The 121,896-nt window shown below is 57.9% G+C and overlaps 33 protein-coding genes across 33 annotated transcripts in view; all 33 read left to right on the top strand.

Moving 5' to 3' along the window:
• Nucleotides 1-394: 394 nt before the first annotated feature.
• LSCM1_01065 (uncharacterized protein) lies at nucleotides 395-2,866 on the top strand (the record flags this gene model as incomplete). The annotated part of the gene is made up of 1 exon (XM_067318691.1): nucleotides 395-2,866. The coding sequence occupies one exon, from the start codon at nucleotides 395-397 to the stop codon at nucleotides 2,864-2,866; it is 2,472 nt and encodes an 823-aa protein (XP_067174796.1).
• Nucleotides 2,867-4,859: 1,993 nt separating this feature from the next.
• On the top strand, nucleotides 4,860-8,324 carry LSCM1_01064 (uncharacterized protein; the record flags this gene model as incomplete). Its single annotated transcript, XM_067318690.1, has 1 exon — nucleotides 4,860-8,324. The coding sequence occupies one exon, from the start codon at nucleotides 4,860-4,862 to the stop codon at nucleotides 8,322-8,324; it is 3,465 nt and encodes a 1,154-aa protein (XP_067174795.1).
• A 4,283-nt stretch (nucleotides 8,325-12,607) lies between these two features.
• On the top strand, nucleotides 12,608-13,822 carry LSCM1_01063 (uncharacterized protein; the record flags this gene model as incomplete). Its single annotated transcript, XM_067318689.1, has 1 exon — nucleotides 12,608-13,822. The coding sequence occupies one exon, from the start codon at nucleotides 12,608-12,610 to the stop codon at nucleotides 13,820-13,822; it is 1,215 nt and encodes a 404-aa protein (XP_067174794.1).
• Nucleotides 13,823-15,430: 1,608 nt separating this feature from the next.
• LSCM1_01062 (uncharacterized protein) lies at nucleotides 15,431-16,246 on the top strand (the record flags this gene model as incomplete). Its single annotated transcript, XM_067318688.1, has 1 exon — nucleotides 15,431-16,246. One exon carries the CDS (start codon nucleotides 15,431-15,433, stop codon nucleotides 16,244-16,246), a length of 816 nt encoding a protein of 271 aa, XP_067174793.1.
• Nucleotides 16,247-17,278: 1,032 nt separating this feature from the next.
• LSCM1_01061 (uncharacterized protein) lies at nucleotides 17,279-18,079 on the top strand (the record flags this gene model as incomplete). The annotated part of the gene is made up of 1 exon (XM_067318687.1): nucleotides 17,279-18,079. The coding sequence occupies one exon, from the start codon at nucleotides 17,279-17,281 to the stop codon at nucleotides 18,077-18,079; it is 801 nt and encodes a 266-aa protein (XP_067174792.1).
• Nucleotides 18,080-18,873: 794 nt separating this feature from the next.
• LSCM1_01060 (uncharacterized protein) lies at nucleotides 18,874-20,295 on the top strand (the record flags this gene model as incomplete). Its single annotated transcript, XM_067318686.1, has 1 exon — nucleotides 18,874-20,295. One exon carries the CDS (start codon nucleotides 18,874-18,876, stop codon nucleotides 20,293-20,295), a length of 1,422 nt encoding a protein of 473 aa, XP_067174791.1.
• Nucleotides 20,296-21,586: 1,291 nt separating this feature from the next.
• On the top strand, nucleotides 21,587-22,012 carry LSCM1_01059 (uncharacterized protein; the record flags this gene model as incomplete). The annotated part of the gene is made up of 1 exon (XM_067318685.1): nucleotides 21,587-22,012. One exon carries the CDS (start codon nucleotides 21,587-21,589, stop codon nucleotides 22,010-22,012), a length of 426 nt encoding a protein of 141 aa, XP_067174790.1.
• Nucleotides 22,013-23,339: 1,327 nt separating this feature from the next.
• Nucleotides 23,340-24,722, top strand: LSCM1_01058 (uncharacterized protein; the record flags this gene model as incomplete). Its single annotated transcript, XM_067318684.1, has 1 exon — nucleotides 23,340-24,722. One exon carries the CDS (start codon nucleotides 23,340-23,342, stop codon nucleotides 24,720-24,722), a length of 1,383 nt encoding a protein of 460 aa, XP_067174789.1.
• A 2,348-nt stretch (nucleotides 24,723-27,070) lies between these two features.
• Nucleotides 27,071-28,312, top strand: LSCM1_01057 (uncharacterized protein; the record flags this gene model as incomplete). The annotated part of the gene is made up of 1 exon (XM_067318683.1): nucleotides 27,071-28,312. The coding sequence occupies one exon, from the start codon at nucleotides 27,071-27,073 to the stop codon at nucleotides 28,310-28,312; it is 1,242 nt and encodes a 413-aa protein (XP_067174788.1).
• A 2,440-nt stretch (nucleotides 28,313-30,752) lies between these two features.
• LSCM1_01056 (uncharacterized protein) lies at nucleotides 30,753-32,186 on the top strand (the record flags this gene model as incomplete). The annotated part of the gene is made up of 1 exon (XM_067318682.1): nucleotides 30,753-32,186. One exon carries the CDS (start codon nucleotides 30,753-30,755, stop codon nucleotides 32,184-32,186), a length of 1,434 nt encoding a protein of 477 aa, XP_067174787.1.
• Nucleotides 32,187-36,006: 3,820 nt separating this feature from the next.
• On the top strand, nucleotides 36,007-37,149 carry LSCM1_01055 (uncharacterized protein; the record flags this gene model as incomplete). The annotated part of the gene is made up of 1 exon (XM_067318681.1): nucleotides 36,007-37,149. The coding sequence occupies one exon, from the start codon at nucleotides 36,007-36,009 to the stop codon at nucleotides 37,147-37,149; it is 1,143 nt and encodes a 380-aa protein (XP_067174786.1).
• Nucleotides 37,150-38,414: 1,265 nt separating this feature from the next.
• Nucleotides 38,415-40,091, top strand: LSCM1_01054 (uncharacterized protein; the record flags this gene model as incomplete). The annotated part of the gene is made up of 1 exon (XM_067318680.1): nucleotides 38,415-40,091. One exon carries the CDS (start codon nucleotides 38,415-38,417, stop codon nucleotides 40,089-40,091), a length of 1,677 nt encoding a protein of 558 aa, XP_067174785.1.
• Nucleotides 40,092-41,628: 1,537 nt separating this feature from the next.
• Nucleotides 41,629-44,919, top strand: LSCM1_01053 (uncharacterized protein; the record flags this gene model as incomplete). The annotated part of the gene is made up of 1 exon (XM_067318679.1): nucleotides 41,629-44,919. One exon carries the CDS (start codon nucleotides 41,629-41,631, stop codon nucleotides 44,917-44,919), a length of 3,291 nt encoding a protein of 1,096 aa, XP_067174784.1.
• An 807-nt stretch (nucleotides 44,920-45,726) lies between these two features.
• Nucleotides 45,727-49,431, top strand: LSCM1_01052 (uncharacterized protein; the record flags this gene model as incomplete). Its single annotated transcript, XM_067318678.1, has 1 exon — nucleotides 45,727-49,431. The coding sequence occupies one exon, from the start codon at nucleotides 45,727-45,729 to the stop codon at nucleotides 49,429-49,431; it is 3,705 nt and encodes a 1,234-aa protein (XP_067174783.1).
• Nucleotides 49,432-51,628: 2,197 nt separating this feature from the next.
• LSCM1_01051 (uncharacterized protein) lies at nucleotides 51,629-53,488 on the top strand (the record flags this gene model as incomplete). Its single annotated transcript, XM_067318677.1, has 1 exon — nucleotides 51,629-53,488. One exon carries the CDS (start codon nucleotides 51,629-51,631, stop codon nucleotides 53,486-53,488), a length of 1,860 nt encoding a protein of 619 aa, XP_067174782.1.
• Nucleotides 53,489-54,029: 541 nt separating this feature from the next.
• LSCM1_01050 (uncharacterized protein) lies at nucleotides 54,030-57,461 on the top strand (the record flags this gene model as incomplete). The annotated part of the gene is made up of 1 exon (XM_067318676.1): nucleotides 54,030-57,461. The coding sequence occupies one exon, from the start codon at nucleotides 54,030-54,032 to the stop codon at nucleotides 57,459-57,461; it is 3,432 nt and encodes a 1,143-aa protein (XP_067174781.1).
• A 3,601-nt stretch (nucleotides 57,462-61,062) lies between these two features.
• On the top strand, nucleotides 61,063-61,434 carry LSCM1_01049 (uncharacterized protein; the record flags this gene model as incomplete). The annotated part of the gene is made up of 1 exon (XM_067318675.1): nucleotides 61,063-61,434. One exon carries the CDS (start codon nucleotides 61,063-61,065, stop codon nucleotides 61,432-61,434), a length of 372 nt encoding a protein of 123 aa, XP_067174780.1.
• A 1,000-nt stretch (nucleotides 61,435-62,434) lies between these two features.
• LSCM1_01048 (uncharacterized protein) lies at nucleotides 62,435-64,621 on the top strand (the record flags this gene model as incomplete). Its single annotated transcript, XM_067318674.1, has 1 exon — nucleotides 62,435-64,621. One exon carries the CDS (start codon nucleotides 62,435-62,437, stop codon nucleotides 64,619-64,621), a length of 2,187 nt encoding a protein of 728 aa, XP_067174779.1.
• A 1,302-nt stretch (nucleotides 64,622-65,923) lies between these two features.
• Nucleotides 65,924-67,744, top strand: LSCM1_01047 (uncharacterized protein; the record flags this gene model as incomplete). The annotated part of the gene is made up of 1 exon (XM_067318673.1): nucleotides 65,924-67,744. The coding sequence occupies one exon, from the start codon at nucleotides 65,924-65,926 to the stop codon at nucleotides 67,742-67,744; it is 1,821 nt and encodes a 606-aa protein (XP_067174778.1).
• Nucleotides 67,745-68,645: 901 nt separating this feature from the next.
• On the top strand, nucleotides 68,646-69,071 carry LSCM1_01046 (uncharacterized protein; the record flags this gene model as incomplete). The annotated part of the gene is made up of 1 exon (XM_067318672.1): nucleotides 68,646-69,071. The coding sequence occupies one exon, from the start codon at nucleotides 68,646-68,648 to the stop codon at nucleotides 69,069-69,071; it is 426 nt and encodes a 141-aa protein (XP_067174777.1).
• Nucleotides 69,072-69,921: 850 nt separating this feature from the next.
• On the top strand, nucleotides 69,922-72,129 carry LSCM1_01045 (uncharacterized protein; the record flags this gene model as incomplete). The annotated part of the gene is made up of 1 exon (XM_067318671.1): nucleotides 69,922-72,129. The coding sequence occupies one exon, from the start codon at nucleotides 69,922-69,924 to the stop codon at nucleotides 72,127-72,129; it is 2,208 nt and encodes a 735-aa protein (XP_067174776.1).
• Nucleotides 72,130-72,824: 695 nt separating this feature from the next.
• Nucleotides 72,825-73,283, top strand: LSCM1_01044 (uncharacterized protein; the record flags this gene model as incomplete). Its single annotated transcript, XM_067318670.1, has 1 exon — nucleotides 72,825-73,283. One exon carries the CDS (start codon nucleotides 72,825-72,827, stop codon nucleotides 73,281-73,283), a length of 459 nt encoding a protein of 152 aa, XP_067174775.1.
• A 1,485-nt stretch (nucleotides 73,284-74,768) lies between these two features.
• LSCM1_01043 (uncharacterized protein) lies at nucleotides 74,769-76,475 on the top strand (the record flags this gene model as incomplete). Its single annotated transcript, XM_067318669.1, has 1 exon — nucleotides 74,769-76,475. The coding sequence occupies one exon, from the start codon at nucleotides 74,769-74,771 to the stop codon at nucleotides 76,473-76,475; it is 1,707 nt and encodes a 568-aa protein (XP_067174774.1).
• A 1,715-nt stretch (nucleotides 76,476-78,190) lies between these two features.
• On the top strand, nucleotides 78,191-79,558 carry LSCM1_01042 (uncharacterized protein; the record flags this gene model as incomplete). The annotated part of the gene is made up of 1 exon (XM_067318668.1): nucleotides 78,191-79,558. The coding sequence occupies one exon, from the start codon at nucleotides 78,191-78,193 to the stop codon at nucleotides 79,556-79,558; it is 1,368 nt and encodes a 455-aa protein (XP_067174773.1).
• A 417-nt stretch (nucleotides 79,559-79,975) lies between these two features.
• On the top strand, nucleotides 79,976-81,655 carry LSCM1_01041 (uncharacterized protein; the record flags this gene model as incomplete). The annotated part of the gene is made up of 1 exon (XM_067318667.1): nucleotides 79,976-81,655. The coding sequence occupies one exon, from the start codon at nucleotides 79,976-79,978 to the stop codon at nucleotides 81,653-81,655; it is 1,680 nt and encodes a 559-aa protein (XP_067174772.1).
• Nucleotides 81,656-83,426: 1,771 nt separating this feature from the next.
• LSCM1_01040 (uncharacterized protein) lies at nucleotides 83,427-85,361 on the top strand (the record flags this gene model as incomplete). Its single annotated transcript, XM_067318666.1, has 1 exon — nucleotides 83,427-85,361. One exon carries the CDS (start codon nucleotides 83,427-83,429, stop codon nucleotides 85,359-85,361), a length of 1,935 nt encoding a protein of 644 aa, XP_067174771.1.
• A 7,102-nt stretch (nucleotides 85,362-92,463) lies between these two features.
• On the top strand, nucleotides 92,464-94,578 carry LSCM1_01039 (uncharacterized protein; the record flags this gene model as incomplete). The annotated part of the gene is made up of 1 exon (XM_067318665.1): nucleotides 92,464-94,578. The coding sequence occupies one exon, from the start codon at nucleotides 92,464-92,466 to the stop codon at nucleotides 94,576-94,578; it is 2,115 nt and encodes a 704-aa protein (XP_067174770.1).
• Nucleotides 94,579-98,696: 4,118 nt separating this feature from the next.
• LSCM1_01038 (uncharacterized protein) lies at nucleotides 98,697-99,905 on the top strand (the record flags this gene model as incomplete). The annotated part of the gene is made up of 1 exon (XM_067318664.1): nucleotides 98,697-99,905. The coding sequence occupies one exon, from the start codon at nucleotides 98,697-98,699 to the stop codon at nucleotides 99,903-99,905; it is 1,209 nt and encodes a 402-aa protein (XP_067174769.1).
• A 2,898-nt stretch (nucleotides 99,906-102,803) lies between these two features.
• Nucleotides 102,804-103,982, top strand: LSCM1_01037 (uncharacterized protein; the record flags this gene model as incomplete). Its single annotated transcript, XM_067318663.1, has 1 exon — nucleotides 102,804-103,982. One exon carries the CDS (start codon nucleotides 102,804-102,806, stop codon nucleotides 103,980-103,982), a length of 1,179 nt encoding a protein of 392 aa, XP_067174768.1.
• A 4,899-nt stretch (nucleotides 103,983-108,881) lies between these two features.
• LSCM1_01036 (uncharacterized protein) lies at nucleotides 108,882-109,382 on the top strand (the record flags this gene model as incomplete). Its single annotated transcript, XM_067318662.1, has 1 exon — nucleotides 108,882-109,382. The coding sequence occupies one exon, from the start codon at nucleotides 108,882-108,884 to the stop codon at nucleotides 109,380-109,382; it is 501 nt and encodes a 166-aa protein (XP_067174767.1).
• A 3,913-nt stretch (nucleotides 109,383-113,295) lies between these two features.
• On the top strand, nucleotides 113,296-115,395 carry LSCM1_01035 (uncharacterized protein; the record flags this gene model as incomplete). Its single annotated transcript, XM_067318661.1, has 1 exon — nucleotides 113,296-115,395. The coding sequence occupies one exon, from the start codon at nucleotides 113,296-113,298 to the stop codon at nucleotides 115,393-115,395; it is 2,100 nt and encodes a 699-aa protein (XP_067174766.1).
• Nucleotides 115,396-116,773: 1,378 nt separating this feature from the next.
• LSCM1_01034 (uncharacterized protein) lies at nucleotides 116,774-120,766 on the top strand (the record flags this gene model as incomplete). Its single annotated transcript, XM_067318660.1, has 1 exon — nucleotides 116,774-120,766. The coding sequence occupies one exon, from the start codon at nucleotides 116,774-116,776 to the stop codon at nucleotides 120,764-120,766; it is 3,993 nt and encodes a 1,330-aa protein (XP_067174765.1).
• Nucleotides 120,767-121,826: 1,060 nt separating this feature from the next.
• Nucleotides 121,827-121,896, top strand: part of LSCM1_01033 (uncharacterized protein) — a gene marked incomplete at both ends in the record, with an annotated part of 1,944 nt that continues 1,874 nt past the window's right edge. Inside the window, one exon of the mRNA XM_067318659.1 lies at nucleotides 121,827-121,896. This exon is cut by the window's right edge and continues 1,874 nt beyond it. Coding sequence (XP_067174764.1) covers nucleotides 121,827-121,896 — 70 coding nt within the window.

The raw sequence follows: 121,896 nt of genomic DNA, 5'->3' as shown, positions 1-121,896 counted from the left end.
TCTCTGCCATCCACGACAGGCCGCTTGCGGGCTCACGCGATTCCTTCCGTTCGGCGATCTCGCCAGATAGGTAAATATCATCGCTCTCTCTCTAACTGTTGTCTCAGAAGAGAAACAAGCTAACACACGCACACACAGCGAGACAAAATAAAAAAACGAGCCTAGCGTGCTGGGGTAACGAGAAAAGCGGCGCCCGTGGGCCTTTTGTGACCGCCACACACATTTTCACAGACTGACCCAGAGACGTCTTCATCTTTTTCATGGATATGGTATTCGGGGGTAGAGACGCCATCAGACGTTCATCCGCGTGAGTAGGAACGGCGTCACTCGAGCTAGGGCGAGTAGGTAGGCGCTACTGGCCTAGACGACGTATTGGCACAAAAGCAAAGGTCTGATGCACTCTTCAGCTGTAGACACTGTCGCTGAGCCACCCGCGCAGCGGCAGCGCTTAGAGGGGGAGTCCATAGAGGAGCAGTCGATGAGGAAGCGACTGCGCAATTCGTGGCCGCAACTGGGCATCAACGATGTCGATGCGAAGGGGCCGTCGGTACCGGCAAGCACTTTGTGGTCGATGCTGTTCGATCACGACCGTGCACACGAGCATTGCCAAAAGGAGCGCTGGACGGTCCGCAGTCGCTTCGGCGCACATAATCGTTTTTCTCTCTGCACCTCCTTCCACTCCGTGGCTGTTGTCAGCGATGTTGACCCTCCCAAAGAGGGCTCTCTTCTGACACACGCGTGCGTAGTGAACTGGTCCATCGTGGACCACGAAAAGAAAAAGTACTACCGTTTCTGTGCGGCGGACGATCGGGCGCCGGCGCTCTTTTCGATGCTAATTGCCAAAAAGACGATACGACACGAGCCCGCGGTGCTCCAGGCGATGTTAGAGCAGCTGAACAGCGAGCGCTTGGTGCTGCCAGACCAGCTCCTGGACGAGGCTGCTTCCACACGGCTGACAGAGCTCGACGTTCAGTTCGGCCGAAACACCCTCAAGTCGACCGCGACCGTCGTGAGTGGGGCGCAGAAATTGCGCGTCCCTAAGTACGTCCTCCATCTTGAAGGCGTCAGCAACGAGCAGGAGGAAAGGGACTTGTCGAAAGAGGTGCGCGCCGTTGTGGATCTGACGTTCATGCCGCGTAGGGCTCCGCCGGCGCTCGGTGGCATGCGCGGCGTCGTCTCCACGGGCAACTGGGAGGACGATGAGTTCGCGTACTGCCTTCACCACACTCGACTGCTTGGTGGCTCACTGCGGGTAACGCGCGCCTCAGACGATCTCGAGCTGGCGCGCGACTTAGATGTTAGCCGTGGCAGTGTATGGATGGAGCACAGCTTCGGTGGGGTGGTGCCGCGCACCGTGGAAGAGGCGCGCTTCGTGCGGGACCTCCGCCGTCGCCGCATTGCCGAGGAGACGGGGGACACTGTGCAGGACCGCTGCCTCATTCGCTTGCAGGACGAGGAGGCGCACTGCTTCAGCGTTACGCGCGTCATGACTGGGGAGACAAGTGTCGTGAGGAGTTGCTCCGCCACCGTATTCTCGGCGAGGGGCCAGGAGGCCTTCCAGCACAACGACGGCGTCAGCATGAGCGACGAGACGGACGAATCGTATATGAGCAGTGAAACGGGGATGGTCTACCCAACGAGGTGGCGCATCGCATGCCCTATCGACGACGGCGGCCGCGTCGAGCTACGGCTCGTGGCGACGCTGGCGAACCAAGAGATGCTTACATTTCTTGCGCAGCCCAGCGTGTGGGAGGGCACGGTGACGGTGACAGGCAGGCTGATCAAGGCTGACGGATATAGCAAGGAGGTGAAAGGGGACGGCTTTGTAACGAGTCACGGCCGCGGTCATCTGCACGTAGAAACGGGTCTCTTTGGCATGCTGCATGGTATCGGCTCTACCGCCATGAAGCGGGCGGAGGTGGCCGCCATGGGGTCATGGGAGGCGATTGCCGACGGTCCTGGTCTGGTCGCCGTAGCTGAGATCAAGATGGCCCTCAAAATCCAGCAGTTCGCGTTGACCCCCGCTCAACAGGTTGTGTTGGCGGCGCTCTTCGGGACCTACGGCTACATCTTTCATCACCCTCACGAGGTGGAGCACGTGAAGAAAGCGCTGCAGTGGTGCTACAACCGATGGATGACCTTCTACGGTGCTAGCGCGGTCAACTACCGGACTCTGACGCTTCGCGCGTTCATGATGCAGGAGCTGTGCGATGTGACTCATGCCAAGTGTGGTGCCTGGATTCAAAAGCGGGCACAGGCCTTGGACATCGCGGTGCCGGTGTCGTACCTGTTCACCTCCCACGTGCCGGACCAGTGCGCCTTCTCGCTCCCGGCGCTCAGTTTACTTTTGCACCCGTCTTCCGCGTTGGAGGTGGCACAGATTAAGGCGCTCATGACCGGCACCTGGGTCATGAGCCCGGAGGAGACGGAGGGCAGCATGAATGCGGTCTTGTTGGAGCAGGGCGTGAATGTCTTGTTTCGTAGCGTGAACAGCAAAACGGTACCGACCTGGGTCGTCCACGTGAACCACGAGAACACCAAGCTCGTGATCGACGAAGTGACCATGCTCGAACGACGCCATTTCATTCTCCCTCTCGACGGGACGGAGTGGACGTGGGAGAGCGTTTCGCGTGGCTGGGTGAAGTCACGCGCTTGCGTCTTGTCTGGCGGGAGCGAGTTGTACGTGGAGACCAAAGTGCAGGAGGGGATTGAGCGCGTCTGGTATCAGTTCAAAGACAGTGGAAAAGCAATGGCGCAGAATATCTTCTACTTTCCGAACCTAGACTCGACGAAGCCGGTGGCCTCGTGTAAGCGATACTTCCGAAAACAGCTCCCTCTCGGGTCACCAACGTCGGCCACCAAGTAGGGGTCTGCGTGGGTGAGAAATGTGAAGAGGCAGCCACAACCACCGATTCGCGCTGGTGACTGGCGGGTTGCACTCATACGTTGCCGGGATTTGGCCAGCATCAACTGTTTCTTCTCGAGACACAGTGTGTACTGCCGAGTCCTACGGACAGCGTCTTGTTGCAGAGGCAGACGGGGCGAGCGCCGATGACGCGCCGTTGCAGCGAGTCCTTTTTCAGCGCAGGGGTGCAACTTCAGGAGAGAGCTTGCGTGTGTGCGTGCGTGCGAGTGGGGTGGGTGGGTGGGTAGAAGCGCAAAGGAGTCCAAGTCCAACGGTGTTTTTTCTCGTTTCGAAAGTGCCGTACCACAGGCGAAGTTGCGGGCTCCGTTGCGGCTGGCGAGCGCGCTTTCGCGGTGTCAGTGATGATTCGTAGAAAGATGCTCCATAGCGCTCTAGCCGGCAGGCCTCCGCTACATCTTAGCAACATCTATTTTTCTGCATTTATATACATCTCTTTCTCTCACATCTGCGGGGAGGGTCTGTCTGTCCAGCGCCATGGAGCGAAAGAGGTCAACGAAACGCGGATCATTCGAGGAGCGCTCAGGTCTTCGAGCGCACAGAAGTGATGGGGCGTGCGCTATCGCGCACCGTCTACACCGCAAAAGGGTAGGTAGGCCAGCAGATGCATGCGCCGCACTTGCGTTCTCTTTTTCTCATCGAGAAGGCAACGCAGCTCCATTGGTCACAGGTGGTTTTACCTGCGCGGCCGCCCCCCCTTCCCTTCTCCATGGCGACCCACGTAGGGGTATACGCTTCCGGAAGAGAAAAGGATATGAAACAAGTCGTGTTATTGTCGCGTTAGCGTTGCTCGAGGTGCAACTTCACTTCGAACTCGTCTGGCTCGTGTCGATGCAGAATCGCAACTGGACTCAAGCACGCAACACGCACACACACACATACACACACGCACACATAGTTTGGTGACAGGCATCCCCATAGACGAACATCGGTCCGCGCCACTCTACTATTTGCTCCCAACACACCTCTCTCTCACCCTCTCCGTCCCTTCCTCACATCTTTTGATTTCGCCCTGTGCGCGCGGGACCTCCTCTTCTGTGTGCCGAGATGCGCTTTCCCTTCCTCTTTAGTTTCTCTCGCTGATTCTTACCGATCTCTACCCTTCCTTCTCAGGGGTCTCGCGAGAAGCGCCGACGAACGACAGTGACTCCCTCCCCCCTTGGCCCCCGCCACCCCATCACTTTCGCATCACATTACTCTCATTTGTGCGCCTCTCTCTCCTATTCCGACTTTGCTTATATATACACAGAGTTGGCGTGCCCTTTCTACCCTCGGTGTTTCGTATTGGCCAGCATACGTTGCATCGCTCAGAAGAATAAAACGGAGCTCCCGCTGCGAACCCTGTGATCTTTTTGGCGTATATGTGGTGTACTCGGCGTCTCAGCAACGGAACCTGCACACTGACGCGACAGAGTTCTCTTTCCTCTACGTGTCTCTTCATACGTTGACGATTTCTGCTTGACACACACACACGCACACAGGAACAGACAACGGAAAGGAGGCTGCCGCGGGTAAACCTCAGCTGTTTGTTCTCCGGCGCGCTGGACCGAACCAGGAGGTTACTCGCTGCTCTGCGTGTCTTGCGTTGCACCGGCCGCATTCTCTTTCTGTTTGCTCTCTCTCCCCCCTTTTCAGCTCATTTCCTACGCTTCTGCCGGGGCCTTCTCTTCGTGGTGGCTCTTCACGTGGTGCTGGCCGTCTACCCGTGGTGCGTCGACAGCAGCGTGAGCGAGAGCGAGAGAAAAAAAAAGCGTTTCTCCACAGCACACGTTTTGGTTTCGGCGTTTCTGCGCGGTGGCGCTGGTCGTTGTATTCACCCTCTCGCCTCCTCTTTTTCTGTGTCATTTGCGTTTCAGCAAGACGCATTCGCTGCACACTCCCTGTCTCTCACGCGCCCACACAGCACCAAGAGCATCCGCGAAGCGACGCATCGAAGATGGAGGTGGAGAAGGAAGTTTCAATGGACCAGAGGTATCTGGATAAGCAAAGCCGCACCATCGGAACCTATGGCCTCGAGACGATGACAAAGCTGATCTCCTTTAAGGTGGTCATTGTGGGCTGTGGCGGCGTCGGGATCGAGATCGCAAAGAACCTGGCACTTGCTGGTGTCCACACTATCCGTCTCCATGATCCCCGAAAACCGACAGCTCAGGACATGGGCGTGAACTTTGCCGTCACCCCGCAGTCCATGGCTTCAGGAAAGACCATGGCGGAGCTGTCCGCCACCTATATTGCTGACCTGAACCCGAACACGAGTGTGCAGGTGCTGGGTGAACTGACAGAGGAGGCCGTTGCTGGAAACGTTGCCCTCATTTTCACCGCAGCTGCGCCGGATCTCAGCCTCCATACGCTGAATCAGTGGAACGAATTCTGCCACACACACACGCCGACCATCTCGTTTCTGCTGGCGCTTCAAATGGGCACGATGGGCTCTGTGTTTGCTGACCATGGGCCTTCCTTCATCGTTAAAGACGCCGACGGCCGACCTATATTACAGAAGCTCGTCACAGAAGTGGTGACGCTGCGTGATAAGACGGGCGAGATGTTCACCCGAATCCGCTATGAGACACCAGAGGGGCAGACGCCGGGCGCCCTACGTGACTATACACAGATAAAGCTGAGCGAGGTACATGGGCTCGTGAAAGCGGACGGCACTTCGGTGAACGGTCAGGTGTTTGACGGCGTTGTCTGCCCTTCCGACCCACGTGACACGGTACGTGTGTATCCGGCGTTCGAGACGATGGGGTACAGTGCGTACCTGACGGGAGGGTTTCTGCACGAGCTGAAGGAGACAAAGATGATCCGCTTCAGACCCTTACGCGACGCTCTACCGGCCCCTGGCACCTTCGTTTCAGTGAGCCCCATGATGGACAACTCCGAGGAGTCACTCAGCCATCTCACCCTGCATGCGCTGCTGCTGTACGCTGAGGGGCACGCGGGGCAGCTGCCTGAGCTGCACAACGCCTTGCAGGCTACTGAGGTGGTGGAGCTGGCCAAGAAGGTCCTGGAAGAGAACAAGGCGATGCCGGTGCCACCGGAGCAGCGCACCGCCGACGATTCCGGGAATTCGGAGTTCCCAAACAGGCCGCCACCGCCGCCACCGCCGGCGCCGATGTTGCTCGAAGGCGTGGATGAGGAGGCTGTTTTCACAGAAGCGCTCCTCGCCCGCGCGGAGCTGCAGCCCCTCGCCTCCTTCTTCGGTGCTGTCGTAGCGCAGGAGATCGTGAAGATCACCGGCAAATACTCGCCCATCCACCAGTGGTTTCACTTATCCTGTGCAGCCGTGCAGCCCGAATCGGCCGACTACAGCAGCGACGACTTTCACCCGGTGAACTCGCGCTACGATCACATCATTTCCATTTTCGGCAAAGGTTTCCAAGAACAGCTTGGCAACCTTCGCCTCTTCATGATCGGGTGCGGCGCTCTCGGCTGCGAAAACATCAAGAACTTCGCGCTTTGTGGCATCACCTGCGGTACCACCGGCTCCCTCGTCGTGACTGACAACGACCGCATCGAGGTGTCAAACCTCAGCAGGCAGTTCCTCTTTCGTGAGGAGAATGTCGGACAGTCCAAGTCGGCGGCTGCGGCAGCCCGCATGCGACAGATGAACGCGGATGCCAAGGTGGACGCTCGGCAAGACTTCATCGGCTCGACCACCGAGCATCTTTACCCTGACACTTTCTGGCTGTCTCTGAACGTCGTCGTGAATGCGCTGGACAACATAGAGGCCCGACTCTACGTCGACCAGCAGTGTGTCCGCTTTGGCAAGGTGCTCGTGGAGGCTGGTACGATGGGCACCGGCGGCAATGTCGACATTATTGTGCCAGGCAGAACGTCGTCGTACGCCGACGGCGGTGCTGCAGATCAGACGGGTGGCGTTCCCATGTGTACGTTGCGCAACTTTCCGTACATCTACGACCACTGCATAGAGTGGGCCCGCGCGCAGTTCGACGACCTGTTCGTGTCGCCCATGCAAACGGCTCAGCAGATCATCGAGGACCCGGCTGCCTTCACGAAGCGCATCCACCACGAGGTGGCGAGTGGCTCGAGCGCTGGGGAGCGACGTAGCCTAGTGGTCAAGAACATGGCCCCGCTCAAGTCCCTGAAGCGGACACTGAGGATCCTTGCTGATGGCCCGACGATGGAGAAGTGCGTGACGCTTGGCTGGGAGCAGCTCTTCAGATTGTTTCGCGACCGCATTCTCGACCTTCAGGCGGCCTTTCCGCGCGGTTCGAAGAAGAAGAACGGCGAGGATTTCTGGTCTGGTCACCGCAGGTATCCGTCGGCGCTCGAGGTGACGGCCGCCAATCTTACGCAAGCGCCGAACGCGAGGAACTTCCTTGTGGCGGCCGCTAATCTGTACGCGTGCATGTTTGGCGTGCACCCGCCCAAGCACGAGGCGCGCTTCAACGATGACAAGAACCGGTGGATGCAACAGTACCGCACAGACGAGTGGATTGAAGCGGAGGTCAGCAAGCTGTCGACGCCCGAGTATGTGGCTGGCTCCGTTGACAACCTTGACGATGACTTGGCCGCCGATGCGAAGGAAGGCAAACATGGTTCGGATGAGGAGGCCGAGGCGGAGCTGCAAGAGCTACTGACGGACGTCACCGCACTGGCGACCAAGTGTAAAAATAGCAAAGCGCTCCCGCTCGAGTTCGAGAAGGACGACGACGACAACTTTCAAATCGACTTTGTCGCCGCGGCCAGCAATCTCCGCGCGGAGAACTACGGAATACCAACGCAGGATCGGATGAAGGTGAAGCTTGTTGCCGGTAAGATTATTCCTGCCATCGCGACGACAACCTCCGCCGTGACTGGCCTGGGTCTCATTGAGCTCTTCAAGGTCTTGCAGCGGAAGGACATCTCGGTACTGCGCAATGGTATGGTGGATGTGGGCACAAACAACTACGTGCTTTTTGAACGCGATCTGCCCATAAAGAACTGCACGAAGCTTGTGGCCACCTACATCCCGGAGCGGGACTGCACGTATAAGAAGAAGGTCATCCGTGTGCCCGAGGGGTTCACCAAGTACGACATGCTTCGGATCCCTGTCACACCAGCGACCACGGTGAAGGAGTTTGCAGCGGCGCTCGAGGCGACTCTGAACAGAACCCTCCCTGATGGCGCAAACTATGCGTACGAGGTGGATGGCCTCGGCGTCGGCAAAGGTATGCTGTGGAACGGCCGTCTGAGTCACCCAAATACAAACGCCTCTCTGATGAAGGTGATTGAGCTTCAGAAAGTCGTTGAGGCGGGCGGCACGCTACCGGCGCCCTTTTGGCAGAACCGAGTGCAGTTCTGCGACCTCTCCGTGACGGTTTCTGTCGACGACGGCGATGACTCTGTGGATGAGGTGGACGTGGAGACAGCCACTGTGTGCCTTGAAATTCAGCAGTAGCCCATGGCGGAGTGGCCGGCGGGGCGCCCCTAGCGGCACGAAGGAGATAGTCTCGGTGCACCGCAAGGCGACCTGTTGTGGGCCGCCACTTCCTCGATCTCGTCTGCATAGGAAGAACGCTGTGAAGCAGTTCTCGAGTAGTCCGCGCTCCATGCGCCGGAAGGGACGCCCGGTATGCTCGTTTACTGTCGGTATGGTCGGCGCGTTGCTCGCAACGTATCTCCAAAAAAGGAGGTGTTGGCGCGCATCTCGGAGAGGGCGCTCCTCCTGCTCTCCTCTCCCTACATTCGCTTTACATGCACCTCTTTCGCTACCCATGGAGAGGCTTTGTGCAGATATGGGTGCGCGCTTTTCTTTGTATGTTTGCGTGACTCTCTATCGACGCGTTCGTCTTGGTGTCCTCCGTGATGCCGGGCACGTGAGCGGCGAGTGCGGTTACCGCTACCCCAACCGGCGCGGGAAAAGCGGAGGTGCGCAACCGATGATCGTTTGCGGCGCACCTGGGGCATGGGCCGTCCAACATCTTTGGACAGGAGGTGTACGGCGGATGCTGTCAGTCCTGAACACGGTGTCAGCAGACTGCAGTATTATAGCATCAGCGACTCAACAGACACAGAGCATCCCGTCAGGTGTCGATGGGCTATGCTCCATCATCCCTACCTCGCGATCCCCCTTCAGGACGGCTGGCTCTGAGCCCTTGGTGCGCGGGGCCGCGTGGTATGCAGGGGTCCGTTTGGCCTGCCGCGACAGGCTGCTCGCCGCGCCGCGCATGCGCGCGACATGTGCGGCACCTGGCGCATGCGATGGCGCGGTCGGATGCGGCACGGCTGCCGGTAGCACGGCGGGCGCTCCCAACTCCCCTCCCGGGTCGCGTCATCGCGTTCGCCGGGCTTTCCAACGTGGAGGGCCAGCATGCGGCATGGCGCGCTGCACCGGCTCGTGGCGACTCAGGGGTGCGGGGCACGGTGTGTGGGCCGGGCGCAGCGGGCCTTCGAGGGGCGCGAGGCCTGCTGGCGGCCTGCTAGGGTGGCGGCGCGCGGTCTACCGAGGAGACGCCTGCGGCCGCCGGCGCCGCCCGTATCCAGTGGGGGGGAGGTGGTGTAGCGCCGAGAGATGTCTCAGTGCCGCTGGCTCGTTTTGGAGAAGGTGCACACGGTGCTTCCTGGAGGACCTCAAGCCAAGTTTAGTGGAGGAGGCTCGGCGGGCGTGTCGCTAGGTGCGTGTAGGATCGTTCATTTGTTCATGCTGGAGTGACACCTTGAGGTTACAAAGGATCGCATACGGTTGAAAAAACGCAGATGCAGCGGTCGGGCCGCGCATGCGTATGACAGAAATAGGGGCTCCACTAATGGATCGCTCTCTGCCAGAATGGGGGTTTCGTGGTGGCCTCGTTGGGGCCCTGCCGACACTTCAAGAGGAAAAAGATTCATTCATGCGCAAAAGCTCAGCTAAGGGATACTCTTGTGCGGTGCCTGCAAGGGCATTGAAAAGTCCGCTCCCCCTCCCACCCCCACTGCCACTCCCCTCACACACTGACATCATGGGGAGCGGGCGCGATGCTCGGTGAAATGGGGTGTGAGAGTGGCTTGTGGTAGTCCAGGGGACTCACTATTGGGGTTGGGCACCTGCTCGCCCCCCTTCCCCACTTTATTAGTAGAATCTCTTCAACGTCGCGGCGAAAGGCAGGGCCGTGTTCTGGGACGGTTGCTGCTCATTCCATACGCATCGTGCTGCTGAGGCGCCTGCTGCATCTGCCATCAAACCTAAAACTGTTCTCTTTGCCTTGCGCGTTGAATGGATCGCCTTCCTCAGATGATTCGCCAGGAAAAGCATCTCGAAGCCCGTGCTGAGAGGCACACAGACCCTCGTAATTCCCACAGACGCCACCGATGTTGGCTCTCAAAGCTGTCCATATACTTCCTCAGTTGATGTGTTCGTGTTCGTGTTGTTTGCGGCGCAGCAGTGGCTATGTTGCCTTATTGTGTGTGTGCCAGTCCGAAAAAACACGATTGCATGCCACATTGGCGTGTAAAACGATTGCTTTTATGTTCACCAGAAGATCAGCTCACTAGCAGCAAGCTCCGGCCACCTTGCAGAGGCAAAGGAGTGAAGGCATCCACTTATGACCCCTCAGAAAGGTCACTTGTTCACTTGAAAACATGCGGGAATCTGGGAAGCTTCTTTCTCGCGTGGAGGAAGTTACCCCCCCCCCGAATTTCGTCGCCGACTGCTCTCGCCACGGTAAGAGCCGCCCCGCTCATGAGCCTTGGAAAGCCTCGTGGTGCGCGTTTCATGGTCGGATCGGCGAGGAGGCTTCCCACTCTCAATGGCACAAGGCCGCTGACGCTACAGCAGCTCGGGCCACCCTGACGACGGCCGTCGAGATGCATGGGACCCGCCGGCAAGGTCCTGCTGCTGCAGTCCCTCGACCTTCCCTCTGAGGGAGTGTCGCCTTGTCGAATTCTTGGAACATAAGCCGGGCTGCAGGAGTCCTCGCGGTCAATGGGGTTGCCTACTGCAATGCTGAGTCGAGGGTGGCTCAAGGGGTCTAACCACGGCCCCTGAAAGATTCGTAGTCTGCCGGTCATTCGCCCTTCCGGGACTGAACAGACGCCCGCGCTGCGCAGCGTCTTAACTGGACGTGGCTCTACTTCTCGATAGAATGAAGCTGGCTGAAGGGCATTAGCTGAAGGGGAAAGTTTCGCACCCGATGCGCGTCGAAGCGTCGTAGCCGAGCACGAGATCACAACAATCGGAATAAAAATGGCGACTGCGGAGACGTACACGTACGCAGCTCGCAGGACATGATGCAAATCCAAAGTGGCCGTTTTCCACCTAGCTCCCCTATTCTCTCTCGCGGTCAGCGCATAGGTGCAGACTGGAGCGCACGAAGTAGCGCTCGCAGTGCTCCTCGGCTCCATCGCGCCCTTTCTGGTTTCATTTTTTGCTCCCTTTTTTTTGTTGATATTCGCTTTGACGTGATCGTTTTTTTTTTTGTCATCATTCCTCAGCGTCAAGGACTATGGGGACGCTTTTCTTAGATGCCCTGCGCCTCCTCAGCTGCGTGCTCGTGCGCGTGCATTCGACGACTCCGTCTCGCTTTTTTTGTTGTTGCTGGCAGCTGCCAGCTGCAGGAACACTGCTGCGGCGCCGCTCTCTGTGCGACGCCATCTTCCTTCGCTTGTGGGAAGGTGCGTCTCGGTCGCTCTGTGACTCTCTTCCAGCGCTCGTGTTTATTTCTGTTCTTTGCACGCCCGCAGAGACTCTTTCACCATATGTCCTGCTCGTATTCTTCAGTTGCAACGGCTATGGATTCGCCCTTCTCTGGGAGATGCACACTCTTTCGCCAAGTGCATGTGCGTGCGCGTGCTGTCTCGCACAGCCTCCTCTCCACGCGCGCCCTCTTTTTCTCCTTTCGTGAGGCGTTTTCTCACTTGTTCGACTCTGACTTTGGCACAACCACAGCGGAAACCACTCTTCGCTGCGCGCGCACCACCACAGTGCCGTGACACCGGGCAGCAATCAAAGAGGACTGCTACCGCGGCGCATACCCTCTCATGGAAATGTTTTCTTGGCACTTGCAAGGCTCCGATGCATACCCTTTACGTCGTGTGGAAGAGTGGGAGCGAGGACGGCTCTGAAAGCGCACACGCCTCAAAGATGCTGCGCAAACAGGCGAAAAGGGCGATATGTGCGTATCCGTGCGAGGCTCTTGGATGGGCCTGCTGCAGTCAGCTGCTTTCATCGGGGTTTCGCCAGTTTGCCTTACTCCTTCCTCGCGTGCTGCCCCTCTTTTCTCCTCCACTTCCTTCATCTGCTTCTCCACACGCGCTCCTGGGCCTTCCCTGGAGTGCGACCTGCCAGACGCACCTCAGGTCGCCAGAGGAAACGAAGAATAGTGAGGTTCATACACCGCGCCGCATCCACACAAGTGCGTACTCGCGCTGGAGGGTGTGCTCCGTTTACCTGCGCAAAGCGCACTGCAAACGCGTTGGCTGTGGGTGGCTGTTTTGGGTTCTGCTGTATTCCTGAGGGCGTTCTTGACGCCTTCTCCACGGTTGGCAAGACCCGACACAAACTCCCGGTCTACTCTCTCTCTCCCTTTCACTTATTCCACGGTTCGTCATCGCCTCCGCCATTTTCACTTCCCCCCTCGCTGTCCCAGAGCGACGTTGCTCCTTTTTTGTTGTTGTTCCCGCTGGCTCTTACTTCGCACCAGCTCGTTGCGCTCTTGCTCATTCCGCTGCTGCCTCAGCATCAGAAGGGGCTGTATAAACGTCATAATGGTCGCCTCCATCACATTTCGACTCAAGTCTAGCAACCATGTTGGCACCATCAATATGGAAGGCAGTGTCATGTCCTGCCGTGATGCGCAGCAAGCAATCGCCGCCAAGCTGCGCGCGCCGCCGGAGGAAATTAATGTGTTCCTAGCAGGCAGCACAGCACTACTTCATCCAGACGAGGATCTGCCAGCGTACGCTGTCGTCGATGTCGTGCGGCAGACACACAGCGGCAAGTCGCTCTTCCTCACACGCCCCAAATTTGCGCCGCCTCCGTCCTCGATGGACAGCGTCGCGAGCTGCTCAGGATTTGGCAGCTCAGACGGCTTTGGTCATGGGCACGCGCTGACTGAGGAAGAGCGACTGGCGCAGCTGCAGGCGGAGGCCGCCCTCGACACGGGCATCGACGAGGTGAGCACTCGTTTTCGTCGTGGCGGTCGCGGCGGTCGCGGGGGCTTCGGCGGTGGGCGTGGTGGCATGGGCGACCCTTTCCTTGGCGCTGGTCGTGGTCGCGGTGACGTGTTTCGCGCAAATATGGAGGAAAACTTCCGGCCTCCGCCAAAGGGATACATCTGCCACAACTGCGGCAAAGGCGGCCACCTCATCCAACATTGCCCGTCGTCGAAAGGTGGCAAGGCTATGAAGGTGCTCTCGTTTCCGGTGGGTATTCCTGAGAGTATGCTGGTCGAGTGCACCATGGACGACCCGGCCCCCAAGTTCATTACACGCGACCACCGCCTCGTAAAACGCCGCGTGGACCCCTCAGCGTTTACAGCGATTTCCATTGCCGGTATCGATGGCGACGGCTCCGGCAAAACCGCACACGACGACGACGATGTGCACCCAACGGCGCTGACCCTCAAGAAGGGTGCCGAGGTATCGCAGGCAAACCGCACCGCGAGCGCCACTGCTGAGGAGTCGCCGTCGATAGCAAAGACCACTGATGCCAGCTTCTGCTGCGTCGTGCACAGCGGCATTGCCCGGGAGGCTATGAAGTTGCCGTGCTGTGGTCGACTCATGTGCCACGCCTGCTTTACAAAAATGGCTGAGGAAGCCTTGGACGAGACGCGGAGCCTGGACGACGAGTATGACGGGGGCGTGATCTGTCCTGGATGCAAGGAGCCGCTTATCATGGACGAGGTGGTTCCGGCAACGAAGGAGCGAGAGCGAATCAAGCAGCTTCTTCTTGAACGTAAACGCGAGCGTGAGGCGCCGTGAGCCTTGGTCGACTGCGGGGTGCTCCTTCCTGTTTTTAAAACTGTTGACTATCTAAGGCGGCGTTGCGCTCCTCCATGGAGTGACCGTGTGGTGCGAGCTCGTGACGAGGCCTCTTCTCGCCACTTCGTTTGTCTTTCTTCTCCCCATGTGTGCTTTGGAATCGTCGGAGGGAGAGGGAGTGCGACGATTGCATACCGAGCCACGTGTAACACTACCCTCTCACCCACATAAACATCCCGCGCAGCAGCGAACCATCACCCAGAAAGAAAAAAAAAACGGCAGCAACCAAGTGCCAGCTGGTGCGCTGTCGATACTGCATCACCGGCACTATGACTACATATCCTCTTACTTCTGGCGCCCTGCTCGCTTCCGCTCTAAACAAAACGGAAAAATCCACGGAAAAAACAGGCAAGGCAAGAAGGTTCCTCTGCAGGGGCGAGTCACCTCTATGGGGCGAGAACACCCGCGCATCTACGATCAGCCGACGGTGGCTCATGGGCGGGCGCTCTCGGCTCCGTTCTTTCGTTAGTGTCGCTGCACAGGTCGTCCCTTCACAGCCCCACCCTCGGCTGGACTTCGTTAGGGGTTGTACGCCATCCTTCACTCTCCGCAACGATCCTATATTTGTCTCCTCGCCATGCATACGCACCGCGTTCTGATGCGCTGCACACCCCGTCTTCTCCTCATCTCTGCCCGATGGGCTCACAGCGATTAGACCACCCCGTGCTGTGCGCTCTCTTACGTTTTGCTCTGTCTTCTTTTCATCTTCTCTTTGTGGTGCTACGGCACGCACCGAAAGCTCAAAGAAGCTTGGTGAGGTGTCGATAGGCGCTCGTCTTACTCGGTCGCTACTTCTTCGTCGTAGGCGTATTCGCAGAGGAGTGAGATTCGGAATACAACGGCCCCTCTCACTCCCCGCGGCTCTTCTCCCTTTCCTCTCTCGCTCTCACCTGTATTAGCACTTGAAAGGTGCAAGCAAGTTCGTATGTGTGTATGGCTGCGCGGTTTGTACTCTCTCTCCTTTGGCATTGTGGTTCGCTGAATCGTCGCTAGGCGTAGGGGTGAGGGACATACGCACACATAGACACAGGTTCAAACAGCTCGACCGCTTTCGGTTTTTTTTTCGTTGTGGCGCATCTTCTTCGACATGGTTGCAGAACTACAAAAGTTGGTCTTCAACCCTGTGCCTTGAAGGACTGTTTCTGGTCTCGTGGTCTTCTCCTCCCCTTTCTCTTTCTGTCTGTCTCTCTCTCTTTGTGTGTGCGTGTGTGTGTGTGGCGCATCGTGTGACTGGTGATAGGCACTTATTTTCGAGTGTGCTAGTTAGTCCCCGTCCCCCCCCCCACCCTCTTCTCTTCGCTACGTGCCTTCATCCTGTTTCCTGTCGCTGCGAAATAAGTTCGCGTGCCTCAGTGCGAGCTATATCATCTCCACTTTCTTCCCTGTCATATACCGCAGCGGTCTCGCCGTGGCCTGGACGCCTATGCCTCCATACTGCCCCTTCGCGACTTCTGCCTGCCTATACGACGTCAGCATTGCGTGCGTGTCTTGTGCCCATACGAGCGGCCCTTCATCATTCCACCGACTCACTCCGCTAGCCCGCAAGCCATGACTAGCGTCTTCACCTACGGCGCCTATGGCAGCAATTCCATGGCGAAGAGGTACGGCGAGATGGCTGTCCAGTCTTCAAAGTGTGGCTCAAAGAACTTTGTCTACACCAAGTCGCACGATGACGCGCAAAGCTTTCCGAGGCATCACCATCGCCAGAGCGACAACCCGGTGCGACTCTGCTTTACGTGGACCCGCTGGCGGTGGATTATGCACGACTTCCGCATGTTCGGTCTCTGGGGCGCTCTGCGTAGACACTACTACATCGGCGAGCCGTGGCGCCGCAAGGATGAGAAGATCTTTGTCGGCAAGGACGAAAACGGCAATAAGTACTGGCAGAGCCGTCGCTCACAGGGCAGCTTCTTCGTGCGTTTTGTCGAGCCGGTGGATCCGCACTGGTTCCGCGGCCAGTCTCCCCACTGCGCTAGCCCAATGTGGCTGAAGTGGATGCAGGGCGGCGCCGCGCACACCCCGGCGCAGATGAAGGCGCGTGGCGAATGGGGCCACAACTCGCGCCTGGGCATCCCCATGCCGTTTAACATCAAGTACGATGAATGGTCACCCCTTAACGCCGGCAACATTTACACACGAGATCCCATGTGGGTAGCCGCTCCCGGTCTCCTCATCAATCCGGAGCGCCGCGCCTTGCAGGAGGCGGGCTTCTCGCGGTGGATGTGGCAGAAAGGTCTGCCGGTCTATATGCCTTTCTGCGGTGTGCACGACTACTCGGATGAGCTCGTCGAAGAGTTTTACCGTGGGCAGTGGGCCTTCTGTCGCGAGAGCAAAGGCAATGATCATGATGAGTGGCGCAACTAGCGAGGGTGCAGGTGGGATAGCGCGTGTAGGCCGCACTCGAGATGTGCTCCTGCGGGCACTGTCTCGCTCGTATTATATCGCGGCAACCACTGAGAAAAAAAATATAAAGGAGGGGGCTCTGCTGCACCGATATTATGAGCCCTCTCTCTCTTACTGTGCTGCTGCTTTTCTATGAAAGATTTGCCTTCTGCTGCCGCGCCTTTTTTACCCGCAGTGCGCGTGTCGTTTTTCCTTGACCGTGTCCGACCTCTGCTGAAGTATGTGTTCTCGCCGCCCTGCGGGCTCTCCACACGCGAAGGTCGAACGCGGGTATCTCTTCCTCTGTTCCTCTCTTCACGGATCTGTCTGTTGCTCATGCTCATGAGAGGAAACAGTCCTTCCCCTCCCCTCCCTTTAGCCTCCTCCTTGCATCAACGGCGAATCGTTGTCCACGCCTCCCATTTTCTCTGGCGCGCCATTAGTATTGCTGTGAGGCACATTCAAGGAAGAACGAGAGGGAACTCCTCCTAGAGACGCGTAGGCCGGTAGACAAGAAGCCATCACGGCTCACGGTCCGCATGCGTAGCGAGGTTTTGAAGTGCAGCGGGTTATCGGTGCATCAGCGCAGCAAAGGCGGCGCGAAACGCGAGGCTTCGCCACCGCCACAACGACGTTGACGTTGTCTGCGCGCTTTGGGGACCTGATAGTCTATCTCCTTCCTTGCCCTCTTCGCCCGCGGCCGCAGTTGTCGCCCCGCCGCACTCCCCCTTTCCCCGACGACTGGATGCTCCTCTCACTTGTGCGCTCGCCCTTTCCTCCCTCTGTTCCTGCTCTCTTCTCCGCGTGTGCATCTTGCTTACGTGGGCTGTGCTCCCCCACCACTATGCTTGAGCGAATACCCGATAGAGCACTTGATGATTCCACCGACGCATTGGTGACGGCCCTCGAACGTGAGTGCACGGGCTGCCTTTCCTCTGTCGTTTTGCATGCCGGATCCCTCTGTTTTCGGTTCTGCGCCCCGTCCCATCACCACTGCGGCCGGAGGCGGAAGACATGAGCCATTCGAGTTTACAGGAACAGGAGAGGAGCGGGCTGGAGGTAGTGAGGCGCGTGAATCGTGAGCTTCAGCGTAACCTGGTGTTGGAGACTGCCCTCATCGCCTTCACGCTTGGCGTGCTGACCGTCGCAAGTGTGCTTCTCACGGCGTTTGGATGGCGCACACACGACGACACTCTGTTCGCTCTTGGGCTCTACATTCTTGTGGCGCATATCGCTTTTCACGTCCTCGAGTTTTTGACGGCCGCGCTCACGCGCCCTCACGACACCCACCCGGATGCCTTTATGGTATGCCACTCGACAGAGTATCTCATCGCGAATGGCGCAGCGCTGCTGGAGTTCGTTGTGGAGGCGTACCTCATCCCTGAGCGTTGGAAGCTAGACCCTTCCCGTCACGCCCTGCTCGGCTTTTTCTTCCGAGTGAACGCCGCCTCGGCGCTTCTCTTCACACTTCTCGTTATCATTTTCTACGGCATCCGTGTCGTGTCTATGCTGCAGTGTGGCTCCAACTTCTCCCTCATGATCGAGCACGAGCGGCGTCCGAGTCATCGGCTCGTGACCCACGGCCTTTACAGGTATCTCCGCCACCCGGCCTACTTTGGATGGTTTTGGCGCACTGCCTGCGCGCAGTGGATTCTGGCCAACCCCCTCTCTGCCGTGGCACACACAGGCGTTGCCTGGTACTTCTTTCGATCTCGCATCGCCTATGAGGAGGCCACTCTGCAGAGGCCAGACTACTTTGGGGAGGCGTACAAAAGGTACAAGGCGCACACCGTGGTGGGGATTCCATTTTTGTAGTTGGCACCTGCCACGTGTTGCTGCGTACTGTTAATCGGGCACCCTGCTGCACTGAAAGAGGAGCGTGGACCTTGGGAGAGAGAGAAGCAGAGAGAACGATGCGTTGAGCGACAACGTGCGTGCGCGTCAGGTGTGTGCGTATGGGTCGCCTTCTCTGATGCGGCCATCACAACAACGGCGCGCTGCGTTGTGCAATTAATCCTCATGGTGGCGACATAAGAGGAGAAGCACAGAGGCGGCGAATCGGTAATGCAACGAGCAGTGCGCACTGATAGGACGCACCTTTCTCCAAAAACGCATACGAAGAAAGGTGCGGAGCGTCGGTGATGCGGTGCCTCACCCCACCTTCTCCCCGTTCGGCGCGATAGCACCAAGTCCTGCAGGCGAGCGCAGAGATTCAACGCACCAGCAGGGCGGCATGCGCGACCCTCGCCTTTGTCGCCCGCGCTTGGCGCCGCTGCGGACACGTACCCGCTGTATGGATGCAACAGCTATTGCACTCACTTCCTTCACATCCCCTTTCTATTCGTTTTATTCGTTACCGGAACGCACGCACATGTGTCTGCACGTGCCTTTGCTATCCCCTCCCCCTCCTCCTTGAAGCAAGTATTGCTGCACTGTACCTTTCTCTCTCTTCTGCTTCGCCCTTCCGGTGCGTCGCGCACACACCGACGGCTTCGCTTGCGCCCTTCCGTTGTTTTTATGTTCACGCATGTGAGTAGGTGTATTTTTTTTTGGTCTCTGTGCTGCTGCGATAAGCGATCACATTATCCTACCCACTCACTCCCTTTACCATGAGCATACCCAATTACAAATCCTCGATGTACATGAGGAGACTCGACCGACCGCCGAGCAAAGTGCAACTGATCTCTGACTACATCTTCTCTATTCACTACCTGCCGGCCTGCTCGTCAGTGCTGCTGTCATGCCTCGCGCTAGGTTTCGGGACGGGCTGGAAGATGCCCCTCTTCATCACCTGTCTAGGTGCACTCGCAACTTGCCTCGCCTTCTACGTTCAGCCTTTGCGATGCTTCGCCTCGCTTGGGGGTAGCTTCAATGCCGGCGTGCGGGAGGTGCAAGGTGAGCGGGGGGTCATGCAACCCCCCGTCACCATTGTTTACCCGACGACTGGAGGCTCACCTCGACGCGGTATCCACTACATTCCGTTCGGCGAGCGCAACTATGTGGTGGGCCTCGCCAATTACAGCAAGGTTCCCTACGTACTGCTGAAGGATCTGCTACTAATGCGCAGGAAGATGCGACCCGACGCGGAGCCGGTGTCTCTCTTCCTCCGGGATGGAACCCATCGCCCACTAATCGTGTTCAGCCACGGTCTTAGCGGATATCCGCATTTGTACAGCACCTTTCTAATGGACCTGGCTGCCCGCGGGGCTATCGTGTTTTCCGTGACGCACATGGACGGCAGCGCTGCCTACTGCCGCGACGCGGGGCGAGAGATTCGCATTCCGCTGAACACTCAAGTGGGCTGGGCCACCGAGGATCGCGAGCCGCAGCTAGACATCCGTGTCCGAGAGACGCTCAACACGGTCAAACGCGTCTGTAGTGGGGAGCTTCTGCTCGCCATGGGATACGACCAGTCAACGGTGAAGAAGTTTGTTGCGATGGAGCCGCAAGTCCACCTCGTCGGGCACTCGTTCGGCGGTGCAACGTGCCTTGCAGCTGCTCTGGAGAAGACGCAAGAGACGCGTGATAGAGGATTGAGCAGCATCGCGAGTGCAATCGTCCTCGATCCGTGGATGGTCCCGCTACGAAAGTCGATGTTCTACAGCAAAATCACCAACAAGGAACAACCGATCCACTTCATTACACCATCCCTGCAGCTCTTCTCGGAGGAATGGGTGCGAAACAAAGAGGAGTACTCTTTTTTCGAAGACGTCAAAGCCATCGTCGATGCACAGAAACGCACGGAGGAGGAAGCCGCGCTTGTGGCGGCCGCCAACGCGAAGCTGAAGATGACGAATGCGTCATGGTACATGATGAAGGAGTACCGCGGCACTGGACACGTGACGTGCACCGATGTCTCCCTGTTTAGTCCCGTTGTGAACCGCGCAGGGTACATGAAAGCGTCACCGCGAGGCTCGATTGTGACATTCGCGTCGGAAATACTGCAATTTATCGAAAAAGTGTCTGGCCCGCTGCCCCTCGATGCCAAGCTCCTTAGCGACTCTGCGCTCGCCTCTGCGCTGAGGTCGTAAAGACGTTGTGCCGCTCTAGGTGCCGAGACATCGCTGATCCCCCATCTTGGCTGCCGCCAGGCAAGCGACGAGAGACGCGGAGTTTGACTGAGGCGCCTGTTCGACAGGAAGGGCATGCGAAAAAAGAAAGCGTACACACAGAGACTGATAGAGAGGGGGAGAAACGCGCGCGTAGTGAGGATGAGAAGGCAACGCGTTGCTTTCTCGACAGCGGAGCGACACCATGGCCAGCTGGCGTAGGGATCTTATGGTACGTAGTGCGATACGTTATCGATGTGATCGTCTTCTCTCTGTGATTGTAAGTTTTTTGGGGGGGCTGTTGCCTGTATGTATGCTCATCCAAGGGCGAAGCGGGGAGAGAGAAAGGAAGAGAGTCAGTGTCTCTGTGCGCCGCACTGCCCTTAGGCTGCCGTGGATTTTTTCTCTTTGTCGCTCTTCGCCTATTCCCTCACGTTTTCCTCTTTTTTTCCCCCACCATGAAATGCATTACGGCGCGACTGACAGGGGCGCTGAGGGTGTCATGTAGGCGGATGCAGAAAAGGCATCGAAACCCACTAAGGAAGCTCACTGTCTCCACTGCACTCCTCCTCTCTGAATTGCTATAGGGAAGAAGCCGCCTGCTACATGTCGTCAGCCGCTCTTCCCAATGGAGCGCACATTCAGAAGAGCGTTCGCCTTCGCGCGACACTACTGCGCTGTGAGAGTTGCTCCAGCGAGCGTTGGCACGCAGCGCCCCACGCCCAGTCGTTGCTACGCGAGGAGACGAGCAATCCTCAGCCTTTGAGGCGCCTTAGACGACAGTGAGCGAGAGGGCAAAAGGGAAAGAGAGCGTTTCGCATCCGCTACCCTCGCCCTCTTCCACTTTTGCGTACTGCTTTCACTTTCTCTTCGCCCGCTGAAGTGTCGTGTGGGCGTGTCTGTCTCATGTCTTTGTTTCCTCTTCTTTCGGCTGTCTCTTTTTTTTCCCTCCGCGCGTCGTTTCTCTACCCACTTCGGTGCTCGTTTCGCCCCCGATTTCTCCACATGCTGCTCTCCTCTCTCCCTTCCCAACGGCGGCCATGGCCGGACAGATGCTCAATTGCAGCATGGCACATTACCCATCCGCTTTTGCGTGGATGTCGTGCAGCTCAGCCCTTCAACCCGCCGCCTCTCTGCCGCTCCTTCTGGTCTTCTGTGTACCCTTCGTCGCCATCGTCGACGTGAAACGCTTCTTCTCTCCCAAGCACGCCTTTTGTGCGTATCTCAGTTCGATTCCAGCGCTCCAGCAAATACGTCAAACATCCGGAAAAAAATGCCCTCTCGCCGTATGCTGCACACCATGATTCGCGTTAGCGACCTCGAACGCTCCGTCAAGTTTTACACGGAGCGTTTGGGGATGACCATGCTGCGTAAGTGGGACGTCCCGGAGGAAGAGTATACCCTCGTCTTTCTTGGCTACGGGACCGAGATGAACTCAACAGTCCTAGAGCTGACCTACAACTACGGTGTCGCGTCCTACAATCATGGAGACGCTTACGGGCACATAGCCATTGGCGTCGACGATGTGAAGACGTTGGTGGCAGAGATGCGGGATCATCAGGTTCTTGTCGACTACGAGGATGAGAGTGGCTTCATGGCGTTTGTGGTGGACCCGGACGGGTACAAGATTGAGCTGCTCAATGAGCAGATGATGATGCAGAAAGCCGAGGCGGATATGAGGGAGCAGGGTACTGCATAGAGCACCTTATCGCCGTTTCTCTCACTCCTCCTCCCCGTCGCGCTTTCCTTCCCATTCACCGCACACTTCTGATGCCGAGGGCGCGTTCACTCGCGCCGGCCCTGCACACACATTCTCTGGCACTACAGGAGATGCGTGCACCTGTCTTCCTTCTTCTCGCCCTCACTGCCACGCGCCCACGATGTCTTTCGGGGCTGCGCCGATCCCTTTTGTCTCGCCCTTGCCGGTGTTGGTGCTTTTGACTAAACAGCAGTGTGCTGTTCGAAACAATACGGCAAAGCGGTGCGAGGAGGGAGGGAGGGGGGGCGCTGCCCTCACGAATGCACGCGTCGTCGCGGATCTGCGGTGCTGAGGGGGCTGATAGCTAAGAGAGGGCCACTCTTTCTCCAAAAGGCTCGTTGCCTTGGCAAATCTCTTTTTTATTTTGACTTTCACAGACCTGCGCATACGCACCAGAAAATGGCGTCGTACGTTTTGTGAGGGAACTCCATGCATGCCACCAAGACGAAGCAAGCGCTTGGCTGTACAGACGTCTTGCCGTAAGTGTTCTACTCTCCCTCAACCTGTGTGCGCACGCGCTCTCCTCCAGAGAGGTGTGCCGGCTCTTACGCTGTAGCCAATCCAAATACAATTTTACCAAGCTTCTCCGCTGTTGGGGCGGAGGGACAGAAGAGGTCAGTGGTCGAATGGGGTCTGTCACGTCGCTTGCGGTCTTCTCATTCCTCCGCTTGCGCAGTTGCTAAGGCTTTAGCAAAAGGAGAGAGGAAGCGACGAAGGGAGCGGGGGAGCCGGGGCCGTTGGAGGCCCCTGTTCGACTGTTCTTATCCGGCGGGGTGGCGCTTCTTACAGCCATGTCTGTACAACACCAGTCTTCCGCTCCGTTTTACGGCAAACAGGTTGCTGAGAGGGGCAGCGACGCACCTTTTTGCTCGTGCACCTCTACGCTGATGCGCGCAGAATCGCCTGCTGTTTTTTCCCTCCCCCTTTCTTGGTCGCCGTTCTACGTCGCGCTCGTTGCGCTGTGCGAGCGACTGCCGCACCGGCCCTGAGGGTGGCGATGCCCATTTTGGTCGCTAGTGCCATTGTCGTATGACTCCGCAGTTTTTTTTCCTTCTCTCACTGCTTGATTCAGTCAGCTTTTCCACACCCCTCCCATTCCATTCTTTTTTTTGGCCATTGTGACACCTCTGATGCGCGTACTTGCTATTCATCTCCGGTGGGTGGGTGCTGGAACGTCCTTGTCCCACACGTTTTGATGTGAATGCGTATCTGGAGAAGCAGTGAATTCAGCAATACATGCACCTAAACGTCAGATGAACGCATCACCATGCTTGGGATTCAGTCGTGGTACACAGCGTTGGCGGTGCCGACCATCGTCGTCGGCGGCTTCGTAGCGACGCGCAAGCGCTTAGCATACCAATGGAGAGAGGAGCTGATGGACCCGGAATGCACCGCCTACCCCAGTGTGACGGATGCTGACATGGAGTTCCTCCGCCGCGTCGCCCCGGAGAGTGCTGTGTTGGCAGCGGAGGCGGTCGCGTCACCGCTGGATTGGAAGAAAGAGAGGGCGCAACGTACCCCCGCCGTCGATACTGCTACAGAGGGAGCGTATGGCGTCACCCTAACAGCGAAAGAGAACATCGGCTTGTGCGTGCGAAGCAATACGCTGCCGCCCGAAACGCGCAATGTTTTGCTGAACGAGGTTCAGCGCTGGTCGCAGACGTTTGGCAACACTTTAGACCCTCGCAAGATTACCGCTGTTAAGCGATCGGCGCAGCTGGCGACGGCTAAAGAAGCGGAGGAGCGGTGCGACACCGACGCACGCATGCCGTTTAGCTCCAGCGGCTCCTTGTCCAAGTGGCTCAGCTTTGATTTCCTCGCGCACACCCGGGTCATTGCCGACCATGCTGAGGACATTCAGATGATGAAGGCGCCCTGGAGAACGGGAGACTGCATTCGCCTGGCGGAAATGCCAGCGTCGCTGCGCTACCTTGTTGAGCGTGCTCGGCAAACCTTCGAGGGCATAGGGCGCCTGCGGCACGTGTACATCGAGTACTCGCCGACAGGCCAGTTTTACCGGGTACCCAAACCGCCGAAAATGTATGACGGACACGATTACGTTGTCATTCCACTTCGACGTGATCAAAGTGACGTGGTCGTGACGATGAGTCCCGTGCTGCGGTCACGAGTGAGTGATTTGCGCGAGGTTATGAGACACTCGTGGACTAATCGCGACGTGGACGTGTTGTTGCCCAGTGGATGCATGCTGCGTGTGTACGGGAGTGCACGATATGAGTGGGGATGGGGCGTGCGACCAGGACCCCCGTGGTTTGGAAGTCGGCTCAATCCACTCAGTCGTGCCAGCGCTGCTCGACTTGATGGGGGCTCTGGCGCCGGGCTGTGGAGCTGGTTAAAGCGAGCGCTGGGGCCGCACTTGGGTATGCAGCGCCCCTCTAGCACTCTCTCCGTCCCAAGCTTGGATGCTCCGACCGATGCTGCATTGATCGTGCTGCACTATGAAGGGCCCCGCTCTTCCACAAAGCAGCGCTCCCTGCTGCTGCAGCCGGAGGTATGGATCTTCGGCCGCGCGCCGTCTCCCGAGTCTTTCGAGACGTGGACAGAAGACCGTCCCACAGCCGACGCTGTTGACGAAGAGGGCCTGGGACGGTTTATGGTGCGCAATTATTTTAACATGCTCACGGTGAGCTAGCAGGGCTCACGAGGGGATTCTCATGACTCACTCACACCAGTGCTAGCGTTGTGGGCTGGTTTTGTGAGGGGAGACGTGGGCGCTCATGGCGGGTATGTGCTCGTGCCTCAGCGCGTCGTGGCGTGGGCACGCGCTTAGCGGTGGGCAAGTGACGCTCGAGAATTTATATCGCCCACATTTTTCTTGTTGGACCAAAGCCACTTTGAGGTCAGCTGAAGAAAAAAAAACGGTAAGGTGATGGTGATTGCCGTGGTGTTGGCAGGGAACTTGCGCCGCGGCACCGAGCTTAAAGCCTCGCTACGATAAGCGACATGGTGGGAGAGGAAGCGATGCTCGCTCTTGTGAAGGCCCCGGGATGGGTGTTGCGTGGAGTAGGTGGACACGTAGGGACACAGAAACGAAAAGACGCAGAAATAAAAAAAGTATGAACTACCCGCTGCTCAGCGCTCTCTGCAAACGCGTGCTTTCCCCTCCCTTTCCACCCCTGCTGTGTTGCTCTCTCTCTCTTGGCTATCATCGCTTCTCTTCTGTCGGTTGCTCCACCTTTCTGCATCTTCATTGCTCTTCGATCCTCCTCTCTGCCTCCACTACACTGATTTTCACGGTTGTCGTGCTCCTCTTGGCGACCACATACATGGCCGATACCCTTGCCCGTTGAACTCGTACGCAGATGCAGACAGTTGTGGACTTCTGTGCGTGCACCCGTATTTCGCTGTTCCACTTGATTGATGTGGCGGCCGAATCATCAGCTCGTCTGCTACTCGCCAACTTTTTTTTGTCGTAGCGCTGGTGCAGTTGCGCCTCCTCCTCTGCTATCAAAGCGGTCTCTCCACACCTTTTTCAGACTTGACAGGCCGACTTCCTCCGCTGAACTTACGCTGCCTTGTCGCGCACATTTCAACGCCCCCCTCCCCCGCACACACACACCAGCACCTCTCTTCTGTTCGTTGTTAAGTTGCGTTATTTAACCGTTGAGCGTTCCCCTCTGTGGTCGAGGCCTCGCGCCCCTGCCCACTCCCCTCCTGCTGTACTCGAAAGCGAGTGCGCAGCTGCAGAGGACATACGCTTCCTGCGCTCGGAGTTTTGCTTTCGTCTCCTCTCTTACCCTTTTTCTGTGTGACTAACGTGCTGGTATCGCCCTTCTCTCGGGAAAACGTTCCGCGTGCGACTCGGTGTGCGCGCACTCAGCAGAGGAAAATCAGGAGACGTCTCTGTGCAACCGTTGGGCAGCATCTCTGAAGCAGTCCTCCGCTTTCTCCGCATTGCTTCGGGCCTCCTGTCATTGGTGGCTCTATCCGTGGCGACGTTCTCCTGCTGTTGTGCGTGTGTCGGCGCTGTATTTGGTGCCCTCTCTCATACGTGGGAAGGGGAAGGAAGGAAATGTATGGGGGTGTGTGCGGAGGGGGAAGCATTCTGCTCGTGGTGTCGCCGTTGTTCTTCTTTCATCACTACTCTGTCGTGCTACGTTTTCTTCTACGGTAGCCGTCTTTCATTTGTGTCAGACCGAGGGCTACTCCTTCGGGTGCACTTCCCTCCCTTCCCGCCCCTCCTCGGCGCTTTGCGCGTGCCCCTATCGGGACGGTTAGGCGTCTCCCTTCGGCCTCTGTCGTCCTTCGCCGAGCAGCCCTGGAAGGCTCGAAAAGACATCTCGGCTTACGTCTTCTGCCATTTCTCCCTCTCATCCACCGACACATCCCTCTCTGTGTCGGTCTTGACTTCGGCAATTCGAAGGGGCCCTCTCTTCTCTGTCGACATTTTGAGCAGCATCGCGTATCGGTGTATCACCCCAACCGTCTTGTGCCACCGCCTCCGAATCCCCTCTCCTCCTCCCGCTCGGTGCCCTTTCTGTTTGTCTGCCGTGCACGGCCGGACACACGCGACTCAACAGCCTGCAGAATCGAGTTTCCGAGAGTGTGTGGAGACTCGAAAGCGACAGGAAAAGACGAAGAAGACTGCGCGAGGGAGTCTCGAGTAGTGTATTTATTAATCTTGCGATAGTCGCGCTGCTCCCTCTCGTCCTGTGCTTTGGTGTCTGCCTCATCCTCTCGTTCTCTTTCCGGCGGGGGTGTTTCCCAAGTAGCGCCACGCTCCTCCCTCTTTCGGTGTTCTAAGCAAGCGCGTCCTACGACGATTCGTGTCTGTCCTAGGTCGGCGGTGCCGTGCGTTTTTTTGCGCGTCGTGGAGTGCCATCGGGCTTCTTGAGAGAGGGAGAGGAGATACGCGGTACCCAAGGCGAAACGTGCAGATACTTTGCCTGCTGCCTTCCAAGAGACGGTAAGGAAGTCCCTGGCTGCCCTTGCAGGTGCATTGCTCTCTCTCTCTATCTTGTGCTTGAGTTCTCACCTGGGATGATGAGAGGTTGCCGATTCTCTGGGCGAGCCGTAGCTTGCGGGCTGGCGCGGGGCGCCGTGACAACGCCCTTGTGCACCATCTCACAGAGCACGCCTTTATCGTCGAGCATTCATGACGTTGGCGGCAGCAACAGCAGTTGTGCTGCGGCTACGCCTACCCCAGGAATAACTTCTTTGCCAAGCCTGTCGACATCGATATCCTCGCTTCCTGTGACAGGAGACTGCGCCGCCATTCTGAAATATCCGTACCGCGTAATCAGTACCGAGCAAGAGCTCAACGAAGCTGTTGGGGTGCTGCAGCGCAGCCGGCAGATCGCGATCGACGTGGAAGCGTTCTGCACCCCTGAGGCGATCAAGACGCCTCAGCTTGGACGTATCTCGCTTGTGCAGACGTGCAGTGACGCGGTACCTGTCGTGTTCTTGTTCGACGTGCTTTCTTTGTCTGTGCCGGTCTTCACCGAGGCGATCCAGCCTGTCTTCCGTGATGAGGCGATTCGCAAGCTCTTCTTTGACTGCCGACGCGACATCGAGGCGCTGAGCACGCAGATGAATCTGGTGCCAAAGCGCGTGCTGGACTTGCAGCTTCTCTTTACCGCCGTGCAATGGAAGCTGCGCAGCGTGAACCGACGATCTGGCATGACGTACGTGCTCAAGAGTGTGGCCGGCATCCACCGACAGGAGGGCGACTCCGCTGTGCAAACAGCCATGATGGTCGGTGACCGCCCTGTCTGGGATACGCGACCGCTGCCGGAGCATTTCCTCGAGTACGCAGCCGACGATGTTCGGCATATCCACCTCCTCTCCACGTACTTTCCGTCGCTAACGCAGCAAGTGTCAGAGGCGGCGGTCGAGCGGCTGACGGCGCAGTATGTGCAACACTACGGTGTCGGACATGCGGTGACAGTAGAGGCCGACGCCCAACCGGCTCAGGTGAACACAGCTTGGCTGGAGCGGTACATCGGCCCTGGCGGGGTCTGCAGCTTTTGCGGTAGTAAGGGGCACACGGAGACGGAGTGCTTCCGCAAGCTGAATGGCAACATGCGTTGCTCCTTTTGCGGAGCTACAGGCCACACGGCCCGTAATTGCTTCCAGAAGCACCCTGAACTCCTAAAGTGCGACGCCTGCGGCCAGCTAGGGCACAGCACCGCCAACTGCTTCCGCGCGAACCCGTGCAAGCACTGCGGTGGCAGCCATCGAAGTGAGAACTGCCACCACCGCGCGCATCTTGTGAACGCCTGAGGTACCTCCCAACGCAGGAAAAGAAAGGGAGGAGGAAATGGGTGTCGAGCGAGCTCCTTCTCTCGAGAAGTAGAGCGCGCACCCCCCTTCTGTACAGGTTGAAACTTTTGGTTTGCTTTTATATCACTGCTTGGGGCTTCTCTCTGTCTCTCTCTCCCTCTCTCTTGCGACAGCGTTGCAGATGGCCCTCACGCCCTTTAGGGCGTCCTCTGGTGATGTCTCGCTTGAGTGGCCACTGCCAGCCCGCTTGCTTTTCTTCTCTCTCGTGTATGCTCCCGATATACCTTTTTCCCGATGGCGTGACAAGGGTCACGCGCTGGCACCGCATAAGCATTGACTTTCCACAAAAGCAAATCTCAAAGAGGGAATGTGGCCCGGCCTATCTGAATCGTGAAGGATAAGTGACGCGCAGATGAGCTGGAGTCGTGCTTGAGCAACGGTGAAGACACTGGGAAGGGATTTCTCGCCGGGCCCTCTCATCTTTTCGTTCCTCTCTGACGCCCCCTTCTGTACGCTGGCTGCCCGCCTTACATACACACACGCACAGGGGGGGCTCACCAATCTCTGGCAATTTTGAGCACATGCCTTCAGTTTTCTTCTCCCTCTGCGCTCACGGAAGGGGCTGGCGGTATTGATATCGAGGCTAGCTCCGTGGGTGCCAGGGGCGGGCGTGCTCACCATAAATAAGGACGAGGGAACATTTATACGCCATCGAGACCACGGCGCTTCTTCTTGGCCTGGACTATTAAGATCTACACAGACGTTCACACAAAGGAGAAGGGTGGCGGAGGGAGGGAGGCGGCTGCTCTCTACGCCTATGAAACAGCAGCAAAGACGCACATGTTAGCTTCTATGTCGTCTTGCATATCCGTGTCCTGTGGGGTCTGCCGTTCGTGGAAGACGGCTCCCTCCCCCTCCGTCCTCCCCCTTCTCCCTCTCTCTCTTTCTTTCGCATTTGGGAATCTGCGGAGGCCTTCGCGCTCTGCTGGCGGTCAGCTCGATCTTTGCGTTTTCTCACTTTTGGCTACCACTCACATAATTACGTCGTGTTAGGGCGCGTATGCTGTGGCCGCTGATAGTGCGTTCGTCTGCATACCCAAGGCGGGCGATGTCACATGACTTCGAGTGACTCTAGGAAAGGCTCGTAAGTGGTTCAGCAGGCCAACGGATTTGCTGTATCACTGCTGCCACTCGCGTACTCCTTTAGCTGCAGTGTGCGCCCCGGCGCCGAGTGTGGGGTCTCTGGTTAGTCGTGATGTCTACAGTCCTTCTTTCCACTCGCTTTTCCCTTGGGCGAAGGGTCAGAGTGAGGCCACCGCTCAGTCTTGCACGGCATACGAAACCTCTCTGCTTCGAGGCCAGCCTTTTTCACCTTCGACGACTCTTTGTCTGCCCCTTTCTCGCCTGTATGCACCCCCATCTCGCTTCCCGTTTCAAATATGTGCGTGAGGAGAAACAACCGACAAAAAAAAAGAGGTCTCGTTTCCTCCTCCTCCTCGTTCATTTCCTCACAACGTCGACAGGTGAAGCGGTCTCCCATACAGAGACGCGGCGGCATACAGCCACATTCGCAACGAGCCACCACCCACATTTAAGCACGTTCGGGATTCGGGCCTTCAGATTCGGCCCATAGCAACAACAGCAGCGGCTGCTGCCATAACGCCGACTTCTTTGCCATTGTCGGTTCCTTTGGTGCCTTCCTGTGTTTCACGTAGGCACCTTTTTCACAATATCACCGCTTTCCTCGTGTCCTCTCCGCCCATACACCCCACTCTCACCTCTAAACCTCCCCACCCGTTTTACCACCACAGTCCCACGCCGCCTCTCTTCTTTCTTGCCTTCTTGTTCCCTTCTTCGCCTGCCGTTCTTACAGGCTCTTCTCCCTAATTACTCTGTTAAACATATATAGTCTGCGCGGACCCTCGTGACCTGCACCCCTTCTCATTTTGGTCTCTCTGCGGAAGCGTGTGGTACTGTTGCCGCCATCAGAGGCGCACACCGCCGGTTCACTGTGTGTGTGTGTGTTTGCGTGCGCGTTACGGTAGAGTTCCCTTTTTTTTTCGGGTGAGAGTGAGGGGAAAGGAGAGGAAGAGGCGGCAGAACTCTCACACGCGCGTATAGACTGTCAAGCTTGAAAAGCGAATCGACCGTGTTTCGCCTTAGTTTTCGACACCAAACCTGAAGGGGCGCCGACTATACGAAAAAAAAACAGAGTGGAGGGGGCGGCACAGCACGCGCAGCAGTTCAGAGTCGTACGCGCCTCTCTCTTTTTGGCCTTCGTGCCGTTCACGAGCCGGATATCACCGCCAATTTTCCATTGTCCCCCCTCCCCTACCGCAGTTGCTTTGCAGACCTTTAGTGGACTTGCTCCGAAAAACACTGGCGTGGGCATCATCAAGGAGTCTTCTCACCCGCTGTCTAAGGTGCCTGAAAGCTTGCCATGTTTCGCTACCTCTCCTCGTCGGCTGCGCGCAGAGCCTGCGCCGTGAGTGCTGTCGCGCCCCTCACCGCTGCATCCGCCGGCTCCAGCACCTGCTCCTCCACCACCCCTGTCCGTCTGTACTCCAGTGGTGGCAAGGACTACTACAAGATGCTCGGCGTTGATCGCAACTCCGACTTGAAAGAAATAAAGAAGGCGTACCGGAAGCGTGCGTTAGAGACCCACCCGGACCAGGGTGGGAACAAGGAGGAGTTTGCAGAGGTGGCCGAGGCGTATGAGGTGCTCAGCAATCCCGATAAGAGGAAGATTTATGATCAGTACGGATCGGAGGCGGCCACGAACCCGAACATGGGTGGTGCTGGCATGGGTGGCTTCGGCGCAAGTGGCCGCTCTGCCGAGGACATTTTTGCCGAGTTCTTCCGCGGCGGAATGGGTGGCATGGGTGGTTTTGGTGACATGTTCAGCGGCCGCCCAGGCGGTCGCCATGGAACCCCCACCCTCCAGCCACTCGATGTGCGGACGCGGCTGACGCTCGAGGATGTGTACAAGGGCGTGACCAAGACGATGCGCGTGAACCGCCCACAGGTTTGCGCGGACTGCGCCGGCTTCGGCACCAAAAGCAGAATCGAGAAGCCAAGCTGCACCCAGTGCAACGGCTCCGGGCACGTGGTCCAGCAGCACCGAATGGGGCCTGGCATGGTGCAGCAGACGATCACCGAGTGCCCGCGGTGCCGCGGTACCGGCTCCATGGCGAAGCCGGAAGATCAATGCCCCAAGTGCCACGGCAAAGGCTACCGCACCGTATCGCAGGATGTCACGGTGGAGATACCAGCTGGTGTGCCGTCGAATGTGACTCTCGTGGTGCGAGGCGAGGGCGGGACGATCCCCGGCGCGCCGCCTGCGGACATGCACCTGCATATCGAGCTGAGTCCTCACCGTGTGTTTCAACGCCGCGGCAACGACCTCATTGTGAACAAGGATGTGACGCTGCAGGAGGCGCTTCTGGGTCTTCACATGCCACTAAAGTTACTCGATGGCCGCACTGTCAATATTGAAACATCGGCCGATCAGATATTGAAGCCAGAAGGGGTGATTAAGGTGACTGGCGAGGGCCTGCCCGGCACCTCCGGGGAGCGCGGCGATGTGTACATCTTCACGCACCTCAAAATGCCCAGCAAACTGAATAGTGAGCAGAAGGAGCACATCAAGAAGGCGCTCGGTGCGCCTGGAAGGGACGCTGACGCGTCGCATGGCAATACGGTGAAGGCGCGGGTAATGCGCGAGTCTCGGGAACAGCTGGAGGAGCAGAAGCGCAGCCTATGGGCCTCTCAAGAGAGTGGTGGGTACAGCGGCGGTGGCGGCGGCAGCGCTCGCCGCTCCGCAGGAAATGCGGCCGGTGGTGGTGCGCAGCAAGTCGAGTGCGCGACGCAGTAAGGGTTATTTATTTATTTTGGTAAGTGTATATCAGAGGGTCCGCTATCTCGAGACCAGCTTCGAAGGGAGGTTGGCCATGAAAGAGTGAGACTGGGAAAAGCAGCGGCACACCCTTGGTGCTCTCCGCTCGGAGCGTCACACGCGACAGGTGGGATGCTTTCGCTTGGCCAGTGTCTGAGAGAATTGTTTGGCAGTTTCGCTTAAGAACACGTGGTGCCGTCTCGTGGATGTTCTCTCTCTCTCTTCATTGCCATCTGTGCTGCGCACCATTTCCTCGTTCCCCTTCGGCATCATCCATGTGCACGCTGCGTTGGTGCGCGCCTGTGTGCTTGGCTGTGCGGCTGCTCGGGATGCGGTCGTGCCCTCGGCGTCTCAGAGATGCCATGCCTTGCGCCTCCCTCCCCCGCGACTTTGTTGAGAGCCCCTCCGGCACCTCCTGCTCGCGTTTTGATTACCATCCCAGTGGGTGGCTCTCCTTCTTGGTCTTCTGTGTAGCTGTGTTGGGCGCTGTTCTTTTGGACGCTTTTGTTCTCTCCTCCACCCCCGCCCTCCCCACTCCTCCTCCTCGTGTGTTTCCCTTCCCTTCCCGAGCCTTCCTAAAGGCGTGCCTTGTGATGCGCATCTACCGTTGATTTGCCTCTGCCACGGGCCTTCACATTTATTACCTAAACGTTCCTTGAAGGTGCAAAAAAAAGGGGAAAAGAAAAGGGGGAAAAAGAGGGATGGGGTGGAGGGGGGACGGCGAGGGTGATGCCAGCGCGCTTCTGTGTGCTCGTGCATGGGCACCTTATTCACATGTCGCCGATTCTCAGGCGGGTGGTGAAAAGGGAGGAAAGGTGCAACACCCGATGGAGGTGATGGATGCTGTTGTCTCCTCTCTTTTTGGGGGTTCCACCTGCCCCCCCCCACTTCCCCCACAGATGGGCCATGTAGGCCTTCTTGGTGGTATGCAAGCCTGACTCTCTGTCCCCCTTTTACCAAACACCCTCTTGGCCGCTATGAGGCTGTGAGTGCGTAAATCCGTGAAGAGAAAAAGGGGACGGTGCCGCTCAGCAAGCCTTCCGCGCAGGGCTCAGAGCTCTTTCACTCTCTTTTTCTCTCTCTGTCGCTTCTCTTACGCTGCTGAGCTCTTTGTCCTCCTTTGACAGCGGCCTCCAGACGAACCGAATACCGCTTTCATGGACGTGGACTCCCTCCGTTTCTTTGCATGATGCTACGTTTTTTGATCAGCTCCTCTGCTTCGCAATTCACCAACTCGTCCCGGAAGGGGGTCATGGGGCACTGACATGCATGCGTAGACTGGCGCTGAGGCACTCGGCGCGCGTTGACGCCGCCGCTCACGGAGCGGCGGCGTCCTTGCGAAAGGTCGGCAGAGCGGTCGTTGATGCTTGGCACCTGGCCTCTCTTGTCGCGTCACGGTGCTCCTAACCGTGTATGCGGGGGGGAGAAAGCAATCAAAACAGTGGCAATGGCCCTCCGTCATCGCGGCCTGTGCGCGCTTATCGCCAGCCCTGCCTTCGTATTGAAAGTGTCTTCCCTTTTTTCGCGCGTGAGTGAACCACAGTGTAAGGCCGACGGTGATGCACCGCCGCGCCGGAGCCTCCGAGGCGGTACCGAGAGCGCCGTGCTACTCAGCCCTCTTCGTCCCCGCCGGCGACGTAGCGTAGCTCTTGCAGTTTTTTTTTCTCTTCGACAACTGGCGCCGTGGCTCCCTGCGACCCGCTTTGATGTCCCTCTCCTCACCAAAGGCGGGGGATGCCGGCTTGGCGGCCGCGAGGGAGCATGTCTGACAGTCACCCAGCGGCGTCGGGCGGCGACCGCCACTGCCAGGGCGTTGCTTCACCGCAGTCCCTCAATGAGGTCCGTACGTACCGCCGGCGACGGATCGAACAACATTGCCGGGGAAATACACGCTGGTGAAGCGTCTGTCGCGTTTGTTCGTCCATTCCTTCGGCGAGGAGAATCGCCAGATCGAAGATGCGATCTTTAGCACTATCGCCAAAGTTGTACAACTCATCTGGGTGATGAAAGGGAGCGCACACGACAGTCTCAAGATGAGCGGCACCCGTTGTGCTGGTGACGAACATTTGTGCAGCGACAGAATACCGCATTATACATAGTGAAAACGAGGCGACCATGGAACGAGCTTATAATGCGATGAAGAGGCACTGGGCGCGGGGCAGGAGACCCTCAGCACCGGTGGGCACTGCGCCTGCGGCGTCAAAAGCTTTGCTCGCTTCCCTTTGAAAGCTGCAAGGTTTTCACCCATACCTCTTCTGGAGTAAGCGTGTGTGTGCGGATGGGTGTGTGTTTGTCGGCCGGGCGAGGGGCGGCGCAAGCTACTCGCACCAGGTGCTCCGTAAGCCATCTGCACGCACGGGCGTGATGATGTGTGGCGGCTTCTTCACGTTGGAACTGTCCTTGTGGCGGGGATTACAAGACAGCGGCCAGCAGAGCTGTAGAAGCAGCAACGCAGGACGATGTTGGGGGACCTTCTTATTACCATTACCTGCAGAGAGTTGCACCTGCAGATTACAGTGGTGGTGGTAGAGCTGTCCGTGCCCGCAAGCATCCCAGAACACATCTTGCGGCTGAGCAATGCTGCGTCTCCCCCCGCAAAGCACCGCTCGCATCGTGAGGCGACTCCTTTTTGCGCTTCCCGCACGTATGCGCCTTTCACTTCCTTCGCGACAGAGATGGCGTCATGAAGGCTCTGCGCAATCATCTCCTCTCACTCGCACTCTCTCTCTCGGCTACCTGATGCCCCGCCCCGGTCTTACGGTGACTACAAGGCCCATGTGCGAGAGCGCAACGACGTGCTTCATCGCCACAGGATTGGGGCGAAGGCGGATAGCCTTGTCCGTGACCATGCCGGGCCTATCGAGGGAGAGCGTGATACAGGCAAGGAGCACTTGAGCTGAGTGGCGACAAGTGCCCTCGACTTTCTGGCGTGTGTCATGTTTCTTTCCCTTCATGCTCCACGAGGCACCAAATCTTGCAAGAGACGAGGAAAACTTCAGATGTGAAGGCGATGGTGTAGAGGACAAGCCATCTGCATCTGTTTTCGATGGAGAGCTGGTAGGAGCGTGCGGCTGGGGGCTTCCTCAGAGCAAGGCTGCCCGCGAATCCCGCTGATCGATTGCTGCACCGATTCGGCCGAAAGGCGTGCCTATGAGATGTATGCTCTCTGCTAGACTCTAGTGAGCACGAGACGTGTGCGCGGACCTCTGCGCGGGCCACCTCTAACACGTGTGGCAGAGAGACAAAGGGAGTCGCGTTCGTCTCAAGAAAGTGACGTGTGGCTCGTGTGATACACAGGTACAGCATAGAGGATTGAACAGAATACAAAACGCGTGTATCACCAGCGAACTTGAAGGAAAAAAGGCACCAGTCACTAACAATACAGCCGGCGATCGGCTAAAAAAAAAGTGCTCCTGGTGCGAGCGGGTGCCTTACGAACGTCTCGAAAAGGCATTCGCCCAAAGTGGGCTGAGCTGTTCTGAAAAAAAAAAAAGAGCGGCTTTGCGTCGCCGCGGTGGGGCGGGAGAGGGCGGGGCTCTCCCCACCCCACCCCACATCTTTTTCCCGTCGTCATCCTCCACTTCCCCGAAACCGGCGGAGAGCCTTCGGACATGACGTAGCCGAAGATGATGCATGCCAGCTTTGGGGCAGCAGAGGCCTACCCGGCTGAAGCGCTGCGTTTGCATATTCGTTGCTCTCCATGTCCCTCTGCTTTCCTCTCTCTCACATACACATACACACACACACATAAAGAAAGGTATAGCGGTGCGTCGCACTGGTTGGGTTACGAAGCAGCATCATGTTCAAAGCCAGCAGGACTGCGCGCGCCCTTCTTCCGTTGCTGAATTTGGGCGTGAATAAGACGGACTTCTTCACGAATCTCTGGAGCAAGCCTCAGACGCGCGATGAGCGCATCAAAGAGTACGTCCCAGAGGTCCTTGAAGAGAGTCTCCAAGAGCAGCGCGCGGTCCTCGAGGGGAGCACATCGCGGGACATTATTGTCGAGATCGGCAACAAGATACTGCAGCTGATCGACAATAAAAGCCCCACGCCGAGCATTGCACCACACCTCAACAGGCTGTTGCTTGAATATGGCGCAAAGGACGTCATTGCGCAGCGGCCCCTCAGCTACTTGCTGTACCCAAACTCGTCGGCCCTGTCGGCTGGGGAGCAGGCACATGAGCTCGTGTCGAATTTCCCGGACAACTTCCGGGCCATGATTGAAGAGGTGGAGCGCAGCGGCTGCTCCGCCAAACCGTCCGCCTCTTCGTCCCCCGCTCCAGTACCCGTTCCATCCGCAGAGGCGACTTCTGGGGTGACGGCAGGGCACCACCGCACCTCCAGCGCGCAAGTGTACGATGGTCTCGTGACCGTAGGAGAGCCGGAGCCTGCCGCACCGAGTGGGTTGACCGGTGGCAACGACGAGGCCGGCCTGCCCTCAGAGCGACGCGCAGACGGTGTGATAATGGCTTCCAGGGAGGAATACGAGCCGATGGATATCACGATGTTTGTCAAAGTGGCTGCGGGCTTAGCTATGGCGAACTTGCACTGCGGGGACACACACAACGCTGTGCGTTGCGTAAACGCCGGCCTCACCCACGTCAAGGAGGCGTCGCGTCGTGGCGGGCTGCTGGCGTTGAAAGCGGGCTTGCTCGTGCGTCAGAAGAAGTTTGCAGAGGCCGCCGATTGTGCAAAGCTGGCGGTGGAGGCTTCGGGCAACGTGCAGGGCTACCTGCACGGCGCCTTCGCTCTGCTCCATCTGAACCGTCTGGAGGAGGCTGTGGCGCTGCTCCAACAGGGTCGCGAGACCCACCCTATGAACACAGAGTTTGAGGTGCAGATCGAGGCGATCGAGAAGAAGCGCACGCTCGCCCTCTCAGCATCCTCATCGCCTTCGCCAGTCAGAAAGGGCGAGACACAAGAAGTCCTTCCAGAGGAGTGATCTTTGCCAAGGATGGCACGTGGGTCAGTGTGTGGGCGCCTCTGCATATGGTGGGGGGTCCCGGGAGGCGCGGAGGAAGTGTTGATGGAAGACAGCGGAGGCTAAAATGATTTCCGGTCGAGGCAGGACCGCACTATCCACACATTTCGCCTCCTCAGATGCTAGTTGGCGGTGGCCCGCGGCAAAAGGAAAAAGGTCTCTTGCCCTCACTCTCCGTCAGCACTCTGACTCGTTTCTTCTTTGACGCTCTCGTTTTCGTGGTCGCTCTCGATAGTGTCGCGGCGCTGTCGTGGTGACCCGCGTGCCACTCCCAACTCCAAAGCGAACTACATGCTGCAGCGGTGCCCACGCTCAGCACCTTTTGTGGCCAAGCCTCCCCCCTCCCCACACTCCTTCTTGGCCTCGCACCACGAGGCTTCAAGATGAGCGGAGGCGCGTGTACGTGACGAAGCGCGACTTTTCCCTCTCATGAATGCACTCACAGCCTTTCCTTGGCTGCTTGTGGCATCACTACAATACACGTTCCGCGCCCGCTGAGCACTAACGTCAGTAGCCATCCGTAAGTCTCGGCTGTGCGCGCGTTATAGCGCTCTCCTGCAAGCTTTGCTTGGGACCCCTCCCCCAATTTCACTCTCTTCTTTGCACACGGAAGCGTTGTCTCGACTCAAGCGCGATTTGCTGACGTACTACCCCTCTTGCAACATGGGCGTGTCTGTATCCTGTTTCTCTCGTGAGCTGCAAACGATGGCAAAGGTACCGCTACAGAAGCATCTGCCATCACGGCTAGAAGAAAAGCAAGGAGGCCGCCGATCACGACGGGCAAGAAACGTGGGTGAGATCTAGACAGCGGGCGCGTTGCTAACGAAGAAGGGGAAAAAATGGAAAATACGAGTACCCAGTCCGACCTGCCATCACGTCATCGCTGCCCAGTTCCCTCCGCTGTTTTCTGCACGTCTTAGCAATATCCTCTTTGGGTGCGTACCGCAGGTACCCGACTGAGTCGGCACAGCCTTGCTTTGCTACAGCTTATGAGGAGGGTCGCCTCATCACCTCGTCACTGGTCTCTGACAACGGCCATTGTTACGGTGTGTACATATATATATATGATTCATTCTTGCAGGGCTCGCCGCACAGGCGTGCTGAAAAAAATATGATCGAGGCACTCTTGGCGAAGGACGCTGCTGGCAGCGCTGCGATTCTTCAACTCTTCTCCTTCGACTACGGCCCACAAACGTTTTTTCCCGTTGAAAGATTACAATAAAAAAATGGATGCCGCGATCGACCTGCGCCCCCAATTACAGGAGCTGCACGAGTCGTTCGTGGGCTATCACAGGAAGGAGACGGCCTTCACTTCCAAGTCGCAAATATTCTACAACAAAGGCAATGAGCACAGCTGCATTAACTGCTTCCTCGTAATGCGGCTGGAGCGGCACGCAAGTGGGGAGGAGGTCGTCAAGATTTCCTGGTCCTACCCGTACACGCCGGCCACGTCATTGCTGCGGTACCCCAATCTAGGCAAATTTGCGATGGCGAACGCAGGCACCTCGTACACAGTAGACCAGCTTAGCTACACGTTCGTCTTGACAGATAGCAAAGGCGTTCGCGAATATGGGCACACAACGGCTTTTGTGAATGGTGAGGCAGTCGTGACCATCTCACCGTACCCGTGGTGCAACTTTTTCTATCGACTCGCCTACCTGTTCGTCACGAACGGGCACGAGGGAGGGCAGAAGTTAGTGAAAGCGCTGTGCAAGTGCCCCACGCCCCCGTCGGGGGGCATGTTCAACACTCCGCTAGATCTTGGCTTGACGTTCACTCGCCCCTACGATCGCCTCTGCTCTTTTATTGACACGGCGCCGCTCGATATGCTCGTCATCTTCCCCAACATGGACGATCTCTTCTCCATTTTGGCGGACCTCATGTTGGAGAAGCACATCATCATTGTGGGTCCAAACTTCTCGATCGTGTCGAATGTCGTCATGTCGCTCCAGGCACTCGTCGCCCCTTTCGACTGGATGCACATTCTCATTCCGATTCTGCCAACATCGCTGCTCGACGTGCTCGCAGCGCCGCCGCCGTACTTGGTGGGCATCCTCACATCCCAGCTGCCGCACGTCGCACGTGTGTCACTGGACTCAGTGGTGGCGGTCCACCTCGGACCCGGCGGCGTCTGCGAGCGTGTCGACTACCAGAACGAGACACGGGATCATCTGCCGCACTCTGGCAAGCTCAGCGCGCTGCGGACAGGGCTGTCAATACTGCGGATGCGGCATCCGAAGGACCAGACGGTACGCGACTTGTGCAGTCTGTTTCTCACGTACTATGCGTCTCTCTTTGGTGAGATCGTCCTGAAGGGTGAGCGCGGGTACTTGCGTAATGAGAAGCTGCTTAAGGGTACGCGCGCGTTCTTTGATAAATTGCTTTGCACGCAGAGCTTTACGATCTTGAGCGAGGAAGTAAAGAGGGCACTAGACTCCCCAAACTCGAATGACTGGATGGACAACGAATTCATCGTCGCCGCGGTACGCGGGCAACGGGAGCTGTTTCCAACGCACTACGAGGCCCTCGTGAAGGAGGAGCAGAACGGCGGTGGGTTTATCGAAAAGTACGAAGACTGCTTTGGGAGTAAGGAAAACTTCAACAGCTTCACTGCCGCCGTGCACGGCTTTGGTGGCCACCCGCTCGGAGTCGGGCGTCTCCTGATGAGGTGCTTGTGCTCTCGTTGCGGCAAATCTGATTTGTCGGACGACAAGGAGGACAGCTACTACCCGGGCTGCCGCATAGGGCAGGCTATTCTGCAGCGTCGTTACAACTCCTACTCGGCGGACGCCCCTGTTATCATGGACGAAATGACGGAGATGCCGTCGACGCACACGCCACAGCGGAATGGCGTTCGAGAGTTCGAAGTATCTGTGCCTGCCACAGCATCCTCTCTCAGGTAGTTCAGCGTTTCCGACTGGCTGCGTTGCCGAGGATGACGGCAACGACGCCAATACGAGCGAGGTATATTCGGTCGCACACAACGTCACACATTGTCCGGCACCCGAAAAGGATGCTGCACCGTTTGCACATGGTGTGGTTGCGTGTGAGTGCGTCTCACTATGCGGCGGTACCCCTGTTGCTGCTGCTTTGTTCTCAGCTCTTCCGTGATGTGTGTGTATGTGTGTGTGTGTGTTTCCCTTTGGCCCTTTCTGTCTCTGTTGCCAGGGCAGAGACGGAAGTTACGGGCCCGCTGTCTGCTCACGTTCTGACTTCGCTCCTTTCCCTCGTGGCCTCTTCGGGCATGGATGCGTCGGATGCGCTCATAAAGGCATAGCGGATGGTGCGCACCACTGAGCTGTGCGCAGGCATCATCATCATCTTTTCTCTTCCTCTTTCCGTCCATACGACCATGTCGGTTTTGCCAGACGACCTTTTTGTTTGTTGCTGTTGTTGTCAGACACACATGACCGCTGCCACGCCGTCGAGAGGAGAACTCGGGGGCTTTTCCTGTTCGTTGCTTTTTTCCTCTCCTGAGTGCCGTGTCCTGTTGGCCCCACTAGAACAGCGGCCCTCCCCCCCTTTACCCTCTTCCCCCCTCCTACCAGCAGAACGGGGGACTGTGATCTGCGGCGTCTAATCCTGTTGCATGTATGACTTTGGTCGTACGAACGATTCAGGAGTGTTGTGATGGGTGGTAAGTAACGTCTTCCGTCCGCCTTCCTTTGCTTCGCCCGCTCTAATGCTCCCCATCCCGTGCCTGCCTGTGTCGCAGCCGTATCCCCTTTGCGTTGGCCTCCTAACGAACCTCTTTTTCCTCGTTTCCGCTTCCAAGTCCACTCCTTGCCTCGCTCACCCTATGGCGTCTCTCTGCACCGCGGAGTAACTTAGGGCCAACGGGTCGTGCGAAAGTCAAACCCACCCGCCCCCTCCCCACACACACGAAAAAAGAAAGACGAACAGCCTCTCCTCCTCGTCCCCCGTCTCATCCTATGCTCGCCATACGTCGGGCACGCCCAACGCTCCTCCTCTGTCGGTCTTCGTACTCCCTCTCCCATGAGTTACCGCTGCCACGGGGAGGCGGGGGGCGGAATGGAGTGGGGTGGAGAGTTCACAGCTTGTTGAAGCGGCGTGTGATCCTGTCAGAGGCATTTCACATAGTGGAGGGAAGTTCCGGGGTAACGTGAGAAAGGCCGCTGGTGCTTCTTCTTCTAAAGGCGTGTAACGCGGGCACGTCACAAGGTTAAGTGATGACAGCGGGCTGACCACCGTGTCTCGCGTTCTCTCTCTTTCGGACGCATCTTCTCCTCGCTTGGACGGCTGATGCCGCGGGCATGGCAAGCGCACCGGCCTGTCTCCATAGCAACCATATGTGGATGTGATGACTACTCGCTGTGCCCAACACCCTTTACCCTTCTATTCCTTGCTTTTTCCAAACGACCCGCTGCAAGCATGAGTGCGCGCCCATCATTTAGGGCCTGAGTCAAGGGTATATTTACGATGCCGGCTATTACCTGCCATGTTGGGCAGGGGCTCCTGACTCGCCACCTGCACCGCGGGGGCCCTTCGTGCGCGTTCGCGCGCACTCTGCTCGGCTCCTGCAGCACCGCTGATGCTCGCGCGGGGCCTGGCACAGCACTGGCAGGAGTCAAGGGTGCTCGCCATTACACCATTCTAGGAGGCCCTAGCTCCCCGCTGCACGCACCGGCATCTCGGTCACTCTCCCACTATCGTCCGTTCTCCAGCGAAGACGAGGCGGCGCTGGCGTCGGTGCTGTCGACCAAGCCGCGCCACGTCGCGCGGCATATCCGGCAAACCATGCTGCACTCCCGGCGCCGCATCGCACAGTTTCGGAATGCTGTAACGTATCTGATGATTTCGCTGCAATCGAGGCTCCAACACCAAGAGATGCAGCCCGAGGACGCCGCAGCCATCATGGAGAGTCTTATGCGCGAGTGTGTGGAACTGCGTCAGGGCGACATGGCTCACCTTCTTTTTCGCGCCGCTGTTCGGTTTCGCAAGTATGGACTAATCATCACGTTCCCGTTCGTGCGGTATCTGTATGAGTCCTACAGGCGTGAAAACGCCCAGGAGCTGATGCGCAGTATGGCAGAGGAGCTGAAGACGCACGATGAAATGAAGGTACTGGCGGTGCTGGCATACCAGTTCAGTGGCCAGCGAGCGGCGAGCGTCGCTTTGTGGGAAGCGGTGCCGAAGGAGAAGATCACGACAAACGACTACTGTGCCGTGCTGGAGGGGATGGGGATGACAGGCTGCTTTGACGAGGTCGTAGGGTTTGCCGAGCGAGTGATCGGGGAAGTTGTCGCCAAGCGACGCCATGACGTCGACCTAAACGCCGTGGTCTCGCGAGCAGTAATCGCGAGTCGTGGCAGTAGTGCCGCAGTAAACGCTGTAGCCCGCCTTGCTAATGGCCATCAACTCACTCTTTCCGACGCCGCCGTCGGCGCCCTTGCACGGTCGCGGCTGCAGGAGAAAAGCGTGACATCCGTGGCGGATGTTTACAAGGTTGAGGCGGCATTATGCGCTGAACTCAACCGCATGTCTCTCGGAATGGCGGGCGACTCGGCTGTCATTGCGAAGTCGAGCGAGCTCATAGTGCGCACCCACGAAACCGCTGACGAGGTGATGCTTCAGAAAGTCCAGCACCTGCGCCGCATACTCGAGGAAGCCATCGCGAATGACACACTGGACGATCTCGGCGCCCTCTACGCCTCCTCGCTGATCCGCGGCTTTGGCGTTTTGGGGCGATTTGAGGAGATGCGCCAATGCTTCGATCTGCTCGATAAGGTGGGCCTCGTAAAAGATCACAAACTGTACGATGAGATGCTGCGCTGGTACGCCCACGCGTACAATCTCAAGGAAGTCGTCGCTCTAAAAGAGGAAATGACTCGCAAGGAAGTGTACCACACGACGCAAACGTACCAGAACGTTTTTCGTGTGCTGGATCGCTACTACCCTCGGCTCGTGGAGAAGTACCTGGCGGAGATGCGTGGGCGAGGCATGCAGGTGGACGGTCCCATGTACCCAACGCTGGTACGTGTGTTTCACGCCCTCAGCGACTACGCCAAAGTAGAGGAGCTCTTTCGGGAGGCAAAGCAGAGGGCGGCGCAGGGGGCCACGCACACCATGAGCCCGGCGCTTATTGTGCAAATGCTGCGCTGCTATCCGAGGGACGTTACCCGTGGCGAGGCGATCGTGCAGGACGCGGAGCAGTACGGCCTTCTCTCCAACGAGGCGGTACAGGCGGAGGTGCTGAATCACTACGCATTGAATGATCAGCCAGAGGCGATGCAAACCTTCCTGGAGAGGATACCGCACAAAACGGCGAATGTGTTCCGCGTGCTGCTGCGCAACGCGGCGCAGCACCGCAACCGTGCGCAGTTCAACGCTGTCTTGCAGGAGATGGAGGCGAAGGACATACCGTTGAATGAGCGTCTCTTCAGCGTCATTGTGACTTCGCTAGCCCACTTCCAGGATCCGGAAGGGGTTCGTGCGTACGTGCATAAGGCGCTAGCAAGTAACCGGATTCACACGCCGCTCTTCTTCGCCGACGTCGCAACGGCGTTTGAGAGGCTCGGCGACGTGGACGCGGTAGATCAGAGCTGGGCAGGACTGCTCAACACCAAGATGACGATAACAATGCCGGTGTACAATCGCTTCCTTGACGTGTATATGGCGCTCAATAACATGCCGAAGGTGCAAGAAATTCTGGACACCATGATGAAACTGGTGCCGCCGAATCCGGTGACAGCTACGACCGTCGTAGACATGCTGGGCAAGATGGGCCGACTCACCGAGATGGAAGCGATCCTCGACGAAATGTGCAAGTCTACAAACGCTGTACCCACGCTGGTCACCTACCATCAAGCCATGAACGCCTACGCAAAGTGTGGGGACGTGAGCAAGATGGAGGCGGTGCGCGAAAAGCTGAAGCTGAAGGGCTTTCACGAGAACGCTGTGACGTACAACATTTTGTTCGACGGTTATGGCCGGGCAAAGCGGTTTGAGCACCTGTTGGAGCTTGTGGAAGAACGCAAGGAGCGTGGGATACCCATGGAGGAGTTCGGCTACGTCGTGCTGCTTAACACGTACGCCCGGGCTCGCATGCCAACGGAGGCCGAGGCACTCGTGGATGAGATAGTGAGTGGCAGCAACGTCGTCTTGAGCAGCCGGCTGCTTGCCACCGTCGCCTCAACCTTCAGCCAAACTGGCAATGTGGATCAGATGCAGCGGTACATCTCGTTGCTGCTCTCGCACCCCGAGTGCCGGCTTCGAGACATCGAATCTGTGTACCTCATCTACGCGCGCCTCCGAGACACCGTCAAGCTGCAGGAGCTGCTAGACACGCCCAAGCTGCCGAAAACCTCCTTCATCTACAACATCTGCGTCAGCGCCTTTGCCCGCGCTGGCGAGCATGCAAAGGTTGCGTTTCTTTTGACCGAGATGGAGAGTCGAGGGTTTGCCCTGACCCGCAACACGAGTATTGTCCTGAGCAGTTTGTTGCTCAAGGCGGGTAGGCTCGAGCTGGCGCAGATGGTGCTGAAGTGGAAGGGGATGACAACCGCAGACATGGAGGGGAGCAGCCTCGCGGCTCCTTATGGCAATGCAGCGTCTTCACTGTGTGAGCATGGTGGAACTGCGGCGCCCCCGCCACTGGTGGGCGATCACGACGTGGAGAGCGACGAAGCAGAACTCTTGCTCCGAGGCATGGACGATCGCATGATCAACAGCACCCACGTAGACGAGAGCCGCGTGCCTGTCTCTAGATGACGAGGAGACGGGTCTTCTTAGCGAGAGCGGCGTGTGCCTCCTGCGAAGTGGAAGGGGTCGAAGCGTGATCGCAGCAGGCGCGAGGAGAGACGCTCACTCGTGTCAGCAGGGCAGCACGCGTCTTGCCTGTGGGGGTGTGAAGGGGAGGTGCCCAGCGGCACGCGAGCGTGCCTCTCGCGCTTTTGAGCACCGCGCTGTGCTCCTGACAGTAAGGACGTCCACCGGTGCTGCGCAGGTGTCCATCACGGTTGCACGTGAAAAGGATGTGAGGGGCGCAAGTTGTGTTCCGCTCTCTGCGCATATGCACAGTCGATGCCGTGGCCATGTGTCTTGAAAAACGGCACACGTTGTTCGGCGTGCGTTGCGCCTCACCTTCTGCGACACTGGATAGAGCACCCCTCACGGTTGTCGCACGCTGGCAAACTTGCAAAAGCGCGTACGATGGTTTCATCTTTTTCTTATTCCTGCTCTCTTGGGAGCCAGCTGACTCGACAACGCTAAAAGCCTCCGATGCCCCTTTCTTTCCTGCTCGCACCTAAACACCCCCTCACCCACCCACACACACACATATGTCGTCTCCCCTCGTCCTGCACTATCTTCGGCGGAACCGTCTGTCTTGAAGCTGCCTTTTTCCCTTTGCGAAGCAGAGGGAGCGGCGGATCTCGCCAACAAATCATTGCGCGTGGCCATCGCTCATTCCTGTGACTGGGCGCGCGGTAGCATTTTCGTGGCGCTTTTGGCGCTCCAACGACAAAATAGTCACCGAAAACAGACTCTCCGAGCGGCGCATCCGGCTTCGCGCAGTTAATGACCCTGACAGCAAAGCTAGGAGATGTGGTGCCTCCTCCGGGCATGGCAGAGGATCATCATCAAGCACCTTCCGCCTCGCCCGATTCGACCGCTGAGGAGGCGATTCTGTCACGCAAAAGGCAGAAGAAAGCCTTGAGGGTGACTCAGAAGATCAGGATGACCGAGGGCAGCGTGGATGCGCGAGTGCAGCACACCAACGACGATAGCGTTGTCAGCAAGCGCTCCGCCGTGGCCCATGAATACATCCGTGATAAGTTTCTGAGATATTTTGTAAAAAAGCCTGCACGACGCTCGCCGCTGATCAACCGTGGCTATTACCTGCGGATGGCAGTGATGACGGATCTTATCGTGCGGCTCGTGAAGAGGTACCTGAGCGCCCCCGAGCGGGAGGCCGCGGTTTCCGGGGGCGGGCAGTGCCCTCCGCCCGTTCAGGTGCTCTCCTTAGGAGCCGGCTACGACACATTGGCACTGCGGCTCCTGCTGGACTCTGTCGATACGCTCCCGGTCGACCACAAATGTGCTGCCGCGTCTGCGTCGTCATCGTGTTCGTCATCGTGCTCGTCATCCTCCACAACGGTTTCTTTCCCGGCAGGAGACGTCCTTTTCGTCGACGTCGATTTTCCCAGCGTGCTCATGTCAAAAGCGGCGCTCATGGCGGCTGCTCCCCCTCACACCTTCCCAGCAGACTGGGACCTGTCACCGCAACGTGAGGAATGCCCGATCCGCAGTCCCCACTACTCCGCCATCGGCGTCGATCTCCGTGTCGCGTCCACGAAGCTGCTGGATTCACTCCACCACCACAGCCCCGCTGGGTTCGCGGCCACGAACCCAACCATCATTTATGCGGAGTGCGTCATGCAGTACATGCCGCACGAGGATGCGGCGGAGCTCCTGACACTCGTGGCTGCAAGCTTCCGGAACGCCGTATTCGTGGCGTACGACCAGGTCTCGCCTCTGGATAGCTTCGGCCGCGTCATGCAACACTCGCTACGCCAAAAGGGCAGCCCTTTGTTGGGCATTCAGACCTCTCCGGATGGAGCGCACATGGTGCGTCGGGCACGCGCGGCGGGCATGCGTCATGCGTGGTGGGGGAACTTCTACCGCATCTCGGCTTGGTGTCTCGCCGACGACGAGCGGGAGCGCGTCGAGGCCCTCGAGGACTTTGACGAGCTCGAGGAGTGGAGCGAGATGTGCGAACATTATGGCATTACCATGGCAGCCACGCCAGGGGCGTGGAACTCGGTAATAACGAGTGGCTGTGCTGCTCACCCGGCCTTTGTGGAGTGCTCGGTGGAGGGCGAGGGGCGCATCGAGGGAGGTGATGAATCTGTGCCACAGAGCTCAGAGCCGATGAAGGGTACGTTGCACAGCTGGCCTTCGCGCTACGGATTCGAGGGCTGGGGCAACGGCGGCGTCGCAGTCGAGCCTCTTGCAAACGGCGACCACCTCCTTGTCTCCTTTGGAGGATTTGCCGCGGGCAAGCAGCACCAGCGCGTCAGCACTGTGTACGTGCACAGTCTGCGAGAAGGGGAGCTACGTGTCGTCGTCGCAGGAGGGGACAAAGGTGTCGCAGAGACCGCAGGACTAGCGCCCGCATCAGCGCTTCCCCCGCCTCTGGTGTTTCACTCCTTTTCGCGCGTGGCCCCTCGCACGTTCCTCGTTTGGGGCGGCCGCACAAATCCGTCTGCGCCGTCCAACAAGGCCTTTCTGCTGACTCTCGATCTGCCGCGCACGATTAGTTACGGCAGCACTGTGACCGCACACTGGAGGGGGCTGGACGTTCTCTGCGAAGCTGCAAACCAGCGCTGCCCTTCCCCTCGCTATCGCCACAGCATGGTGGTGCTCGATGGCACGAAGGACGAGGCGACACTTCTCTTGGTCGGTGGCAAAACTACGGTCACGAATCCGACTACGGGGCTGGAGTGCTTCCGCGTTACCGTTTGCCTGCAGCGCCACACCATTTCTTACGAAGTACTAGACTGCACTTCGCCAAGCGGACCTATGCCGCCCCCGCTGCACTCGGCCGCAGCCGTTGCACTGTCGCCGGACGCTGCACTGGTCTCCGGCGGGGTCCTGCTGGGGCGCGACGCGTGCAACCGGCACCTGTGGCAGCTCCGGCCTTCTACGAAGGAGTGGTCCTGCCTGCCGGTGCGGCTCGGTGAAGGTCGCTATGCCCACTCACTGGCTCAGGTAAGTGTGAACCGTCGCGACTACCTCCTCATGTTAGGGGGCAGCACCTGGACGGAGAAATCCCACGTCCCACCAGCTCTGCTAGTCCCGCTACCCCTTCTCGATTCCAGCACCAATGGTGAAGCGACAGTGGCAGTTGCTGTCACGGTGTCGCTCCCCATGGATGCGCCGTGGTGGTCTCGCCATTCCTGCGTTGCCCTCGGTGAGGGTGTGGTGGGTGTCGTTGGTGGCGGCTACACCTGTTTCTCCTTCGGCACGTTTGCACCCAAGCCACAGCTCCTCTTTCTGGGCGATGCTATCGATGCAAAGGCGCGGCTCCTGAGCATGACCTCTGCAACCTGCTTAAGTGTCGGGCGCGACACTGCCCCTAAAGTCGTCGCTGCGCCCAAGCTCGTCTACTCCTATGATCAACTCCTCTCCAAGCCGTGGTCCACTGTGCGGGAGGTGACGTACTACTGCGCAGCCGCATTTCTGGAGGCAGCCACTACAGCAGCGCAGCCGGTCGTGTTCCGAAACGTGCCTCTCGGCTCCTGCTTGTCCACCTGGGGCTCCTCCGCGTACTTGAAGGCGGCGGAAGGGCGCTCCACGCTCTCGGTGCACGTGGCCGAGGGGTCGCAGCGTCTCGACTTTGTGCGGAAGAACTTCGCTTTTCGTCACGTCACACTGGCGCAGCTGGTGGAGCACATCGAAGAAGCGACGACGCTTTTTCGAGAGACGCGTGGGTCGCCGAGCGAGACGTGGTACTACCGCTCTGTAGCGGGCCACATGAAGAACGAGCGCTCGAACGTTTGGGCGGACTTTCCGACACTAGGCAAAGACTTCGTGCTGCCGCCTGGCGCGAAGGAGCACATTCTGCCACGACTGCACCAGTGCTGTTTGCGCATGAGCGCTCCACCGCTGCAGCTGTGGACACATTATGACGCACTGGATAACGTGCTCTGTCAAATTGTCGGCACCAAGCGTGTAGTGCTGTTTCCGCCGAGCGAGTTCAACAACCTATACGTGACGGGTAGCTCCTCGGCGGTGATGAGCCTGGACGAGCCTGATCTCGTGCGGTACCCCCGGTTCATCGATGCCTGCAAAATGGCCCAGGAGGTCATCTTGCGGCCGGGCGACATGCTCTTCCTCCCTGCCATGTGGTTTCATCACATTACAACGCTGTTGCCAGACGAAGACTTGGCCGACAGCACTGCCGCCGCGGCTTCTGCACGGTACAATGTGAGCGTCAACGTGTTCTACCGCCACTTCGACAATGCAGCTGTCTACGATCCGAAAGACCTGTACGGGAACAAGGACATCTTGGCAGTGACGCGCGTTTGCGAAGAGCTTAGGTCGGCTACACGCAACGTGTTGGCTGACGCGCGGCTCACTGCAGATACCGACGCCGTGCAGCTTCCCTCTACCTACGTCGAATTCGCAGTGCGGCGCTTTCTGCAGGACCTAGAAGGTACCGCGGCGGCAATGGCAGATGCGCGGCGTGGTTGCGATGCGCTGGGCGCGGATGCGCCTTGATATGCAGACGCCTTCATCGCGGTTGCCGTGTAAGAAGAGGGAGTGGAGAGAGGGGTAAGAAGGGAAGGGGCAGCCACGAGCGGCTGCTCGCGGATTGGAACCCCTTCCGTCCGCTACACCGTGTTGCACCCCAACGTGCGGCCCCTCCTTTCTCCTGTTTTCATGCCCCTCGCCCTTATCTCTGGCACGCTTCTTCTACATCCCTCACCCCCGGTCGTCTCTCTCTCTCTGTGCGTGTTGTAATTAAATGAGCTGCGCTGATATGTAAGCGGTAGCTATCTCGTCTTCTTATCCTCAGGATGAAGAAGCTTGCGTGGAGCTCTTTTTTTTTTCTACCTCCTCCATCCCTCCTCTGTCTCGATCACAGCCCCCAATGCTTTCGCCATCGAAAGGGCGATGGGAAATACCGAAGGCCTCGCTCAGCACATGCCTACTCATTTGGAGACTGGTAGGCGAATGGGGGCTGCTGCGCCCGCGAAGCTCTCCCCGTCGTTCTTTCAGTAGCCAAGCTTCTTGGAATGGCGGCCGCCGCCGCTGCTGCGCGCATCGAGATCTCTTGATACCTCGTTCCCCTCCCCTTCCGATCGGCTCGTTCCTTTTTCGCGTGGCGCCACACAGCAAGTCCATGCGCGCTGCCAACCGTAAATGTTTGCTGACGGGGACATGGGTGTACGGTATCTCCCGTTTCTCACCGTCTCCCGCCCATGGTTCCATCTTAGCCCCTCCTCCTCTCTCCCCCTCGCATTCGTCTTTCTCTTTCGATGCGCATTCGACATGAACAGAGGTTATGACGCGATTTCATGTGCAGGAGCTCCCGCCTGATCTCTACCTGCTCCTCCCTTCCTCCTTACGGATGGGCGATCCGCGCATACGCCGTTGCGCAGAAAGCCTGTAGACACGCGCACTCGTGCACGCCAGCTGAGGCATGCAGGCGACCGCTGCACGTAGAGGTGCACTATTGGCGCTTTGAGAGCCAAGCTCTTCTCGCTGGGGGCGAGGCACCTTCCTATTCCATTGGGTTGATGAGGTTGGCCTCGCTCCACGAACGTGATGGAGACGTTGCGCGTGCAAAAGTAGGCCCTGCTGCTTCAGCACTAATCGTATGTTTAAGAGCCTCTTGAACGCCGGTTTCACGAGCGAAAAAAAAACAAAAGTATTTGAAAAGGAGATGGTGGTGAGTCCCTCTAGTGACTCTCCGTTCTACTTGTGTGGCACCTCACTGGCCGCGCATCTGCTCTTCATCACTTGACGTTGTTCCACTTACCGCAGATCTCGATGAAGTGAGTCATCGGGAGTTTTTCCTTTCGCTTCTCTCGCACCTCCTCGAACCCCACCACCACCACCACACACAGACAGACACACAGCTTGTACTACCCGTCACGATAGGGGGCCTCGGGAATTGAGAGCGAAACCAAGCGATGCATATTCAATCCTGTTACAAAGCAGTGCTCCTCCATGACGCCGTGCACGCTGTCAAGTGCCCCTTTATTGATTTAGCGGTCGTGGAGCTGTGTAAAGTGGAAGTGGTGGAGGGAGGTATACCAGATCGGTGCCATCTTCTCCTGCAATGAGAACCTCGCCAGTGGAAGGCGATGTTTGTATGAGTTTTTGATAACGGCTAGGAGAGGACCGGAGATGGGAGCCACGCACATCCGCATATATATATATATGTATAGGCTCGAGAGTAACGTGCGTACACAACTGCCATCACTTCGCCACACTCTTTCTCCCTCTTCTTCTCGTTGGCTGTGTAGTGTCCATTACAGTTCACGAGACGCTCTGAGCCACAACGGCCTTCTGATATATTGGTGCTGCCTTGAGCGGCTCCCTCTGTCATTGCTCATCATCGTTTTCTCCCTCTCTTCGTGGCTGCTCCGGCTTGATTGGTTTCTTCTGTGCTCTTTAACTGCAACGGTGTGGTGTACGGAGATCGAGTGGAAGCATTCGCACGCCTGCACACCCGCGACAGACACCTGCCACGCAGCGTCTTGTGTGTCTCTCTGATCGCGTGTGGCAATGGTAGGTGCCGCATCTCGTCCCTGTCGATCTTCTGCACGCCAGCTGGTTTCGTCTCAGTATTTCGGGCTTGAGTGTCAGCAGGTGGGCCTTATAGAGAATCGTCACGCACTACTCCTTCCATCGGCGCACGCTTGCCGACCCATATACCCGTGGCCACCGCCCCGCACACACACCTCGAATGAAGTATCCCATGTATTTCCGAAAGTCGCCCACAACGGACGCGAAGAACTCACCGCTGAATACGCGTCCCACTGCGGAGGCGGAGATGAGCCCAAAGCGTGCTCGGAGGCGAATCGAGATTTCGTACTCGTCAACGCTGCTGCTGCTGTGGGCGTTGCTACTGGCGTATGTCTCGTGGCAGGCACAGTTTCGGATGCAGGCGGGTAGCATTCTCGTCCTTAGCAGTGTTGCCCTCACCTCTGAGCACGGTGAGAGTCGGTTGCTGATGCCGCTCATTTTCTTGTCTGAGCGCTGCCTCGATCACGCGATGAATCTCGGTCACTCGCCGATTCTGTTTTACGCTTCGACGTTGCTTTCTTATCTGTCCCTCGTCGCATCAAGGGCCGAGAAGCGGGGTAAGTCGCCACGGGACCGCAACGTCGTTGTCGAGGTAGCCCTCTACGCTGTTGTGGGCTTAACAGTGGTCTACTTCATCGTGAAGGATAAGGTCATCTCGCTTGGCGCCATAGCCTACGTGGTGTCGGGATACGTGTTCTTCTTGAAGCTTCTGCCTGTCGTCGGCGACAATGAGGCGATCCTCATCAGCTCCCTTGTTGGATTTTACTTCTGCGACATCTGCGTGAACAACAACCTTAGCGTTGACGGCGGCCGCGAGTCGGTTCTATCACTGAATGCGCCGGGGTACCAGACGTCCTATACGCACGTGGCGAGTCGCGGCATGATCTTGTGCGCCGTCTACATCTTTGCTCTGGTCTCCATCTTGTCAAGGTGGTGCCTCATTCCGACGAACAAAAATTCAAAGTCTTCGCGCCGCCGTGTCAGCCGCGAACGCATCACGATCATTTTTTGGGTCTCTAATGCGGTGGTCGGCGTCGTTCTGGCCCTGGTCATCAGCTACCAATTCCGCGAGAACGTGCTGCGGTGGCTTTTCGCGTACATTGTTTCCAGCCGTTTCCGCATGTGGACACTTGTGTGCTGGTTCACGCTGCTACCGCTTGCCGTTTATTTAGTGGACGTGCTGTCCGCTCAAGTACGGCCGACGGTTCGCCGAAAGTTCTTCCACTTCATCGCCGTCCTTTTCTTCACACCGGCGACGATGATCGATCCACCCTTCATGGCGTTCGCCTTTTCGACCGCCATCAGCTTAAGCATTCTGATAGAGGTCGCGCGACACTACAACGTGTACGGTTCTCCGTACATCTCCCGCTTCATGGAGCGCCACATCGACGAACGAGATCACCTTGACGGCGTCGTGCGTACCCACATTTACTTGCTGGTCGGCTTTGGCATCTCTCTCATGATGCGCTACCGGCAACTGTCCATCGATAGCACAGCAGTCCCAGCTATCATCGAGCTGTCGATCAACGTGATTCCTGGAATCGTCTCGCTTGGCATCGTGGACTCCTGCGCGGCAATCACCGGGAGTTCACTTTTTCTGAGCTCTCGACGCGCACTCGGGCGGTACCTCAAAAACACGCTCTTCACGGAGCGCGCCAACACCTCTATCACGCACAAGACGACCACTGGTACCCTGGGTGGGCTCGTATGTGGCTTGGTTTTCTGGGGTGTGATTCTCGCCATCGCTGAAGTCCCAGTGACCGGCCCTGCGTGCTACTCCTTTACCATGATTGCTGTGTGCACCTTGACGGAGTGCTTCATGGACGGCATCGATAACCTGCAGCTGCCTTTGGTCGTGCTAGGGGCGGTGAACAACCTCTTTGCAGTGCTGGTGCCGATAAAGGAACTGTGGGTGAACCCTGCCATCACGCGGCCGAATCCCACCACAGCGAGTTCCATGGCAAGCGCCTTGACGTCTCCGTGGAAAAACTTCCCTTCCCCGGGCGTGGCCTCTCCGTGAGGATGGATGCAATTGCTGTTGTGGGGTTTTCGGTGGCTCTCTCTTTCTTCGTATAAGGCCAGCGCAATATGCGCGGCTGTTTCCCGTTTGCCCCTGACACGTAACACCGCATGGGAGCCATGAGTGAAGACAACGAAGAGCAAGATGCTGCCAGACTGCTGCGCGCCGCCGTGATGGAGCCAACTCGATCGCGTCGGCTCGGCGTGCGCATGTGGGTGTGTCGCTGCTCTGGCGCGGTGACCGCTCTGATCTGCCGCGAATTCCCCTGTCACTCTTCGTATGGTCGTCCCCTTTCTCTTCCTCTTCACCGGCGCCTTCAGACGTGTCAAATCACCAACGCCCGTGGATTCACTGCGCGGCTTGCCGGCGCCGCCTTTCCCCCTTCGGTGACTTTTCTACCTGTTAGGAGGCCCTTTACCTCCCTTTACTTTTGCTGCAGGGCCCTTGTTGTTGTTTCTCTTGAAGGAAAAAACAATATTGTCCTCACACATCCGTCCAAGCCTTCGGCCGCCCTTACAAACGTTGCTGGTTGTTTGGCAATATGTCGCAGCAGCGCAGCACGCGAGCGCTGCCCACCTCGCGGCCCACCTTCCCAGCAACCTCCTCACGTGAGAACAAGCCACTTGCTAATGTCTACAAGAAGAACGCCTTCTCGCTTGATGGGCGCCTTCGAACCTCTTCAGCGCGCGTGGCGGCTCCGCTCGCAAGCACCTTGGGTCCATTAGCCGAAGAGGGCACTGCCGCCACCCATAGGGGGGCACTGTCACCGGTGGAAGAGCTTATGGCAACAGCCGGCGCACTTCCCGGTGTGACGTTAGCGCCGTCGCTGCCCTCCTCGCACGCTGGCGGTGAGGGGTGGCGGAGTCAGCTGCTTCGCTGCGAGACAGAGCTGCGTGAACTGGTGACCCGCGGGGTGCACGAGCCGCCGTCACTCGACCGCACTCTGAAGGTGGTGGACCTGTTTGATCGGGTCAGTTGCGCTTTGCAAGCGCAGCCCAGTAATGTCCACGTTGGCGATTTGTTGCGGCTCTTCCGCGTCGAATTCTGCCGCTCTATTTTCGCCGCCAGTGACTGCGATGATGCCGCAAGGGACGATGACGATACTGCCAGCGCGGCAACGGGGGCGCAGCCCAACGAGCAGGTTGGCATCAGCGGCAGCACGCCACGCAAGTCGAAGGGCAGTTCCGATGGGTGTCTGGAGATACAGATGGCACGGGCGTACTTTGACGAGGCGGCGTCGCTGGGGCGCGCCAAGGCAGTCTTGGCCACTGCTCTCTCCAAGGGAACCTCTGGCGAGGCTGTGCTGCTGCTGGAGCGCTCCTTGGAGGAAAAAAGCGAACAAATCATGTGGTATGAGACGGAGCTCGAGCGCGTCCGTCGACAGTTCGACCAGGCCACCAATGAATGCCGACGACTCCGCCAAAAGGTAGAGATGGACGCGCAGGAGGCTGCCTCGATTCAGTGTCGGCTGCAGCGCGACATTCAGACCCTTCGCATCGAGAACAAAGATGCACAGCTGCAGCTCTTCCGACTGCGCAAGCAAATGGCAGGTGGCAAGTCCAACCAATTGAAGGAGGGATATCAGCAGCTTAAGCTGAGCAAAATTGCGCAGACGCAGAGCCTGTTCGACGAGGGTGATGAACGAGTGGCGTTGCTGGTGCTGCTCGAACAGGTGGAGAGCCGTGTGAACGAGGTCCTGGATGTGTACGACAATGAGTTTGTGCTTACAGCGGAAGGGTCGCGACGGGACCTGCGGAAAAAAATGGCGGAGAGTGTGGTGGTCCTTCTGGAGGACATGCACTTTTGCGAGGAGGCATACCGGCGCCTAGTGGCGACACATCGCACCGGCGGCAAGAAGATGTCAGCAACGACTGGCAACGATACCAATCAAGCAGACTCGCATAGGATTCCTCTGGAGCTTGTTCACAGCGGCAAGCAAGAGGAAGCCCCCGATGAGACAGATGGCTTTGTTGCCATTTTGTTTGACCGGCGCGTGTACGAGCACTTCAAAGCTCGGCACACTTTGCAGAGACGCCTGCAAAAGTACCAGGCATCCATCAACGCGAACGACTCCCAGACAAAGGTGGCGAGGCCGGGGAAGGTTAGCCTGTCGGGCTCCATGTACGCCGATGCACCGTTCTTGCCGGCGGAGAGGCAGACGACGATGTCGCCGGAGACTCAGAGCAGCCAAGCGGGCGGCTCTTTGCCTGGGCAGGCGCTCTCCAGGGAGGAGCACAGCTGCACGTTGGCGTCTCCGACGACGGAACGCCCAGATGACCCACTGAGTGTTATTAAGATCGGGCTGCTCGACTCGTGCCATGCTCGGCACGCCGCAAACCTGTCACCTCTGTCCAAGACTTCTGACAGCTGCCCGAAGCCTTCCTCGCCAACGGCTGCCGCGCTCACGCAAGGCAGCGGGCCCCTTGCGACGGCACTACCACAGCTGCCTGCTACTAGACGGATGCGGACGCTGCAGAGGGTTGACAAGGCCCGTCGCGCAGAATGGGTCGAAAACATTCTTGGGCCCTCCACTGCCTCCGTCGCATTCACGATTCCACGGCCCAACTCGGAGCAGGCAGACGTGGTGGTGGTGCAGCGGATGATGCCAGAGGTGCTGCCTGCGGAGGCGGTCATGCGGCGCGTTCTGCGCCGCCCGCTGCAAGACCTGAACAGCGACCGCTTCCTTTCCACCATCGAGGTGTACACCGGCGAGGACCCGGTGCAGCAGAAGCTGCTATGCCGTATGAACCACGTGGACCCGTCGCTGCCCATTCAGGTACCCGAAGCAACAAATTACTTGAAGATCAAGTATGCACACGCCGAGAACGCTCACGGGACACACGCCTCGGTGCCAGGTAAGAGGGGGTCGATGGCGTCCCAATGCGCCTCTGAGTCACATTGTGGTGGAGCGGGAGGCGATTCTACTGTTTACCGTGGCAACCCTAACCTGCAACTTTTCAAGGAACTCGGCAGTAAGAGTCTCGTCGAGAACAACCCAGGGTTGCAGTACCGCGCGGGTGCAGTGAGCTCGACGACGGCCTCGACTGTCGCTTTCCAGCGCCTCAACCCGCTTTCCCCAGACCGCGCGCCTGAGTGGCTCTTGTACAAAGAGCTCTTTGGTGCCTTTCGCTCCCTCACCCCTCGCATGATCGAGGTGACCACCATCGACCACCTCATGGCCTGCGCCTCGGAGCGGTTTTTTATTCGAATGGAGTACCGCTATGAGGAGTGCCTGACGCGTGCCGCACAGCAATGTACGAACCTGCAGCTCCGGCAAGACATGGCAGCGCGCCTTTTCAAGGAAATGTACGTGCTCAGCGACTTCCAGGAGGCGCTAGTGGACGAGCTTGAGGTGCGCTACGGGTATCCGGAGTTGGTGGCGAAGACGCTGTACGAGATTTTGTGCTACCTGGACGCTGTGGTCGAGAAGGACAAGGTGCTTGCTGCTTACCTCGATGTGATACGCGGCTTTGTGTCCCCGACGCAGGTGCACTTCGTCTCGTACATGTTGTACCATCTCAGTCACTGCTGGCCCTCAGCCGACCCCAACGCCCCTGTTTCCGATACGGAGGCACGCACTGTCTTTGACTACCTTTACCGGAACGCCTCCCCGCTATTCCTGATTGACCCAGAGAACATCTTCAAGGATTACAATACCGCCTCCCGCTCCACTCCGCTGACCTTTATGAGTCTTCGCCACTTTCTCGCCACTTCTATGGTTCACATGGAGGAACCACTGCTGCTGTTTCTTCACGGCCGCTTCCACGGATACACGCAGCGACGCACAACGGACGAGATCACCTGGGACACCTTTAGCACCGTCATGATGAATTGCGGTCGCATAAAAGAGGAGCGTCGAAGTCTTGTTCGCTTTCTGGCGAGCGGGCTTGGGGTCAATCGACCTGCATTCGCCTCCTTACAGCAGCTCACGTTTCTAGCAGCAAGCGCGTGGTGTTCCAACTTGTGGGAGTGACAGGAGGGCTTGATGCTGGGCAACAAGAGCACAGCTCTGAAGAGTTCTCGGGGGTGGTGCGTCAGTGCTGAATAGCAGCGCAGGTTTTTTTTACGTTTCCTCCGCCCTTACTCTTTCCACACCCAGCTTCGCTCCAGATATAAGGTTCGCGCAGCGGCGCGTGTGATTGCCAGCGGCAGCATAGACTGCGGACGGGGTGCTGACCCCCGCCCTGCGGGGACAACCGAACCCCCGCTTCTTGCCGGAGCCGCGGTCCCTCACCCCCACTTCGCGATCTCCCTTCAGGACGGCTGGCTCTGAGCCCTTGGTGCGCGGGGCCGCGTGGTATGCAGGGGTCCGTTTGGCCTGCCGCGACAGGCTGCTCGCCGCGCCGCGCATGCGCGCGACATGTGCGGCACCTGGCGCATGCGATGGCGCGGTCGGATGCGGCACGGCTGCCGGTAGCACGGCGGGCGCTCCCAACTCCCCTCCCGGGTCGCGTCATCGCGTTCGCCGGGCTTTCCAACGTGGAGGGCCAGCATGCGGCATGGCGCGCTGCACCGGCTCGTGGCGACTCGGGGGGGGTGCGGGGCACGGTGTGTGGGCCGGGCGCAGCGGGCCTTCGAGGGGCGCGAGGCCTGCTGGCGGCCTGCTAGGGTGGCGGCGCGCGGTCTACCGAGGAGACGCCTGCGGCCGCCGGCGCCGCCCGTATCCAGTGGGGGGGAGGTGGTGTAGCGCCGAGAGATGTCTCAGTGCCGCTGGCTCGTTTTGGAGAAGGTGCACACGGTGCTTCCTGGAGGACCTCAAGCCAAGTTTAGTGGAGGAGGCTCGGCGGGCGTCGCTAGGTGCGTGTAATATCGTTGACGTGGTCGTGCTCGGGTGAGCAACTCGCTCTCCGTCTGCTTCTGTGGTAAGCGAGAGTGTCTTTTTTTTATGTGGTGTCGCCAATGTACAATACGTGTCTGCCTGCTCATACTGCATTAGCCCTTTCTTTTTCGCTGCTGTTGTTACTGTGAGGATCAAAAGCTCATGAGCGACTAAAGAACTCTGAGGGTGATATTTGCGTGTGGTCTCATGACCGACTGCCCCACTCTGTCTTTCTCTTCAGGGAAGAATCTGTGAACATACGGGGGCCTCCCCCTTCCTCCCCCGGCTGCTCTTGAGCCGCACCGATTCATTGCTGTGGATTTCAGCGGCGCTGTCATGGATCGCGTGGCACCGAAGTGGCTAGCGACAGTGAAGCCGCTCGTGCCATTCGCGTAGGGAGGCGGCGCATCGGCCGGTGTCAAGCCCGTCGTACGCGGGCCTCGCGCTGCGCCCCCGGCGCGGGCAGCCTGAGCGGCCCTGAGGGGATGGGCTGCACCAGGTGGCGACGGGCAGAATGGCAGTGACTTTGAGGCGACCTGTGAGGCGTGTGTGTGTGTATGTGGGCGGTGTGACTGCCGGCAGTGACCGTGCTGAGCCGTCCGAGTCGGGTCACTGGCCCCTCTCACGCCGATGGCGCCCTCCTGCACCTTGCGAGGCGTCGCTGACAGCCCGTGGGATAAAGGGGTGATGAGCTGAGCTGCTCTGAAAAGGCATCAAATCGGCAAGCTGAGAAGCGTACCCATGATGGGTTACGTTTCCCTTCTCCGGTGGGCATGAATGGGTTCGCGGTGTGGAATTTGCCGGACTGCCTCGGACTTGTTTTCTTGTGTTGTGCACGTCGTGGCTCTACCTTCATGTATTCTGCATGCTTGACTGAGTTTTTTTTCCGCTGCTCCTCTCGGCTGCCATGACTCCACTCGTTCTCGGGTCGACAGGCATTGTTCGCATACGAATACTACGCGGTGGTTGCCCAGCATCTTGCGTGGCCCCTTCAGCGTCTTGCCTTCCCTTTCTGCCCACCCACCCCCCGATGAACAAGAAAAAGAAAACAGAAAAAAGAGCAGTCGCGCAAGTGTGGGGAGCCTCTCTATTGCTGTCCGCGGAGCGGACGGCGGCGGCGCCGACTATGGATGGTTGTGAAGACGACATGAGGGGATCGGGAAGCTGCCTGAACCACCTCACGAGAGGCATCGTTGTTTGTAATGGTGCGGGCGTATCCTCAAGGAGTGACTCTGCGAAACGCTTACACTCATGAATTTGCTGTTTTAACCTCCCTTACGTCTAAAATAACGGCGCTTTATCTTGGTGGCTACTTCGCATCGCTTCTCGCTAGATGAACGCATCGGCGTCGTCCACGAGAGTGCTGGGCGCCGCGGCAGCGATGGCGCGCGCCGTCTCCTTTCCCCCTCTGAGGTAAGATTACTTCTCCGGCACTCGCGCCCCAGATTTCGCAGTGAAGCAAGAAGAGCACCGACTTGCTCTAGCAGACAGTTAGCCGTTGCCTTCAGCCGCCCACCACGTTCAGAGGAGGAGGCCCACCTTGTGTACGCGAGCACACCTCATTGTTTCACCGGGGTGAGACAGAAGATGCGTGTGGGGTGCTGAATAATATTGCGAACTACCTGATTTGCACTATCGATCCTCGCCCATCACAGAGACAGCGCTTACACAACGGCACGTATTACTTAGACAGAGATCGCGGGGCTTCTTCTTCGTTGTCTCCGCGGCGCGAGCGCATTTGCGCAATGGATGGCACAACTTGGTGGGCAGGGGAGTCTTCCTCCTGCGGAAGCTGTGAACAGCTGCCCCTTCTAGGCGCCAGTGGTCTGTGCCGCGACCATCTCTTTTCACCTGAGAGAGTGAGAGACACAAGGAACATAAAGTGCATGCTACTCGCGTTCCCGCGCCTCGGACAAGTTGGAGGATGGAGAAGCGGAAGCAGTGCCCTTTCACGCGGTGCGGCGGCCACACGCGGCCTTTTCCCTGCTTTTTTTTAGCCCCCTTTTTCGGCTCCGGTGCATGCCTCGATGGAATGCTCCCATGAGTCATGGCGCGCCTGTCGCTGGCCGTTGTCAGGGGCGCGTGTGGAGCCTCTTTCCCTTCCGTATTCACTGCGTTCGTTTTTTGTTTCCTTCCGTTATGCATTTAGGGGGCATTGACTCCCCTCCCCGCCCCCTTTCCTCTCTCCCTCCCTCTTCTTTTATATACCCTTTCTGCGTCCGAAATGTACCCGACGAGCGTTTGCGCCAGAATGAAAGAAGAGCACGCACCGCAGACATGAAGCTTAGTCGTCGTGGTAGACCGTGAGGGATGCATCGGCCTCGAGCCGGCATCGAGTCGTGAAACACAGACCTAGCATGCACCGAGGAAAAACCCCCGTCCGTGTGGCCTCTGTGGCTTCTCGACGTGAGGCACACAGACCTGCAGCGCCTCGTGTCTGGAATCCTTCCGTAGGCATTTGAACGGTGCGGGTCCTTAGTGGCTCCAGCGCGCCCTCGATCTAGCGGGGAAATAAAAGAACCGCTCACCAATCAAGCCCCGCTTCATCGTTCCGCCGTCGCTCCCTTTTCCTCGTATGGAGATCGAGGTCTATGGCGTAGGTGTTTGCCATCATCGCTCGCTTCCGCGCCCCGGCTATACTGCGTTGTCTACACAGACACCTCTTCATCATAGCACATCTGCCTACATATCGGCCACGCCCATTTACAGGATTCAGCAAGGAGCCGAGGGGCAAGAAGCTTCGCAACGCTTCAAGATGCAGGGAGAGGTCGACGCTACCACCTTCTCCCTCCGGCCAGATCATCAGCACAGGTTCCGCCCAAGTGAGCTGAAGCCTATTGCAAAGTCTGTCCTTGAGAGCCGCCTAGAGGACCAGGAGTACAACGCTGATGAGATTCAGAGCATTAGCAAAGAGATAGCGGACACCGTGCGCGATAAGATCCGCGCGAAGGACCTCGATCGCTACAAGATTGTGGTGCACTGTATGATTGGCGAGCAGCGTGGCGAGGGTATGCGGACGGGATGCAAGATGTTCTGGGACTCCGACACAGACCACTACTTTGAGGAGGTTTATGTGAGCAAACACCTGTTTGCTACGGTGACGGTCTTTGGCTTGTACCAGTACTGATGTCCCAGTGCACACATGTACTTATGCGCGCCCCTGTTTTTTTTTTTGGCGGGTGTGTCTTGTGTGCGTCGGCAACCGCACCCGCTGGTGAGAGCACAAAGAAAGGCGTTCTCTACAAAGAGGCTGCGTGGAAGGAGAAACATGGAGAGAGAAAGATAGAAGCGGTGATCAATCGCGCTGCTATTAGGCAAGCTCCTCCTCCTCTTCAAGCGTCCCTCCAGCATGTACATAGTAGTACACTGCCCAGGTGGCTCGTGAAGGGTGTGAGGCATTCAAGCTAACACGACCTAAGAGTGAGGCGTGCCCTTCACCAACATGCAGCCGCCTTCGTGGCGCCATAATAGGCAAGACCGAAGAAAAAGGGATAAGGAATGAAAAAGCAGCGCTACCCTTGCGCCCGTTTTCTACATCACCACCACACACACGCACACACACACGCACACGCACGCACGCAGCCGAGTCAGCGCTCAAGATTGCTGAGGTTGCATTCCTTTTTCATGTGCGTGTATACGTTTTACCCGCAACACATGTCCGTGCGCTCTTGTGCTCGCCCTTTAGACAAGGGCAGGACCCGCTATCGATTTACTGGGACAGAGATGCATCGCGAGGAGAATTTCCTCGATCGATGCACACATTGCCGCCACTCCTATTGCGTCGCCTTCGCTGTGTGCCATGCTCAGTGCCTACACGATGCGAATGCTGATCGTCCTTGTCCTCCTCCTTTCCTGCAAACGTAGAGGACGTCTTCACACAGCTACATGGCTAAGTCCCTCTTCTTTTTACCCATCGTTTTTGCGTTTCTGACGCGTTCAGGGCCGACTGCTCGCCTTCTCCGAGCATTTCTCGACCCACTGTTGTAGTTGGCCCTCTTTATGTGTGTGCGTCTGTGTTTTCCCCTCCTCACAGTCTTTCGCGTAACGGTGAAATAGGCCATACGGCTTTTTTGTTCGTGTGCGCAGTCGTGTGTGTTCTCACCGTCTCCTCTGTTCACCAGCTGCTCATGCACGTCGCTGCAACTTCACAGATGGACAAGGCAGCGTTTCACCGTCAGTGGATCACGCTGCCCTTTGAACAAGTCGACAAGGGCTTTTGGGGTGCGCTTGAGGCCGTCTGTGAGCCGTTCTTAGACTCGCGTTCTCCCTTTCACAGCCAGACTTTCTTTTCAGTGCCCCGAACAGGCCGCATCTTGCAGGAGGACGTCATCCTTGTAGATCGGACTGCGGTCAAGGCGTGCAATGAGCTGCGCCCCTTCTATACTACCTTCACTCTATGGAACCCGCTCGCTCTGGCGGCGCTGCTGAAGGCCCCGATCGATGTGGTCACCGCGCAACTTTTGCTCGCTGTAGAACGGTCATGGATGTCCGTGTACTTTGTCGTCAACTGCCGCTCGTGCGGCTGTGACATTGCGCACTTCCGCTCCGTCAACGACATCCCTTTCGTGGGCACATTTCACTCGACGAACGCTTATCGCTGCCCAATGTGCACCGATCGTACGGAGGTCAACGAGCTTGGTGACGTCGCCGTGTTTTTCCAGCTAGAGCGGCTACCCTCGCTTTTTCAGCGCCAGCACCACCGACTTTACTATACCGAGGAGGCGGATCGGCGGCGCCTGGAGTCGTTCTTCTGCCCCTCACAAGCCGGCTTTGCCTTCACGGCGCACCTGCCTAGTGGTCACTACCTCTTGTCCGCACCGTTTTGCGGCTCCTTCGTGGAGCTCGCGGTTGAGGTGTCTGCTGATGCGATTGGTGCGAAGGATCCTTACCGGTCTCTCATTGTGGACTTGAAGGCGTACGTCCGCTCTCAGAATAGCTCTGCAGACCCCTTCGGCAAACCGATCAAGCGGCGCAGCACCACCGGGCACGCGCTGCAGCGGCGCGGCATCGCCAGATCGAGCCTGGTCGGCGGCGGTACGGCTGTCAGCGACGGAGGCCATCGTCTCTCCTTTGGCCACACTTCGCAGCATTCCCAGGGCGAGAGCACCTACCGCGAGGAGCTCGCAGAGTGTGTGGAGGGGTTCGGGGCCGAGGATGCCGAGGAAATCCCACCAATCCCCGTGATCAGCCTTAAACACGGCAAGGTGCAGTTCCGCATTTACAATGACACCCCCCATAGCGGTTTTCTTGACCTTTTCGTTTCCTTCGACACGCGCGCCGAGTTTTCGGCGATCCCGTACCCAAAGCTCTTCCGCGTTCCGCACTTTATGCACTGCCTGCCACGAGGCATGCGCTCCCCCTTCCTCACTCGCTGCATCCCGAGGCCGCCGTCGACAACTCGGACAACGGGCGCGTACGTGCGCCACCAGTTCGCCTTGAACCGTGAGCAGGCCGATGACCCGAGCATCATTTCAGTACTGCGAGAGGTGCACCGCTATTCCCTCGAGGATCACTATGGCCTGCTCATCGGCGTCGGCGAGGGCGGCGCCTCGTTTGAGAGTACGTTTCTCTCTACGACGGCTGCCCTCGCGAGCAGCATTTGCTTCTTTCAACGCGTGCTGACGCGCCTAGGCGAACCGGTCGCGCTCACCATGCGCTGCAGCGTCACCGAGGGCCCGTTGAAGATCGCTGCCTATCAAGGGCAGTACAACGATGCCAACAACACACGATCGAGCTACCCAGACGCGCAATTTGTCGGCGCCGTCGTCTATGCAAGCAACCACCCGCCCATTACCGGCCCTTACATCTACTGCACAGAAATCCAGGCGCCCACCACTAGCGGCGGCACAGGCACCGAAGCGACGGCTCGGCAAGCTGGGGTGCTAGACAAGTATCGAACTCCCGCGTGGCTGCACGATGAAAGCAGCTCCTACTACAACATTACGGGGCCCAACGGCAACCACGGTAGTGGCGCGAAGCCGATTGGGGGGGCATCTCAGCAGAACCGGCAGTGCCTCATTCGATTTGAGGTGCGCTGTGTTCCGCCGGCGATCGACGGAGATACGGACACGCCCTCACGCCGCGCCTCGGCCTGTCCTCGGCTGACGCTCAAGGAGGACGGCAGCGACTCGACGGATATGATTTTTCCGTACTTCCTGGAGTTTCTGCGGGAGCACTTTGAGGGGACGTCCGTGAAGGAGGAGGAGCACGCGCTCGTAGTGCACATGCCGCTACTCATGATCTATGCTGCGCTGCAAATGTCCACCATCCTTGACAAGAAGGCGTACACGAAGGAGTCGCGCGGCCCCTTTTGAGAGCAAAAATGCAGTGCTTCGAAAATTGCACGATCGGCGGCACAGTTGCCCTCGAGGTGTGTTGCCCCGCCGTAGCTCATTCTCCCTCTTAGCTGCTCTGCCTGAGGCGATCGAGGCGTCTCTGTCGTGTGGTGACGTTTACGTAAGGCGGTTTGCGTGGGAATTTCACGAAAGGGGCCGAGTCTCTCGACCCATCGAGAAGGCGAGCGTCGAGCAAATTACATCGAGCTTGCAAGACCAGCGGACCCCTGCGCGTCGCCTGCCCTCCCGCCCGAAAGCTTGTGTGTGTATGTGAGGCCTCTTTCGTCCTATGATATTCTTCTTGCTCGCTCCCTCTCTTCGCAAGATGTAACGTATTCTTTGGAGCATGCGTTTGATGTTCGGTTGCATCCGTCTGTTCCACCTTCATGTAAACGTTTTCTTCTTCTTCGCGTCATTGGATAATGTGTGTGTTGCTGTGCCATTGCGTGTCTCTGCATGTGTATGGAAGACCCTTATGACGCCACTGTTTGTTCTGCCTTTGCCTCTTTTTTCTTTTTGCGCGTCTTTTATGTGGCTCCCGGACGCGGTCCTCCCTATCGCATGCGCGTTTAGGGGATTGCAGCATCGATCGCACGGCGTTAGTGAACGCAGCAGTTTCCGTAGAGAAAACAGCGTTTTCCTTCCTCCCACACCCCCTCCTTCCCTTACTCCTCCTATAGGTGTGAATAAGCCTATGCATATCATCTCTGTGGCTCTTCCTCTACCCTCTCGGCAGGGAAAGCTGAGCGACGAGGCTTCGTTCAGGTTAGCGGTAACAGCCGCAGCATTATGAATTGTAGACGTGGGCAACTCAGCGCGAGAGAAGGCAGTAATCCCTTCCCCCTCCTTCTGCTACTCCCCACACAGAAGTCTGTGCAGCCCAGAAAACAGGAAGCAGCATGCTGCAGAGTGCACTGTATGACCCTCCTCTTGGCTCTCATTGCCGAGGCCTTAGATGAAGGGCGCGAGGAAAGGGAGGGGATGGGCGAGAAGGCGGTGGCGACCAGCGTCGCTTCCCCGCGAAACTCTTGCGGTCGCAGGAGAGGAACGCTTCGGCTGACCGGCACTTCACACAACAACCGGGGGCCCCTCATCATCACGTGTCACCCTCTCGTGTTGCTTCTCTTCAGTACTCGCTGTCCTGAAGCTTCTCCTCTTTCTTCCTTCCCTCCGATCTCTGCTCCCCTCCCCTCCCCCTCGCACACACGCACTTACCCCACTGCATCTTACGGGGCATTGAGTCACTGAAAAAGTGAGAATAGATAAAGGCGTCCTGTTTTCATGAAGCGGTACGCGCCATTCCTGCATGGAGTGCTCGCGCTGGATCATCACATCCGCCGCTGCACCTCCGTTGGGGTTTCGACGCTGCGCACCGCTCGCTGCTTCCAGTCCTCCGTTGGGGAGCAGCGCTCCGTCGCTCGGATGAGCAAGTCCGCCTACCGTCACCCGCTCGCACCTAAGGATCCGTCGCAGCGCAACGTCACAATACCGACGAACGCAAGCCGCATCGCTGCCTCTGCCGCTTCTCCGTCGTCCTCTGCTGCACTCTCGGCAGAGAAGCTCAAGAAGCAGGCTCAGAAGGCGCTGCTGCTACAAATGCAGCAGGAGGTGCTCTGGGAGGGAACCGTAATCGACGACATGAATCACACGTTGGTTCAGCACTTTGTAACGCTCAGCAGCAATGAAAAGTACCGGCAAGCACGGCAGATGCTGGTCGTCGGTGGTCGGGCTATGATTGAGGAGCTGTGCCGAGCTGGATACCGGCCACGCCACCTCATGGTAGAAGTCGGCAAGCCAGTTCCGGGGTCATTCCAGGACCGCCGCGACACCGACATAGTCCTTATGGACCGGGCTGTCTCATCTGCCGTCGCGTCCGGCGCAGACGGTTATGTGGGTGACTTTGCGATCCCGACGCCGCCCATGAAGGAGCAGCTCATCGCCAATCACCAGCGCCTCAACCGTGTGCTTGTGCTCGACAACGTCGATGACCCTGGTGTGCTCGGCACCCTCCTTCGCACGGCCTCGGGGTACCAATACGACGCAATCATCGCGACAAATCACTGCGCTGACTTGTATGACCATCGAGTCATTCGCGCAGCCCGCGGGGCGCACTTTCAAACCTCCGTCCCGATCTACACATTGAAGGAGGAGGACGGCGATGATGTCTATGGTATGTTAAATCACATCACGGAGCGCAACAACCTCCTGCCACTTTGCTGCGCCGCACAAGCAGACGCTGCTGACGTGGACGGTGTCGGTATGCGCGCGCAGCCAGGGTTTGTCGACGCTCCGGAGGCACCTGCCGGACGTGTCTTTCGGTCTAGCGTGGTGGGAGCCTCCCCTGTTTCTCTTCCGGCACCGCTGCAGCGCGATTCCTCGTATGAAGTGATGTCGCGTGGCCTCCGTGGTGCCTCACGGGTGAGAGAGGAATCGCTTTCGGACTTCTGCCTTGACCGTTTCACGCGCTCCTCCAGCGTCGAGGATGACGCGCAGAGCGGCTATATTCTCTTTGCCGGCCCGAATCACAAGCGGAACATGATCCGTCGCCTCGCAACAAGACTGTCGCGGCCGACCACGCGACTGCTGCTCGAAAGCCTGCCGAACCCAAGCGAGGTGCCGTCGGACCTGCTCATTTCGATGTCCGTCGTCCTCTACACCCTCCGCCCACGTGGGAATTGGGACTACCTGCCTGCGCAGACGAAGCAGGAACACTCCTCGTTGAACTTGCAGACAAAGTATGCCTCGGTGGACATTGGCGTCAACCGACTGAGCGTTTCCGCTGATGACATCAATCTCGACGAGGCACAGCAGCGAGAGCGCGCGCACCAGGCGAACGAGTTTATGCGCTGGCGGCGACTGACGCGCCGCCGTGGCAATGACTATGATCATTGGTTAGAAGCCGAGCAGCGGCGGATACAGGCAATGATGAGGCGCGATCGGCAACGCCGTGTCGCGCCGTGGATGCCATCACGCAAGGTCAATACAAAGCCGATGCCAGACTGGGTGCCGAACATCATCGACGAGTACCGCCAATCACTGGATCGAGATGCGTTGACGCACGAGCGCGACAGTAGCTTGAATTGCCAGCATCAACCGAAATGAGCTCTGTGGGAGACACCTGTTGCTCTGGCCGTGGCGTCCTATTGGGAACGTTCGCCTCTGCTCTTTTTTCTTTTTAGCGATGAGGCCATGCCCTCCGCCCATGCCACGGCTGCTCGCTCGGAGAAGACTCCCTTCACTCACGCACACGTATGCACAGATGGTTGGTCGTGTGACGCACGCAAAAGCGCCGCTTGCCTCTCCTGTCGCACGTCCTGCACTGCTGTCACCTCTAATATATATATATCTTTTTGCGAATGAGAGTGGGATGGAGCTCTAACGTAACACTGCAGCCGCGGAGAACCGGAGAGACCGAAAAAAAGAAAACGGAAACAAAAAGTGCGACGTCGGTAGGCGACCCAGGATGTTCGCCCGTATCCCTCTTCTCAGCATCTCTCGCTTCACAGCTCAAGACTTTATGCGGCACAGCTGATCCTGTAAGGCTCCTGTTGCGCTTCCTATGCTGTCGAACCCGCGGAGCGCAGGTGCTTGCAGAGGGGACTCCACGCGAACGCCTCGCTGTCTTCTGCGTCTTATTCCTCGCCCTGCCCTGTCCTGCACTCATTGCCTCACTTGCTCACCTCGCCTCTCCCGCGAGACGCGGTGCACGCCGGTATGCTCCTCCTCGCCCTTTGGGGGTCGCACTATCTGCGGTCTTTGCGCATCCAACTACCGAGTGCGGGGTTTTGGAGGAAAGCGCTGCTTACATTCCTCCCGTGACTCTCGAGAAACCTTCTGTTTCGCGCATGTAAGAGAGGGGACCCCCCACACACACACATAACCGCTTTCCTGCTCCACGAGACTGCATCCTTAGGTTGTTGGCAGCCCTCCGCGACGTGACGGGGAGCCACTGAGACGGTGGTTGGTCTTCGTGATCCGGCCTGCGCCACGCTAGGGTGCAGTCATGACGCTGTATTCAATCTACGTGTTCAACCGATATGGGGACACCATCTACACTAAGCAGTGGAAGCGCACAAGCGCTGTGCAGCACGGCGAGGACGGCCTCGTCGCCGGCTTTGTCTACACACTTCAGCACATCAGCTCGCAATTGTCTTCCACGCAGGGCGGCGGCTTGCGGGCCGTGCACACACCACTGTACAAAGTGCACTACACGGAGACCATGACAGGCTACCGGGTGGCGTTGTTCACGGACAAGACAGTGAGCACGGCGCTCGCGCAAAGCACTCTATCAGAGCTGATCAAGGACGTGTTCATCCGTACCGTGACGAAGAACCCTTCGTACCGACACGAAAAAGGTGTGCTGATTACTGGAACAGAGTTTGAGCAGGCGATGGAGGCGCTCTTGCGCCGCAAAAAACTGCTTCCCTAATTGGCTGATGATTCGTTCCTATCGAATATGTAAGCGATGTGGTCGAGGTGCGACCTCTGTGCACCTGTGTTGTCAGCGGTGCTCTTACAGGGTGCGAGCTGCCGCAGGCAAGCGTCTACGCGCCCCCCCCACACACAGACACACACGACTCTCCTCCCCTCCCTTCAGCCGTCCAGCCAGTCTCTCCCTCAGCGCCGCCCTCTCCTTGAGGACCGCCAGAAAGGGAATGAAAAGGGGGAGCACATAAAAAGGTATCACTTCTGCACACATAAAAGTCTGTCTTGTTTCCATTGATTCCTCGTTTCTCATGGAGCGGGCATCAGGAACAACATCGACAAGATCACGCCAGGAAGATGAGAAGTGCTGCGTGCGGGTATGGGAACTGCCATCGATCACCCCTTGCCAGTGGGCTGCTATTTGCGCTTCTACAGCTCCTGGGTTTCTCATGGGAGAGCCTCGAGAAGGCGGCCGATGGGCGAAGGGAGTCGGCTCGACCGACTGCATGTCATCGCGGCTCTTGTTGATTTCTGTCTGCTGTTGATACCGGAAGGACTATGGCGTTTGCCGCTCGCCTCACCTCTTTTTTTTTGTACTCACACAGCTCTCTTTCTGCGCGCCTGCGCTTCTTCGTCCCATCGGCCCAGCATCGCGGCCTTCACACCGGGTTTTCGCTCCCCACTCTGTGGGGCTGCTGTGCGTGCAGATGAGATAAAGCGTGCGCGCACTTCATCTCCCTTTTTTTCTCGAATGCGGTCAACACATTGTGCCTTCCGTGTATGGCCCTTCTGCGGACGCCCGTTTCAGCAAAGTCCCTTCCTCTCTTCACGTACACCTCGCTGCCCCGCGAGCCATGAATGCAACTCTCGTCGACACCCAAGGCCGCGCGTACCGGTTGAAAGCAGCTGAGGGCGCTGAGCGCGGCTCCTATGGTGCACTTTTTTCACGAGCGTCAACTTACCGTGCGCAACGCCTCCTCCCGCAGCGCACGGAGGGTATCTCGCGACCAGCAAAGGGCAAAACCAGCAAGTCGTGCGCGGAGTCATGGGAAAGGGATGTGCTGGTCACCTACATCCCCCTCACCACCTCTCTGCAGGAGTCCGCGAGCACATCCGAAGCAGTCTCACTGCAACTCGTGTTGCAGAACGTCCGCCTTCGCCGGCAAGTAGATCACCCATATCTGCGAACGCTGATGGATGCCTTCTACACGGACCAGACACTAAGCTCTCCAAGACCGGCCAGCGATGGAGCTGATCACGTGGGTGTGGAGAAGCGTGCGGACGCGTCGCCTGAAACCGAGAAATGCAGGAAACGGAAAGGAGCTACGCCAGGGAGCGGAGGAACCCAGTTGGTGACCGACACCGCTGCACTCACCGGGATCTCTTCCCCAACGATAACGGCGCTCGTTGTGGTGGAGGACTACACGGAGGGCTGCTCACTTTCGGATTACGCGACCGCGGTGGCCAAGAGGCTTCTCTTTCAGGGCCATTCGAAGATGCTGCAGAATATGGCGGTCATATCCTACCAGCTCGCCCAGGTTCTGTTGCACTTGCACGCTGTCGGGCATGTGGTGTGTCGCGATATCCCACTGGACAGCGTGCGCCTAGATATCAACAAAGGCTGTGTGCGATTTCGACTTCCTCTCAGTGCTGCGGCGATGCTCGATATGGCCGAGGGCTCCGCCGGCTCCTGTCAGGCGACCGTCCTGACGTTGCCGCACTTGATGCCCGAAGATGACTCCCCCAGCGGCGTCGCAGGGGAAGGAAGAAAAGTCGTTTGCGCTCCAGAGGTGAGCAATATGTCGTGTTGGGGCGAATCCCCGGCAGCTCCAGGCGGTGCGCTCCCTCTTAGCGCTGATGTTTGGGCACTGGGGCTTCTCATGCTGCAGCTTGGTTCTTTAAACCACGTGGACTTCTCTGCGGCCACGAGCGCTGCGGAACGCCTGGCCGTGATCCGAAGCCATCTGCACCACCTTGCGGCACTGCTCCCGCCTGAAGCGGGGGAGGACATGGTCCGTCTCATCAGCGACTGCCTGGCGCTCTCTCCCGCGAGGCGCCCGACGCTTCAGGCCCTGCTCCAGTCCCGCGCTTTTGCGAAGTATCACTTCTCTACAGCCGCCCAACGAAACGACGCAGCGATTCACCTCGCCGAAGCCGTGAGGGCCGTCTACCAGAAGGAACCTTCGCCTCCGTCGATGGAACCCACCGCGCAGCTATCGCGCAAGCGCGACGCCGCAGGCATCTGCCTTCCTAATATGACTGTGGAGGGCTTCTTGATGTCCCTATCGCTCGAGGATCTTAGCTGGGAGACTCCACAATGCTTCCGTGACACGTTTGTACCAGTGGTCGAGCCTCCCGCGCAGACAAGGAACCCATCTGCGCCGCCAAGTGACAGTGCGTCTCCCAAGTTGACCACCGGTGGCACCACGCCGGTTTTTGAAGGGCCGCCTCCGTCTCTGGCAATAGCGACCAAACAAGCACTACAGGATGTCGCGCTTCTGCATGACCAGTACCGTGCTCTTGACGCTGCCGCCACGCCCATATCCTCCCCAACGACTTCATCTGCACACCAAAGTGTATGGGCAGCGTGGAGGGAACGTGTGCGGCACACCCGGCAGCTGCCGCACGATGTCACCAGCACCAAGACTACCATGGAAGAGCTCGCGGAGCACTTCGCCAAGCTGGAGCACGCGGAACCCAGGTTGTGCTTTCGCTTTATAGAGCTGCTTATGGAAGGGTTAGAGAACTGCCCGTCAGATGTCACCGCTGTCACAGACAGCGTTGTGCTGGCCGAAGCACTCCAGCACACATCTGCCACGGATACAGCGGGCGCCAGCGACGCTCCACTGGTGCGTGACGACTCCTCTGTAGATGAAATGATACCACACGTGGCGCCGATGCAGAAGGTGACTGTCTTCAATGTCGCCGAAACGGTGCGTGTGATGCCGTCCATGCCGGCGCACATGATCTCATCCGACAGGGCTGCAAACACGTCTGCTGTCCTCTACAACTCTTGGCTACGGAAGCAGCAAAAAAAGCACCTGAAGATGGCCGAGTATTGATCAGGGTAGGGAAGGGGGTGGAGAAACACGACAAGAAGGGCTCGGCGTGCGCACCGGCCTGCCTGCCGCTCGGTGTGCACGCGTCTGCCTCGTCTGAGATGGAGAGGCTCTCCTCAAATGTTTTCCTGTGTTCCGATTGTCTGGGCGGCACCATTCCTGATATACGCTTTACTGTGCGCCCTCCCCTTCCCCTATATTCTCGGGGACCTGAGGGAAGAGAAAAAGGAAAAAGAAAAGAACCGTCGACAGAGTATGTTTCGAGCATCGCAGCGGCAACGCCCGTGGTGGTGCGTCTCTTCTCAGGGTACGCATGCGCACCTGTAGAGAGGTCAGGGATAAGCATCTTTTCGCGCGTGATCTGCACCTTGATGCGGTGGGAGCAGCCACAGACGCTGCCAGTCTCCAGCGCACACAAGCGATTTCCTCACCCCCGCATCGCGCAGCGCATTCTGTTTCGGCCCCTCTCTGCACGCATGCGCGCACATACACACAACGCATATGGCCCCCACGAGCCTCGCACTTGCGCCGTGACCAGGTGCTTCCCCCCTCCTCCCCCCTCCTCCTGCTTCCCACCACGGCCACCGGCACGACCTCCCTCGAACAACAACAACAGCAGGAAACAAGCGCCCCCCTCCTCCCCCCAAAAAACGAAACAAATTAACCTTTTGCTTCGCTGCTTCCTCCCCACTTCAACCATGACGAAGTTAGTTCGAAAGCTGAAGCAAATGGCGAAGAAGCGAGCGCACCGCAAGACCGTGCAGAAGCGCAAGATTGAGCGCGCGCAGCGGGAGCTTGAGCTTCGCAGTGCGCAAAAGTCGCAGAGGCTGGAGGACGAGGTTGATCGCGAGATGGCACGGCTGAATGGAGAGCTGAAGGACGACGCGAGAGCCTGTGCTAGCGCCAGTTGCCACGACTCAGATGGCGAGGCGACAAAGGCGGCAGTGAAGCGGGCGATGGGCATTGTCGGCGACCTCGTTGTGGACGCCCCTGTGAAAAGCAACAAGAAGCAGCTGACGCGAAAGCAAGCAAAGCGCAAGCAAAAGATGTTGGAGCGTGGGCTGGCGGTGAGCGACAGCCTCTCCAAAAAGTGGGACCATAAGAAGCGCTGTATCAAAGTGCGCGCACAAATCCGAAACGAAGAGTTGCAAAACTGAGGTGGGGATCGGAGGATGCCGGGCCGAGTGTGACAAAGTGGTTGGCCTGTCGTCCAGAGCTCCGTGGATTTAGCGGGTACGCTTCCAAACAGGGGGAGAGGCGATGCATGGCCCATACCCCCGTTTTCCACGGCGGCAAGAGGGTGCGGACGACCTCTCTGAGCTCGCACCTGTATGGAATCAAGTACCCATTCGAGGTGGCGCGAGAGACAAAGTCATTCGCCAGCTCGCTGACTGCGGTATCCTTTGTAAAGAATGAGGAGTCTTTCAAGTGCCGGTACGGTCTCCTCGGCAAAGGTGTGCGAGGAGCATCCTTCCACGTGTCGTGTATGAGGGCGTTGTTGGCGGTATGCCTTGGTGCTGGTTAAGAAGCGCTTCGGCCTCGTGCCATCCTTGCTGGTTACAGCAAACCCACGGCGCTATAATCTGTATGCGGCTTGAATGCAGGAGCTGCTTGCTTGTCTGCAACGCTACCGCAGCGGAGGACACTACCTTCCTTCACCACCATCTGCAAAGGTGAGGCAACTGTGCGCGACGGACCGGCCTGCGGGCACGTAGATACCTAAACCTGTGGACGCACGCTAATCAGGCGAGAGCTTTCTGCCGTCTCCCCTCTGTACTTTGTAGTGACTCAAAGCCTGCGTGTGTGTGTGTATGTGTTGGGTGGGTGGGGGAAAGGGATGGTGGGCGGTGGGCGCGGGCGGCTGACTCGCCAGGGCTGTCGCGTCACTTACTGAGCTCGGTCTTTCGTGGTGCTCCTCCAACCATGGCGCGCATCATAAGCCACACGGCTCTTCACAATGACGAAATTTCTCTGGCCGCCTCCTTCTCCCCCCTCCGCCGCCTTCATTTTCGTTGGGGCCTTTTTCTTTTTTAACTTCCAGTGCGTGGAAGTGCCTGTCGCCGCCTTGCACAGACCCCACTCCACCATCTCACACGGCGATTGCCCTTACGCGCTGATTTGCGCTCGCCGGGCACGCTGATCTCACGAATCACCGCCAATCTCTTCCATTTCTCGCCATTCCTCGAGAACTAAAAGGAAAAAGGGACGCGTTGCCCAGGGTTACGCACGCGGTGCCGCATTACCTTCGTGAGCGGACTAATTGACTGAGAGGCAGCGCACGCCCTCTAACACATCCAACTCTCCGCTCTAACACGCCTCTCTGCCCCTGTGGCCCTGCTGAGTCTCGCAGCTGCATCAAAGCTTTCGCGAAAGTGAGCAAGGGCACGCTCAATACGAGCCGCTCTCCTCCAAGCCGGTGGGTCGTAAGTGTTGTCGGAGCTTTGCGAGCTCGCTCGTTTTGGCTGCGTGAGGGTAGCGGTGGCCGTAATTTCTGTGCAGGCGGTGTGTGAGACTGCTTCGCTTCCTTCGTTGGCCATTGAGCTAGCCATTTCCTCCGGCCGTGCCGATTGGCTCTCCGGCGCAACCATTCCTCTTTCGAGGTTGCTTTTACCTGGGCACAGTCTGCATCACGCACTTCGCCAATGGAATGCCACGCAGCTTCAGAAGCGGCGGACCTAATAGCTCCTGCGCCGGGCCTGCCGGCAGCTACATCTCCCATAGCGGCAGCGACGGTGACAGGTTTCGACGAGGACGATGTTCTGACGCACGCTGGGGGCGCTCACGCACCTGCAGCCATGGCTCTCACGATGCAGGCGTTGTTTGGCCCCATCTTCCAGGCGGAGGAATTAGACAAAGCGGCGGCAAAGGATCCTGGGCTCATTGACACACGTTCCATCCTGCAGGACCTCTTCGGCGGAGGCATCCGCGAAGATGACGTGCGCCTCTTTCAAGAGGAGCGCTACGGCATCGAAGCGCTGGCTCGGGAGATGAAAGTAAACAAAGAGGTGCTGGTGTGCGAGGAGGGTGCGCGGTACTTTGGCAGCGGCGGCGCCAACGTACTACGTGCCGATCAGGCCGTCCCTTTCACGCTCCTGGAAAGCTCACTGCCAGAGAGTTGGCGTGAGAATTGGGAGAAAGCAACGACGCCGTCCTGGTTGTTGGACATGCCTGTCATCTTTCCCAACCGGCAGACACTGCACGCTGACCCCCGTCCTTGCGACCCGTCAACATGCGCATACCTGGAGAGCAATAAATTCATGCTCTACACACCCAGTAACGTGCTGCGATGGAGCGTCCATGAGGGGGGCGTCTCGAGCAATAGCCGCATCGTCCACTGGAGCGACGGCTCCATGACGATGCACATTGGCAATGACGTGCTGACGCTGCTACCCTCGCAGGAGTCCACGCTGAATCTGCTCGGTGAGGCGCTGGAGGTGGGCAAGGCAGGCATGAAGATTGAGGCTGTGATTGCCTCCACCGTGCCCGAGAAGCATCTTACCGCGAGGCTAGGGGAGGCGGTTTCGATCGAGGCTGCCCTCGCGCAGGAGCGTCGGCAGCGCGAAATCGAGAACCGTCACCGGAACTTGCCGTATGCGGACTCTCCGATGCCGCCCATTGACTGGGCTCATCCGCGCAAGGGGCGCACAATTCAGGAAGAGTTCGTGTGTGAAGAGTACGAAATGCGCGAGCGCGAGATGAAGCGGCGCATGAAGGATGGCCGTCCAATGACACTGGCAGAGCAGCTGCAGCTGGAGGCACGGTTGCAGGATCATGTCACAGGTACCTCGACGGAGCAGCTGCAGGCTGAGCGTGAGGATCAACTGCGCCAGGCAGCACTGAAGACGGCGCTGCGTGCAGGGAACCGCAGCCACAAGCGCAGCCGGTTCGACCGCGATCTCGATCTGCATGGTGGCACCGGTAATGGGCAGGACGTCGGTGTGGACCCGTTCCTGAGGGACAAGGAGGATAACGGTGCGCATGACGACGATGAGGAGGTCAGCGAGACCGACTCATTCGAACAGCAGCTGGCGGAGATGTACGCGCGCAACAATGCATCCGAAACGACGGCAGCAAGTACCAAAAAGGGGTTGACGGCAGAGGCGCGCGGCTCTCGGTACGACGGGCTAGCGGCTGCCCTGCGTGCGCTGCTCGCGCATATTCCGTTGAACGCTGAGGCGTTTGCCTCCGTCGACGGCACTCTCGCCTTCATTAGTCTGAAGGACACACCAGAGGACGTGGTGAGGACGGAGGTGCCAAAGATGCTTGCTGAGGTTGCGGCAGAGCTGCCGACAGTCAGCACGCAGCGTGTGCAGGAGGAGCTCGCTGCCCTCTTTCCTGGCGAGCTGTGAAATGAGCGTAGCGCAACGAGCGGATAGGGCTGCGAGGTGTGTGGTGCAAAGCACTGAATCCGTGTCCGGCTTTGCTCTTGAGCCTTTTCTTCAGAGCGAGGTCTCTGGCGTGCGCGACGGATTCGATGCCGACCCACTGCATGCCCCTCTTTTTTTCCAACTTCCAGTTCGTTCGGCTACTTCTCCGCACGCCCGTTTGTTTCTATGCTTCTGTGTGCGTGTGTGTCGAAGTGCGCGGGTCATGAGGGAGGTGGACAGACAGCTCCCCCTCCTCTCCCCTCCCTTGCAGGTGCGCACGTGCGCGTTCTGTGACGGCAACGTCCCACACAACTACTCGGCGACCTGTTTGACTTCTCTTTTTCATGACTGCATGTGATATGAAAAAGAATACGAGATGGTGCGTGGTACACGCTCCGTGAGATGAATACCGTCTCCTCTGGAGCGATACGGATGTGTCGAGGTGTGCGCACATCAGGGGCGATGGCCGCGATACGCGCCGCCTGTGCGAACTCCTTGTGTATTGCAGTGTGCACGTGTAAGCCCGAGCTCCTGAGGCTCTGCTCATATGGAGGGCGCGCACACGCACGCTTTCTCTCTTTCATGTGTGATCGCGGCGAAGTTCTCCCCGTTGTTGTTGCTCTTGTTGTTTTTCGGGATGGGAGAAGGTGAGGTAAAGGAGGGCTATCGGGAGGTGGAGAAGGGGCAGGCGGGACTCTGGCGGTACTCCTTGTGTGCTTCCCTCTGTGGGTTTTACTTGGCAGCACACCACCCCCTTCGAAAAATAAAAAAGAGGAATCGGAATGAGACACAGAGCTTCTGCCTGAACAGGTGAGGGAGGAGACAGGAGAGAAAGAATCGTAGGGTGTTTTTTTGTTGGTGTGTGTGTGTGTACGAGAGGGCCTTTCGCCTTGTGGTTTTTGATCCGGTGCCGCTGTGTGGTGCTCTTCCAGTCCCCTTTGGTCCATCTCCTTTTTCCTTCTTCCATGCACACACGCACGATACGTTTTTTTTTGGCTCACGTTACCTCACCTCGCGCGCGTGCCCTTTCCTTTCCCTCGACAGACTGGTGTACACTGTCGAATCGGTTTGCCAAAGAAATGCACCTCATAGAGGGACAGAAGGCATTGGGAGGAAAGTCGATGGGTAAGGACAGAGAGTTGTGGAGATGAGCTGCAATATGGCGCACTCGTCTACGTCGCGTCTTATTGTAAACGAATCAAGTAGAGGAAAAAAAAAGAGCAGCTTCAGCGGCAGTCAAGCCGGGCGTATGAATTACAGATGAAGCGAGCACGAAATCAGGGGGGTGCGGCAGGTGGACGTGAGAAGCGTTGCAAAGGCTGGTGGATGCGTAACAACACTTGTGGCGAACGCCGCATGATGTGGGATCTCGCTGCCCTCGTTCGTTCATGTGCTAGTGCCAGTGCTCTGTCTCGGGAAGTCGGCTTCTTGCGTAGTACGTGCACGCCATGGGAGCGGCAACAGCAACTGAGGCTGTGAGAAGAAAAAAAGAAGCCGCTGGCAGGACGCTTTCATCGCATCCAGTGCCACTTGCTCCCTCTGCCACTATCCTATACCTTGACCTCTTGATGTCTCTCTCCATCAACCAGTAGCAACACGGCGTGCGTGGTCGTTTGCAGGAAGTCCCCCGAGTCCAGAAGTGCATAGGGATCGGCCGAAGTCCTTCCGCGGACCGCCTTTGCCCAGCCCTCTTGATCATGTGCAATTCTCCAGGGCCTCCGCTGAAGAAACGAAAACCACAGCCTCTGCCGCAGACAGAGCCGCTGCCCATCTACCTCGACTACAACGCCACCACCCCGCTCTGCGAAGAGGCCTGGCAGGAAATTTGTCGTGTGCGCAAGACGTGGGGCAATCCCAGCTCCACACACCCCTACGGTCTTGCGGCGAGGTACGAGTTGGAAGGGGCCCGCAAGAAGGTGCAGGCAGCACTGAATGCGCCATCATCAGCGTCTGTCATCTTCACCTCAGGCGGAACAGAAAGTAACAACCTCGCCATTCTCGGTGGTACAGTCGCCCTGCGTCAAAGGCAGCCCCGGAGACGCTATGTCGTGTCCACAAATGTGGAGCATCCAGCAGTGGCGGAGGTGCTGAAGTTCATGGAGGGCCACCATCTAGGAAATCGCCTCCCCCCTAGTACCGTTGACGGCGCCGAAGTCGCGTCACGCACCACGGTGAAGGCGGTGTGTGTCCCGGTGAACCCGAAAACCGGCTGCCTGGATGCGTGGGATCTGCGCGCGTGCCTGAAGCGACTGCCTGGCGGTCCTGAGTCCGTCGCCCTCGTCTCGGTCATGTTCGCGAACAACGAGATCGGAGCCGTCAACGACATTAAGGGGCTGTGTCGCGTGGCGAAGGAACTCTGCGGGTCTGACTGCCTTTTCCATACCGACGCGGCCCAGTCGCTGGGGAAGGTACCGGTAGACGTGCAGGAAACAGATGTCGACCTTCTTTCAGTCTGCGGACACAAATTCTACGGCCCGAAAGGAGTCGGCGCGCTGTACATCAAACCAGGTGTGGAGGTGCACAACATCCTCTTCGGCGCCGGGCATGAGCGCGGCATTCGGCCTGGTACCGAAAATGTACTTCTCGCAGCGGGCCTGGCCGAGGCGCTGCTTTTCGCGAGTGAGAATCTTCACCATTTCTCGGCCGTCATGCGGGAGACCCGCGATGAATTGCTGCGTGTGCTAAAGGTTGAGCTGGCAGCACACGACATGGGCCTCGTTGTCAACGGCAGCGTCGCTGTGGCGCTACCCAACACACTCAACTGTGCCCTTTTCAAACGGGTACCGAACACGAAAACGGGCTCACCAGTCACCTACATCTCAGCCCAGCGGCTGATTCTGTCTACGGGAGATGAAGTGTGCATATCAGCGGGCTCCGCTTGCCACTCCACGGCCGATGAAAAAACAGAGGTCCTTGTCTCTGATCCGCTTCAGGCGATTCAGCTGCAGCTGGACCGTGCCATTGGTACCCTGCGCATCTCCACGGGGCGAACGACGACGGTGGATGAGGTGCGACGAGCGGCCCGAATTATTGCGCGGCGGGCGGCTCAGCAGTTTGCGGAGTGACGAGAGAACCGTCTTTCTCCCTCCCCTCCACCGAGAGCAATGCTTTGCGGGCAGCGGCCGTGGCGAGGCGCTTGTGTGTGTGTGTGTGGGTGCGTGTGTGTGTGTGTTGTGACTCCAGCGGACGAAACAAATGCCTTCTGGCGGTCGAACGGCGGAGGTGGGCATCGGTCCTGCGGACAGGCGATCGCGTCCGCATGATTAGCCCGAAGCGGCGCCCCCGAAAACGGGGGCGAAAGAGGGTCCCGGTGCAGAGCCCTGCCTTCTTGATGGTTATGTGCGACCTTTCGTACAACAGCCGCCCTCTTCCCCTTTCTCTAGGCACCACCTGCGATCTTTTACGAGTCTTCATCACTGAATTGCGCGCGCACCCGCTTCTCATTTGCCTTCTTGTGATAGTCGCACACGGACCCCGTGCACATGCATGCCTCTGGCATGAGTACCGTGTTCTTCTGCGGTATACCATGCAGCCAACCGAACGGTTGGGAGGTGCATCAGGCGCCTCCGGCGGCAGCGCTACAGGGGTATCCGGGCACTGCTCAGTTTTCTCTCGAGGTACACGAGCTGAATTTCTACGCAGATGTGTACAATGAACACCACGCGTGCTGTTGGCCGCGGCTAGTGCTCGACACTCACCTCGGCCAATCCGCCGAGGAGGTAGCGCACGCTCAGGCTGCGCGCAGTGCGTCTAGAGGCTCTGAAGGGCCCTTTATCGTGCCGCCCTCGGTCGCCGATGGTGCCGCCGACGCCTCGTCTGCACTGTACATGGACCACGTTTGTGCTGTCATGAAGCAGCTGTATATGGCGCAACTTGAGAAAGTGCCCCGTGCCGCGTTTGCGCGCCGCGCCCTGTTTCATCAAGGAGTGCCGCCGGTGTTACGCTGCCACGAACACAGCGACTCTTTCGTCTACGTAATGAGTGGACAGCTGCGGCTGTTTCACAGATGCCGCACCGGCAGCTGGCGGAAGGGTCGCCCGTGTGAGGGGCACCGGCGTCACTGCACGCATGGGCCAACCGCCGACCACCTCGCGCGTGACGTCTTTCCTCTCGTCCTTGTTATGGCGCCGGCGGACGACTGTGCCCCGTACGTCGACGCGGAGCCGCCTGTCGCCTCTGCAGCGACGCAGTGGCGCACGAAGCCTCTCGTGCTGGCACTTGAGTCAGTGGTCGCCGTCCAATCGCGTTCTCCAGAAGAAGCTGGCGAAGAGGATGAGGTCTGGTGCGCAGCCTATTCACCCTTCACCTGGGTCTGCAGTCCGCTCGGAAACCAAAAAGTGTCTGTGCTGATCAAGTCCACCGCTGCACTGCGCCGGATGCCGCGAACGCAGCCGCACGATGCGGTGAAATCGGCCGCCACTAAGCGAGCCGCTATGGCGAGACGCCCCCCACCAACCGGTTCTGAGCTGGGGGATCCGCTGCAGCCACTTGGTCTTTGCTTCACCGTGTACGCCTCCTTGTACACGTGTGAAGCGGCGAAAGAGCGGGTGTTTCGGTCACTAGCATCCAGCGATGTCTACAATCTTCATGTGACAAGAAGCATGCGCTTTGGCCTTGGTGGGCCGGACCTCTACAAGCGGGCCGTGCTGGGCGCGGATGACGAGGCGCTCTCACACGCGCGAAGCCGCCGGCCTGCCCAGCTGATGCGACTTCTTGACGAAAAGCTGCAGCTTGTGACGGACACAGCCTCAAGAGCGAGTGAGTCAGACATGACAGGGACCGCTGCCGCGGGCCATGGTGCGACGAGGGAAGTCGCGAGGCCACAGATGTCAAAGATACCGCGTCGCGAGAATGACGGTGAGCCTCCGTCAACGGGCGGTGATGCGGGGTCTCAGGAGACTCGCTTCGTGCCTCTGGTAACAGCATATCGCATCGCCGAACTCCGCACAGTGAGACCAATCGAGCGGGAATGGTGTCGGCTTCCGAAATCGATCACGCTCGCTTCTATCCTCCGACAGCCGACAAGCAGTGCCTCCCCGCACAGCGGCTGGCCGCTGCGTGTAGGTCGCCACACAAGCGACGGCTCGGCCCCCGCTGCGGAGCTGTCTTCGCTGGCAACGCTGCAGGAGCTAGCGGAGGCACTGCGCAGTGTGTCGCCATGACGCGAAGCGAGTGAAACGCCATTGTTAGTTTTTCATCGATGTGTGAGCGGCGGCTCTCTCTCTCGTGCTTCGCACTCTCAGCTCGCCCACCCCTTTCTAGTCATGCAAGTGTGAGTGTGGGTTCGTATAATCCGGTAGGCCTGACAGCTCCTCCACAGACGCTGAGAGGGAAAGCGCGGAGACAAGGAGGAATTCCTCACAAGTATGAGCGACATGCCCCACACGTGAAAGGCTGCTCGTGATTAGGCGTGGCCATGTGCTGGAGGGGGTGCTGAGACGGACGGAGCAGTGTGTTGAGCCCACTGAAACGATATTCCAAAGCTGCGCCGAGCTCCGGCGATGGCTCTCGTGAGGGGGGAGTGTGCCTCTCCAGCGTCTCGTGTGTCCGCGATGCTTTTCTTTTTCTCCGTCATCTCTTCATCGTCTCTCCTCCCGTCGACGCCGCTGTCCTTCGCCTGCAGTGCCTCGCCCTCTCGATCGCCTCTTTCCTTCTTCGCCTCATCATCTTGGCGACCGTTGCTTCGAGGAACGTAGTCGACATCCGTAAGAGAGGTAGGGGAGTGCTGGGAGGGGGCAGGTGACTCACCTGAACGTTCCTCTCTCTCTTCTTTCTTCCTCCCTCACGTGCCGCCCTCTACCATCAGAAGAAAGTTACGCCCACAACCGCTCTCTGCGGCGACTGTGGTATAGAGAGGGTTAAGTGCACACCGGCGCATATCTCACACTCCATCGCTGGGTACCTGCGGCCTCGCCTTGTATCAAAACGAAAGGGAGCCACGCACGACTGCAGATACACCGAAGCATTCCTAAAGCTGCGGCCGCCCGAAACGAGTAGTGCAGCCCTGTGCACCACGGTTATATAAATATACAGCTCTATCCAGTACGCCCACACTGCGGCGCAAAACCAAACGCCTCTCTCTCGTGCTCTTTCGCTTCACGCGACTGCACCTAAAATTACTCCTTTCATCTCTGACGTCACAGCAGCTCTCCGCCTCGAGCGGCCGCTGCGATTTGTCTTTTCCTTTTTTTGTGTGCTTGTTAGCGGTGCCTCCTCAGACGCCACTCTGAGTCCTTCTCCTCCGACGCGTTTTGTCTGCCTATGCGTGGGTGGCCAGTGCCACTCTTTGGGTGTGTACCTCTCTTTCAGTCGCTTGCACAAGTGCCTTCACCCTCGACGGTGTCTTTGCCTTCTTCTCACTGCAACACGGCTCTGCCTTACTTCACTCTTTGTTCATCTTTGCGCTGACAAAGGCATTTTTCTCCGTGTTTGTGTTCCTCAGCGCCGATTTTGCTCTTCGCGTGCGCTTGTGTGTCCTTCCCTTCCATCTCCACATCCTCCGGTTTGGAACCTGTCCACGTGGGAGCTGCGCGTCTTTTTCGGTCTCTCTCTCCATCTCTTCCTGTACGCCCTCCTCCTCCGCCCCTTTTCGTCTCTCCCTCTCCCTCTCTAAAGTCAGTTCCCATTAGTGTTGTGCAGTTGTGTCGAACGTGCTTTTTTTTACAGCTTTCTTCGCGTGCGTGCGTGTGTCAGTGGTGCTCACGCTGTCCGCTTTCCCTGGGGGTGCTGCTTCTCGCACACCGAAGGGGTGCCTTTTTCACAGTCCGTCGTTGCCTTCTTCTGACAAAAAAATACACACACACTAGAAAAAAATCACCAGAGAGAGAGAGGCACGTCGTACTACCTATAGTACGGGGTACTGCGCACAACACACATCCACCTTTCTCTCTTTCTCTGTGACTTTAGTTATCGGTCAGAGCTCTCCTCCGCATAATGAAAGGAAAGAAGAGAACATCGTCCTTCTACACCAACATGGCGACGCTGTCGACCGTGTTGGTGTCGGAGTCTCTGTCGGCGACACTCATGATGCCCTTTGTGGGGTTGTTTGTGGCGCACCTAGAAGGCTTTTCGCCGAGTGAGGCGGGGTACGTATCTGGCCTCTTGATTTCCGTTTTTCAGCTGGGCCAAATGCTCACAGGGAAGCTGTGGGGGACGGCGAGTGATCGTGTCGGGCGGAAGCCGATGATCCAGCTGGGCCTCCTCACCAACGCCATTGTATCGATCTTCTTCGGGTTGAGTCCGAATTTGAAGTTCTGCATAGTAACGCGCTTCATTCAGGGCTGCGCTAACGGAAACGTTCTGGTAGCCAAGACGGTGATAGCTGACATCACTGACAAAGAAACGGAAGGCATCGGCTTTGCCGCGATTAGCATTTTTTGGGGAGTAGGCTCTGTGGTCGGGCCAGCGCTGGGCGGACATCTCTACGATCCGGTCCATCACACCATCCTCGGGCCGTGGCTGTTTCCTGGCGTGGCGGAGGACAGCGGCAGCATCTTTGTCGTACATCCGGCGCTGCTGCCGTGCCTGTTGATCAGTGCCTTTTCTGTTTTCACCCTCATCGTGATTTCGAGGGTCTTGCCGGAAACTAGCCGTCGCCCAGTGGACCCGTTCGTCTCGCTGTTCATGTCCACTACGTACCGGGAGCGTCGGTCATGTGACTTGCCAAAGCGACGAAGCACCGGCTTTTTGGATCGTTTCTACAGTGGCGAGCACGTGGCTGCTGTCGAAGATGAAGATGAAGATGAGGAGGCTGCGGCCGAGGACACTTGGCACAACGTCACGGTGGCGAATGATTCGGGCGGACGCGTCGTCGCGGCTGCCTCGCGCCCTGCGCCTATTAAAAAGATGTCCGAATCCGCGAACGGATTGTCGGCGCCGGAGAGCCTGAACCAGTTTGCCGCGCTCCCTGTGCTGGCGAGGGAATCAACTGTGCAGAATCCAGGTGGCGGCTCCGGCCGGTTCGGCCTTTCGGAGCGGCACACGCCCCAAGCGGCGTCTCAATCCACTGCTGCGAGCGCCTTTCAAAACGCGCGCAGCTGTGAGGACGACGTTCCTGGACAGCCGCGACACCTTGACGAAGACGCGTCTTTGTCGCTGCTGAGTCCTGCTTTAGAGCCGCCGAGCAAGGAAAAGATCGGGACGGAAAGGGCGCTTTTATGTCAATTTCGAGACGGCGCGTCCGACAGTGGCTCACCGACGCGGACAACCGAGCCGATAGTCTTTGGGTACCGGGAGGCGTTTGCGCTTCCAACCTCGAGGACTGTGATGATCATGTACATGTGCATCGCCTCCACCGAGAGTGCGCTGCTGGAGGTGATTCCACTCTGGGCAATCGCCGAGCGCGAAAAAGGTGGCCTCGGCCTCACGTCCTCCGAAATTGGAGCTCTCTTGTGTGCCTCCTCGTTTGTTTACCTCGCCGTCAGCTTGGCCTTTAGCCGCATCTTGAAGTGTGTAGGCGGCGCAACCCGGCCGCTGTGGGACTTTTCAGCGCTTCTTTGGTGCGCTACTTGCATCCTGACACCCTGCTGCGCATATTTGACAGACAAGTCCACCATGCTCTACGCTGCGGTAGCCGCCACATCGGCGCGCGAGATCGGCCTTTCATGGTGCTACTCGATCATTTTCATGTACGTGGTGCGGAGCGCGCCGGATGAGTGTGCCGGCTCCATCAATGGAATCGCTCAGTCCATCGCCTCATTCTCACGCATGGTGACAATGACGGTGATTCCTCCGATCTTCGCATGGTCGCTAAATGGCGTCACGCACCCCTACCCGTTCAACTATCATTTTGTTTTTTGGATTACCTGTGTCCCGCTGCTGCTGAGTTTCGTCATGTCTTCCATTCTGCCACTGCGGGTGTCCGGCTGAATGGCACATGTGCGGTCCGTCGAGTAGCCAGGTTTGCCGTGTGTGCACCGTTTAGTGTTTGTCTACGCGATTGCTGGTCTATTACCTGGGCGCATTTCTTTCTTTTCGGAAACGCGCACTCCCGTCTTCAAGAGGATTCTGTGTGTGTGTGTGGGTGTGGGTTTGTGTGCCTTCTTCGTTTTTTCACTCTCTTGGCTGTGGTGACGTGTCTCCCTGGCATGGGCATAAGTCCTCTCGGAAGCGCCGGCAGCAGCTCGCATTCGCGGCGCGATGGCGCTCGACGGTATGCAGGTGGGGTCTTTGCTTTCGATCTTGATCTCTATGGCACATGTGAGCGCCGGTACTATACTCCCCCACCCCCGCACACACACACACACTTATCGCTCTGCTACGAGGCCACCAGAGTCCAAAGGGGAGATGGAGAGGAGCGTTGGATGCGCGAGGGAGCCTCTTTTTTTTTCCAGGTTCTCTTCTGGCTCTTTGCAGCTTTCCCCCCTCCGTTGCTGTGCGCACCGGTTGTGTGGCCATCGAAGGACATAGCGAAGAAGCAAATGCGGGCTCAGGTCAACTTGTGTGGCTTACATGCAGTTCCAGCTCGTATCGTACTTTTTGTTTCCGCTTTCCTTGAAACAGTGGAGTTGGTGTCATGACCTTTCTGTCTCTGTCTCTCTCGCCCACTCAGACTCGGTTTTACAAGTGTCGAGCGGGATGTTCCTAGAGGTCAGGTACGCAAGTGTGCTTGTAGGACTGAGAGAGTATCTGGAGAAGGAAGCCTGCGCCACACGCACTTCATGGCTCTTGGCGGAAAGCGCGGAAAGATCCCCTGGTCACTTCCGAGGACAGCTCTGCAGAAGCTGCTGCACTAGCGCAATGCTACTGCCGATATAACTTTCGACAGCACTGCGAGAAGGAGTCAGCGTGCACCGCAGAAAAAAAAAGAAAACACAGCAATAACACCAACAGATGACCACTTTGGCGCGTACGAAGTATCGGTGCAAAAGGGAGGCGTCGATCTGTTTTTCCCATTCTGGCCTCAGATTACCATTACGTCTTGCTCCGTCAAGAGCGAAAAAGTCAACTGCCCTTCTGCCGTTTAGGATCCGTCGCATGCCGTTGTGACGCGCTTCCAAGCAGTGTGTGTGTGTGTGTGCGTGCGTGCGAGTCCAGTGCTGATGGCAGGCGATGCGGCAGCGCCTCTCATGGAGAAGTGAGAGAGGCGTTCCTACCTGCGAGAGCCTTTGGCATCCCATTGTGACGGCTTTCTCCGTGTTTAGATGCTGTTCGTGTCTTCATGTGAAAGGCTGGGCCGGGGGTGGGGGAAGCATCCCGGCATTCCGCTTCGCCGCACTCAACACCCCTTCTCCCCACCGCTTCCATCCGTGAAAATGGCTTTCCACGTGGCCCCTCATGAGCTCACTCGCAGCAGCGTGTGCGGGCTTCGATGTGGTGGGAACCTTCTCTCTCTCTTGAGGTGCCCACTCAAAGATGGCGGCGTTGGTGCACAGGCGCAGAAGGGCCTACCCGTATCGAGACCCCTCCCTTCTATATTGGCTGCAGTTTCTTCAGCGTATGCCGCTTCGACAGGAGGGCGTACGCTTTGGCCCGATGCCATTTTCGCTTTGATGACCATTCGCACAGTTTCATACTTCAAGTGCCATCCGCCCCCTTCTCCCGTCACTCCACTCCCATGCACCGGCCCCATCCTTTTTTTTTTCACCTGGACGTACCAACCGATCCTTGGGGCTGCTTTGTCTTGCGCGCGTCGTTGAGTACTCACCTCACCCATGACATGCTCACTCGCTTTATCAGAGAATGAACCGTGGGCGATGCGCAGGGGGGCATTAGGAGAGAGGGAGGGCCATGCGACTTGTCCTCCTCCATCCTTTGCACTGCCGTAACGTGTTTCCCGGTTGTGCTATTTTTTTTTACTTCCCTTATGTGCCCTCCGCTTCTGTTTCGGACGCATTTCTGTTCCCACCATCAAAAGTCGATTCGGTCTCTGATAATCTGTTTCCACCTTTCGTAGCACGGCGTTTGGTTCTTCGGCCCAATCACGAGTCGTTTCTGCGGCGGTTTCATTGCTTCACTCTTTGCACCGTAAAGCTTCTCATACGACAAAGTTGGTGTCTGGATGCCCTGTGTGCCCCTTTCCCGCTGACACCAGCGCAGCCGGTGGAAGGACTCTCTGCACGCTCGCTTTGGGATGATGTGATGCAGACATTGCAGCCGCGGCTGTGCAAAGAAATGGGTACGCCCCTGCAAGGTCTCCAACACGTCCTCATGGTGATTACCGTTCTCAGCAACATGCGCTCACTCATAGTGGCGCCGTTTCGTCTCATTCTCGTCGCTGTCCTCTGGGGTGTACCCGTCAGGGAGGCAGGAGGTGCTTGGAGGCGACAAGACAGAAGCTCGTAGCCGACTAGTTTGCTCTTGAGGTGAAATAAATCAAAATGTAAGACGATCTGCACGGCAAGTACGGCCGCCGTTTCCCACTCATCAGCGGCCTCTTCACCAGCGGGCTCATGATGCTGGGGTTTGGTCTCAGCACGAGTGTGTGGATGTGCGCCGTGTTCCGCTTCATGCATGGCCTCTTCAACGGCAACGTGATGGTGGCCAAGACGATGATGGCGGACATCAAAATTTGCATAACTTCTGCCGATGACTTCTCTTCTATGTGTGCGTTTGTGTGTGTGTGTATGTGTAAAGCGTTTTGGCTTTTGAAGGCGTTTCACAGGGTGTTTTCTGTGGTGAGAACCTCCTCACCGGCCGCTTCACACTCTGCATGCCTTCCCTGAGTGATCCATGACGAGAACAGCCTCGTTGGCATCGATCTTGTCCGCGTGCTCGTTCCCACAGCACGTATCTACATGATCAGATGAGGGACATTGGTCGCATCCGCTGCGATTTAGCCCTTCTCCCCCCCCCCGGCACACACACATACACATACAAAAGCGCGGCGGCGGCCATCGATTGTGTGCCGCATTTCCTCACATCAGCGGAACAGATCGAAGCTGGTTTAGGCGCCTTCGGCACAGACGAACACGGGCGACGAAGATGCACCGGCGAGGGAGGGAGGAGGAGGGGCACTGACAACAGATTTTTTTTAGAGTTTCAGCCGTCATGTGCATCGATTTTACTTTTCTCGAGGCGCGAAAGTGCCTGGCGGCGGTCGGCAGATGCACAGCAGCTTGGCTGGCTGGCTCGTGCGTCGCCAAGCGTCTCAGGCTCGCTCATCTCCTCATACTCAAGGGTCATCTCTGCACACCATGAGGCTTCCGCATCGGCCCGTCACCTGCGTTTCTCAACCTGAGCGACGCCAGCGGCGGTGGCGCTCTATCGGCGTCGCTTTTGGCACTGCGGGCAGTGCGGCTTGTTCCGCGAGGAAGAAGGGCACGCAGGATGTGCGATCGGTGACCAACGGATGAGCCGGGGCAGGTGGGGAAAAACCCCGATGAGGCGCCTTGGCTACCCTGCTGCTTACTCCCACCTTTGCCCCGGCAGATGCGGGGGACAGCTGGCGATCTTCTTCACGGACGTGAGGGGCTGTGGGCTCATTTCCTTCTAGGACGCGGCGAAAGCCGCTCCTTAAGGGGGCCGAGGCCGACGATAGGCCAAGCTAGCTACCTTGTTGCGGTGTGCAGTGCCCTGCTCGTGGCAGGTAACATTTCCAGCTGCCTTCTGGAGGAGTACGACGCGAGTGCGGCGGCCCTGTTCCGAGTCGGCGTCTCCGCAGGAGGCACTACAGTGCCTCTTTTCCAGCGCTCATGTCAGCGCCTGCGGTGGCGTGCGAAGTGGGTGTACTGGTCCGCCCCCAGGCCACCCATGCTGCGTGTGTGAGTCCTGTGATGCGGCGCCCTCACCGCCGTACTGACCGCCTACTCCACTGCATCGGGTCACGCTTCGCCGCATATGCGCATCAGTCGATCCTCTGGTGCACTCAAGCGACGCTCTCTCGCTTGAGCGAACCGTAAGCGGTGAACATTTGTTGACCATCGTCTACGTGTTGTTCCTCCTCCTAACCATCGTAGCCCTTGCTGTCGGTGCTCTCCCGCGATTCGTACGCACGAAACAGGCCAGCATGCGCACAGTCGAACGAGCAGGCACCGTACGTGGAAAAAGCCCTGCAGGACGTCAACCGCAGAAAAGGCGGTCAATGCGCTCATGCGCGTTTGCCAATGTGACTGCTCGCTCTCCATAATCTATGGAATATGACGATCTCCGCAGCTCCTCTGCGAGGCGGATCCCAGGCGCAGCCTCTTGTTCATGCATGTGGGCCGATGTGGCCATAGTACTGCTTGCGCTTGGCGTACGCCTACGGCAAGTGTAAGGAGGCATGAGACGTGCGTGAGGAATCCATGGTACCGAGGATAGAAAAGCGCTGATGTCTTCAGAGGTAAGCGGGGGATGTGTGCCGCTGGTCTCTAAGCCGCACACATCCCCTGCTCTCTCTCTCTCCTGCTCGCTGTGCGCGCTTGGCGAGATGAACAGATTCGGCTTCAGAAGTGGCGGAGACCCTTCGGAGCGGGCGAACGCCTTTTTTCCCGTTTTTCTTCGAGTCGCCCTCTATCGCCTATAAGCGGTGACGGAGGCCGAGCCGGTCGGGCGGTTTCTCGTCAGAGAAACAATGACAATCAGAGTGTGTGTGTGTGTGTGTATGCCGACGGGCGCGCCTCTGCATATCTTCGATACGCACCTTGAATATTCTTTCTTTTGTTTGTTTCCTTCAACAACTGGTGCTCTGCCGGATCTCGCGCGCGCGAAAGAGGAGGAGGGCTGACGTATGTGTGTACCCGAGAGGCACGTTTATCTTTGTCATTTTCTTTTCGTCTCCGTTTCTTCACCAGCGCATCAGAGTGGCTTCCCCCACCCCTTCACCGAAAGGGGTCCCAAGTGATGCGGGCACTCTTCCTGTTTAATGACCTCATCCTCTCCCGTGCTTCAAAAACACCGACGATTACTTCTTGGTTTATCCGAATCCTCTGACCTCTTTGTGTTTTTGTGTGTGCGTGTGTGTATGTGTGTTGGGGGGGGGGGGGCGCTAAATCGCGGCTACGCTGTCCCTTTTTACGTCAGACTTCACCTTTATCATGAGGAGCCGCGTGTTGAGGGTGCCACAGAGAGAGAGACGCACAGTCGCGCAGGCGTGTGCACCCGCAGGTATCTTACCCAGTATGCGTCTATCTTTGCGTATGTGGCTGCCCAGCGTTTCATCGGGTGCAGCAAGCCGGCAGTGGTGCGATGAAGAGAAGTACGTGCGACACCTTTTCCGAACGGACAACGCCAACAATCGAAGAGCAAAAAAAAACTGCTTCGTCCTTCCTGCCTCGCTCACTCACGCCTCTCAGATGGCAACTATGGCACACTCGAAAGGTACCTGCGCCTCTCCAGCTCCCTTTCTCTTCAAAAGCCTTCCTGTTACCGAACTGCGCCGTGCTGCACGCTACGGCACGGGGAGTCGTTCTTCATGCGATGGATGGCACCGAGGCGCCGATTGACAGTGCTGTTGGAAACGTCGTGCGACCCTCTCTTCTTCCCGCTTTCTCTCTCTGTTGGTCGCCGAACTCTGTTTAACGTCGCTTGCTACCCTTTTATGCACGTTGATCGGACTGACCGCGTGGTCTTACATTGCTGCCATCTGACCTTAACGAACGTGGAGAGAGCGTCCCCCCTGCTGAAAAAGTCTAAAACAGGGAAACTACCACCTGTAGGAGGAGCCATCAAGCGCATCGACAACACGTACGACCCCCCCGGAGCCACGAAGTTCCAAGGCGGACCTTACCGTGCCGAAGACTTTCCGTCCTTACAGAGAAAGGGAACCGGAAGCGAAGGCAATCAAGGGAGTGAGCAACGAGCGTGCACGCGACAACGCAGCAGTGCGCGGTGCAGGACTGCGCCTTTGGCTTTACTATTTTTTTGTGTGTCTGAAGTACCCTCGAACGCCCTGTGTACCTTTTCAGGCGAGGCAGCGAACGTGTACCTCAAAGGACTGCACATCTTTACGAGGACTACCTCATCGGCGGCTAACCCAAGGTATACCCCATTTATTCTCTAATAATCTTTTCTCACCGCTGCGCACACTGTGAAGCGCCGACCCCCTTTAGCGGGTCATCTACTTTTGCCTGACGCACCTGCTGTTCTGTGTACTGTTCGTGGAGTTGCCTGCGCTCCACTCTTGACGCCACCGCTGTTGCACCGACTGCGCGCCACCCCTTTCCGCAAGCCAAGAGCAACACCATCACATTTACATTTCAAACACAGCAAGCCTTGCCGCTGCCGTCTCTTTTTTTTTGTGGGTGTGAGGCATTATTCCGCAGCAGGAGGTGGGGAGGGCTTCACGCACGCACACGCATTTTTTCCCGATCAGATCACTTTCCCCGCTGCTGTTGTTGCTTTCTTGTTCATTTTTCTTTTACGGTGCATTTTTTTGCGTCTCTCTTCTTTGATGCTGTTTGTGGACACTGACTGCAACAAGGCTTCTTTTCAAAGGCTCTGCGGTGTCTTGGTGTGTGTGTGTGTATATACCCACATTACCGAGCGCTGAAGCGGTGCGCCGTGGTGTGCTCGCCGTGTACTTCTATGTCTGCGTGCGCCTCTTCCGCTTCTGACTCAACGTGACGGAGGCAGTGGCTGAAGAGGAGAAGGCGAAGAGGGTATCATTTGATCACTTCGGTTGGCGTTTTTGTGTGATTCTGCGACGTCACCTTTCCTGCAAGCTGCGGTGAGAGGGCGAGCAGAAGGGAAGGAAACGGCCGCGCTTTTCTCCTCTCCCCGACTCACTTGCGTAAGCGTGTGGTACTCGTTCAGTTACTTGCAGAGAAGCGCACGCTCACACACACACACACACAGGCGTCGGCCCTCCGCCCCCCTTCCTCCTCCTCCAACAACACTATTTGAAAGTCTTTAACACAGTTGTGACTTCCATTCCGTTCGGTTTCGCCTCGTTGTTGCTCTCTGCTTCGGTCGCTGCTCGACGATTTGGATTTCTTTTGGCACTTTTTCAGGTGAAGCCTCTCTCTTTCGAGTGGCTTTTCGCGCACCTGCGCTTGTGATACAACTGCCACCCTCCTCATTCATCCTCATCTCCTTGAAAGCGTCTGTCGGTATGCACTCGTCCGTGAATGGCAAGCCAGCCGGCTCCCCTGTTGTGCTGGACGGGTCAGAGACCGGGCGGTGGAGCGAGTCCCGCCGGCGCAAAGCAAAGGTGACACCCCTGCCCATGAACCAACTCTTCCCCATGACATTTGTGCTCCTCAACGAGAGTATCTGCAGCACGATGCTTCTGCCGTTTGTGGGCCTTCTCGTCGCACACCTGAAGGGCGTCTCTGTTAACGAGGCCGGTTACAATTCGGGTATGCTGATCGGAGTGTTTATGCTCGGGCAGGTCGTGAGCTCTCGAATGTGGGGCTGGATGAGCGACAAGTACGGCCGCCGTTTCCCACTCATCAGCGGCCTCTTCACCAGCGGGCTCATGATGCTGGGGTTTGGTCTCAGCACGAGTGTGTGGATGTGCGCCGTGTTCCGCTTCATGCATGGCCTCTTCAACGGCAACGTGATGGTGGCCAAGACGATGATGGCGGACATCACTGATAAAACGAACGCGGCAAAGGGCTTCGCTTTCGTGAGCCTGTGCTACGGAATCGGTGTCTTAATCGGCCCCACCTTAGGCGGTATCTTATACGACCCAGCCAACTCCTCCGCGCTGCGATGGGCGCATATTGGCAAGGACAGCATCTTGAGCCGAAAGCCAGCGCTGCTGCCGAGTCTCGTCATCTTCACCTACACGAACATCGGCATGCTCGTGTGCACGTTTTTTGTGATGGAGTCGAACCAAAAAGCACAGCCGCTGCCTACGGCTTTGCGATACATCTATCCCTGCTTCTGGCGGGAGCCGCGAATGTTTGTGCATCCGAGTGTGTGTCCCAGGGAGCAGCTGCAGACGGGTTCTGTTTCCATGAGCAGCGAAAATTCGAGCGACGCCCGCTCAGACCACGAGGATAACGACGGCGTCTCGATCCAGTCTGCCGAGCTCCTCGTCAGGAACGTTGCGATGACCCGCGCGGTGGCCTCGCTGACGGTTTCCTCACCAGTTCTGCGCGAGGATCCTCGGTTCGATCGTCTTGTCGTCGCCGAAACGCTTTCGAATGCAACGGAGCAGGCTTGGACTGTGGGGTCGCACCATGGCCAAGGCTGCAAGTCTCTTAGCCGCGCCAATCCTGCCAATGGGAAGGGTTTTGGCTTGGACGACGATACACTGCCGCCGCTACCGCCATCGCCGGACCTTGCTCCTGGCGGCAAAGGGAAAGTTTCGCAGAACACCGTGGGGGTATCTCAGGCTCTCCACGACTCATCAGATGCAGATGGGCACATCATCATCGTGAACACCGAGCGGGGTGGCAAAGCAGATGCCGCCCTGCACAACGGCGCGGACACAGCGGATCGCCCAGGTGGGCAAGAGGAGCGCCATGGGGACGACATCGAGCTCAAACGATTTGGCTACAAGCAAGCGATGGAGCGCCCAGTCACACGCACAATGTTGCTTCTTTACATGCTTCTGAGCGCAGCTGACATGGCAGTGCAGGAGATTCTGTCTCTGTGGGCCATTGCGCACGTTGAAAAAGGGGGCCTTGGCTTTGGTGCCGACAAGGTTGGCTACATCATCTTGACCAACAGCGTTCCCTGCGTAGTGTCGAATCTCCTCTTCTACAAAGCATGTAGTCGGTACGTGAATAAGCTGGCACTGTTTCGACTTGCTGTCATGTGGTGCAGTATCTCAATCACGTTGCTTCCCTTCACATCTTACGTCGACCTCAACTACTTTCTCTTCCCAGCAGTGGTGCTTTGCACAAGCGTGCGCCAGTTCTTCGCCTCTTGGTGCTACGGCCTCGTGACGATGTTGACAGCGCAATCAGCACCACCTGCGCACGTCGGTTCCATCATGGGCATTAACCAATCCTGTGGTGCCTTGGTGCGGGCGCTCATTCCCTTCGCTGTCACCCCGCTGTTTGCTTGGTCCATTACGAGCGGTCATTCCTTCCCACTGGACCACGTCTTCGTTTTCTTCTTGTCAGCCTTCACTTTTGCGTCGGCGTCCGTTTACTCGACGTCACTTCGAACGAACGAGGAGGCGGTGCTGGAAATGGTAACCCGCGAATGGGCATGCATTCGCGCGGTTAAAACCCGTGTGCAAGAGTGGTACTGCCCCCCACCCGCCTCTTGATGCTCTGATAACCAATGAATACCCTTCTCGTGAGACGGCGCGCAACACGACCGAAATGAAGCTGGTGTATGGGGCACAAGGCGGATGTAACGTATGAGCAGTGAGGAGGGGAGCGGACGAAGCGCATAACTCCCCTGCCCTCTAACGTCTAGGCTGATCCCCGAGATGAAGTGCGTGAATGGTGTCTCGGGGCCCCGCTAAACGGCCTTGCCTACGCCTCTGACGATCTTTTCAGGCTTCTTTTTTTTTTGTGTGTATGTGTGTGCCTTCTGCGATCTGTGATCCATTTCAGTGTACTTCAATAAAACACTGTATCTTGTGTTTACGCTTATAAACCCCGTTGTGTGCACTTGTTCACTGCCTCTGTTGACCCTCTGTTTTCTTTTCTTACTATTTTAAGCACCCTTCTGTGATCAGCAGATGCGCAAGCAAAGTTTTCTAACATGGATAGACCTTTTCGGCAGGCCGTATGCGCTGTGATACGGCCGCTCTGCTCTCCACCTAGCCGTTTCATAGCGCACGGAGCCAATATTGCCAGAACAAAGGGCCCCACAACTTTGACTTGCCCGCGCTCCCCCTCCGCTGCACTTTGTCTGTCCCTCTAACCAACAGGAGATGAGGTACATAAGTACGCCTCTTCCCCCCTGTGCTGTATGTCGCAAAGCTGCACCGCTGCCGATGTCAGCGACCTGCGACAGTGAAGCCGCTCGTGCCATTCGCGTAGGGAGGCGGCGCATCGGCCGGTGTCGAGCTCGTCGCACGCGGGCCTCGCGCTGCGCCCCCGGCGCGGGCAGCCTGAGCGGCCCTGAGGGGAGGGGCTGCACCAGGTGGCGACGGGCAGAATGGCAGTGACTTTGAGGCGACCTGCGAGGCGTGTGTGTGTGTGTGTGGGCGGTGTGACTGCCGGCAGTGACCGTGCTGAGCCGTCCGAGTCGGGTCACTGGCCCCTCTCACGCCGATGGCGCCCTCCTGCACCTTGCGAGGCGTCGCTGACAGCCCGTGGGATAAAGGGGTGATGAGCTGAGCTGCTCTGCGAGGCGGCGAACGGGGGTCCATAGACAAACGCTTCAGGAACTACGGGAAGTCGACTGGGGAGCCGGTGCGGCGCTAGCGGACAGGCACGCGCCGCCTGCTAGCGCCTTTCTCTGGAAGCGATGGAGCGAGAAGGGCGGCTGGACAGACGAGCGGAGGGAAGGCCGTCGACTAGCCTCGCGAGCGCAGGTGTGACCGCTGCGGGAGGGACGAAGTAGCGGCAAGAACGACGCCGCGGCGCGATGGCGACTGTCTATGTGGCCTCCTGGGAACTCGCCCCGCCCACTTTCCGTGCGCGTCTCCTTTGTCCTTCCGGGTGCCTCTTCATGTGTGACGGAGCCGTGGCGGAAGCGCGCGAGAGAGGCCGTCGGGGGCGCGCGTCACCGCCAGCGGCCTCGAAGAGCATGTGAGCGTCTGCCCCCCATACCTTCATGTGCTGCTCGTTTTGTGTGTGCATTTGTGTGATCGGGCGAGACCGTACGTGCCTGCGTGTATGTCGCCGGTGAGACGCACAGCATCGCGAGCGCTGTCTCGCCCCTGGGTGTGCTTGTGGCCTCTGGCTGACCGAGGAGCGCCGCGTGTGGCGGGTGCCCGGGCCTCCTTGTAGGCGCGAAACGAAAAGAGGACGGCGCGGTGCGGGTGGGCATCAGAGCCGGCGCCGACTCGACGTCGTATCGCCAAAGCAAACCCGCAGGGGCAGCGGGTCTAGACCGTGGGCCTGGGGCGTGGGGGGGACGCGAGGTCGGCGCCGTCAACCGAGATGCAGAGAATCAAATGCGGCTGCTGCTGCGGAGCCGCTCTCTCCCCTGGTGGCGCTCAGCACCGGCTCGACAAGGGTCTCAGACGGGGCACACGGTGCGGCGTCGGGCTACAGCCCGCGGCGCCACGAGCCCCTCGCGTGGGTCTCACAGCTCGGTGTGCCTTTGGCCACTGTGCGTTGGGGCGCCACGATGGAGTGAGGACGGACGTGAGGCCGGCAATGGCGGGGTCGTGGCGCCGGCTGCATGAAGCACGGAGTCGGCGGCGGCCGCTGCAGAGCGGAGGAGCGCGGATGCTGAGCCTTTTTGTCGCCGGATGGGGATGCACGCCTCGTAGCGCGGGGGCGGCTGCCCAGCGATTGGGCTCGTGTAGCGGCGCGTGTGATTGCCAGCGGCAGCATAGACTGCGGACGGGGTGCTGACCCCCGCCCTGCGGGGACAACCGAACCCCCGCTTCTTGCCGGAGCCGCGGTCCCTCACCCCCACTTCGCGATCTCCCTTCAGGACGGCTGGCTCTGAGCCCTTGGTGCGCGGGGCCGCGTGGTATGCAGGGGTCCGTTTGGCCTGCCGCGACAGGCTGCTCGCCGCGCCGCGCATGCGCGCGACATGTGCGGCACCTGGCGCATGCGATGGCGCGGTCGGATGCGGCACGGCTGCCGGTAGCACGGCGGGCGCTCCCAACTCCCCTCCCGGGTCGCGTCATCGCGTTCGCCGGGCTTTCCAACGTGGAGGGCCAGCATGCGGCATGGCGCGCTGCACCGGCTCGTGGCGACTCGGGGGGGGGGTGCGGGGCACGGTGTGTGGGCCGGGCGCAGCGGGCCTTCGAGGGGCGCGAGGCCTGCTGGCGGCCTGCTAGGGTGGCGGCGCGCGGTCTACCGAGGAGACGCCTGCGGCCGCCGATGCCACCAGTGTCCGGTTGGGAGGGCAGGTGAGATGCGACGGTGGCCATCATGTTTCAGATTCAGAGGATGCAAAGGCTGTGCAGCGGAGGCAGGCGAGCTGTTTCTTTGTGCTTGTGTGCCCTCCGGCCGTGGTGGTGGAATGACGTGTCGGGAGAAGGAGAGGCAAATATGAGCACGACAGGAGGAGGTGTGTGGGCGAAGACGGTGGCTTACATTGTGTAGCTGTAGTTGGGTATTAATATGTAGAGTGTCTTTCGAGAAACTTTTGCCAGTGCTGTTCTTTGCAGGAAAGCTCTAAGAACATATTTAGCATCGTCGATCGGAGCATGAACGACGGACGCGTTGGCGAGTCTGAGTAGCTGAAGGCGCAGGTGCAGCTGCCCTGTAGGTTCTCCCCTGCTTCTTTAGCCGATGAATCCGTGGCTGCCTTCATTCTCAGGACGCATGTTCTCATTACTACTTCAACTGCCCTCTGCTTTCTGTTGCATGCTTTTTGTTCGCCACATGATCTCGGAAAAAAAAATATCTGGCACCTCTGCCCGCAATCAATGTCACGATCATCGTTCGGCTCCCTCCGGCGCTTGCATTGGCAGCTGCGTTCGTCATTTCTCCCCACGTCTTGTCGGCCGTGCGCTCACACCTTGCGTCGACACCGAACGGAAAACTGGGAAGCGTGTGTTAGTTTTCAGGGCCGGTATCGCCTCGTGCTCGAATTCACAGCTTTGCTGCCTTCAAAGCAGAGAGGAAAAAGGCTGTCGCTCGTGTGTTGAGAGCCGTTCTGTGCATGTGAGTGTGTGGGGTGTCTGTCGGACACCGTCAACTCACCTCGCCAATCCCCTTTGTGCCGGTCAGCAGTTCTGTTGGTCTACCGTACCATTGCCTTTTCTTCCGTGCTTTACGTCTTTTTCGTCGCCCCTACTGAAGGTGTTGTTACTCTCACCTCTTTTTGTGGGTCTGCGCTCAAGTGCTTCGCTTGGGTCTCTTTTATTCTGTGCGACCTTGAGGGTTGCTGCGCCGCTCTACTCCCCCTGTTGTTTTGGCCCAGACTGTGGCCCTTTTACACTCATTCTCCTGCAGTGTCGTTCGTGCCTCGTCGCGGCTATTTTACCCTTCTTGTCCGGCACATACGCTTGCTGATCGAGCTGATATCCTTCCCTCTCGTATACGTGTGTATGTGTGTGTGGCCGCGGAAGCGCTGTTTGCTGTGCGTGTCATTAGAACGCTTTGGTTTCATTTTCTCCCCCTCACTGATACGCGCTTCTTCGACGGCCACCTTGGAGCGTCCCCCACCCCCACCCCCACCCTCCTCTTATCTCGCCCGCACCCTCTTCTCTCGCGCTTGATCGACTTAGTCTTCTGCTGAACGCCAGCACCTGTGTGCTCGTTCTCTGTTTGTAACGAAGCAGCACAGGTAGCGGGCGGTGCCATGAAGATGATCTTTGGCTCCATGCTGGTGCTTCTCGTGGCGGCAATCAACAGCTCCGCCAGCCGCTATCTTCCGGGGAAGTTGAAGCTCTTTGCTCCCTCGATTGGGTGGTTCATCACAAACCTTTTCATCGCCCGTGGCCCCTTCGTGTGGTATGCGTGCTCGCTCGCCATTCAAGGACTGTTCGCCTCGTTGCTATTCATGACGCTCAGCTTCAAGAGCGATCTCGTCACGCGTGTCATCATATTTCCTTTTCTGGCAACCGCGTTGGCGTCTTGGGTGAAGGAGATTGTGCCTGCGGTCGGGGCCTGGACCACTGTCGCGGTCACCCTCGTGCAGCTCTGGAGCATCCTTGGGGGCCTCATAATTCACGCCTGCTATCCAGCCAGCATTCTACAGATTCTTGAACAGCAGGACGTGCGCAATCGCCGGGTTCGTGCTGTGGCTCGGACGCTAGTACGGAAGAAAGACAAGTATGTGGATGTGCGCATGGTGCCCTCACTGAACGGAAAGAGCCAGCTGCAGACACTCGTGGTGAAGCAGGCGTATGAAACGCCGCGCTGGATCATCTACTGTGGCGGTAACGCGGAGTTCTTAGAGAACAGCCTTAACGACATTCACGTCATCAGTGACGCCCTACAGGCACATGCCATTCTCTATAATCCGCGAGGTATCGGCTACAGCACCGGTTACGTCTCCCAGCTCCGTGAATTTGTCGAGGATGCCGCCGCAGTGGCGCGAGCCTACGTCGAGAAGGAGAAGATCGACGAAACCCATCTTCTCTTCTTTGGACACAGCATCGGCGGCGGTACCGCGGCGCAGGTGGTGGCAAGCTACTACCCCTGTGCGGCTCTTGTGTTGGATCGCACGTTCTCATCCATGTCAGACGCGGCTGTAGCCTTTTCGTACCTCACTCCCAAGGTTACACGGACGCTGTTCCCGTGGTTTGTCGGTGACCTTGACACCCTGGCAGGGTGGGGCAGGGTCAAGCACAACCGAAAATTGATCCTCTACTCCAAGCATGATGAAGTAATCGAGTTCGACATCTCTTCCATCGCCCGCTACAAACAGTTCCAGAAAGATGGCGCGGACGCCGACAAGGCTGTTGAGCTTCTTGGTGCCCCGCCATCTTATCATAACAGCCTCTTGTGCGCTTTTGATAACTACGAGGAGGTATGCGCGCGCATGAGTAAGATGTTCCCCACTTAAGTGAGCGACAATGTGTTCATTCTGGGGAAACTTCTCGAGGTCGCCAGGCATGGTGAGCCTTGTTGAGTGCGAGCATGACGGTGGGATCGGCGGACTTTCTCGGGTACATTTGGCTTTCGTGTTGCCGAGAATAGCGGCTACCCTTCGTGGTAGTGAACCTCTATCGCTTCCTCTCCCCAACCCCTCCGTCGTTCTCTCTCTCTGAGCGCCAGCGCACACGTTCTTCTATGGTTTGGTTTAGTTTCCACAAAGCCTATATCCGGGCGCTCTTCTCCCTTTCTTTCTTAGCTTCTTCGCACAACTGTTCTCAAGGTAAACGCGCCTCGCTCGAAGAGAGAACATCTTCCCGAGATGCACTTGCCGTAATCCTTCGCTACCTTTTCCCTCTCTCTCTGTCACTGTGTATCTGTGTGTTTTCCCCCTTCCCCGCTCTCTCTCTGTTGTCCGTGCGTTTTCTGTCGTTTTGTGTGTATTCACCCCCCACACACACACACACATCACCACTACCACCACCAGCACCACCCTTGTGGAGCTGTTCTGTTCTGATCGTTTCGTTTTCGCTTCGGTGGCGGTTGGCTGTCTCAGTGTCGTCTGCTTATATTTCTTTATTGTATTCGTGTGTGTCCCCGATGCGTATCTGCACCCGAAGAGGTGCTTGTTTTGTTGTCCGCTGTTCTCTCTCTCTGTATGTGTGTGTGTGTGTATCTTAAACCTTGGATGGGGATGCGTCGAAGTCTCTCATGACGTGTGTCTAGGCTGGTGTGCTATTGAAAAAATGTTCCTTTTTTTCCATTATCGATGAAGCGCCCAAGAGGCAGGCAAAGAGGGCGGAAGAAAAAGAAGAGCCGCGCAAGTATTCGAAAGGCGCTGCGTGCATGCTCAAGGTGCGACGTGGGCGCACCCAGCTGGTGGACGGACGGCATTGGAGAGGGGACATTACTGTCTCTCCCTTGTGCACTGGCCTTGCCACCTGCGGCTCATTGGTCTCTGCCGTGGGTCATGGAAGGGCCGATGTAGGGCGCTCCATCGCCTCCTCAGAGACGGCCGAATGAGCATTTCTGCTCAAATTTTCCGGCAGGGACGGGAAGCTCAAACACTACCTTGGCAGGGTTGCGGAAGTGGTGCGGCGCTCTTTTTCTGTCGCCCTGCATCCATTCTTCCTCCTGTCCTCTTTTTTCTTTTGGCCTCTCACAGGCCCTGACCGATGCTCACCGCAAGCGGAAAGATCATCTGCAGGGACGCAATTCTTTTTCTCCTTTCGCCCCTTCTCGCCACCCTCCCCCCGCGCAACCTTCTGGCCGCTCGGCCCTCCAGCAGCCACGCAAACAATTGTAGTCACCTTGCCTGAGCATAAGGCAGCCTACCCAAAGCAAAATATCTCCTCCACGAAGGCAGGAGAATGCATTACCGAACCCATTCTACCAGGCGATGCCTGGCGGCCGCACATGGCCATTCCTCTGGCGGTCTCCCTCGCCAAGTGTAGCACTGTAGCCCATATCAGAAAGTTTTCCTTTGGTTGCGCCTTCCTTCTCACTCTTGATTTATATCATCTTCATCTTTCCGCTCAGCCATCGCTCACCTCGATGGACTGAGCGGCACCTCCGCGCGTCGTAGCTGGGGACACCCTACCCCACTCTCTCTGCAGGAAACAAGAGGTGAGCCCGCGCCTGCCTCTCTCCCCTCACATCACCCCGGCGGTGCCGAGCCGCGTTTCGTGGTGGCGGGGGCCCAGTACGTACAGCGCGGGATGCGTAGCCGCAAAGCTGCACCGCTGCCGATGTCAGCGACCTGCGACAGTGAAGCCGCTCGTGCCATTCGCGTAGGGAGGCGGCGCATCGGCCGGCGTCGAGCTCGTCGTACGCGGGCCTCGCGCTGCGCCCCCGGCGCGGGCAGCCTGAGCGGCCCTGAGGGGAGGGGCTGCACCAGGTGGCGACGGGCAGAATGGCAGTGACTTTGAGGCGACCTGCGAGGCGTGTGTGTGTGTGTGTATGTGGGCGGTGTGACTGCCGGCAGTGACCGTGCTGAGCCGTCCGAGTCGGGTCACTGGCCCCTCTCACGCCGATGGCGCCCTCCTGCACACGCCCTCTTGGATGGCTGGTTTGAGGAGAAGGATGTAGTGTTCGAGCACGTGTTTCTGCATGAAATCCTGCGGCGAAGGTCTCTGGTTTCACGGACGCCCGTCTCTCAGAACTTCTGTGTAGTTTTCATCTCTGTCACCGGGCGGAGTATCTATGGGAAATGATATGTGAACGGAGAAACAGGAGGGAATGACAAAGGACACGATTCGCTCTTCTCACACGTGAGGGTCTTGGGAGGAAAGATAGGTCGGCCGATGAGATGACTGCCCCCGTCCACGCACCTGCGGCGATGGCATTCCGTTTTGCGAACTCGTTCGTTGAGGCTTTTGCTGCCTTCCTCCTTCTGCTTCTTGCTGCGCGTTCCGGGTGAACACCGGCAGCCTTCTTGCTGACAAGATGACGACAGCTTCAGTGCCTCCGTGACCAGGACAAGAAGTGCACCAGATGTAAACTGGGAGAAGGCTATCGCTCGGCTACGATCCTTCACGCAAGCATCATTTGTCTGCTTGCTGGGTCTTCGTTCGCAGTTTATCCTCGCTCCCTGTCTCCTGCTCGTTCACGTGGCCCTGTCTTTGTCGTCCTCCCCTCTCGCTATTTGATGCGCCACACTTACCACCACAACCGACAAACAGTACCGCCACAGAATAAGAAGCGCCGCTGTCCTCCGGCTTTGCTCCTAATTGTTCGTCCACCTCTCTTTCATTTGCCTCTGCCGTGCACCTGTCGTTGGGCGCAACCGTTTTTCCTACGCGAGTGCACGCGATAAGGGTTCCACTCTACCCTAGTGTGTAACCTTCGTGTGCAACTCAGGCAGGCCTTCATGGAGACGGTGACGATGAGCAGCGTGCACGCCTGTCTCGTCGATGTCGGCGTTTTTGCCCTTCTTCTGCTGTTCTCAAGTGCGGGAAGGGCCGATGTAGCGGCGCCATGGTACAGAATCAACTACAATACCCCGGCGTACGTCTTGTACAAGCCGCAGGATGTGGCGCAGTATGCGAGCTCTCGAACTGCCGCAAACGAGTACTGCGTGCAGAATGGCATGAGCATCTTTTCTGCGGAGTTGCCCGCCAAGGACGATAATTTCGCGTCGGATGCCGCAAAGGAGTTCGGGGGCACGGGCTACTTTACCTACACGGGCTCCAGCGCAGAGCCGGTCTCGGCATTCGAGCACCAGTGCACTCAGCTGCAACCCGTAGAAAATGTTCTGCCCCACTCCGGTAAGTGCGGCTTCACCTTTCGCTTTGGTCTGCTGACCATCAGTGATACGATTCTGCTGGGAAACCAACCCGGCGTTGCGCAGTATTATTCTCTCTACCCGAACCTGTGGGGCGCAGGAAATGCAAACACGGGCTACCCGGTTGAGTGGGATACGACGAACCCGAACCCCCGCGGCTACTATTTCATGGCGGTTACTGGGTTGACAGAGACGACCGGCAGACATGTCAACGTGGATGCGACGGTGTCGTCATCTGATCCCTACGTCACCGTATCCAAGTTCGCGATCTACTGTGAGTCGCAGAGCTTTTTGGGCTACCTTCCCGTTCCTAGCGTTTTACAACAGCCCCGCTTCGTCAAGGGCTACAAGGATCTGACGTGGGCGCAGGAGCACTGGTGGGTCATTTTTATCATAGTCGCCGCGGTCATTCTGATGGTGCTCATTCTGATTATGATCTATTGCTGCCTCACCATGGCACCGCCGAAGGAGGAGCCCCCGATAGCGCCGATGGTGCTGCGAGAGCGCGAAGGGGCCGCGTACGTGAATGCACTCGAGGCGCCGTCAAAGCTACGCGCCCTTCCGAATGCGTCCGATCAGCTTGCGCCAATGCTCATGAATGTGCACCAAGGGTCTGGCATCTTGCGGGCGCCCGCGCGGGCGGTGAATCCGGAGGATCTTATTCAGGCGAGGCCTTCTATTTTCGCCCAGGAGGAAACACTTCTGACCGCCGACGCCGATGGCATCGCCTCGGAGGCCCAAGACAATGACTTACTCGAAGCGTAGACAAGCCGGAAACCCCGTGAGCTACAGCGAATGGGAGAAAAAGAACAAGAAAACAGTGCGATGCGCACCGCGGTGGTGACATGTGCTCATACCACACGTACGCACACATACATGTTCTCGGCCTCTGCCGATCTCACGCACGTGCAAAGCACATGACGACACAACCAGAAGTCAGCTAACGTACGATTGCAGATATCGACCCCAACGTATCCAGGGACAGGGAAAGCATGCGGGAAGATAGGCGGGCGGGAGCCAGTGCTTTGTTCTCTTCCCCATGCCCTGATCGTTGACAGGTGCCCTGTACCGTTACGCTTTGCAGCTGGTCGCTGTTGCTGGTGCGCCCTTCCTCCGTCTCCCCCCTCCACTCTAAGGTTTCCCATTCCATTTTCAGCGCCGCTCTTACGCTGCGTGGAGCGTGCTTTTTCTCCATCGAGGTGTTGGAAGAGTTCGTGGCGCTGTTTGCCCTCTCTCCTCCCTGCCCATCGCGCGCTGTTACTGCACGTTTACTCTCGCTTTTTGTTTGCATACCATCGGCGTATCTGGGCGGGTGCCAACCGGTAGAAGGGCTTTCGACTTGTCTCGTTGTTTAGCACACGCATATATAGAGAGAGAGGGAGAGAGAGTTGGCTCGTTGCTTTCGATTCTGTTGTTTTTTTGCATAGTTCTACTCGACGTTGCTCTCCTTCCGCCTTCGTTTCGTCTGGACACCTGTGCATGAGTGCATGTACGTGTGACAGCTTTCCTCTCCCATGGCTTCACTCAAGTTCGCACCCTTTGTTTTCTTTTTTGTTCTTTTGAAGCATTCCGTTTCGCCCTTCACAGGCGCCCTGATTTCTCTGTGGGACGCTTTTGTGTATTTACGTTTGACCTTTGCCCATCAGCCCGCAGCATCTCGGGCGTTTTTCTATGTGCTCACGATCGTGGGCTGCTGCGTTCTCATGTGCACACCTGCGCGTTTCGTTTTTAGTCATATCTTTAAGGTGAACGTTCCCCTCCCTCCCCTCCTCCTTTCTTTCTTTTCACGTGGTGGGTGGGGCGTTGCGCGGCATAGCTCTGTAGCTCGTGCTCTTCTTTGACCTCCTCCATTATCGAAAGTCCCGCGGAATGCGAGAAGGAAGAGAGCAGCATCGAGGCGACAACAATCGTGAAGGCTGTGAACGGCGACATCGAAGACCTGTGAGAAGCGCCGGCGGCCCTTCCACCACACCACGTCTGCTCAGCCACCGTGCCCATCGAACACACAATTCCCGTGGCTGTAGCCGTACCACCTGTGTCTATCTCACTTTATATGCCCTCGTTCCTCTCCTCCCTCCTCAGCAGAAATCCCTGCACCCCTGCTAGGAAGAAAGAAGGTGCCGGTTGGGTGGTGCTGCATCATACCGTTCTCCATGTAAACCCGCGAACGCCACCAGCGCTGTGCCGTGTCGCTGGTGCGTCCGCATATAAGGTACAGTAGCAGCGCTGTGTCTGCAGGGCTCTTTCGCCTCGTACTGCGATTCATATCGAGAGGGTTCACGTTTCTTCTTGAGTTTATGTTCGCATCTCATCTGCTGAGGTACGCTTTGCCCGTGCCGCGTGCGTGTGTGCCGCGCTGTGGCGTTTTTGCGCGGCACGTCGCTCCATACTATCGCTTCATCCACGGAAGTATCATGTCGCCCTGGTCGCACGAGGCTGATGAGCACTACCGGTATCTCTCTCTCTTTCTCTGCGGACTGTGGTACCCCCTTCCGGCCCTGTCGCCTATGCGCCGTATCGAAGTTGGACGTAGTGTATGGTGTCGACACTTCTTTGACCCAACCCACATCGTGCGACTAAAGAGTAAAGCTATTTTGGGGTATATGCGCTGAGCTGGTCGCGATCACAAGAATGACGGTGGCGCATCTTTTCAGGTTCGCGGCAGTAACGTACGCCACCGCTTGTCGGCCCCACTCTCTTCCAAATGTCTTTCTGCTGCGATACGCAACGATGCCTACACAATGGTCCGTGGCGGCTCTCCCTAGCGTTGCTTTCTATTTGTTTTTTTGGGGGAGTTCTCTGCCGCTAAGCAGACGTGGTGCCCAGGTTGGCGCACTGGTGAAGAAAGGAAGACGCTGGGCGGTGTTACTTACGCTCGCAGATGGGTGCGCCTCTTGTGCATGTCGCTCAAGTGGCTCATTCTCAAGAGTGTTGCGCTGTGTTCTCTTTCTTCTTCTGCCGCTTCCCCCTCTGCGTCGTACTTTGTTGTCTCCCGTCTTGTGCTGCTTTTCCCGCTCGCGATTCCTTCGGTATGCGGATGTGTGTGACTCTCTCTCTTGTGCTGTCCTCTTTTGTAGCGAATGCGCTGTTGATGGCGCCGTCACAGGCCCCCTTTTTTCTATGCCTTTTCCTCCTCCTCCCCCCGCCCCCTGCCTCATCTCCCACCACATGCGTGCACAATGCACGCCCGTCATGTGATGTACGATTGCCTGGTGAATACACCCATGAAAACAGGTGTGGCGCACGCTGTGTTTCTTCTCGTAGACAAAAGAAGGACATGGTGCAACAGCCCTGCAGGCTTGCCGGAAAAAGATGAAAGGGTGTGTATAGCAGCGCGAACGTGAGTGAGGCTGTAGTTTCTCTTTGGTGGCATTGAAAACTAAAAGAAAAGCTTAAGCGTCAATGCCTAGCAGCCGCACCTTCACCCACACTCCACCAAGCAAGACTGAAGGCCAGTTGCGTACGATGCATCAATACGGTTCACGGGAGCCATTGCCGTGTGCGGAGCCATGGGGCAGAAGCAGCCGAACACCGAGCGGAGATGTTTACAACGAGAAGGCAGTACGCATTTCAGGCGCAACACAGAAAAGAGTGTCCCTGAGAAAGACCGCTTTTGTTGTTGAGGAGCTCCTTTGGGACGCTGTTCGGCTTTCGTTGCGCTGACTGTGTTCGCTGCGAGGTGGGTGCTGCGGCCCTGCCTTATTTCTTTCTTTGTCGCATCCGGTCGCTGTTTGTTTCTTTTTTTTCCGCTCCATTCTTTCTTCTCTCTCCCCTCTATTCGTTCGCTTCACCTCCATTTTCGTACATCCCCTTTTCCTCTCCCCTTTCCAAAGGCTTTCTTCTTTCACAGACTTCTTATATATATATATGTGTGTATGTGTCTCCCCGGCCGCGGCAATCGGATGTTGCCGAGCATACGACGCCAACCAAAAGAAAAGCATGTGCTTTTCAGCCTGTTTGCGCTCTATGTGATTTGAACAGGAAAAGGGAACTATCGAAAACGCGGGCACGGCCCTGGCGCACTCGCGGCGCTAGGGTGTGGAGAGAGGCGCTTCATGTAGCATCTGTGGTGTGCATGACTGCGGGCCGCAGATCTCCGCTGCGCTTCGTTTTTTTTGTCACTTGGCTGAGGGTTGTGCCTTTGGTGTGTATATTTCATTCACTTTTCTTTTCTCCTGAGGCGCGTACAGATTGCGTGAGTGAGATAAGCTTTGATGTGAAGGTATTCGTTCTCCCCCCTCGCCCCCCCCCCACACGCCTCTCTTCCCTTCCTTTCCTCTTCGCAAGGAAGTTGAAAAACAGTCGCGAGGGACGTGAAAAGAGAACGCCCTCCTACATCAGCGCAGCTCACTTCGAATTCTTTCATCGCCTTGTGGACTGCGCACAGAAACGGCTGCCAAAGAAGCTCAAGCGAACAACAGTAAGGAGAGCGAAAGATATTCGTTGCTGCGCTTCTCTCGCCATCGTCTCCGGTTAACATGCTTTGAGTTGACGGGGGGCTCCTCACCGCCTCCCCTTAACCCCTTTTCGATGCGCCGTTACCCCTCTTGGAAAAGAGGAAAAATCTCATGATGATGACATCACAACCACACGCACGCACACACAAGCATCAACAAAGTTCGTCCCTCGGTATAGAGAAGCGAGAGGGCGGAGAAGGTTTCGGAGTGGACGGCAGTGGTCCTTTGAGCAATCAGAGGGTGGACCGAAAGAAAGGGAAAAACACCTCGATCGGGTCCCTCGTCGCCAAGGCATCTTCGCTTGCATGCATGCGTCTCTATATTTATCTATATGTTAGATATGCAGGCGCTCACCTCTTTTATTTGCTATTAATGCTCTGATCACAACCTCTCAGTTTTCGTGTGAGCAGCGTCCGAGGACACAGCTGCATGTGTACCAGTGGCGTTTATGCTTCTCTCTGTGTGTGTGTTTGTGTGTGTGTGCTCTCACAAGACGCAGGGCGCTGTAGCAGCCTATGCTCTGAACCGTAGCGAGTAGAGCTGATGCGAGCGAGCAGTCACATGAGAATCGAGGTTCAAGATGGATCTCAATGGTTCCCGGCAGACTTCGCGACGTTGCGGCAGGGCAGGTCCGCCACTGCGCCTGTCGCAGCCACGACGGCATGTTTCGCCGTGCCGCAGTTTCCATCGGCAATGCACGAGGTACCTATCCTCTCCCCCGCACTGTCCCTCTATTACAAAAGTACAGACTCCTCTCCCTCTTTTTTTCTTGAATCCGTGAACAGTCCTCTGCCACCGGAATTCGCATCGCCCCATCCACATACCATAGCCATCCGTCTCCATCTCGAAGCTCCTTTTCTTTTCTTTGTTCGCTGCTGCTGCGTGCGTGGCCTAGTCCCAAAGCGGAAGGCTGCTCAAGAGAGATTTCGTGGACGCGCATACCCGACCAAAGCAGGCGTTGCTGCCTCCCCACCACCAGACACACACGCAATCGACCGCTTCTCTTCTTGAAGAGATACAAGTGAAGCTCCTTTACAGAGAAACCTCAGGAAAAGGGAATCGCCGCCGAACGAGGGATTCCCCACCCGCAAATCGCCATCGCTCTCACAAGCCATCAGTCCGTCCCTGTGGCTGGCCCACGCGCGCGGTCTCAGCTCTACACTTGCGATCTGGCTGCAACCTTTTTTTTCTTTGGTTTATCGTCACCATGGCCATCTGCGCTGCAAGCACCTTCGCAGACTTCTTGTCAGACTGCGCTGACGTCGTCTGCGCAGATCGTTTTCTCGTGCATCACTTTATCTCTAAGATTGCTGTCGATGATGCTAATGTCCGCGAGCCGCTCCCTCTTTTTTCACGCCTTTTCGCAACGGGCGACACAACTTCGTCACTGATATGTGGTGCAGTGAACCTAACTCGGTGGGTCGCATCGACCTCAACCTTCGAGGGCAAGTCGAGTGTGGCCACGGACGGATCTGATCTGTATGGAATTGCACGGTATCCCGCTGCCCCTGTCTCATCCTCCCCGACGTCTTGGGCGACCCCTCGCCATCAGTGGCGACTCATCACACTTCTTACCCTCGTGGCCGCCAGCTTTGGGGCTCTGTGTGTGGATGCTGCAATGCTGTATTGGGTGTTGCCGAAGTGGCGTCGCCTAAAACAGCAGGCGCGTGAAGCACCGATCGGCAAGTCGGAGCCGGCGGCCCCGTAAGAGGAACATTTTCATACCCTATTCGGCACTTCTCTCGCCATGTCTTGAGAGGCTGTTGCAACGACACCCGAATGCGCAGGCGACAGAAAGCCCTTTTTTCTATAACTGCAAGTTTGCGTAGGCATACATATATATATATATATATACGAGCGCTCTCCTATTCGTTTTTTCTGGTGCAGCTGCCGCTGCCTCTATTCATTGCCCTTCTGCTCTTCCCCTGTGTCCATCTTTACCATTGTATGTTCCCCTGCTCTGCTCCCTTTTGTACCCGACACAGTGTCGACCCCTTCCACCACCTCACCACCATCCTTTTTTTTCTTTCGGTTCTCTCTCCCCTCTTCTCAGTGCGCTTGATTCTTTTCTGTCTCGCTCTCTCGAAAGTGTTCCGTGCGCTACTCACGGGTTGTACCTCGCCCCTCTTCTTCTCCTGCGTACTCCCCATCGGCGACGTGAACTGAAAGAAAAAGGAAATAGATTCCGTATCTGTGACGTCCGATGAGGTCTTACCGCACCCTCTCTTTTTCGTTTCTCGTCCCTGTGCCTCTCCCGGATCTCCTTCTGAACTCGCTTTCACCCTGCTCTTGGGGCGGCGGCAACTCACGCCCGCCTTCTGATCTGTCCCTTTTTTGCTGTGAATGTGGCAGTATTGTGGAGCGCGGGATCTGCAAGAGAAACAGCGGCTGCCTAAAGAAAAAACCTTCAAAGGGATCAAAGAGATCTGGAGGCGCTCGCTCCCTTGCTGTTGATTCTCGGTGTGCGCACGGCGGGTCGTGGGCCAGTTCAGCCAACGCCTCAGCGCGCGTGGGGACTCGAGCGAAGTCGAAAAAGGACGCAGGGGGGTTATCTTGTCACCTGTAGCGCTTGGTTATAAGTGCCAGCCACGCATAAGCGCGATGAGGCCAGACAAAGTGCCTAACGTTGCCTTAAGTTAAGGGCTACCTCTTGATCGCCGATGGGTGCGATGCGCACCCACAAGCAATAGTTTCGCTCTTTCTCACCATAGGTACCTCGTTCGCCCCCCCTCCCTCCGCCTACGCGCTAGTTCTCATATGTCCTCAGCCTGTCGTAACGCCGATTGGCGCGGCCGCCCCCGTTGACGCCATACCAGCTAAACCCCAATGACCGGCGCATAAGTCATCACATGATGACAGAAACAACGCGGCTAACCTTTTCCTGCTGTGTTCAGGGCACATGAACTGTAGTAGCTATTTCTGTGAACTACAGTGGTTTCAAGCGTTCGAGACCCCTGCTGGCATTCGTCGAATGAGTGCGCGGCGTCCAAGTCCAATAATCAAGTCCCACAGAGGTGAAGAGGTGTGCGACCCTGATAATTGTGGGGCCATACCCCAGGGCTTCAGCTCGACGAGTTCGCCAAGATGCGCATCGACCTACTAATGTCTCGTTCGGCCGTCTCGCGGCGGTGCGAAGCGCGAATCTGAGTCTTTCCCTGACATGAAGGCCGTCGAATGTGGATGAGCTGAGCGACGCGAAACTGTGTTGGTCGGCTTGGCTCCCTGAATTCTCCATACACGTCAGCACTCTGCAGCAAATGAATTTTACCCAACAACCCTGCTAGGCATGAGGCCTGCGGAGATGGATTCAGCACTCCGACGTGGCACCAAGAAAAAAGCGAAGGCGGCTGCCGTATTGGGGCCCATGCGCGACGGCGTACGTGTGGGTATAGATTTCCGCTGCCTTTGCTATGGACGATGACTCTATAGAGACCTAGCGGCCTCGCGACGCGGCTATGACCTTACGAAAGGGACATGCTTCATCTCCAGCAGCGTAGCAAAGACAGCCCTGGTCGCTCGGGAAGCTTCCCATCCGCGACGAAGCAACGGCACCCCAGTCCTCGTGTTTTCGGAAAGGATGCTGAGGTGTACCATACAGCCTGCCACACACACGCAACAGTACGACATCACCGGTTCGGGCTCCATTATGCACGATCGGCTTCGTACCACTGCATCATGCAGGAAAGTAACGGCACCCCAGCATGAATCAGCCCTAGCTGAGCCACAGAGACGAAAGACGATGTTGCCCTGGTGTTCAACAGCTTCCTTTATGGTTGAAGCACTGCCTCTGCGCCACGGAGTGACTAGTGCGCCGTGAACTTCAAAAGCTCCGTTGACGATCACTTTGGGCATGTGCCCCCCAGCGGCGGCTGGCTCCCGACCCCTCTTTCTTTTCGCAGAGAGAGCGGAACATGACACCGATCTCTGGCTGTATTATCAATGCGGCAAGGAAAGTACCTACCGCGGCGAGGCAGGGATGGCGACTGCGCAACCGTGTGAAAAGCACGCACCATCCACGGCTGTCTGGCTTCTGCTTCAGCGCCAGCCCTTCTCGGCATGCCCCTCCACGAGGAAGCCCTACGCCAGCCTGATGCCAAAGGCAGACGCAGTGGTTGCGGATGGCGCTTACGCGCTGGTCTAGACAGCGGGCTGTTTTCGGAATGGACAGAGATGGCAGTAGCACGGCGGGCGCTCCCAACTCCCCTCCCGGGTCGCGTCATCGCGTACGTTGGGCTTTCCAACGTGGAGGGCCAGCATGCGGCATGGCGCGCTGCACGGGCTCGTGGCGACTCAGGGGGGCGGGGCACGGTGTGTGGGCCGGGCGCAGCGGGCCTTCGCGGGGCGCGAGGCCTGCTGGCGGCCTGCTAGGGTGGCGGCGCGCGGTCTACCGAGGAGACGCCTGCGGCCGCCGGCGCCGCCCGTATCCAGTGGGGGGGAGGTGGTGTAGCGCCGAGAGATGTCTCAGTGCCGCTGGCTCGCTTTGGAGGAGGTGCGCATGTTGCTTCCTTGAGGACCCGAAAACAGGCGCTGCTCAGCAGGTGTGAATGATTTATGGTGGTGCTAGTTGTCTCTCTCGCATCTTCGCAGCAAAAAGAAACATCGGGACCATGAAAAAAAAACGTGCGTGAAGCACGTGCGCGTATGCCGCTGCGGTTTTGCTTCTATGCGGGCATCCACTGTGTTTTCGGGATGCCCCGTCTCACGCCTCATTCCTCTGCGTTGATTTGGTCTGCTACTCTCTCTCTCTCGTGTTTTGCCTTCTCAGGCGCTTTCACACCGTTACCGAGGCCATATTTCCTCTCTCTTTTCCTGTCGGGTCCCAACCACGTCGACGACCATCCCTACCCTCACCACCCTCTCCTCCTCCGCACCGCGTCACAGACGCACCTGAGAAAGGGGCGACATCCGGGGCCAAGGATCTATACGACTGGTCCACTGTCCTGGAAAAAGCACATCGCTCGCTTTTCCCGTACGTTTACTCCCCATTTCTGGGTTTGTTTTCTGTGTTTGCTTCGTACATGTGCGGTTGCGATCATATACCAGCAACGCTCCTTCTTGTCTCCGTTACACACTTCATCGCTATTACAGCAATAGAGAGAGAGATCTTCACACGAAACGTATAAGAGCGACAAAGGAGAAGAAAGGCAGTGCGGATCGACAAGCAGGTTCTACACACGCCTGCCATCCATCTCTCATTTTGCCCGCTCGCTTGCAGTGTAGAATCGCCTCTCTCCCTTCCCCCTGCCCTTAACCTTGCTCTGCGCTGTAGACCAGGTGAAGAGGAATCAACACGAAGCGCTCTTAGAGGAAGGTTTCTGTACTTGCTATATTCACGCCTCCTTACTCCCTTGCCAGCACACACACACACACACACGCTGCTTGTGTGTCTGTGTGAAGGGCCCGCTTCCTTCACCTTTGCTGCATGAGGCTCACCTTTTCCTTCACGGGCCCTCCCAAAGCAGACTCGGCCACAAGTCTTAACGCTTGCTGTGCCTGTGTGCGCCTCTGCAGTCACTCCCCGTCTGCTGCGCTGTTTCGTGCGCCCCCTTTCGTTGTCTCCGCTTTTTCTTCCGTTCATCCTCGGACAACCACACCGAGACGAAGAAAAAAAATAAGAAAGGATGCCGCTTTCCTCTGTGAAGAGAGGCACTGCTGCGGCCGCGCAGGCCGCTGCCGCGCCATCCAAGAGGCCTGCAAAGAGTCCGCGACCCGCCAAAGAGGCACCATTGCCAAGCGGTCAGCTCGCCATTCTTTGCGCTGTGCTGCTAACGGAGAGCATTTGCTCGAGCGTCTTGTTTCCCTTTGTGCCTTCCTTCATTGCGCACATCAAGGGCTGGAAGGTGGATAGCTCCGGCTACGCGTCCGGCTTTCCCATCGGTCTCTTCATGTTCGGGCAGGTTGTGAGCGGCAAAATGTGGGGCAAGTTCAGCGACGTGTTTGGTCGAAAGCTAGCTATCACCTTCGGTGTACTTGGCTGTGCTGTTTGTATGTTCTTCTTCGGACTCAGCGGCAGCATTTGGGTCATGTGCTTCTGGCGCTTCATGCATGGCATGCTGGCCGGATGCTCCATCGTGGCCAAGACGATGATCAATGATTTGACAGATGCGACGAACCGGGCGAAGGGTCTCGCGCTGGTGAGCCTCACATGGGGGATTGGAACTCTGATCGGTCCAGCCATTGGGGGGTACCTCTACGACCCGGCGTCGAATTCAACGCTCGCCTTCCTGCATATATCCGCAACAGGCTTCCTGAGCAGAAACCCGGCCTTCCTCCCCGGTGCCGTTGTAGCCATGTACAACTTGGTTGCCGTGGTGATCAGTGCTATGTACTTGCGGGAGAGCAACAAGGGGGCGCGGCGGCTGCGCGAAGTGCTGCCGCCGTCTGTAGTGAAAATTCTTGACCCTGTGCTGAAGTTTGTGCAGCCGCGTCTACCGTGCGACGACGTCGTGGTCGAGGTGACAGGCGTATGCGCTAACTGCCGCGATGAAGCCAACGTCACCGCACTCGAGAAGGCGCCTCACGCCACTGCCCTGCCGAGGGATTCTGGTCCCCATGCGCCTCATGCCTCCTTTGGCTTCAAACAAGCCTTCCAGAACCCATTACTGCGGCGGGTCTGCATTATCTCGATGCTCATCTGCACAGCTGACATGATGTTTATGGAGGCGCTTCCGCTCTGGCTTGCCGCTGACACCGAGCACGGCGGCCTTCAGCTGTCGCCGTCCCACATGGCCATCCTCGTGCTGATGAACGGCGTTCCGTCGGTGTTCGCCAATATCGCCTTTCCCAAGGTGCTCCAGTTTTCAGGAGGGCCGATTCGCCTATGGGTTTTTTCTCAAACCACATACGCTCTCTCTACCGCTGTGGTGCCCACTGCAACATCTTTTGGCACGGAGGGTAGTTTCTGGTTCACCCTGGTGACGAGCATGCTGCGCAGGGTGGTGGAATGCTGGACCTTCGCACTCATCATGGTGATGGTGTCGCTGACGGCACCCCAAGGTGAGGTGGGTACCATGTTCGGCATCCAGCAGTCCACGGCAAGTTTGGTTCGCTGCATCGTACCATTCATCTTTGCCCCGCTGTTTGCATGGTCCATCGCGAAACCGCGCCCCTTTCCCTTCGATCACTACCTCGTCTTCCTCCTGAGCGTCATACCGCTAGCGATTAGCGCCTACATCGCAGCCCACATCTATGTTCCTTCCGATAGCGACAACATCGCTGATGAGGAGGACCAGGAGAAGTCGTCCGACGTGGGGGACCGAACCAACAGCGAGCGGCGCTCCGGGCGAGATTCGGGACAGGGATCGTTGCCTTCACGCTCCAGCTTCTTCAGCTCTGTCCATGGCGACGTTCGAGAACGAGGCTCTCTTCTCAACTCTTTCGCCAACGTCGCCAACTCTTCTGCGACGAACACTATTCACGGTATGGTGCACAGCGCCATCCTGACGTTTCCCATGGGCTCGCCACTTCACATGGACGATGAAGAAGGCACGGGAGCCACGCACCTGCAGCGTGACGGCGTGGGTGACTCACGAGACAACTCTAGCCAGCAAGGCGACGAGGCCGACGAAGATGATGAATACGCATCCTTTGCAGACGAGATGGCACTGCTGACACCAGTCGTGCCTGATGGCATCCTCGAGCATGAGGATATCCGCTTTGCTCAGAGAAGCGCACTCTTTGAGGATGAAGAACTTCCTGGTAAAGCGATGCACTCTGCCTGAGCGCAAAACCGATTTAAAAAATCCATTATCGGCACCACCACCGAACACCTGTCGAACTTTTCTATCGTATCGATGCATTCTGTTCCAGCGTGTGCACAAGGCTCTCCGCCAATCTTCGGCAAAACGCCTCCCTGATGTCATCTTCATCTTTCCGCTCGGCCATCGCTCACCTCGATGGACTGAGCGGCACCTCCGCGCGTCGTAGCTGGGGACACCCTACCCCACTCTCTCTGCAGGAAACAAGAGGTGAGCCCGCGCCTGCCTCTCTCCCCTCACACTACCCCGGCGGGCGCTCCCAACTCCTCCCCTGGGTCGCGTCATCGCGTTCGCCGGGCTTTCCAACGTGGAGGGCCAGCATGCGGCATGGCGCGCTGCACCGGCTCGTGGCGACTCGGGGGGGGTGCGGGGCACGGTGTGTGGGCCGGGCGCAGCGGGCCTTCGCGGGGCGCGAGGCCTGCTGGCGGCCTGCTAGGGTGGCGGCGCGCGGTCTACCGAGGAGACGCCTGCGGCCGCCGATGCCACCAGTGTCCGGTTGGGAGGGCAGGTGAGATGCGACGGTGGCCATCATGTTTCAGATTCAGAGGATGCAAAGGCTGTGCAGCGGAGGCAGGCGAGCTGTTTCTTTGTGCTTGTGTGCCCTCCGGCCGTGGTGGTGGAATGACGTGTCGGGAGAAGGAGAGGCAAATATGAGCACGAGAGTTGGTCTCTGACAGGAAGATTGTGTGTAGGGACCTTTTCGATTCTCTGACAACAGGCAATGAGAGCGCTTCATCGGGGTGTGTTTTGCTGCGTTTTATTTTTGCCGAACGCATGAAGATCTGAGATTTATGCTTTTCTTTCGTTTTCCAAACACCTTAGCGTTGCTGAGCTATCCAAGTCTCAGGGAAGAAGCGGGACTGTATGTCACGCAGAATTGCTGACAATAAATCGTTCAAAATCTCTGCGAAGTCAGCGGACTGTGCGTCGCGTTGAAGAGGCGATGAGGAGAGGTCCTCATGCGGAGGTGCTTCTCGCTTCCTCGGCAGCGGGGGTGAATTGCTTAACGCGGACCTTGTGCTGGGCACTGTGCAAGGCATGAGTGAAGGTCTCCTACAGAGGCAGGCGCACAGCGGAAGCCGTCAAAGCATTCTTTGACGAGAAGAGGAATGAAAGAAGTCCTCTCGCCTCCTTGTCAGTCTTTGATGCATGTTTTCATCAACGGTGCTTTCTTTCATTCGCGTCACCTGTACTTGTTTCGCCGCACCGCTGTTGCAAACGGGTGCTAGCAGTGCATCTACTTCTGGAGAGCGTCGGGCGCTCGCTCTGCATCATACTCTTTCGCTGTCGTCTCCTTCCTCACATTTCAGCTCATGCTGAGCGCCGCCTGTCAGCTGGCATCATGCAATCCGTCTCCGTGCCAATCTCAGTCACGGCCGACGAGGCTGCCTCCTACATGGATCGCTACTTGAGGAACGGGGTGCGCTGTAGCCTTGAGAAATGCCTTAATGGCAAACCACGCGACCCTATTCTATTTCTGGCGCGCTCGCTGCGGCAGCTCAGGGAAGAAGAGGCTGCTAGTAAACACGCATTGGAGCCCTCTGACGCATCTGCTGCGCACACGAGCGTCTCGTCCTCAAAGCCGCTGCATTGGACGGCCCCGCCTTCCGTAAGGCTTAACGGTGGCGTCAAGTATGAGCTGCGTCCACTGGCTCACGACTTCCGCCGTGCTGCAGGTAAACCATCAGATGCAGAAGACACAGCGCCGCCGTCGGTGTTCCCCTCTGTGCAATATCGAGAGGCGCTTACGTCTTACGAAGTCGCTTCGAGTCTGAGGCAGCTACACGTGAAGGAACCAACAGCTCCGCTTGTGCTCGTAGTGGAGTCCCCGGATCCAACTTCTGGTGCGTTTTTCTACGAGGGTATGGCGTACTGCTGCACGAGTGCCACCGCAAAGACTGCCAAGCAGACTCCGCCGCCGTCTATCGCCGCGCTGCAAGAAGCTTTGGGGGCTGAGAAAGTGAGCGACATCGGCATGGCGATTCGCGCGGCTGCCACCGGTGCGGTAGCCTCTGTGCGCGTGCACCTTCTCCCCCCTCTGCAAGTAGATTACTTAGCAGTCTTTGACTTGCTGGATTTCGCCCTGAGGACGGCGGATCAAGCGGCGGTCGCCTCTACACCCGACAGCCCCGCCCCTCCTGCCTCCCGGACGCTCCCTTCCGTTCTTTTCGTGTCGTATAGGCCAGACTCGGCGCACTTGACCTACGCGCGACTGTTGGCGAGCTACGGCCCACTCTACGAAGCCGCACAGCGAGCCTGCATGCAGGAGTTTCGCGCCGCTCAGCTGGTGCGTAAACGTACGTATACATTCGCCTACGCGTTAGAATATTGGGCGAAGGTGCAGCGGCGGCGCCAGGCATCTGCCGCTGCTCCGCGTGCGCTACATTCACCGGCGAAGCTGGCTACCTCCATCGGCGCCACTCCTAGCACTGGAGAGGGCGCTGAGCTTACCTCCCCCGACGAAAGTGCGATACCAAGTGCGGCTGTCGACAAGCGAACTGCCGCCGCCGCCTCAGGGGACAGGAAGCGTGCGGCTGCTAAGCCTGCCAAGCGTAAGATCTTGAGCTACGAAGCAGCGCATCAGGCGGAGGACGACGTCTTCCTCGTGGTGGTGCGGCGGCTCGAGCACGCCGCGGCCACACTCATTCAGTCTGTCTATCGCGGCTACCGCGAGCGCCGCAGGTACGCAGAGGCGCGCGCTGCGCCTCAGGGCCCTGCCGGTGCCCTCACTGCAGACTCCCCAAGCAAGACTCGGAGCACTCTTAAGATGGGACAACCATCCCTTGAACCCTCTCTCCCGCCCCTTTTGCGCGCCTGCTTGGAGTGTCTTCTCCGCGAAGGCGACGCGTATGGCTCAATCTGGGGCGACCACGTCACCTCCCCTCCCCCGGAAAGCCGCCGCTACTGGATCTACCGGCCAGTTCAACATCACAATAGCGGCAGCGACACGGTGCAGCAGGGAGTGGTTGGCCCCACTGGACGGGACGCTCGGGAAGGCTGGGTGCAGGAGGAGTTACTGCTCCCGCCGTGGAGGGTGACACAGCCGCGGCTGCACTTGAACTTGTTCCAGCGCTTGAGGGAATATCTCGTTCTCGCGCAGTGCACTTCGCTTCAGGATAGTGTGCAGCTGCTCAAGGACAGTCCTGGAATGTCAGTATTACAGCGTCGAGCCTATGACGGAATCAAATCCGTCTGCCTGAACCTCTTTCACGCGGCGTACGCAGAACTGCGACAACGTCAACCGAGCGACCTGCCCCCGTCGTTCTCTGCCTACATGCGCCAGATGCATGCTTCTCAGCTCGGCTGGCTCTCCACCCCTCATGACTGCTCGTTGCTTGTTCGGGCGATGCAGACTACGACCTTCAATGCCGCTTTGTATCCGAGGACGCGCAGCGCTCCTCGCCCGCGGTCGAGTGGCAGCCACAGCGCTATCGAGGACGCCATGAGTGCTGTGGTACAAAGTCAGCTCGCTGCCAACGAGGCCATTTTGATTGTACCGCATTCTCTTTCAGCCAGCGAAGCCGTCGCTCCCTCGTCAGAGCTGGAAGTGCCGGCGGTGTGGGAAGTAGCGCCGCAAATCTACATGACACAGCAGCCTCTGCTTCCTCTCGAGGAGTGGGTGCGGACAGTTAAGACACTCTGGCAAAGCACGGGCGAGGGCGCTGCTGACGCACGTGCATCATCTGTTGAGTGGATGACCACAGCCAGCTTTCCACTGTGCTGTGTTAACGGGACGCCAGTAGCTGCCGTGCGGCGATTCGACACACAGCGGGTTGAGGGCGTTCCTCCGTACGACTCCTTCGTGCCTCGTCTGCATGCCAGCGCAGGTGAGGTGGGTCACGCCTCCGCCAAAGGTGCCCCGGTGGGCGACAGTGCGGCACCCGTCGCGCCGGCTGAGGAAACCGCAGCCGCGATGCAGGCTTGGATGCAGGGCGACCTTGCCCGTGCGGCAGACGTTGGCCTGAAAGTCTACATTCAGAAAAGCCTTTCCAGCGAACGTGGCGTGGTGTACTTCAAGGCAGCCCCACTCAAGGGTGGCATTGCTAAGGACGCCTTTACAGCAGTGTCGCCGACGGCCAACTTGTTTAGGGAGGTGCTGCAGACGCGCTGTCAAGAGGGCGCGCCGGAGCTGCGTGCGAGTGCAGGTGAGAAAAGCTGCGCACCAAACTGGGAGACTGGCGGGAGTCAGTCTGCCGCAGACACCGAGCTGGACCACCCTGCGCAAAGTGAGGACGGATGGGAGCCCGTGAAGGAGGCGGGGGCGCAGGAGACTGAAGCAGCGGCGCCATGGAACTTGTCGAAGACGTCGTCCAGCGTCACCTTGTTGAGTAACAGCGCCGGTGCATTGTGTCGGAGCCCCCTCATACCGGCGCCCGCGTCGCTGATTACAGAGCATCTGGCGCCCTCATCAACTCTTCAGCCGAGCGTGAAGTCGGAGGCGAACGGCGCGCTGGGAAAGGACGCGGTTGCAGTTCTCACTGCAGACGATGTCGCGACGGAAGTGAAGGCTGCACTCTCCGGGGGTTCCTTTCAGCATACGCGCATCTCGCTACGTTTCTTCGCGGGCCCTCGAATCCTGGAAAGTCTCGACGCTTTTCTTGACCGCGTCGCCGCGACTCTGCAGCAGGAGGCACATAAGTCCGCTCTGGTGCTGGCCATGGAGCTTCCTTCACAGGGCTTCTACGCGCTTGCCGCCGCACTTCTCGCCTTTCGGCTGCACGATAAACGTGATATCGTCACCTGGGTGAACAGCAAGGCAACAGCCCCCTCCACAGTATTGCATGGTGCGCAGTGCGGCGACGTGTTCACTGACCCACACGTGTCCTTTCTGACAGTGTTCCATGACGTCCTCGAGCAGTGTCTGCCTGCCCCATCGCGCCCGCGAGCTTCTGGGCAGAGCACAGCGGTGCAAGCTGCTGCTCAACATGTCTCTCAGCTCATGCACTATGCGCCGCTCCCACAACTGAACCTGGTCGCGCGTCTCAGCTCTGCGGTAAAGGAGGCGCGAGCGGCCATAGATCCATCGCCCGCGATCGTTCACGCCACCCAATTAGCAGAGCAGTATGCGATGCTGGTGCTGCTCGACTACTACCTCTGGTCTTCCCTGGCGAGCTTCACCCCGACGGGAGCGCCCCTCAGAGGCCATGGGGTCGCCGTGCGTATGACAGTCAACTTTGCGTTTACAGCATTTGTCAAGACGGTGCCTGCCGCACTCGACTGGATCGCGCGCATCGATCCGTGGCAGACCTCCAGCCCAGATACGCTACACCTGCGGTACTCGAATGCGCTGCGCCGATGGGACGACAAGCACTACGTGTGCTTTGGCGAGTACTAGGCAGGTGTGTCTATTGAGGAGGGGGAGGGAGAGAGTACGGAAGGGAATACCCGATGTGTGTCGAGTTGTGTGGTCAGCGCACAACGTCTGGCTACAGAGACGAAAATGGCAGATGTAAACAAAAAGTGGTGGAAAAGCGGCGGCTTTCTGGTTGTTGTTTTTTTGGGTGGCGGTAAAGCGGCCGCTTGCCACGCGGCCCCTCGTCGTCTCTTCTCAGCCTCGCTTGGGAGGAGTTCAGCGAATGCGCAGGTACGTTTGCGCGCTTTGCGTCACTTCTCTGTGTGCGCCGAGGCCACATGTTAACTTGATGTGTACTAAGCTTGAATTCTGCGGCGATGGATGGGTCTCTATTCTGCCCAGGAATGTATCTGCAAGCAAATCAATTTCCACAGGAGGGCCTGTCTGTGTGTGTGCGCGCGCGCATGCCTGGACGTGTTCCAGGCTGTCGTTCGTGCTCTATGGAAGGAGGTAGCGTGCGATGTCGTTGCGCCTCCCATCACGTGCGTGCCAGAATCGATAGAGAGAAACACAGCACTATACCGTCTCTTTTATTGTTTTTTTTTTCTCAAGCTCCACGCGCGCGCGTGTTGCCCCAGAGAAGGGGCACGCTGATTACTTCCGCTCTGCCGTGCGCTCCTGTGTTAAGCGCCGCAGAAGGCGCGGGAATCAGAACGCTGTCTACCGTGACGGCGTGAGAGGTGATGCATCTTGTCATGGCAGGGCCTTCTGCGGCATGATTCATCAACTAGGCGAAAAGGAGCCGGGCCGAAAGGGAAAGACAGCTCACCGGCCCTTTCTCGTTTCTTCTCGCCGACCCTGCGAGCTTCATATGCAGGCGTGGATTACTCTCTCTCTCCCTATGCGGCACTACCCCATTGCTTGCCTGCTTGCTCCCCTTTCCACCATCACCCGCTTGGTACACCCACCACGACCGTCACGCCACTCCTCTCTGGTTAGCCTTTTCTGTCTCGCGCCCTTGCAAGGCTGTATTGTACACCCGTCACAAGGGCAGGCCTGAGTAGCTCCCGGCACTCGCGCCGCTTCACAGATCTTCAACGTCATGTATTCGTCTTCTCTGTTGCGCCCGTGCAGCACCGCACTGACGGAATCGGTCGCTACACATAGCGCTG

The sequence above is a fragment of the Leishmania martiniquensis genome, chromosome 35 (assembly GCF_017916325.1).
Source record: "Leishmania martiniquensis isolate LSCM1 chromosome 35, whole genome shotgun sequence".
NCBI classification, from domain to species: domain Eukaryota; phylum Euglenozoa; class Kinetoplastea; order Trypanosomatida; family Trypanosomatidae; genus Leishmania; species Leishmania martiniquensis.
The sequence above is the reverse complement of the archived record's forward strand: the minus strand, read 5'-3'. Positions and strand labels throughout refer to the sequence as shown.